At 43.0% G+C, this 144179-nt stretch overlaps 1 non-coding gene across 1 annotated transcript; it reads right to left on the minus strand.

Annotated features, from left to right (window-relative positions):
- Positions 1 to 100208: 100208 nt before the first annotated feature.
- Trnat-ugu (transfer RNA threonine (anticodon UGU)) lies at positions 100209 to 100283 on the minus strand. Its single transcript has one exon. It is a non-coding gene; the product is annotated as a tRNA-Thr (tRNA).
- Between the last annotated feature and the right edge of the window lie 43896 nt (positions 100284 to 144179).

Below are 144179 nucleotides of genomic sequence, written 5' to 3' on the forward strand. Positions count from 1 at the left end.
CTGCCATAAAACCGAAGTGGAAGTGAGTATGACTTTCGTGCTTTTACATGACACAACAAAAAAGTTAAAAAGAGCAAGAGAAATCTGAATTAATGGAAGCGTTCTTTCTTAAGTAAGCGGAAGACTTCAGAAATTGATCTCATGAACTGATATCAGACACATACCTTTCCCAGAATTTCACCAGAATGTCGAAACACGATTTAGAATATCTCGTACAAGCAACTGGTCCGAGAATTGCTAAAACCTATACAAATATGAGCGATCGTATACCAATTACAACCAGACTGGCGATCACACTTCGGATTTTAGGTACTGGTGATTCGCATAGAACTTTAACGTAGCTCTTTAAAGTGCGCTATTCATCAGTAATTCTCCTGATACCAGAAGCATGCAGTCCTTTGGTAGAAAGACTGAAGATTTTCATTAACGCAAATTTGAAATAAGACTACCATTTGTATTAATACTTTCTTTTGTTCACCAGCGGACACCACTGTTTAGACTATCAGTTCCTGCTTCATACAGGTATCGAGACAGCATGAAACTCATGACACCAAATGCAAACAACGTGGATGGGAAGCCACCAAAACTTACATTCTTCCCATGAAACTTTTTTGTCTCGTGTTTGGCGTGGGTGCGAGAACTTCGTACAGTGTCTGTGGATTAGAAATGCAATGAATAGAGGAGAAGACTACGAATAGGTCATTTGGAGAATAATATTCCAAATATGGTATTACCGCTTCCTAAACGTGGGTGTTGTCCAAGATTGAACGACACAGTTCATAATAAGGGGTTCTGCTGGTAGACCATTGTGAGAAGGAGGCATGATCTGGCTGCATGTTGAAAATCTCTGGTGTGAACAGTTGCAAGCTTTGAGGTGATTTGAACCCGTTATAAGAACTACGTTATTCCTAAGTTTATTCTGAAACCTTGAGACGTGCCAGGGTAGCCGAGAGCGCTAACGCACTGCTTCCTGGGCTCGGGTAGGCGCGCCGGTCCGGGATCGAATCCACCCGACAGGTTAACGATGAGGGACGGTGTGCTGGCCAGCCTGAATGTGGTTTTTAGGCTGTTTTCCACATCCTACTAGGTGATTACTAGGCTGGTCCCCACGTTCCGCCTCAGTTACACGGCTCGCAGACATCTGAACACATTCACACTCTTCCCTGGATTACACTAGACGCAGACAGTTGGGGTACACTAATTCCGTCCCGGGAGGTACGGGGTGGCGAGAGGAAGGGCATGCGGTCATCCCTTAAAATTAAAATGCCACATCCGATTAACCAGCAGAACCCCCAAGTCGGTATTAATGCTTGGAAAGAGAGATTCTGAAACCTCAGTTACAAAGCTAGCTGCTCTGATTATGCTACAACCACGAAGTAGCGAATTCTTAACATAGATACGATGACTGGACACCATTCCGTCTGCTCTCAGATAAATCTACCAGTTGTCCCACGACAGCATGAAGACCAACAGCTGAACTCTGACAAATATTGGCTCTTGCTGTTAACCATGCAGCGACACTAAGACACAGTTGCTAACTTCCTATCTGCAACTCTTCTGCAACTGCATAAGGACCTCTTGTCTTATGGAGCTGTAAACTTCCCCTTTCAAACCGCTTGTCGCCGACATGGCGTAATGTCGAATGGTCTTTGTAAGGTGGCAGAATAAATGGTCAGATTCGCACCTTACATGAGTTCTCTACAAATCGCAATGAGAAGGTGAAGATAACACCTAATGTAAATCGACAGTTATGAGAACATTTGCCTATCAATATGTAACGCAAAAGGGGATGACAGTCAATCGGCAGTAATTAACACACCATTCCTATATAATGCATATCTTTGAGTGGAAGGTAGAACAGGGACTGCGAGTTGCGTTGCTTTTAGTTTTGAAAAGCCAGCACCACAACGGCGTAGCGAAACCGCGCTGCGGGAGCTACGCCGGCTATCACTTAAGGGGGTGGCAAGAAAGAGGACAGCGACCTCGGGCCAGGTGATTCAAGCTGGAGGGCCGCCTGTAGCGAGGGCATCGGTACAAGGGCAGAGAAGAAGCTCTAGAAAACTGCGTTTTGAAATTCCAACGGGAGACGAACAAAAGCAAGTGATGCATGTTCATCCAGCGAGTGCGACACACGGAAAGGTCAATGTACTTTAGGCGTCTAGAACGGACACTGTTTGGCCTCTGCTACTCACTCCAACTGCCATCTAGTGGCAGCTTCAAACTGGGCAGGTCAGACTGTCCAGTATAGTCTGCTCCCTGTCGGAAGAATTTGCAACCTACGTGCAGAAGTGGATCTCCCAGGTCCTTTGTGAGTGCAGGTAGGATTAGCCGTTGTAACGGCCGAGCAGTAGAGGTGGGCCAAACGGTTATTCTGGAGTAACCGTTATCACAGTTCCAGTTATTCTTTGATAACCGTTATCGTTAACGGTTATTAATAACTGCCAAGTTATTTTTCGCTAGCGAATACCGATAACTCCGACAGTTAAATAACGACATAGTTGGAATCCATCAGTTTAGTTATCAGTATAACTGCGAGTAGTGTGAAATAGCAGGAATGTCGTATGAATCGTGTCATAACCTCAGCTTATTAACTCCGGGTACATTTTAGTTGATGTTAGAACGATTATTAGTGTTCCAGATTATATGTTTGTAGGTTATCGGTTGCTATTAGAAATATTATCTTCGCAGCTGCGACAGAAAGTACGCGGAACTTCGCCAAAGCACTGTTTAAGTAAAATGTTAACAACGTGCGTTTTTAAGTATGAAGTAATATGTAAACTGAGTACTGTAGGTTAAATTCGAAGCTTAATTTCTTGTGCTGCTCACATAATGGAATAAAGTGTACAGCCTTGTAATACAACAAAAAATATGCATAATGTGACAGATTCGTTTACTCTTGTGCTGTAAAAGCTAGTCCTATTGGGGAAAGTGTGAGTACGCTAATCCAAGTTTTATGTCAGATTTGAAAACTGCTCGATTTCTCCAGATACAGCATGTTTATAACATATGAAGACATGCAGATCGAAAAGGTTGACAGTATTACATTTCTGGGACTACAACTCGATAATAAATTCAGTTGGGAAGGGCATACCACATTTTTTCATTCTATTATTTCATAAGGGAGCATATTCTGTGGTAAATTATCAAACGTAGCAAAAGTTTTTCGCATGTAAAAGGGTGTAATAAAAATCGTTTGTGATATCAATTCAAGAACATCATGTAGGAACCTGCTCAAGGAACTTTGTATTCTAACTACTGCTTCCTAGTATATTTATTCCTTAATGAAATTTGTTACAAGTATTTCCAACCAATAGCTTAATACATAATATCAGTACTAGAAATGGGAACAGCAATCTACATAAAGACCTAAAATCACTTACATTGGTCCAAAAGGGGTCCAATATTCAGGAACATGCAATTTCAATAAACTGCCAGCAAGTCAGCAACCATTAAAAACTTGGTTACAGATAAAGCACGGTTTACAGTGTGTTTGAAAGACTATTTGATACAGAAGTGTCTGATTCCACCCGTCATCAATATGCCGGAAATATCTATTTTAAGTGTGTCTATGACGTTACTACATACACATGGCAACAAACACGAAGATACATATAAATAATACAATAACATTTCCCACCAAAAATACAATCAAACCAACGGGACAACTGCGGGAAGTTGGGGGTTTTAGAGTGAGGACAAGCTAGTAAAAAAAACACACCATGATCCCAAAACACAAAATGAAGAACAAAAAGAAAAAAAATACAGCATTCTGCTACACCAACAAAAATCTGCAGGAATCGGACACTTCCCTTGAACAACTAAAAGTACGAAAATTGGAATCGGACATTTTCCTTGACCTACATAGGTCAACCTCAGATGACGATACTAAAACATCAGCACATACAATTATGAAAATGGGAATCAGTCATTTCCGGTGACCTATATAGGTCCATCACAGCTACTGATGCCAAAAAACCAACACCTACAACTGCGAAAAATAAAACCACAATCCCAAAAGTCCACAAATCAATCATCCCTACATAAATTAAATCACATTAAATACTTCATAAATACACAAAACATCACAGCTAGAAAAAAAAATAATAATTACCACCAGCAAATTCCGGCACAGCAACCTAGATCGACACACACAAAAACCAACTCATAAACACCGTGCTGTAATGACATTCACACACCACAACACCTTTAATTTACGTCGAAGCAGACGGGTGGAATCAGACGCTTCCATTGACCGCTCCTTCTACTCTTTAGATGAATATCGTAACAGAGACTGATAGACCAACTTAGGTAAAAATTCTGCTATATTTCAGTTTTGACAACACTTGGTTGCAACAGTCAAGATCGGGTATTCTGTGTATGATAAATTTATTGAAAGTGCGTATCTGTGTTTTATTCTGACAGTGTATCAATTCTGTAAATATTAGCAGTTACTGTGATATATTCACATATTTTGACAATCTCCTGACAAATGATGAGGATAATAATTATTATATTCCACTGTATTATGTTATACGTTCTGACATGTTATTTGTCATTCGCGACAGCCAGCGGCTATTTCCGAAAAAGTACGTACATATTTGTTCGCTCCAGTAACTATCGTCTCTGTAATATCACCGGGGTCTAAGACTGGAGTCACTGTATCAGGAACACAGACACACAGTTATTCCGTTACCAACTTCCAGGTTACTTGTAATGGTAGTCCGATAACTGCCAGAGAGCGAGAACTGTGAGCCAATAACGATAACTGCCAGAGGAAAATACCTATCTCTGACAGTTATTTCCATAGTCGCTCGAATTCCTTATGGTATCTCTCTTTATACAACCCGTCCAAGCTAAATTGACATATGAGGCGGTGGCTTAAGGGAACGACCGTACTTGTTAATGCCTGTACTGCAGCTCCTATCAGCCACCGCTCGGACAGTAATCTTATTTAATTGTTTGTGCTAAAAGTAACAAAGGCGCACGATATAGTACACAGTTCTTCTCAACAGATGGCACGCAGTCTCACAGTTATTCCCATGGCCTATAGAACGCCTTCCAAATGATCTATCCTCTCCTTAGTAGAGATGGGCAAAACTGTTCTTTTCAGAGATTGGATCGGAACTGTTCACTCCCTGAAATGAATTAGCTCTTTTTCATGACTCACCACTCATTTACAATAGAAAATAAATGGAAGGCACATTGCCCTTTAAACTTGGTTTATTCCAGTACTATACCTGTATTTTGATCTTATTTGATCCTATTTTCAAGTAACACAGATAATGAGTAAGAATTTTGTATTGTCTATTGAAATTTCCACGATATGACAAAGTTTTTGATTATTGATTTATTTTGCACTATCGTGGTTTTTTGGGTGATCGGAAAATGTTGTAACTTGAGATTTACATTAACAATATATTTGGCTATAATGTATTAAAATTTCATTAACCTCATACAAATACATCGCAAGCCATATATTTTTAAAGTGAACGTTTCCTTCCTAAGACGCCTAAAATCGCAAAATCCGTACCAGAATAAGAAAAAAAATATAAATTTGACTATAAAACGAAAGTGCTGCATATAGCCTTACGCAGAATAAAACAAGGAAAATATTGGTGTATCACATTTTGCGATACGTTTATCGGTTCGCTCGTAATTAAAGCGTAAATTCGAGTGTCCATAATAAAAATCCTGTAGTAAGAGGAGTCATCAGGAACCTAATCTAATCAGTTTAAACAAATAAAAATAAAATAAAAACAATTGATGTATACATAACGTAATAATGTAATATACATAGCGGTATTACTACGAAGAACAATATCCAGTAGGGACGAACTCCGATGCAGAGGCGCTGAGTCGAGCAGGTCGAGCTGCGAGCTGTATTACTGCGTGAGCTGAGACCGCAGAGACCACAGTGACACCTGAGTCGCTTTGCTCAACGCTCTGGCTAGAGTCGAGACAGTGGGGTGAGCGTTGAGCGGGCGAGTTCCGAGGGTGGGGGGAGTGGTGAACTCACCCGCTCCGAGACAAATCGTCCGTTCCCTTGCGAGCAGGTTGTTGCAAGTAGTTCCTATGTTATCCGCTAGGTGGCTCTCTGTCCTGTTGCTCGTGTCAACTGCCCAGAGGGCAGGACGTGCGACTGAAACGATCGCCGACAGAGTGCGATGCGAAGTTAAGCTGCGCCAGACACTGCGCGCGGCAGACAACGCACAGAGACGGCACGGCATATGTGAAACACAAAATCCAATGGGGCACTGCACAATGCAGGCAGCCAAGGTAGAAGCAGGGCAGAGGCCGGCGCTGGCTGTGTTGTGTGGCGTGCACTGTGCTCTGACCAGCAGAGGCGCTGCTGATATGCTCCATCTCTCTCTCTCTCTCTCTCTCTCTCTCTCTCTCTCTCTCTCTGACGTGGGAAACGTTTGGAGCTACCGTTCTTTTTTTCTGAATCACTGATTGTTCACTCCTTTGAAAGATTCAACTCTATGAATTAGTTCAAGAGCGGATCCCCCATCTCTACTCCTTAGTTCCTAGACAGTTCTCCGATGAGTTGACAGGAAAGCGTAGTACGATCTTCGGTCAACAGATGGCGCGAGGCACTGTTGACATTAGACAGTTATTGAAATAACTGCCTGTATCAGAGGAACGGTTATCGTAGTAACCGTTAGTTTTCAGTAACCGGTTATTTCTATCAGTTACGTTATTTTTTGCCACCTCTACCGAGCAGGTAGCTGCAAGACCCCGTAGCGGACGGCCGTGTATGTCTTCCAGCTAAGCCAGGAGCCGCAGTTGGCGCGCTGCCTGTGCAAGTTGTAAGGATTAATGTAATAAACACTTATAACAGACAATTTGTTCCATCTAGTTATTGTGAGTGGAAACAAGGGGAGGACAGTGAGTCCTCTCGCACAATACATTCACACTCTGATGTGCCACCATGGGATGAAGAGCCCGCGCGCACATTATTTGGTCCTCCGGGCCGGATACAGTGACCACGCGGAATTTACGTTCGCGCGGATTTATTTTCCGGTATTTGTGAACTTCTAAAAAGGCACGTGTGAGCTGCACACGTTATCGGTTTCGTTGTTGACTGCTAACGAGTGTCCCAAGGCCTGTTCGGGACTTCGACAATAACAGCCTTAACAACGGCGATCGGGGACATACTTGTGAACAGTTAATGTGTCTCTAATTCAAACGCGAGAGGCACAGAAACGCGTCGGTGCCAGCATCATCGGTGACGTCACGTCCTGCTCCCGCCGAAACTTCGCGCCGTCGGAGACTGCAGCGCCTGCCACGCCAGCTGTCCGTGCCCGTGCCCGTGATGCCGCTGCTGTTCGAGTCCGCACTGCCTCGTATTGCCGCTGCAGCCTGGTAAGTGCCACTGTTGGCTTCCTGCTATCATCTTCCTGGTCCTAAAATGGAGCCCTCAGAGAAAACAAAATTAGTCAAGCAGAGAGGTGTAGCAAAGGCCGCTCTCGCGCGCTTAGCGAGCTTTGTGCAGTCTGCAGACAGTGCCAGCATCGAAATGTTGGAATCAAAATTAAGTCGATTGACTCGGATTCAGACTGATTTTGAGTCGTCTCAAACACGGCTGGAGATTGAAGACGAATCGGCAGATCATAGTAAGGACAGGGCAGAATTCGAGGATTCGTGGGACTTTGTTGAATCCACTATCAAGGGTTCAATGAAGAGGTACACCCAGCTTCCGCAGCCTTTGGGCTCGAATCCATCAGGCAGTGTCAGTTCTTTGAAACTACCCGCTATTAACTTGCCAAATTTTGAAGGTGACTACCTTAAGTGGTCATCATACAGGGATACGTTTTTGAGTCTCATTATGAATAACAATTCAATTGATGACGTTCAAAAACTTCACTACCTTAATTCGTCTTTGCGAGGTGAAGCTAAAGACCTTTTGAAACATATACCTGCCACAGCAGGAAATCTATTGATAGCCTGGGGACTTATTACGCAGAGGTTTAATAACCCAAAAATAATTGCAGCCAGACATGCTAAGGCTTTGTTGGCCTTGCCTACAGTCGGCCATGGTGCAGCGAGCGATTATAGGCAACTAATTAATCACGTATGCAGCCATTTGAAGGCCTTAGAAGCTCTCAAACCTGATGTTCCACTTCATGAAGTTATTCTTTCGGAAGAGATTCTTTCTAATATGCGACCCACGGATCGTCATGTGTGGGAGGTAAAGATGTCTGGGTCAACATTCAGCACATTAAATCAAGTAACAGATTTTTTGGAAACAAAATGTGAGGTCCTTGAGTTGATCAAGTTCAGGGATAACACCTCAAGGGATTTGCAAGTAAATGCCAATAATTTAAATGAAACAAGACATGTGAGGAGGGCTCATCTCGCTAATGCTGATGCTGAGGAATCATGTAATTTTTGTAGTGAATCTCATACTATCACTAAATGCAAAGGGTTTCAGGCACTAAACGTCGATGAGCGGCTGGCATATGTGACAAAAAATAAGCTTTGTTTTTTGTGCATCCGCTCTGGTCATTTCTCGACTAAATGCAGGATTTCTCCTTGCAAGACCTGTAAAGGAAGGCACAACATACTGCTCCACAAGCCTGCTGAACCAAGGAATGGGCAGAATAGTGAACCAGGAGGCCATTCCTTGGCCCATCAAGCTATGAACGGGAAAGCAAATGGCTCTGAGCACTATGGGACTTAACATCTGAGGTCATCAGTCCCCTAGAACTTAGAACTACTTAAACCTAACTAACCTAAGGACATCACACACATCCATGCCCGAGGCAGGATTTGAACCTGCGATCGTAGCAGCAGTGCGGTTCCCGACTGTAGCGCCTAGAACCGCATGGCCACCACGGCTGGAACGGGAAAGCAAGCATACATTGTAATGTTCTGTTGGCAACAGCTGTTGGCAACATTAAAGACAGCATGGGTAGACAGCAGGTTTGCAGAGTTCTGCTAGACAGTGCGAGTCAGCTATCCTTTATATCTAAGGGCATGGCAGAGAAGTTAAAACTGAAACGAAGTAAACATTCGTTTCCTGTGAAGGGTATAAACAATGCCTTTGCAGCCTCAGTGTCTACACTTGTGATGTTGAAATGTCGTCTAGGCTCAACGACTTTCATATCAGAACCACTTGTGCTATCGTAGATCATGTCACCAGTGACCTACCGGCGAGCAAGATAGACACAAGGTCCTGGAGTGTCCCATGTTATCTTCCGCTCGCTGATCCAGAATTCAACAAGCCTGCCACAGTAGATTTAATTCTTGGTGCTGAGGTTTCCTTTGACGTTGTTTGTAAGGAAAGGCTGGTGAAACCAAGTCATCCTTCACTGGTCGAAACAAGATTTGGCTGGATTTTGTCTGGTAGGATGCCTTCAGCAGCATGTAACATGCCTCGTTCTACAGTGACCTCGTGCTTTGTTAGAGGTGACAATTTAGATGCCAAACTACAAAGGTTTTGGGAGTTAGAGGAACTGTCTACGAAAACGATGAGTAGGCAGGATAAAATATGTGAGGCTCACTTTCCGCACCACACCGCACGACATGAAGAAGGGAGATTTTTGGTTCGACTACCAGTGAAACCTGACTGTAAATCATTAGGCGAATCATGATAACAAGCATCTCGGAGACTGGCGCATGTTGAGAGGAGGTTTAAAAGGCAACCGAATCTGCAGAAGGAATATGCTGCATTCATGCATGAATATGTCGAATTGGGGCACATGGAGATCTCTAATCCTCAAGGTATTATTGGTCCAAGGTGTTACCTTCCACATCATGCTGTCTTCAAAGAATGCAGCTCCACTACTAAGTTGAGGATAGTATTTGATGGCTCTGCTGCCACTTCTAAAGGAGTATCTCTCAATGATATCTTGATGGTTGGTCCCACTGTCCAGCCAGATTTATTTTCCATTATTATAAAATTTCGCTCTTTTAATGTGGCTCTGTCAGCTGACATAGCAAAAATGTATCGCCAGGTGTCTCTCCATCCTGATGATAGGAACTTCCAGAGAATTCTGTGGCGGGAATCACCGTCTGAACCGATGCAAGAATATAGACTGTGTACACTCACTTATGGAACCGCTCCTGCTGCCTTTCTTGCTACCAGATGTCTTCAACAGTTGGCTTTGGAAAATCAAAACAGGTTTCCAATGGTATCACAAGCCTTGATGTCTAGCTTTTATGTGGATGACTTCTTAGGTGGCTCAGCCACGGAAGCTGAAGCTCAGGAACTTCAAACCCAGCTGACTCAACTACTTGCTTCTGTGGGGGTTTCCACTGAAAAAATGGTGTTCCAATAGTCACAAGGTCATGGAAAAAATTCCTGTGCAGGACAGAGAAACGTCTTTGCTCTGTCATCTTACTGGTTAACAAGCCATAAAAACGTTAGGGATATTATGGCACCCTGGCTCTGACACTTTCCAGTGCTATGTACAGCTGAAGAGTCTTTGGCTCTCAAAGGTTACCAAACGCAGTGTCCTGTCTACAATAGCATCAATCTATGACCCACTGGGGCTTTTAGGTCCAGCAGTCATAAGATGTAAATTGTTCTTGCAGCGCTTGTGGCAACTAAGCCTTGATTGGGATGAAATTCTTCCATCCAACCTCACTGATGAATGGAATGCGGTTTGTGTGCAACTGCCTGCCCTAAATGGTATTTTCATTAACAGGAAGATCATTCCTTGCCCTCAGCATGTTAAATTAGAAATTCATGGGTTTTGTGACGCTTCACAGTTGGCATATGGTGCGTGTGTATACATCAGATGTGTTCTTCCCAATAACAGTGTGTTGGTCTCATTGGCTGCAGCCAAATCTCGGGTTGCCCCTGTAAAACAACAGTCTCTTCCACGACTGGAATTATGTGATGCGCTGCTTCTTGCCAGACTCATTCACAAGGTGTCCAGTGCCTTAGGCATTAAAGATAGTGGCGACATTCATTTGTGGACAGACTCCACAATAGTTCTCTGTTGGCTGCAGCGTAGTCCTTGTCACTGGAAAACCTTTGTTGCTAACAGAGTCTCTGAAATCCAGGAACTGAGTTCAGTTGCCAACTGGAGACATGTCAAATCAGAGGATAATCCTGCTGACCACTTATCACGTGGTATTAATCCAGCTGCGTTGGGTTCACTTGTTCAGTGGTGGTCTGGCCCGTCATGGCTATCCACTTGCGACTTCGACTGTAACACTTGCATTCCACTTAGTGTAGAAGATGTGCCCGAGAGAAGGTGTACACAAGTATCCTTGGTGTCGGTCATTAATCTTGATGATGAACTGCTGTGTAAATATTCATCATTCAAAACAACTTACAGAGTTTTGGCCTATGCACTGAGGTTTGCTAATAACACTAGGCTTCAGAAATCAGACAGGATAACTGGGCCACTCACTCCACAGGAATGCCACAACGCTATCAAAAGGGCATTTGGCGCAGCTCAACACAGTGAATATGGTAATAAGATAGCTTTGTTGAAGGCCAGCTCCCCTATTCCACATAATAGCAAATTAAGGGATTTGCACCCGTTTGTTGATGCCAAAGGTATTTTACGAGTGGGAGGGAGATTAATGAATTCTGATGTACCATATAATGAGCGCCATCCTATTATCGTACCGCCTAAGCATCATTTGACAAAAATTCTCATTATAGATGAACATGAAAATCTGTTGCACGCTGGGTCACAACTTTTATTGGCTATGTTGCGTAGGAGGTTTTGGATCCCCAATGGGCGTAACACAGTCAAGGGAGTTATCAGAAAATGTTTAAAATGCTTTAGTATTAAGTCCAAGACAGCAGTTCAACTCATGGGTCAGCTACCTGCAGCTAGAGTAAACCAGTCTCATCCATTCCAGCACTGTGGAGTAGATTATGCAGGCCCTATTGCTGTAAAGCATGGTGGAAGGCGGAGTTAAGTTACCACCAAGGCTTATATTGCTTTATTCATTTGCATGACAACCAAGACCATCCACTTAGAATTAGTTAGTGACTTGGTAACAAGTTAATTTTTGGCCGCCCTCAGGAGATTCACTGCAAGAAGAGGAAAACCTTCTCACATGTACAGTGACAATGGCACCACGTTTGTAGGTGCAGACAATGAGCTTAAACGTTTTCTCTCCAACGATGTTACTGTTGAAGGTGTGGGGAATTTTTCGACCTGAGAGGGAATCAGTTGGAGGTTCACTCCACCTCGTGCTCCTCACTTTGGTGGACTCTGGGAGGCAGGAATCAAATGCATGAAGTCACATCTCAAACGTGTCATCGGCAATGCAGAGCTGAAATTTGAAGAACTGACTACCGTATTAATTCAGACAGAAGCATGCTTGAATTCAAGGCCGTTGTGGCTTCTCTCTGATGACCTAGATTCTCCTGCTGCTCTCACTCCTGGTCATTTCCTAATCGGACAGCCCCTTTGTGCTCATCCTGAACCCTCTGTCCTTGAGGTTCCCGCCAACAGGTTGCACAGATGGCAACTTGTGCAGCAGTTGCATCAGTCATTTTGGAAGAGGTGGTCCACAGAATACATACATGATCTGCAGCAACGCAAAAAATGGACATCGGAAGGAGCATGGCAACCCCAGATCGGCGATCATGTGCTGGTCAAGGAGGATAATTTGCCTCCCTTGGTGTGGAGGCTGGGTGTCATTGACCAGCTGTTTCCCGGTCCTGATAAGTGTGAGCGTGTGGTAATGGTAAAAACTGCTAATGGGCAGATCAAGAGGCCTATAGCAAAATTGTGTCCCCTACCTAAGCAGTGAATAAGTTAAGTGATCCCTCAGATCTGTGTAGTGGTATATGATACAGAGCCACTGCCAAATTACCGTATACAGGAAAAACCTCATAATTCATAAAATCAGCTTGGGAAGCTGTGGATGTTTCTTGTGGAGTAACTGCTGTTAGTATTGATTTCATGTTTTTATGCAGTATAATATTAATACTTTATTGTTTTGTGTCCTGCATATTAGTACCATTTTTTTTTAAAAGGATGGGGCCCTTCCACGCCCACACCACCGTGGTGACCAAACCAAAAGTTCTACTGTCACCTCCGTAAACATGTTAGTTTTTGAATCAGGCGTCACAGGATGCGGGCTGTGATGTTATCGATGCGTCTGGGTAAGATAACTCATTAGCATGGTCCATCAGGAGATAGAAGTGGTCGAAAACGATTGAAGGGTAGCGGTTGTAAGGGCAGAGGAAAAAAAATGTCAAGGCCAGCGCCAAGGGAAAAAAACCTCTGCGACAGTAGGACGGGTAGTAAGGGCAGTAGCGGCTTGCTAGCTGCGACAGAGCATGCAAGGTGAGGGGTGGTTAGCGTGAGGTATCGTGCGACGTTACCTATTTGCTGCGTGGTCGTTAGCTGGGTCAGTCCGGTGCTGCGGCTGGGCTCGCTTGTAGTCTCCTGGGCCGGCCGCAGTGGCTTCCTCCCTGTAACATAAAAGTTCGGCGCGGCAACGCATGCGCTGCTGTTAGGCCCTCTGCTGCGCCTTGTCGTCAGTGACTTGGTGCAGCTTCATCACGCTGGCGCAGAACGGCGGCGATCGGCTGCCGTACAGCGTCCTCTACTGCACGGCGCAGCCCTTCTGCAATGCAGCTGTGAGCTGCTCCGCTTGTCCAGTGATCTGCGCCGCTTCAGCGTCGGAGAGATGCACGCCGTTCGCTCGCGCTTGCGCGATGACGGCTGCCTTTCTGTCTTCTCGGTCCCTTGGAGGGGCCGCTTCCGCAGCGGTCGGCGTCGCCACCGGTTCCGCTAGGGCGGCGGTTTTCTTCTTTGCACCTTTCACCTGCGGTGCTGCTGGGGCAGCCGCTGGGATAGGCGCGCGAACGTCCTTCTGCGAGGTCGCAGGGGTGTTCGCGGGTACGACTGCACTGAGGCCTTGGGCGAAGACTGCTCGCAGTTGCCTCAAGGCCTCTTCCTTCTCTGCATCCACGGCGGCTGCGAAGGCAGCCCTCTCCGCCGCCATGACGGCTTTGAGGGCTGCTGTGGCCTCCTTCACGGCGGTGCCGAGTTCGAGGTCACATCTCTTCACGGGAAAGCGAGCTGCGTCCTGGCTGCCCGTTTCCGAGCGGCCGTCCCTGCCCCTGGCAGGTGGATATGCTGCTGCGCCGTCCCTCAGCTGCGCCGGGCTGTTCTGTGCCCTACGCCGTTTCCGACGTCGTCTTCTCTTCTGCTGCTGCATCGGTGCGGCCGCTGCCGCTTCGCCGCCCCCGGCACGGTTGCGGCTTGAGAAAGCCGCACAACCGCGCCAACTGGCGACGTGCGGGCCGCCACACTGGACACAAGTCGGCAGAACGTTGCTGCCGCGGTCGCATGCGCGGCTGTCGTGCTCACCTGAGCACTTGACGCACCGCGCCGCGTTGCGGCAATACTTCGCAACATGGCCGTTGCCCTGGCACCTGAAGCACTGGGGCTGAGGGTCCATGGCGGTCGGGAGAGCCTCCGTCGTAACCGGGAAGCCCAGCAACTTCCGCAAGTCGAAGATGTCGCTCCCGCCGTCGTCCGTTTGCACGATCACGGCATAGAGCGGCGCCCTCTTCCTGTTGGTCCGGTTGTGCAACCTTGGGGCTGCATTACCGAACCCGGCTCGCAGCAGCCCTTCCCGGACCGCTGCCTCATCACAGCACCAAGGTAACCCCCTGAGGAGTGCCTTAGTCGTCTTCATCCTTCCTACGGAAGGTGCCTTATCACGCGCCGGCGGCGCGTCGACGATGTGGTCGGCCACTGCGACCTTGATCGCCCTGTGGTCGGCCACGTTTGCGGCTCGAACGCAGATCAGCGAGTCTGTATCGACAGACTCGTAGACCACCTCGTTCCGAGCGCAACTCGTTATGGTGTCGAACAGCGCAGTCCACCCGCCTATGCACTTGACGTACAAAGGGGGGACAGGCCGCGACTCGTCTTCTCGGGAGTTCCTAGCACAGTCGGCAGACTCAGTGAGTTGCACAACCGAAGGACCCTTCGTAGCGGCAGGTTTCCTCTGCGCACCCTTCTTTCCCATGCTGCGAGGCGCGGAACACGACAATTTGCACGCGTTGTAAGAACAACGCACGACAATCTGCTCTCCGTGGCGCCCACAGCACAGAAAACCTCTTCACGAGCTCTCAACGGCCGAGTAAGCGAAGCGCGCAACGGCAGCGATGCGCTCGCCTCGCCAGCTCAGGCCGCTCTGGGCGCATGTTAGTACCCATCGTGTTTCACATGCAGCATGACAGTGGTGTTTTGGTGATGTGGGCATCCCAAATGTTAGTGTATTCATGTTTTATGTGCATTGATATTGTGTCTAGTTATATTTTTATTGTTTATTTGTTTTGGTGTTGTTGTTTGTTAAAATTTTGGTTATTTGTAAAAAATGTTAGTGTATTAATGTTTTATGTGCATTGGTATTGTGTCTAGTTATATTTTTATTGTTTACTTGTTTTGGTTTTGTTTTTTGTTAAAATTTTGGTTATTTGCAAAATGAGAAACTCATTTTAGAGTGGGAGTATGTTTGGACTCTGCTACTCACTCCAACTGCCATCTAGTGGTAGCTTCAAACTGGGCAGGTCAGACTGTCCAGTATAGTCTGCTCCCTGTCGGAACAATTTGCAACCTACGTGCAGAAGTGGATCTCCCAGGTCCTTTGTGCGTGCAGGTAGGATTAGCCGTTGTAACGGCCGAGCAGGTAGCTGCGGGACCCCGTAGCGGACGGGCGTGTATGTCTTCCACTAAGCCAGGAGCTGCAGTTGGCGCGCTGCCTGTGCACGTTGTAAGGTTTAATGTAATAAACACTTATAACAGACAATTTGTTCCGTCTAGTTATTGTGAGTGGAAACAAGGGGAGGACAATGAGTCCTCTCGCACTATACATTCACACTCCAATGTGCCACCACGGGATGAAGAGCCCGTGCGCACAGGCACAAAACGTCCAATTGGCGGAAACTAGAAAGGAGAAAACTACTGAAGTTTCGACGCAGTTTGATAGAAGGGACTTTAAGCTTGGTAGAGGGTGTTTCTTGAAAATGAGAGGAACGCTCCTACTGGTGGAAAAAAAGCCGTGACATGAAAAAGGAACCCAAGTGGAATGAGGCAGTTGTGCCACGAGTAGGACAAGAGAGAAATTTTTGGGGGACTCTTCTCTGAACTGGCGTCAAGTGCAGAACGGAGCGCTTAACGCTCCGTACGACGCAGAGAAGAAATTGGTGTGGACACTGCGTTCACAGCGGCTGCACTCCAGCTAAATTTAGCTGTAGCAACGTTTAGCTCCAACTGTGGAGGAACGAACCAGCCATATTAGTTAATTGTTCTTGTGAGAACTGAGAGGGCACTATAATATGCACGCTGATCTAACCATGCGCGTGTATATCGCCATGTAAGAAGACTAGGGCTGAGCACATGTTTTCTCGCATAACGAGAAACATAGGGAACGTTTCTGCTGGAAAGTTCAGCAAAGGCCAGATTAGTTTCGTAGGAATTTCAGTGGGGGAGAGTGACCTTGCAGACAGCAGCACGTCGCAGCTTAAGAAAAATACTGCGAGCAGAGGCGTAAACTTTGTTGGTTCACCAGTTTGCGTCCACTGTAAACTCCAGCGGCCTTGGGTAATCTTGCTCTCAAATTTGTCGCTTGACTTATCATCCACCGTAGACTTGTTTGTCATCCTAAATAGTACCGAACTTTGAACCGGAATCAGACGATTTTCGTAGTACTGACCAACATCATAACGTATGTGTAGGAGCAATTTTGTAAAGAAACGTCCAATTAAACTTTCATATTATTGTGCTTAGGATTAATGTAAAGAAACTTCCAATTACACTTTCATAATATTGTGCTTAAGATTAATGTTCTTTCAGAGAGTTAATATTTAACATTGTTGTGTATAAACTTATTTCAATTTTGATGTTGGCAAGATGCGTTATCTATTGCGCTGTGTTTATGTTGGCGAGTTGAAAACTGTGTGAAAAGCTGTAATTTGGTGGAAATGTTGCGACATTGAACAAGTCATTTCACCTCACGCAGTTGTACTCAATTCAAGAATAAGCAAGCAAAAAAACAAACCCCCGCGAACCTTACACGCGCGTGTATATCGCCACATAATAAGACTAGAGCTGATTACATGATTTCTCGCATAACGAGAAATATAGGAGACTGTAGAGAGAGGATAACGCATGAATACAGCAATCATGTTTTGATGGATGTAGATTACGGTAGATACTCAGAGATGAAGAGGATTGTACAGGTTAGACTAAGGTAGAGATCTGCATCAAACAAACAACCTCAGACTGAAAACCATAACAACAAAAACAATAAGAAGTATAAATATTTTAATATAATAATATCAACTTGCTTATTCCCGAGCACGGGGTCCCGGGTTCGATTCCCGGCGGGGTCAGGGATTTTCACCTGCCTCGAGATGACTGGGTGTTTGTGTTGTCCTCATCATTTCATCATCATCCAGGAAAGTGGCGAAATTGGACTGAGCAAAGGTTGGGAAATTGTACGGGCGCTGATAACCACGCAGTTGAGCGCCCCACAAACCAAACATCATCATCATCATCATCATCAACTTGCTTAGATTAGTGCTTAGTGCATCGGTTCAACACAACTTGCAAGAATGATGATTTACACAATATTAAATCGAATAGTGTACTCACCATTATCAATATCTTTCTTGGCATTACGATTGTGAACACAGCTCTGCAGACTATTACGGTGTGTGTAAATGAGATGAATGCAGTTTGTTTCAGTCATTTCTACCTATGCTCAGGAAAGTTATATTTCTGTTATATTTTCTAGTGTTGAGCCTTTCATTTTCTGTCTTCCCCTATTGAACTTCCTATGGTTTGCCGGTTCTATCTTTGGACAGGGAACGGAAGCCCGCCACAATATCGTGCAAATTTAAGCAGTCACTATAACAGTTTGGTTTACTACGATAAAGCATCAAACAAATGAATTACCCATTGAATTAAGGCTGTAAACATATAATAAGTGAACAAAACCTTGTAATTATGAAATATATCATTGGCACAGGTGAATGGGTGCATGAAAGTATAACATGAAACTATATCATTAATACTACCAATGACTGAGATAATGGTTAGTGATTTAAAGAAAGAACCCCAGGAAAGAAGTACGAACACCAACAGATTCGCCAAAGTGCATGGTGGAAGCGACTAGCCGGCTGCGAACATTAAAACTGCGGCAGTTAAACCGTGATGTTCGCGTCCCATCGGACCAGTGACTGCATCGAAGTCTCATTCTTATTACTCTTCAATGGTGTGAGTGTGGAAGACGGCGGCCGTAACGGCTGGAAATTCTCAGTCCAGCTAGCCCACTATACTCTGCTCCAAGATGGAGACATCCCCCCTCCCCTCTGACACTTCGGCAGCAAGCATCTACTCTTTGACGCCGGAGCAACAAGTGTCCTCTTATTTAAGCTCTTCGAAACTTAGCTGGTTCTTCCAGCGTCGGAAACTTGCCGACCAATTGCAGCGGATCTTGTGAGTACCGACTAATAATAATTTCATAGATAAATTTAACAAACTTCTACTCACGTGTATTTTGCTATTGTTAACCAATAGTGCGGTGGAATGGGGAGTAAGGCAAAAAATCTCTCCCATTCCATGACAGGTTTTCATCCGTGACAAACCAAGAGGTTTACTGATAGACAAGCGCAGGGAATTGTGCCTTCTACAGAAAAAATTATAGTGAGCCTTTCAGAGTCCCTGATACGGAGATTTAAACGAACGTTCTTTCGTGGCGTGGCTGCAGAAAGCCATCTGGTCTCACACCCTCTCATTCTGAGTGCTACACCTGGCTTAGATTTTATCTTTCCGGAAGCGATTTCTTCTAGCGTATCGCTGAAAGCAGTTTTACGACACACAGGCTGCTCCCGAGGCGACTGCTGCGCTGAGACGGGACGTAGCGAACACTCCGTTCTCTTCCTTCCCGGCAGGGCTTCTTTCAGGACAGGACAAGTTTATGACACTCTAATCCTTTTATGTTAACTTCCATGTCCAGAGCCAGCTAGGAAGAGGAAGACCCTCCAAGGCTGCAGAAAATAACGGGTCCGCCTCACTGTAATAAAAGGAAAGTAGAAGAAGAAGTAATTAGCTTGCAGTCACTGAGAGTACTGAATGTCTGCAGTTATCATTCAGCGTTAAAGGATCGACTATACTTACTGTTGCGATGTGCATATTGCATTATAAAACAGGCTGCGCGACAATTTGGGGATAAACTACCAAGTAACATTACCCGTGTGATTCCTAATGACTTATCTCCTTGGTCATTCCCTTATCACTCAACGATCCGCCACATGAATGCACAGGCATTTGTGTTAGAGACTGGCAGTATCTTTCTGTTTCCAACAGCCTGGCTTCTCAAAACTGCCCTGTGCCGACTGTATAATGCCCTGTGGCTTCCCTTGCCATGCCCTAAAACTTGTCTTACTTTCCAATTGTTACTGTTTGTAAGAACTGGCTTTTCTCATGGGCACAAAAATATGCTTCTTCTTGCTAGTTTCCAGCTTCCTGGGCCGGGTTGTGAATCAAGGACCACAATCATTGTCTGTCTCTCCACCGGTCCTCTCGTTCTTTAAGTTGATCTTCTGGTTTTTCTTCCGTCTTCCCCGTGGACAGCTTGATTGTATCTGCCCATCGCCTTCTGGGTCTTCCTCGTGCTCGCTTTCCAATTAACCTTCCAGGAAATTTCTGCCACGCCATCCTCCCCCATTCTCATCATATGTCCACACCACTTCAGTTTTTTTTTTTGTTTCTGTCTTGTCTTGAATTTTCCAGACTTCAGTCCTTTTTCTGATCTCATTTTTGATTTTTTTTATTGTCTTGCCTTTGATACCTCTTAGAAATTTCATCTCTGCAGTCTGCATTCTGCTCTCTTCCCTTTCTTTTGTAGTCCATGTACCAGCTTCATATGCTAGAAAGGGTTCATATTAAGTGGAATATAGAGCTCTTTTACATTTCTTTGGGACGCGTCTGTGACACAGAATACCACTTACACTCTGGCAATATTGTTTTCTCCATTTCCTCAGCTATCTTGCATTTACTGGTGAGGCGCTTAGCTAAAAAATCGAATTCGAAAAAATGGCGACGAGATCGATGCAGAAAAAAGAAGAGTGAAGAAAAGAAAATGTTGCGTGGTGCAGTCCCGGCACGTACATGGGAGAGCGTGGTTCAGCAGACATAGTAGTGCCTACAGCTATGGAAGAAGGAAGGAGTTACGAATGTGGCACGCACACCGAGTTGGAGTGCGGCCTGCCATACCAGCGCACATGTTTAAAAATAAGTGTACGGATCTCTATAGTTTAATGGCATTAGAGATAATGTTGCTATTGGACAGTGGTACGGTTGGTCCATAGGTGTGTAACAACCCTTCTAAAACAGAAACAGATGGATAAACAGAAATTTAAATTCATTTAGTATAAAATGGGAGAGGAGGAAAACCTGTGAGGCTATGTTACCAACACGGTGGCCGTTTTGGAAGTCGCTAACTTTAATGCCACTCGCAGTTTTCAGATATATAGATGATCTTATCATGTATCACACAAATTACACGAAGAAAGCCACAGTGTCTTTGGAAGTAATCCTCAGGTGTGGCTAAGCTACTTCTCCATCTTATCCTTTCTTCTTGGAGTGCTAGTCACGTTAGCTGCGTGGGAGAACTTATGTGAAGTTTGGAAAATAGGAGAAGAGGTATTGGAGAAATTTTTGTAAAGGCTTCGTATCTACTGCTGGGAAGGCGGAGTTGCCACTGTTGCTACGGTAGGCCGAGTTTGTGAGTTCGTGAAACGGCTTTTGGTGCAGTACACTGCTAAGATAATTTCTCCCTGCCACTAGTACACAGCTATACCGCAGGGTCAGATAACAGAAGAGGGAAATGAAGGTTCTACAACACTCAAACAAATTATTAACAAAGTCACTCAAATGAGCTAAAAAGGTTTACTTCTCTTTCTGACTAGTTGAGTAATGAAGTCTGCAACACTGCATGTGATATAGCACAGAAAAAGCCCTCAATGGCTCAGTGCAAGTAATCGTAGGTAAACTTCACGCTACATAGCAAGTGCAATTTACAACTGTCTGTTCACTTCTAAGAGTTGGCTAAACGACGTTCCCAGTCTAAGTCAGTCCTGGACAATGATCTATAACCAAGTGGGCGAGAGTTGCTCTCCTGTCTTCCAAGTAGGCTTCTGTCCGTTGTTGTCCGGTCATTGGCGGATCGCAGACGGCCGGCAATTGGCCGAGGCGAAGTCGATATCTTCATCCTCAGCTCTGCCCGTGACACTGGTGGAACTCGCGCAAGTGGCGAATCTCTATGCCACTGGCACCAGCTCGCATCTTTGCGCTTGTGGTGCTTTTGCAGTGGCTGTGTTTTGTTCGGACGACACAGCAGAAAGTAAGGCTGTGAGGGCGGCTCGTGAGCCTTGCTCGGATAGGTCAGTCAGCAGAGCACTTGCCTGCGACAGGAAAAAAATCCCAGGTTAGATTCCTGTTCCATTACACACTTTTAAACTGCTGTAATGTTCCAATGGAAACAGTTTGTAAATGCGGTTGAATGCAAGATAAAATCCATGACAAGGAGAAAGTTCCTGAATTGTAATCAATTATAATGTGGGCTGTAAACGTCTGGTGCCTGTCACACCATTCAAATATTCATGGTTATTGTTAAAAAGGGATATGGAGTATGAGAAACACATAACATGAGTAGCGCCAAAAACGAATGGAAAAACCATTAACTGGAGGTTCAATTAATTTGTAAAGAAAACCGCATTCATATATGTTTTGGTATTTTAAACGGGGGTATTTGGAAGAAAGATGATATTTTGTTCGTGAATCCATATTGGATAAAGTTAGGGATCAGTATTCATGGAAAATCGTGCAGTAATTCTACGGCCTCCATCATGTATCTTCCGCAGGAATAGTGATATTAAAGCTCGTGGGAGACATGGACGTGTCCGTTTTCTTTCGCTCCATTTGTGTGTGGAACAGATCAACAAGTTGCTTATATTGCTACGAAATAACCCATAACCAAGTTCTGTAGACAGGCTTGACGAGAATAGATGTATAAGCGGCCATCAACAAGTTTCCGTTTAGGTGTGTTGCTGCAACGTATATACAACCCAGTGAGACTCAGATGCATGCACTGTATATAAGCATCGACATGTAGGCAAGGGGTTAAAGTGGCCCTCGGACGACTGATTGGTTGACTGGCTGGTTGGGCCAAACAGCGAGGTCATGGGTCCCATCGGATTAGGAAAGGATGGGGAAGGAAGTCGGCCGTGTTTTCAAAGGAACTATCCCGGCATTTGCCAGAATCGACTTACGGAAGTCACTGAAAACCTTAATCAGGATGACCGGACGCGAGCTTGAACCGTCGTTCTCCCGAATGCGAGTCCAATGTGCTAACCACTGCGGCACCTCGCTAGGTTTTCGAATGGTAACATTTTGATCGCCTCTAATAGAAGTAAATGTAGCTCCCCACCTTGCTCTTCGAAAGACGTTTCCTGAATTCACAATTTTCGAATACTGGATGTCTCCACAAGCCTTCGGTCAGTTTCTTCCACTGGCGTTGCCTGTTTAAGCTACTGTTTCGTCTTAAAGAAATTTGTTGTTGAGGGTTGCGTTAAATGTAACCTTCGCCATTCTCTTTCAGCGTCTTTAAGAAAGAGAATGTTTGGCTATGTAACTCACTCACCAAAATTCGAAATGCGGCAGTAGTTTAAACAGCGCTTCAGGTGATAATAATCTGTCGTTTCATGTTTCTGTTATCAAACACGGCAAAGGCTGCATTATTTGAATCGTTGTTCGCCACAGTGAATTAAAGCTACATGGCTGCTTTACGGAAAGCGTATCTCCATCTGAATTATAGATCTGAAAGTACCGCGGGTGGGCTTCGCAGCTGTCAGCTGCCTTCTCTCACTGAATTATAAATCTTAGAGCGTACACGCCAAGCAGCCTATTGCCAACACAAAGTATTAAGAAAGGTCATAAAATTGACTACAATTTGCTCACAGCCTAACTGCAGTTACTGCCGGATACTGAAAAATCTTGTTCAGTTCAGTGGTCCAGAGAGAGTTAGCTTTCTAATTATTGTTTCCACGAAAACCTGTGGCATATCAGTAAAAGGATGAAAAAATGATTTACAGAACTTGAGAATTGCGGTAGCATATGCTGTATCTGCGATAGCAGAGACAATACATGAAATACATTCCTCAATCTGGTTTTATTGGGAAAAACCAACAACCAATAACACTGCTGATGACGACAAAGTAGTTGAAACAAAATACAATTTAAGCAATCAACAATGTATGGATCTCACTTCGGATCTTATAACAGAATAAAATGTTTTTCTTACAAGTCTGTCGGTACAAAATGTCCACCAAGAAAAGACGGAAACAAAACTACTGGAAAGTGGTTGGCACATCATTACCACACAGCTGTCCAGGGAGGCCACAACACTGTCATACGACACTTGAACCGCAGTCCGGAGCTGCCACTCCTGACTATCTAGGACCACCAGCAAACGAGAACGAGGCGAGTGGTTGTTCCGGCCGGGATGGCGGATCCCTACAAGTCTAGGAGGTGTGTCGAACTGCCTTCTGGCTAGTGGTTCGCCAGCTTATAAGGCCGATTGGCGGATGGATCTTCTGGGACTATCTTCGATCATGTGAGTGGCGTAGGGAAATAGTCTGCTTGATAGCGAACTCGGCGCTGCAGTCGATCCTCGGTGCTCGCATAGCGGGCCCTGGCGCCCGTTGGCTGAGACACGAGGCTGTTTTTCCGTCTCCGGCAGCGGCCTCTGTCGTACCGTAAACATCTGCTTTGATTTCACTCACTAAGATGAAGGCATCCCGCATCTCTGTTCTGTCATGCGGGATGCCTATGTCGCAGGCGGATTGGACAACCGCTGCAACATATACGAGGGGGTTGTCCAGAAAGTAAGTTCCCATCGGTCGTGAAATGGAAACCACAGTGAAAACCAGAAACGTTTTATTTGCAACAGTTAGGTACACCTTCCATCTACTTCTCTACATAGTTGCCGCTCGAATTTCGGGTTTTGTCGTAGTGTTGTATCAACTTCCCAATATCCTCGTCATAGAACGCAGCCGCCTGTGCTTTCGGCCAGTTATCTGCACTGGTCTGCAGCTTCTTGTCTGTGGAAAAATTTTATCTTCATAGCCAGCGGTTCTTGTGAGCAGAGATGACACTCAGGGAGAGCCAATTACGGACTGTATTATGGGCGATCAAACACTTCTCATCAGAAACGCTGCAGGAGCGTCTTCATTGCCCCTGCAGTGTGCGGCCAAGAATTGGCATGAAGAAGGAACTACCTGACAATTGTGTTATGTAGGCTGCATGACACAGGCGAAATCTCTAACCAGGCTCTCATACTTGGCGGGAGACGCTATTCCCTACGCATCTTTACGTGTTCACTGTTCACTCAAAACTAAAAAGAGCGATGCGACACTACCGACAGGCATACTAGAGACACTGCCCAATACATCTGTGCAAAGCTTTACCGGATTTTCCCAGTGGTTTCCATTTCGCGACCGATAGTAACTTTCTTTCTGGACAACCCTCGTACTACTGATTTCTATTCTTTTTACAATACTATGGGTCCCCCGTATGGCAAAACAACGTTTTTTGCACGGATCCGAATAACTTCAATACACACTATCTGATCAAAAGAATGTGGACACTCCTATAAAATGTTGAACTTACCACAAGATCTCACGAGAAGTGGACCCAGTATTATAACACAAGGCGGGGAGTATTGTGTTTTCAATAGAGAAACAGTAACAGCAGAATACGTCGGACAGGAGAGCTCACTGCCTTCAAATGTGGACGAGCGATTGGATCTCAGCAAAATGACAAATCAGTGATAGATATTTCAGTCCTTGAGGTGTTGTAAAGAGCGACGCTTGAGATCGTGTAAAAAGCGACGCCACAAGTGATTTGGAGTGGAGTCACACTAAATCATATGGCAATCGGGTGGAAGAGTAGGATTTTGCAAATGCCTGGAGGACGCTGCCTAGCATCATGTGCGGTTTCAACAATGAAGTAGAAGTGGTGTTACGACATGGGAGTCCTTTTAGTTGCTAACGTTGGTCCCCTTATTATACTGAAAAAAATGTTAAATGTGATAGGATACGAAAGCATTATACACTCCTGGAAATTGAAATAAGAACACCGTGAATTCATTGTCCCAGGAAGGGGAAACTTTATTGACACATTCCTGGGGTCAGATACATCACATGATCACACTGAAAGAACCACAGGCACATAGACACAGGCAACAGAGCATGCACAATGTCGGCACTAGTACAGTGTATATCCACCTTTCGCAGCAATGCGGGCTGCTATTCTCCCATGGAGACGATCGTAGAGATGCTGGATGTAGTCCTGTGGAACGGCTTGCCATGCCATTTCCACCTGGCGCCTCAGTTGGACCAGAGTTCGTGCTGGACGTGCAGACCGCGTGAGACGACGCTTCATCCAGTCCCAAACATGCTCAATGGGGGACAGATCCGGAGATCTTGCTGGCCAGGGTAGTTGACTTACACCTTGTAGAGCACGTTGGGTGGCACGGGATACATGCGGACGTGCATTGTCCTGTTGGAACAGCAAGTTCCCTTGCCGGTCTAGGAATGGTAGAACGATGGGTTCGATGACGGTTTGGATGTACCGTGCACTATTCAGTGTCCCCTCGACGATCACCAGTGGTGTACGGCCAGTGTAGGAGATCGCTCCCCACACCATGATGCCGGGTGTTGGCCCTGTGTGCCTCGGTCGTATGCAGTCCTGATTGTGGCGCTCACCTGCACGGCGCCAAACACGCATACGACCATCATTGGCACCAAGGCAGAAGCGACTCTCATCGCTGAAGACGACACGTCTCCATTCGTCCCTCCATTCACGCCTGTCGCGACACCACGGGAGGCGGGCTGCACGATGTTGGGGCGTGAGCGGAAGACGGCCTAACCGTGTGCGGGACCGTAGACCAGCTTCATGGAGACGGTTGCGAATGGTCCTCGTCGATACTCCAGGAGCAACAGTGTCCCTAATTTGCTGGGAAGTGGCGGTGCGGTCCCCTACGGCACTGCGTAGGATCCTACGGTCTTGGCGTGCATCCGTGCGTCGCTGCGGTCCGGTCCCAGGTCGACGGGCACGTGCACCTTCCGCCGACCACTGGCGACAACATCGATGTACTGTGGAGACCTCACGCCCCACGTGTTGAGCAATTCGGCGGTACGTCCACCCGGCCTCCCGCATGCCCACTATACGCCCTCGCTCAAAGTCTGTCAACTGCACATACGGTTCACGTCCACGCTGTCGCGGTATGCTACCAGTGTTAAAGACTGCAATGGAGCTCCGTATGCCACGGCAAACTGGCTGACACTGACGGCGGCGGTGCACAAATGCTGCGCAGCTAGCGCCATTCGACGGCCAACACCGCGGTTCCTGGTGTGTCCGCTGTGCCGTGCGTGTGATCATTGCTTGTACAGCCCTCTCGCAGTGTCCGGAGCAAGTATGGTGGGTCTGACACACCGGTGTCAATGTGTTCTTTTTTCCATTTCCAGGAGTGTACAACAGTGTCGTTGCATACAGTGGACGAGTAATATGGAGGTGGTGAGTATCAGCATGAAAGTGCACCACATCATAAAGCAGCGTCTGTGAGACAATGGTTTGTCGACAATAACTTTCCTGAAATTGATTAATCTGCTCAAAGTACCGTCCTGAACCCAACGCCAATGTTAACACCATGACATCGACAACTACGCCTGAAACGGGCACGTGACCATCGGTACTGACATTGGTGCAAGAGCAGAGCGTTGCATGGTCTGATGAATTCTGTTACCTTCTTCATTATGTCGATGGGAGGGCGCAAAACCCGAACAGCTCCTTGACACCTGTACTGCGAGACAGAGCCAAACTGGCGGCGGCTCCGTTATGCTCTGGGGAAGATTCAGTCAGGCATCCATGGGTCCAGTGGATCTCGTGCAAGCACCATGATGGGCCAAGGAGTATCGTACACTGGTTGCAGACCACGTACATCACTTCATGACGATCATGTTTCCCGACGGCAGTGGCATTTTTCAGGAAGATAATGCGCCATGTCACAAGGCCAGAAGAGTGGCCATAGAGTGGCTCGAGGAACACAGTGGCAAATACCAAGTGATGTGCTGGCCCTCCAGCTCGCCAGATCTGAGCCAGATGGAACACATCTGGGATGTGGTTAAATGTGGCGTCAGAGCTCTTCGAGTACGGAATTCAGGTGAATTAGGTGGATATATCGGCTATTAGGTATATGGGTATAATATTCTGTCTGATAATTATATGTCTGTATACATTGTATCAGACAGAGTATGCATATCTCATATGACAGCATGCAGTAACAAATTTGAGATGTTGTTGTTGTGGTCTTCAGTCCTGAGACTGGTTTGATGCAGCTCTCCATGCTACTCTATCCTGTGCAAGCTTCTTCATCTCCCAGTACCTACTGCAACCTACATCCTTCTGAATCTGCTTAGTGTATTCATCTCTTGGTCTCCCCCTACGATTTTTACCCTCCACGCTGCCCTCCAATACTAAATTGGTGATCCCTTGATGCCTCAGAACATGTCCTACCAACCGATCCCTTATTCTGGTCAAGTTGTGCCAAAAACTTCTCTTCTCCCCAATCCTATTCAATACTTCCTCATTAGTTATGTGGTCTACCCATCTAATCTTCAGCATTCTTCTGTAGCACCACATTTCCAAAGCTTCTATTCTCTACTTGTCCAAACTATTTACCGTCTATGTTTCACTTCTATACATGGCTACACTCCATACAAATACTTTCAGAAATGACTTCCTGACACTTAAATCTATACTCGATGTTAACAAATTTCTCTTCTTCAGAAACGCTTTCCTTGCCATTGCCAGTCTACATTTTATATCCTCTCTACTTCGACCATCATCAGTTATTTTGCTCCCCAAATAGCAAAACTCCTTTACTACTTTAAGTGTCTAATTTCCTAATCTAATACCCTCAACATCACCCGACTTAATTCGACTGCATTCCATTATCCTCGTTTTGCTTTTGTTGAAGTTCATCTTATATCCTCCCTTCAAGACACCATCCATTCCGTTCAACTGCTCTTCCAAGTCCTTTGCTGTCTTTGACAGAATTACAATGTCATCGGCGAACCTCAAAGTTTTTATTTCTTCTCCATGGATTTTAATACCTACTCCGAATTTTTCTTTTGTTTCCTTTACTGCTTGCTCAATATACAGATTGAATAACATCGGGGAGAGGCTACAACCCTGTCTCACTCCCTTCCCAACCACTGCTTCCCTTTCATGCCCCTCGACTCTTATAACTGCCATCTGGTTTCTGTACAAATTGTAAATAGCCTTTCGTTTCCTGTATTTTACCCCTACCACCTTTAGAATTTGAAAGAGAGTATTCCAGTCAACATTGTCAAAAGCTTTCTCTAAGTCTACAAATGCTAGAAACGTAGGTTTGCCTTTCCTTAATCTTTCTTCTAAGATAAGTCGTAAGGTCAGTATTGCCTATCGTGTTCCAGTACTTCTATGGAATCCAAACTGATCTTCCCCGAGGTCGGTTTCTTCTAGTTTTTCCATTCGTCTGTAAAGAATTCGTGTCAGTATTTTGCAGCTGTGGCTTATTAAACTGATTGTTCGGTAATTTTCACATCTGTCAACACCTGCTTTCTTTGGGATTGGAATTATTATATTCTTCTTGAAGTCTGAGGGTATTTCGCCTGTTTCATACATCTTGCTCACCAGATGGTAGAGTTTTGTCAGGACTGGCTCTCCCAAGGCTGTCAGTAGTTCTAATGGAATGTTGTCTACTCCGGGGGCCTTGTTTCGACTCAGGTCTTTCAGTGCTCTGTCAAACTCTTCTCGCAGTATCGTATCTCCCATTTCATCTTCATCTACATCCTCTTCCATTTCCATAATATTGTCCTCAAGTACATCGCCCTTGTATAGACCCTCTACATACTCCTTCCACCTTTCTGCTTTCCCGTCTTTGCTTAGAACTGGGTTTCCATCTGAGCTCTTGATGTTCATACAAGTGGTTCTCTTTTCTCCAAAGGTCTCTTTAATTTTCCTGTAGGCAGTATCTATCTTACCCCTAGTGAGATAAGCCTCTACATCCTTACATTTGTCCTCTAGCCATCCCTACTTAGCCATTTTGCACTTCCTGTCGATCTCATTTTTGAGACGTTTGTATTCCTTTTTGCCTGCTTCATTTACTGCATTTTTATATTTTCTCCTTTCATCAATTAAATTCAATATTTCTTCTGTTACCCAAGGATTTCTACTAGCCCTCGTCTTTTTACCTACTTGATCCTCTGCTGCCTTCACTACTTCATCCCTCAAAGCTACCCATTCTTCTTCTACTGTATTTCTTTCCCCCATTCCTGTCAATTGTTCCCTTATGCTCTCCCTGAAACTCTGTACAACCTCTGGTTTTTTTCAGTTTATCCAGGTCCCATCTCCTTAAATTCCCACCTTTTTGCAGTTTCTTCAGTTTTAATCTACAGGTCATAACCAATAGATTGTGGTCAGCGTCCACATCTGCCCCTGGAAATGTCTTACAATTTAAAACCTGGTTCCTAAATCTCTGTCTTACCATTATATAATCTATCTGATACCTTTTAGTATCTCCAGGGTTCTTCCATGTATACAACCTTCTATCATGATTCTTAAACCAAATGTTAGCTATGATAAAAATTTTGAGATACAGGTGTCGTATTTGGCAGCTTATGAGTGTATCCTGTTTTGATGTTTTCTTTTCCTGTGTGGTGGGAGTAGGATAGCAGGGCGGCTTCAAACCCAGGGGCAAGGGTGATAGGCAACTCACACATCGAGTGATACAATGATGCTGTAACTGATATGCAACCAGTTATCAGTGCTGGTACTCCAACACATAAAGATCTTATCTCAAGGTCACTGATAAGTATTTCCATTCTTGGTTACACTCTTGGGGCTACTTATTTGGGGTTGTACCCCACTCTCCTCCCCCGTATAACCTGTGGCAATCGATCAGGGCTGCTCACGCCACTCCCTTTCCACTCTCCCCTCCGCACCCCTTCTCATCCCACCTCCCGCACCCTAGATCAACTGCCTGCTTTTATAGCTGGAGCACTTGAGCGTGTGAGTTCACTCTCGAGCTGTGCACCACAGGGAGAGGATCAATGTGAGGCTATTTGTTAATAACAAATTAATTTTTTATTGTAATTTCATTAAGTCATGTCACTCAAGGTGTAAGGTGTGGGTATTTGTTAATAACAAATTAAATTTAATATTACACAGTTCTCGGATTTTGAGGCACCAGCAGAGATCACACTCAGACAGATCTGTAACTACTCTCACGCTTCGTATTTTTACCACATTTTCCACAATTTTTCGTATTTTTTTCACGTTTTATAATTTTTCGTATTTTTCTATATATTTCCACATATTCATTAGATTGACCTATTTTACCATTTTTTTGAAATTTTTCGTGTTTTTTCACAATTTTTACAGCTAATGAAAGCCCAGTCACCGGCATTGTCAAAAGTTAGCGTGTATGCGTGGTCTCATTCGACGAAATGAATGTAGGCAGTAGTGCTTACATAAGTTTCTGATGAAGATCGTGTTGTAGGGCCGCACGCTAAAGTGTTGTTTGTTATGGTCGGTGGTTTGTTTTCAGGATGGAAGTAACCAGTCCACTATAATTTTGACACGCAGATAACAGTTTATCAGTTAAAAACTATCATCTGCTCCGTACAAGATGCTGGCCACAATTTTTTTGAGGTAGTGTGTGACCTCGTCACAAAAAATCGAACTGTGTGGAAAGATCTTAATGCGACAGAGAAAAAAATCCTGCTTTCCAAATTCGCAATATGAAAACAAACGATTCTCCACGTTCATTTTAATTAATGAGGAACCACTTTCTGGATGATGGAATAAGGCTTCCAGGTGGGAAAGCTGTTAATAAATCTGTTGTAGAAAGACTGCTTGCATTTGATAGAAGTGAAAGGTGTTTTGTACTAAATTGTCACAAATTCACCTCAGTGTCAATGGCAGAGAACGTCAAAGGGTTTATTTAGCAATGCAACTTTTTTGAAGTACGACGGCTAAAGCCATAAGGCACCTGATGCCCGAAGAAGGGGAAGCAGCATACTTTTTCAGCTTGCAAACGATGCATTTGGCATCCTGAATGCCAGAAGGTTCAACGACAAGAATACATTATCCTGTGGTTATGGGATGCACAAGGATGTTCAGAAAAGAATGTGTGGCGAAAAAATGCGCGTAGGCAGAACAAATGTTTTATTCACATTCCACAAAGGCATCATGACAACTGTTCGAACGTTATTCGGACTTTTTTTTAGACCTTCAGCCATTGTAGATGAAACACAGTCTAACTGCTCGATTGAACCAAGACACATTGGAAATTTTTTTTCTCAGATATGAGGACATGGTCATTTTCACCTGAATCCTTCTCCAACAAAACTGAAACACAATTCTCGTGATATTCCTCTATCAAATGAAACTTCGGTAGAGGCAGATGAGAGTGATGAAGTTTTGACGCCACTTGTGTTCAGAAGAATTTTTCCCGCCATGAGTGAAGCACTAGAAATGGTAGATGGTGAAACACAACTACAAGATATTAACTTTTCTCTTCAACATGCACCAGAAGAATCAAATGTCAAGAGAGGGACGTGACTGCTCTGCAGAAAGATTCCGATACCTGGCTGGCTACATGGCATATCATGCAAAGAAGTATGACGATATCCTGGAAACATCGTTTAGTGTTGTTTTAAGTTCTCCTGCTACAGATGTGGAACATTATAGTTGGCCTGAAGTCCTATCTCGCGTTAGGCTACAGTTCCCACAGATGACTGGCTACATAAAGTGTTACAGTTTGAACTTATTTTTGATGAATTTAACGTTTTAGAAATTATTTCGGAGGAAGGAAATATAGGGAAAACAATCTTCGCTGTTGTCGAAACTAAATACGCTGATTTTTCACTAGAAATCATCAAACTGTATGTTATAACAATACTTTTCATTCGCATGCGCTTCCTTGATATCAAGTTGAAAATGCAAAAGCCGGCTGCAGCATGAAAGAAAAGATCCCAACAGTGGCACTGTTCATCCACTACTAACCTCTAAACAGGTAAATCAATGTTGTACATAGTTTTATGAGAAATTATTACAGTCATAAGTAGTTATTTGTGAGTGAGAGCTGCTCGCACTTGCAGCCGCTGTCTCGGTTTGCCGGCCGGAGTGGCCGAGCGGTTCTAGGCGCTACAGTCTGGAACCGCGCGACCGCTACGGTCGCAGGTTCGAATCATGCCTCGGGTATGGATGTGTGTGATGTCCTTAGGTTAGTTAGGTTTAAGTAGTTCTAAGTTCTAGGGGACTGATTACCTCTGAAGTTAAGTGCCATAGTGCTCAGATCCATTTGAACCATTTGTCTCGGTCTGTTACCATAGTGACGTCACTGCGCCAGCCAACCGCAGTCCGTTTCGCTTCGAGACCAGCCTCCTTTTCAATAACCTTGTCCCCATCCATTTCCCCCATGATCGCTACTTTGAGATTCCCACAGGATGTCGCGCACTGGACGCAGCGGATTCATGGCCAATCTAGGCGAATCAATTATATCCACCACCTTCAGTGAGAATGCACAGTTACATTCCACCTCCTGCAGGAATCTCAAAGTTGCGAACGTGGAGGACGTGGACAGGGACTGTAGATTCGTGGCATTTGGTGGGAATGTGGATTGGTCAAGAGGCGTGCTGAGATAGTCTGCGCAATGGCGATAAACACTGTGTAGGGGTGGCGCAGTGGTTAACGCAGCTGCCGGCGGGGTAACTCAGGTCAGAGGGTTGGCTGCCAGCCATAAAAAAAAAGAGTGAAGTATTCAACACCGAACTTGAAGGGGTATCTTGTGACCATATACAGGGTGAGTCACCTAACGTTACCGCTGGATATATTTCGTAAACCACATCAAATACTGACGAACCGATTCCACGGACCGAACGTGAGAAGAGGGGCTAGTGTAATTGTTTAATACAAACCATACAAAAATGCATGGAAGTATGTTTTTTAACACAAACATACGTTTTTTAAATGGAACCACGTTAGTTTTGTTAGCACATCTGAACATATAAACAAATACGTAATCAGTGCACCGGCTCTCGCAATGTCCCGTGTACTCATGTGTGGGTTCATGGCAACAGCAGCTAACACACCAACTGCACCCGCTTCTCCTGTGACGGGCCTGTTACGGACCCGTTTGCGTGCTACCTGTTGCATACAGTTGGCGGTGGATGTTTTGCATTGTCCGGCACGTTGGATGCTCTCTGTCCGGGTACCGCTCTGCATAAACCCTGCAGGCTTCAGCTGCATTTTGTCGACACTCGCCATAGATGAGTATCATCTCCGCCTTTTCAGAGTTCGAATACAGCATGGTCACAGTTCCTACAACACTACACTATCACAGATGCCTGGTAACACGGTGTACTACAGTTGGTCTGCGTGCGGAGACGAATGCAAAACAACAACAGCAGCAAGCGCTACATGCGGACACTGCGACAGCTAGACCAAACCACAACAGTGCACTACAGCCACACTCGTAAATACGGTCGTCATCGTAAACATGTCCCTGCAGATGCTGCTCGCCGACCGTGGCCCGTGTTTGTTACAACACGCAACTGAACGTCGGCGGTTTCAAGCGTCAACTTTAGGTTACAATATCTCCGGATGTAATTAACATTTTACAATACAACAAACGGCACTGATTACGTATTTGTTTCTATGTTCAGATGTGCTAACAAAACTAACGGGGTTCCATTTTAAAAAAAAGTAGGTTTGTGTTAAAAAGCATACTTCCGTGCATTTTTATATGGGTTGTATTAAAGAATTACACTAGCCCCTATCCTCACGTTCGGTCTGTGGAATCGATTCGTCAGTATTTGATGTGGTTTACGAAATATATCCAGCGGTAATGTTAGGTGGCTCACCCTGTATAACATACAAGCATTTACCATCTTAGAGAGGGAAAGATAAGTTTATAACCTATTTTCAGTTGATAATCCAAAGGGTAGTGTTCTGATCTTGTCCATCAGTTTTTCTAGTTTTAATTTTAGCCATTGTAACAGGTTTGTAGACCATTGTGGTTGAGTGACCCTATTGGGAAACATATTAAGTCTGTACGTTATCTTGAGCACGAGGTCATGTGCGTATATAAATTGCGTTCTGGTGAGATCTTAACCTCCTGCTGTATTTTCACATTTTACCTCCTTAGATGAATGGGAATTAATAATTTTTCATGTGTTTTCTGCCAAAGGGACCTGTGTGGTATTCCTTCTTTATTCGTGTCAGAGGTACACTAAAACGAACACATATACAATACATACGTTTCCAGAATTGGCAACTTTGATAGTATTGGGTGCTGCAGACGTAAAGTTCTTCATTCTATAGCTGGTTGGGCGTGAGTTACATTTGAAGAGATGAAGAGATTAAAATAGTGGAAATGGTTTTCCCTAATGTTGATTAATGAGGTTCAAAATGGTTCAAATGGCTCTGAGCGCTATGGGACTAAACATCTGTGGTCATCAGTCCCCTAGAACTTAGAACTACTTAAACCTAACTAACCAAAGGACATCACACACATCCATGCTCGAGGCAGGATTCGAACCTGCGACCGTAGCGGTCGCGCAGTTCCGGACTGAGCGCCTAGAACCGCTAGACCACCGCGGCCGGCGATTAATGAGGTATTGCGCAGTGTTCTTGCATAAGATAATTGATGTGGAATAAGTGCAGTAGTTCCTCATTTGATGGACAGTAACCATTTGCCACTGATCTGTTCCTGTTACTTTTGTTTCATATTCTTATTAGAACTGTGATGTAATAAGGTAACACATGTTGATGACTTCACTTAGTGACTCTCGGATTTTGATAAATGTTCAAGCAATGTATGTTTTCTACAGGTAATGTGTACTTTAAGTTGAAACTGTACGATGTCCAGGTAGCAATCACATTTGATGCATTCGCCCTAGAAATATTTAAGATCATATCACATCCTTATTTTGCAGTAGGACAGTATTGTGTCAAGTACTGAGAAGGGTCTTATGAAAGTAATAATTGGTTTTTACTCATGTGCGGTTTACAGTTGTCCACCTATGAAATCATGCACACCACAACTTCGTCATATTTCAACCTTGTTAATTTTCATTTGCCCCAGTTATCCCTAATCGGCCTACATGTAGGACTATTTGTATCATTTTAACTAAGTGATTCGCATAAGGACTATTACCATGAGGTGATTTAAGATGTTTTAAATGAATAGATATGTAATTTAAGATGTTTTAAATGAATAGGTATATCTTTCCCTTTGTTTTATATGATGTCCTACTCTTAATGTGTGGCCTGAAGACGGAGTGCTACTCTTAATGTAATTGTGCAAACGCTGTAGTCAAACCTCCCAGTAATATTTGAGTGGAAGACTTACTGAGTTTTTCCCTATCTTGAGGCATGTTAATTATCTGAACACTGTTGAAGAGTCTCTATGAAACGCATTATTCTCAGTCTTATATAGTTTTAAGGCACCCATTACAGGTGCAAAAACAGTGTACGTGTAATGTATTAGTTATTAAGACCACAGAGGACCTTCATTCCTCACAACTGTTTGGAACTATCAGAGATATCTCAACCATTTCCAGACATATCGGTTATTTATGGGCAACTGAAGATAATAAATTTGAGTCACATGAATCAAAATGCCTGAGACTGAGTATGTATGTTTTGTGTTGTATCATTCCTTTGATTTGATAACCAAACTCTGTAGTTTTATTGTAATTATATATTATAGTGGTATTTCTCCAATGGTTCTACTGTGAGTATAGGCGAAAAATTATAGCCCCTAAAAGGCAAGCCACCCTCACGAACGTTTTCTTACCTAGTACTTAGAAAATTGCTGTCATTTTTTTACTGGTATTGTCGGTATCACACTCTTTAGTGATTTCTCAGTGGCTTATTTGTGACAATACTTTAACAAGCTTTGGAATGTTCTGTGCTTTCAACACATCGTGTTTCATTACTGATTGGAAACTACTGTATTTCCCATTTGTGTTTTGGTTGGCCAATATTTTGTTCATGAGAATTATATACTGAGAAAATCATTTCATTTTCAAAGCATTTAACGTCTTGTAGAATCTCATTCGTAACAATTGACCAAGCTATGCAAAGCATCACCTGCATCTGGGTCCAAGCACTTGAATATTAGAAATTTGTGAGTTTACTCTATAGGCTAATTCCGTTAAAACCCTGTTCTGATCAAATAGATGGTTAGGTAAGACATCAGACAATTGTTTTCAACGTTCCATATTAAAATGACACTATTGTCAACCACAATGAGTAACAATAAATTTCCAAGAGGTCTATGTGACAGAAATTTTCTGCTGGATTTCTGTCGATTCTGCCACCTTGTAACAGGCCTATTTATCAGAGGAATGTGTCCTTAACGAAGTCGGCCGTTTGAGCATGTGCCTTTGCACACAGCCCACTTGTATGTGGGGAGCGACTAATCCCAGTAACGCAGTTCAAAATGCCAATACTAACACACAAATAAATTTCCAATTTATAGTTTCCTATTACAACTGAATTCGATCAGCGTTAGTATTTGTTTCATAGTGTGCCCTACCAGTCGTGTTCTTGTCTTTCAGAATTATATTTCTGATTAATTGCGAAATCCTCATTCTTCTGAAATGCATTGTGTTTACCTTGGTATCTATTTTGTACTCTCTTTTCAATCTCAAAAACATAATTTCTCCTTTAAATGGAATGATCTACTTATTCTTCATAAGTTGTTATTTTGTTGTTGCTGTACTTCACCGCTACTATGTCAGAGTATAAGTTCCTGGCATTCTAAGAACATTAATCACCTGCTTCTATCCAGCAATTAGAAATTTTTCTATCACTCTCAGTGGGGATGTGCTATGTACTATAAGAAAAGATTTTGTGCTTCTGTATTTTGAGCAGCATGGGTTAACATAGATAGGGTTTTCATGTGTTTTGTGGAACACATTTCTTCGAATTGCTAATTAAATTGTGTATTTTATTCAAATGGTGTTCATATTTTGTAATCTGTGCAACTTTGTGTAACTACTACCTGTATACAGGGTGTTACAAAAAGGTACGGCCAAACTTTCAGGAAACATTCCTCACACACAAAGAAAGAAAATATGTTATGTGGACATGTGTCCGGAAACGCTTACTTTCCATGTTAGAGCTCATTTTATTACTTCTCTTCAAATCACATTAATCATGAAATGGAAACACACAGCAACAGAACGTACCAGCTTGACTTCAAACACTTTGTTACAGGAAATGTTCAAAATGTCCTCCGTTAGCGAGGATACATGCATCCACCCTCCGTCGCATGGAATCCCTGATGCGCTGATGCAGCCCTGAAGAATGGCGCATTGTATCACAGCCGTCCACAATACGAGAGTCTCTACATTTGGTACCGGGGTTGCGTAGACAAGAGCTTTTAAATGCCCCCATAAATGAAAGTCAAGAGGGTTGAGGTCAGAAGAGCGTGGAGGCCATGGAATTGGTCCGCCTCTACCAATCCATCGGTCACCGAATCTGTTGTTGAGAAGCGTACGAACACTTCGACTGAAATATGGAGGAGCTCCTTCGTGCATGAACCACATGTTGTCTCGTACTCGTAAAGGCACATGTTCTAGCAGCACAGGTAGAGTATCCCGTATGAAATCATGATAACGTGCTCCATTGAGCGTAGGTGGAAGGACATAGGGCCCAATCAAGACATCACCGACAATGCCTGTCCAAACGTTCACAGAAAATCTGTGTTGATAACGTGATTGCACAATTGCGTGCGGATTCTCGTCAGCCCACACATGTTGATTGTGAAAATTTACAATTTTATCACGTTGGAATGAAGCCTCATCCGTAAAGAGAACATTTGCACTGAAATGAGGATTGGCACATTGGATGAACCATTCGCAGAAGTGTACCCGTGGAGGCCAGTCAGCTGCCGATAGTGCCTGCACACGCTGTACATGGTACGGAAACAACTGGTTCTCCCGTAGCACTCTCCATACAGTGACGTGGTCAACGTTACCTTGTACAGCAGCAACTTCTCTGACGCTGACATTAGGGTTATCGTCAAATGCACGAAGAATTGCCTCGTCCATTGCAGGTGTCCTCGTCGTTCTAGGTCTTCTCCAGTCACGAGTCATAGGCTGGAATGTTCTGTGCTCCCTAAGACGCCGATCAATTGCTTCGAACGTCTTCCTATCGGGACACCTTCGTTCTGGAAATCTGTCGCGATACAAACGTACCGCGCCACGGCTATTGCCCCATGCTAATCCATACATCAAATGGGCATCTGCCAACTCCGCATTTGCAAACATTGCACTGACTGCGAAACCACGTTCGTGATGGACACTAACCTGTTGATGCTACGTAATGATGTGCTTGTGCTAGTACTATAGAGCAATGAGTCGCATGTCAACAAAAGCACTGAAGTCAACATTACCTTTCTTCAATTGTGCCAACTGGAGGTGAATCGAAGAAGTACAGTACATACTGACGAAACTAAAATGAGCTCTAACATGGACATTAAGCGTTTCTGGACACATGTCCACATAACATCTTTTCTTTATTTGTGTGTGAGGAATGTGTAACTCCGGAAATGCATATCCTGCTATTTCCATCTATTGCACTGCAAATTTTTTTCCTTATTTTGTTACCTGAAGATATAACATTTCTGTGTCTTTGTATATTGTAATTGTTTTACTATTTGTATATATATGCATTTGTTGTTGTTGTGGTCCTCAGTCCTGAGACTGGTTTGATGCAGCTCTCCATGCTACTCTATCCTGTGCAAGCTTCTTCATCTCCCAGTACCTACTGCAACCTACATCCTTCTGAATCTGCTTAGTGTATTGATCTCTTGGTCTCCCTCTACGATTTTTACCCTCCACACTGCCCTCTAATGCTAAATTTGTGATCCCTCGATGCCTCAGAACATGTCCTACCAACCGATCCCTTCTTCTAGTCAAGTTGTGCCACAAACTTCTCTTCTCCCCAATCCTATTCAATACCTCCTCATTAGTTACGTGATCTACCCACCTTATCTTCAGCATTCTTCTGTAGCACCACATTTCGAAAGCTTCTATTCTCTTCTTGTCCAAACTAGTTATCGTCCATGTCTCACTTCCATACATGGCTACACTCCATACAAATACTTTCAAAAACGACTTCCTGACACTTAAATCTATATTCGATGTTAACAAATTTCTCTTCTTCAGAAACGCTTTCCTTGCCATTGCCAGTCTACATTTTATATCCTCTCTACTTCGACCATCATCGGTTATTTTACTCCCTAAATAGCAAAACTCCTTTACTACTTTAAGTGTCTCATTTCCTAATCTAATTCCCTCAGCATCACCCGATTTAATTTGACTACATTCCATTATCCTCGTTTTGCTTTTGTTGATGTTCATCTTATATCCTCCTTTCAAGACACTGTCCATTCCGTTCAACTGCTCTTCCAAGTCCTTTGCTGTCTCTGACAGAATTACAGTGTCATCGGCGAACCTCAAAGTTTTTACTTCTTCTCCATGAATTTTAATACCTACTCCGAATTTTTCTTTTGTTTCCTTTACTGCTTGCTCAATATACAGATTGAATAACATCGGGGAGAGGCTACAACCCTGTCTCACTCCTTTCCCAACCACTGCTTCCCTTTCATGCCCCTCGACTCTTATAACTGCCATCTGGTTTCTGTACAAATTGTAAATAGCCTTTCGCTCCCTGTATTTTACCCCTGTCACCTTCAGAATTTGAAAGAGAGTATTCCAGTCAACATTGTCAAAAGCTTTCTCTAAGTCTACAAATGCTAGAAACGTAGGTTTGGCTTTTCTTAGTCTTTCTTCCAAGATAAGTCGTAAGGTCAGTATTGCCTCACGTGTTCCAACATTTCTACGGAATCCAAACTGATCTTCCCCGAGGTCGGCTTCTACCAGTTTTTCCATTCGTCTGTAAAGAATTCGCGTTAGTATTTTGCAGCTGTGACTTATTAAACTGATAGTTCGGTAACTTTCACATCTGTCAACACCTGCTTTCTTTGGGATTGGAATTATTATATTCTTCTTAAAGTCTGAGGGTATTTCGCCTGTCTCATACATCGTGCTCACCAGATGGTAGAGTTTTGTCAGGACTGGCTCTCCTGAGGCCATCAGTAGTTCTAATGGAATGTTGTCTACTCCCGGGGCCTTGTTTTGACTCAGGTCTTTCAGTGCTCTGTCAAACTCTTCACGCAGTATCTTATCTCCCATTTCATCTTCATCTACATCCTCTTCCATTTCCATAATATTGTCCTCAAGTTCATCGCCCTTGTATAAACCCTCTATATACTCCTTCCACCTTTCTGCTTTCCCTTCTTTGCTTAGAACTGGGTTGCCATCTGAGCTCTTGATATTCATACAAGTGGTTCTCTTCTCTCCAAAGGTCTCTTTAATTTTCCTGTAGGCGGTATCTATCTTACCCCTAGTGAGATAAGCCTCTACATCCTTACATTTGTCCTCTAGCCATCCCTGCTTAGCCATTTTGCACTTCCTGTCGATTTCATTTTTGAGACGTTTGTATTCCTTTTTGCCTGCTTCATTTACTGCATTTTTATATTTTCTCCTTTCATCAATTAAATTCAATATTTCTTCTGTTACCCAAGGATTTCTATTAGCCCGCGTCTTTTTACCTACTTGATCGTCTGCTGCCTTCACCACTTCATCCCTCAGAGCTACCCATTCTTCTTCTACTGTATTTCTTTCCCCCATTCCTGTCAATTGTTCCCTAATGCTCTCCCTGAAACACTCTGCAACCTCTGGTTCTTTCAGTTTATCCAGGTCCCATCTCCTTAAATTCCCACCTTTTTGCAGTTTCTTCAGTTTCAATCTGCAGTTCATAACCAATAGATTGTGGTCAGAATCTACATCTGCCCCAGGAAATGTCTTACAATTTAAAACCTGGTTCCTAAATCTCTGTCTTACCATTATATAATCTATCTGAAACCTGTCAGTATCTCCAGGCTTCTTCCATGTATACAGCCTCCTTTCATGATTCTTGAACCAAGTGTTAGCTATGATTAAGATATGCTCTGTGCAAAATTCTACAAGGCGGCTTCCTCTTTCATTCCTTCCCCCCAATCCATATTCACCTACTATGTTTCCTTCTCTCCCTTTTCCTACTGACGAATTCCAGTCACCCATGACTATTAAATTTTCGTCTCCCTTCACTACCTGAATAATTTCTTTTATCTCGTCATACATTTCATCTATTTCTTCATCATCTGCAGAGCTAGTTGGCATATAAACTTGTACTACTGTAGTAGGCATGGGCTTTGTGCCTATCTTGGCCACAATAATGCGTTCACTATGCTGTTTGTAGTAGCTAACCCGCACTCCTATTTTTTTATTCATTATTAAACCTACTCCTGCATTACCCCTATTTGATTTTGTATTTATAACCCTGTAATCACCTGACCAAAAGTCTTGTTCCTCCTGCCACCGAACTTCACTAATTCCCACTATATCTAACTTTAACCTATCCATCTCCCTTTTTAAATTTTCTAACCTACCTGCCCGATTAAGTGATCTGACATTCCACGCTCCGATCCGTAGAACGCCAATTTTCTTTCTCCTGATAACGACATCCTCTTGAGTAGTCCCCGCCCGGAGATCCGAATGGGGGACTATTTTACCTCCGGAATATTTTACCCAAGAGGACGCCATCATCATTTAATCATACAGTAGAGCTGCATGTCCTCGGGAAAAATTACGGCTGTAGTTTCCCCTTGCTTTCAGCCGTTCGCAGTACCAGCACAGCAAGGCCGTTTTGGTTAATGTTACAAGGCCAGATCAGTCAATCATCCAGACTGTTGCCCCTGCAACTACTGAAAAGGCTGCTGCCCCTCTTCAGGAACCACATGTTTGTCTGGCCTCTCAACAGATACCCCTCCGTTGTGGTTGTACCTACGGTACGGCCATCTGTATCGCTGAGGCACGCAAGCCTCCCCACCAACGGCAAGGTCCATGGTTCATGGGGGGGATATGCATTTATGTCGATGAATAATTGGTTTGTTTTGTGAATATTATTTGTATTTATACGCTGGGTCTGGCCTAGGCAAAACTATACTATCGAACGAATATATCGATAGGTCGTGTGGAGAACGAAAGTGTTTAGCATCTTTGGTAGTGTTAACTCTGCCGCGTGGAGCGCGGGCTGAGCAGAGAGTCTGGCTGGGGTGGTGCAGTGGAGCAGGTGTGTTGTGTGAAGCTCTCGCGAGTTGCCGCGCTTTCGGGGTTTGGCAGAATGTAATTGCGCTCGACTTGCGATGATAGTTTCTGACATGGTGTCGCGGACGGGAAGCATTAGCTGGCGCACATCAAGAGCCCGTTTCGTCTGGTGACCGTGTCGAGAAGAAGGCGCGCCAACATCCAGCTTCAGCAACAGCGACGGCTGACAATGAGTGACTGTCGCCACCTCCTCGATCGACGGCTTCAAACCTTCAATCAGCCAACAAGGAAGACTGGAAGCACGTAACGTTTTAAAACTGTATGGCAGACCTCAGTTTTTCAAACTTTTAAAATTGTTGCATCACAAAATTACAGCAACTTAGCATGAACGTTTGTTGCTCATTGTCCCAATTGCATTACCAAGCAGAGTCCCTTCCTTTTCCGGAATGAACCCGAGTGTCGAAAAATTCAAACGGCAGCATCATTCGATTTCACTGCTTTAATCTTAAAGTTCCGTTAAGGTATTCATAGCTGGCTACAATATTTAGATTACACAAGCACAAATTAAGAGTGCGAGTTTTGTTACCGTATTTTAGCTTACCTGTGACTGCAGCTCAGCTTGGTACATACTAAATTTTACTACTGTTAATTGTTCAGAATCATTTAATTCAAGTTCAAAGTTAAATCTCTTATTTCTAAATTGCGTAGATTCAAGTAGCTTTTGAAATGATTGTTGAGGTAGGCCAAGACGAACCGTATTTTACTGAATTTCGATGTGCTTCAGAAAAAAAGCTCACTATTAACTTCAGTCACTAAATTAACTTTCGATTTTCCGGTTTTATTAATTATTTTGCTAAATTAAGTCAGAGTGTAGCGAAATTTATTACTTCTGACAAACTTTCAGTTTTCACACTGCACGTGTCAACCTTCAGTTGCCACGCTTCTAGTGCTAATTATATGTGTAATAACCTTTCTTTTTCAGTTACTATAGTAATTTTCCTTAGGACTGGCGACCGTAATTTCCCCCAGATCTCAAATATCTAATTACCGCTAGTTAATTGTTAACGTAATGGCCGCACATTTACTTTCTTTATTAACTTTACCCCTTTTCAAAATTAATTTCCACCTGTTTCATTAGCATTTTTTCTTTCATTTAGATGTAACCCTTTCCTCCCTCTTTACCGACAGATTAACTTCGGTGACGATTGCTTTTCCCAAATTTCCATTAGGTACACGCGGTTTAATTTTTCATTGTCATTAAGGTCGATAAGTGAGGGGGAGGTTACAAATGTTTCCTGAAAGTTTGGCCGTACCTTTTTGTAACACCCTGTATAACATATTGAGGAACAAACTTAATCCAGCTCTAATCCAGGTCAGGTGTTAAATTATTTGCAGTAGGTTGGTTTATTGTATTTGTCATCCAAATACCTTGATTTTGAATAATTTAGTGTTTTGTTATACTGACGACGCATTTTAATTGTTTGGAATTGAGTCTACTATGTAGTAAAGAGATTAATATTTACCAGACAACACAAACTACTTCACATTTCTAGAGGCTCCTGTAAACCATTAAAAGATCGTTGCTGATTCAGTTCAGCCAGTATCCACTTTTTTATTACACTGAGCACAGTAACTTTAAACTATAAAAAGAAATTGTAGTGAGTCATAAAAATTCATTCCATTATTTTATTGTAATTAGTCTTTTACAAATTTGACTATGATGGTTACTAAGAGTATTTCATCCTTGCACAATATTTGAACATTTAATATTTTAGAATTTGCTTATCTCATGAAATCTGATAAACTTGACTACAAGTAAGTCCCTTCCCATTTACACTAAACAACAACAATTGTAACAGACCCCATCCATAGTATTAAACTCCCGTAAGTGTCACTACCCCAATGTCATGGGCCTTATGAAAGGGGAAAAGATCTGTACAGAATGCCTAGCCAGTTTGGTTTATTGAGTGTAATTTACTGAGACTTCAAAATTTTGTTTCATACATGCACCAGTAACTGAGGTACAGGCTTGGAACATATCAAGCATTCTTGCAACGCCTATGTAGCCAAACTGCCTGCCCTTCATGACAGAGGGGGTTCTTTCTGGTAAAAACCGCTGGAGGATACACTTTCAGCTTTCTGCTGAAAGCACTAAAGGTGCCCACACCACTGATGAACCAATGGCAGGCCTGAGAAAGGTGTCACGTGCTTGCTACTGGCCGCGTCTTGGCGAGCAGAATACAGTCGCTTTGTGATGCAGCAGTTTGCCTTGTGCCGTCTACCTCCAACGTTGCTCTTTCCGGCCGGCGATCAGCTAGTTCGAATGTGAACCAGCTTTCTCTCTCCTTCCTATTTCCGTATTTTTTTATAATGGTAAGTTCAAGTAACGATGATGGAGGTGGATTAGCAATCACGCAGCCTTGTTTCCAAAATCAACCATAAAGGCTCAATATTACCAGATCTTGTGAGCGTGGTGTCGAAAGGAGATAGGACAATTCATCCTCGCGCCCATAAAACCAGTGCTGTACGATGCAAGCCGTGTGAAAGTGGTCCCTGTCGTCTTGAAACACAGCATCACTATTGGGGAAACAACATTCAACCATGGGCTGGCCCTGATCAGCCGAAAAGGCCACATAATCTTGATAGTAAAGGTACCTTGTGGAGTATCCGTCGAGCCATGGAATACTGCGAGATGGCTGCCCAAATTATCACCGAACCCTTGTCTTGTTTCACTTTTGGGACGTATATTCGGCCAGAAGTTGGATACAGTGTATAACAAGATTCATCCGAGCAAATGACTTTCTTCCAGTATTCCTTTGCCAAGGTTTTGTGGCTTCGGCACCACGTTTTGCTGTTACGGACATTTGAATTACTGATGTGTGGTTTTGGAATTCCAGCTTATAGAGCTCCCTTCGTGTTGGTTTGGTACTGACTAATGACAGAGCGACAGCGCTGGAGACTGCGACATTCAGTTCTGCAGAGATCTTTGCAGCTGCCTTTCTCTTACTTTTTGTCACAATACTCTTCAAAGACCGTGTGTCACAATCACTCAACACATACTTCCGTCCACGTTGTGACTTAGCGGATGATGTTTCCCACTTTCTCTGTATGTGGTAAAAGTCTTAGATACTGTGCCTCTTGAAACACCAAGTACTCAGGGTACGTTGGTTATGGAAGCACCAACAATTTTCCCACTATCAAATTGAGTTAGCTCCGACATAATGCACTTGCAACTACACACAACACTTTTCTGACCACGGCTTACACACCTGCAGCGTATAGTGGACATTGCAAAGGTGCCGTTCGTGGTCAAACACATCAGCGAAACGTGCAGGTTTTATTATTCTCTGCATTTATATTCACTCATGCATTTTTCACGATGTTTCCATATCACTTTCCAACCCCTAAAAGAAGAAATTGTTACATAGCTAACTGTAGCGATCTACTAAAAACAAAATATAAAAGGAATAAATGAAATTGCCTAATGAACAGGCAACTTTCACATGAACTATTACTGTGGCATTACTCTTTAGTGTTTTTGCACATAGTCCATATACGGGGTGTTCGCAAATTCCCGTTACAAACGTCTGGGACTTGTAGAGAAGAGCACGTACATAATATTCTGAACAGGAACCCTTGTCCGGAAACATACCGTTTCCATGCTACAGCCGTTTGAAGATATGTTTGCTAGGTAGGTATGCAGCAGGGTAGCCGTGGGAGGCGGTTGGGTGGTTACGTGGGATTGGCTGATATCATTGATGTCATCTGACGTCTATCCTACATCTCAGACCTGGTTCGAGCCTCTGTGTCAGTGAGTGTTATAGCAATATTGTTGAGTAACCGTTTGCAAAATACACCGACATGGTCCTTCTGAATGGCGAAGCTGACGGTAATGGAAGAGCTGCTCGTCGCTTTTATCAAGACCGTTCTTCACGACGTCCGCTTCCGTCGCATACCTTTTTCGCCACAATTACTCAACGGCTTAGAGAAAGGGTAGCTTCACAGCCAGCAGGCGTAACTGTGGTGCTCCAAGGAGACGCCGCACACCCGATTTGGAAGAGACTGTATTGCATCACGTTGGACAGAACTCGTAAACGAATACACGAGCAATTTCTTAGGCTATTAATGAGTGGAACTGTAAAACAAGTGATGTACTGGTCACGGCTTATCAATTACTTGTAAAAGTGGTCGCGTTTCCAACACGTTCTCAAATGATTGTAGCACGGGAACGGTACTTTTCCGGACATGGGTTCCAATTCAAAATAATGTTTACTCACTCCCCTCTACAAGTCCTAGAAGTCTGTAACGGGAATTTTCTAACCTCCCGTAGATCTTACTCATAGTCAATGTAAGTCTTGCACACTGACTCGAACGTGGCTGTTGTAGCTGTACTCCACACAATTTTGTATAAAAGGTATCAATGGTCGATTACTGCAAACTAGCTCATACCAAGGTCCACTTTTTCTAGTATAGGAGTGAACACTGCATATAACGCTGACTTTGTGTCCTTGCGCTTACTGCCCTCAGTGAAGACACGCACTGAAAAGGGTGTAAGCTCAGATTTGAACAATTCTCTCAGGCGTTTATCAGATTGTCTTGGAAATGTAAACTCGCTGCAACAGAGTAAAAATATCGACTGTACCTTCTTTGTCTGCAATTTTCGGGGCACGTCTATTTGAGGCTAGAGTAACATTAACCATAGTTTAAACTTCGCATCCTCAAAATATTCTCCCAGCCTTTTTTTCCTGCACCTGATGCCAATTCCTCGAGCTTAATAACAGTTCACCTATTAGAGACCATAAGTGACAATCTCTCCTTAGTCTCAGTGAACAGTGGCCGGCCTCGGTCACCAAGCGGTTCTAGGCGCTTGAGTCCGGAACCGCGCGACTGCTACGTTCGCAGGTTCGAATCCTGCCTCGGGCATGGATGTGTGTGATGTCCTTAGGTTAGTTAGGTTTAAGTAGTTCTAAGTTCTAGGGGACTGACGACCTCAGATGTTAAGTCCCATAGTGCTCAGAGCCATTTCAGTGAACAGTGCATATTCAGAAACCGAGACACTCACTTTCTCAGCATTAAGATTGTCCCTCGTTACATATGGAGACATGTTGTTCAGATGTTCCTGAACTTACTTCAAAGAACATCTCTATTTGTTCCCAGACGTTTTGTAGACATAACATACTCAAAGTCAATCGAGACAGCAAACTGTCCGCTATGTCGCGCGACCATATTTCAGTTCTGCTCAACTTTTCATGGCCGTCCTTAGGATCTGCTATATGGTCGTGTGTGAGCACATGCTCGACCAGTAAGACGACAATGTTGTAGTCTTCAGCCTGGAATATGTAAAATTCTTTAGGATACATTTCGTTTATTGGGCTGATCATGTTCTGGGAGTACAGACGTGCGCTCTTAGCGAAGTTCACATGACCTGCTGCGTGGAAGTAGGGAATAATTTCTTTGACACTTTCGACATGCAATACTTAATCCATAGCGTAGTAGTAGGAAGGTCATATTATTTTCAATAACAGCTTAGGCAGAGATGGAAGGTGGCATCGGGAGTGGGAGATTATGGACCGACAATGATCTCTTTGACAGGGGGGAGATGGAGCGCCTCTTGGCATTGATAAACGTGGCCCATTAAAGGCATCTACTATATTTTTTTTAAACAGTGTCTAGTGCTGAAACCTGTCATTTTTGCAGTTTTTAATTATTATTACTTTACTTTCAAGCTCGGTGCCTAGATGAGGATGTGCAAAAACAGTGAAAATTTTAGGAAAATTTATGTTGTAGAAGAAAAGTCTAAGTAATTTTTGATGTAGGATGCAAGACAAAAAATTATAGAGAAAAAAATTGAACAAAACTTAAAATTTGTTAGCTTTTTGGCTTCCTCCAAGTTAGGAAAGCTTCTCGAGATCGAAGTTGGATTCTGCACTCCAGACCACCTACACACTATTTGCTAAAAGTTCATAACATTGGACTTTTTATAAAGAACCTCCTCCCTCCTCCTTTTTGTAGAGTATTTGCCAACTGAACTATGTCGAGTCTGGACGGAAAAGGGGGCGTGTAAAGTTTAAAGTCAAGTTTGAGTTCTGAGTGTTGATAATGAAGAGAGAGAAGGTAGTTTTTGAATTTAACCCAGGAAATTGGCGCTGAGTCTGGTGATCACGAACTCTGCTCCACCATTTATCCTCCCATGCTGGCCAAATATTGTGCCGAACATTTATTTAACCACCATGACACAAACTTACTGTCTCCAAGACGAGTGACAATGTACAGGTGTGCGTTTGAGGCAGATGTTGCACAAATGTGTCCCTATAACGAAAGTTATCTCTTTCTGATTTATAATGTCGAAGCTCCTACTTTCGTTAGACATCACACGTATACGGAAGATATGTTTGTTACTGGTACACGATACAATGATTTCATTATAATTTTACAGTATAAAAATTCTGCATATCATATTGCGTAACGGATGCGGTTACATTGTGATGATTGTGTTTACTGTTGAGAGCTTATATTCGACAGAAAGAATCTCTCTCATAGTGCGCCACATGTCGCCCCTCAGAGAAAGGTGAGCACTGGATTGGTTCCGGCTGCCCCGTCGGTCGATCGCACCCTCCCTATTGCGCCTGCCTGCTTTGTACCAGCAGAGACTCGCAAGCAGGCGACACCCTCTCTTTTTGTTCGACTTGTAAGAAAGTGCAATATTTGAACCTCTCAGGTTTGACAGAAAGTGGAATTACTTTTCTTTCCCAGGACGGGCAGAAGGGAGCAAAGGAGAACTGCGAGCACAGCCGTGAACGTATTTCTCTTGTCTTCAGATTCTTATTCAGTGGGGCGACCAGTAGGAGCTACCTCCACATATGTGAAATTAATAATATTTAAAATGAAAATTTAACCTCCTTTTCAGAATATTATACATATCCTGTAGAATCATGTAAGTACATGCAGCAGCGTGATTACGTTATTTTGAGAAGGTAGAATATCTCCATGAAGAAATATTGGAACTACTGTTTGACAAGAAATTCCACTACAAGATAATAATGGGAGACTTTAACTCAAAAGTAGAAGACATTTTGAAGCGGCATTCTTCAGTGTGAAATGTTTGGTGTGGTTCTTGAAATGACAGTGGTCATACGATAGTAGATTCTGTCAGGAAGGACAACATGTTTACCCTTAAAACTATCCAAAGGAAAAAATGCACTTAACAAGGAGTTAAAAATAAAATGACTATATTTTATCAAAGAATAAATACATTCAACAGGATGTGACACTCCTAAATAGCTCTCCAGACCGGTAAAATACAGATCGGAAATAAGTAGAAAAAACTCTTTCAGAAAGTAAGTTAGAAATGGAGATTTTGATTATATGTTTGATAATAAGAAGGGAGGTATATCAGATTAAATTAAGTAAGAAGTTCAGTACCTTAGAAATGAAGTCTATGCAGACAGACGAAAGGGATAGTCATATAACAATTGTACTTACGGAAACAGAAAATGACGGAGAAGATACGAAGAAACAGAAAGAAGGAATAAAATCTCAAACAACACGGTTATTAAAGCGAAGCCAAGAGTTTAAAGCGGACTGCTATAGGAACATGATGAAACACCCTGACTTAAAGAAAAATATTTAGGCATATATTCGATAGGATGTGTGGGGATGTAATAAAAGTCTGGTAAGAGAATGAGCTGAAGAGAATGAGGATATGAAGAAAACGAAACAGCAATTTTTGTTGAGAAGACATCACTTACCATTAGTTAAGATCTCAAATAACACAGTAACCAATAACAGAGAGAAAATTGTGCATGTACTTCAAGACTTCTTTAAATGTTCGTAAATGTTCATGAGATGATTCCGGAACACATGTAGTTCATAATGATGGTAATGACATTCTGGTAGTAGTTTAAAATGAGCTGTATTAAAATAATTAAGCTATGAAGGGAAAATGACGTTTTTTTCCATTGGTGTTCCAATGAAAATCGATACAGCTGAGGAAAAAGTAAAAGTAATACAAAGGTAACTTGTAAAATTGTTTACAGTATGTCTACGAAGGAAGAGAATTCCCCCAAACAGGAAAAAATGCTATAATTAATTTGCTTTTTGTGAAAGGAGTTGGTTTTTTGGTCTGACAAGAGAAACTACAGACCTATGAGTACCCTCTCAATAATTATGGTCAACTACATAAAAAACACTGAATTTTACTCAAGAAAAGGAACTCTCTCACATTAAAAATGGACGCAGCGACATGAGTCATTTGCAAATAGTGAACGAAAGCAACGTATGAATGATTCTAAGCTACTACCGCTCCTGGAAATCGTGGAATTTCAGAAAGTTTTCGACTCTGTACCAACAGTGTTGCAATCAATCCCCGATCTTATTCAGTCTGTACTTGGAGCAAGTTGTGAAACAAACCAAGAGGAAATTTAGAAAGGGAATTAAAGTTTAGAGAGAAGAAATAAAAACTTTGGTGTTTTCTGACTGCACTGTAATTCTGTTAGAGCCAGCGAGGATTTGGAAAAGAGGTTTTAAGATAAACACCAAACAAAGTAACATGATAGTAACGGCATAAAGTCCAATTAAATAAATGGATGTTAAAGGAATTTGATCATAAAATGAGATAGTAAAAGTAGTAGATGAGTTTCGCTACTTGGGCCACACAATAACTGACAATGGCGGAAGAGACGATATGAAATACAGGCTGGTAGCAGTAACAACAGTTTTTCTGAAAAACAGAAAATTTTTAACATCGAACAGAAATTTAAATTCTAGGGAGTCTTTTTCTGAACTTATTTGTCTAAAATGCAGTCTTGTATGAAAATGAAACGTGGACAAGAAACAATTCAGACAAAAAGAGAACAGAAGATTTTGAAATGTGGTCTACAGCAGAATTCTGAAGATAAAATGGGTGGATCGACTAACTGCTGCGGAGTTAGTGAACCCAGCTGTCGAAAAATGAAATTTATATGACAAGCTAACAGAAGGGACGAGCTCATAATACGCTCCCGTATCATCAATGACTTGCCAGTTTGGTAATAGGGGGAAGTGTGTTGGGTAAGAATTCTTGAGAGAGACCAAGGCTCGAATAATGAAAACAGGATCAAACTGATATAGGCTGTAGTGGTCAGGCAGAAATGGAGATGCTTAAACAGAGTAGATTAGCGTGGAGAGCTGCAATAAACCAGTCTTTCGACTGAAGATCAGAGCAACAACAGCAGCATATCTGTTCTAACAGCGCCTAAAAAGTGAGGCATACACCCTACATGTGCCAGTATACTGACTTCCTTAGGACAGGAAGAAAGTCAGCACTGACAGAGCAGTCAGGAATGGAGATCCACTGTCACTAAAACCATTCTTGGCAGCCTTAGAGGAAACTTTCAGATACTTATAATGGGAGGGCAAAGAATAAAATTGTGTTAATGAAACATAATGAAACAACTTTAGTTTTGCTAATAACGTTACACTGATGCAATAGTATGGCTATGTGTCTTTCAGGTCACTTTGAGCTTTGCCCGTCAGGTCGTCTGTATGCTAGGGGCAAACGCATGATACCAACAACGGGTTGCCTAGATGCCACAGGCGAAATGCTGTGTCAGCAGAAACTTGATACACAATTATGTAAGCGCAAATTCTGCCTTGTCAGCAAAAATTCTGCCCCATAAGTAAAATGAAAGAGGATGTGCTGAAAAGTAATGCCTCTGAGCTTTTTACTCTGTTTTCAATATCGATTGAGGTATTATTACATGTCGAGCATATTACTCGGTCAGCTTTCTCGCTTCGCTGACACAAGTTGCACCCTTCTGCCGCTAGAGGGCTCCGAATTGTAGCATGTAACGTGGCAGTGTGTGACATAACTGTATCAGTGCGTGAGAAATCCTCAGAACACTGACACCGTGAATTCCAAGAATTTGTCCGCACATGGAGTACCGTCTTTTTCAGCATGACGGTGCCAGACCACACAGAAATACTGCGACATCTGCAATAATCGGACGCCTAGGGTTCACTGTCATTGATCATCCTCCATACAGTTCCGACTTGGCCCCATCTGAATTTCATCTGTTTCCAAAACTTATGGGACAACTTCGAGGACTTCCATTTGACAATGATGAAGCAATGCAAGCAGAGTTGGGGTTATGGCTCCGTCAACAAAGTTAAACATTGTACAGTGACAATATCAACAAACTGGTCCCTCGTTGGGAGAAATGTATTCGTCACCAGAGTGACTATGTTGAGAAGTTAATATGTAGACATGAGGAATATAGGATGTATAATGTTAATGAAGTTGGTCTATTTAAAAAGCTTTAACAGTTTTCACATAAATTTGGAGGCGCTATTTTTCAGCACGCCCACGTATGTCCCTCTGTCTCCCTAACACACAGTTAGATCTGTAATCATACCCAAGGCCATTAAAAAAGAAACAACTATCAGAATGTAGATAAATATGTCGACAATTTTGCAGTATTTCCTTGTCTATAATACGTGTCACCGTCAGCAAATCACACACAAACACACACACACACACACACACACGTGAATTTTGCACCGTGTTCAAAAGTATCCGAACGATCCGAATTTTACATAATGTACAAAAACTGAAGATATTGAGGATATCAGTGTAACTTACGGCATTTTCAAGCTGAAAAATACGTAAGCACACACACATGTTTCGTCTCTTTCTCATCCTGTTCTCTGCTTATACTTCGCAAAAAAATAGATTTAGGTTGTACATTACCACTAGAACTTACACATTATGCATCACTTTCGAGGACCAGAATTCAATTTCCGTAATGCTCTTTGCGAGGAACAATAGAAATGAAACTAAATACCGGTTCGTTATAATTAATTTCCCTGCTTAACACGTTGTAACTAATTACCGTATGAATACCAAACGTGGGTAACATTAATGTCAAGGACGTGGGGAAGAGAAATAATGCAGAATAAATTCAACTGAAACATCTTTAATGTGCTGCCAGTGGAGAACTGGGCGTCGCTCCTGGAAGAGGCCGACGACCGGTTGCACCACACGTGGTTGATGAAACCGCTGTTGCGATGGCAGACAACGCTGCGCGCAATTCCGAATCGTCAGTCAGCGCGCATGCTGTGTCACGACAGTTGAATATTCCGTGGTCCACTGTACTCAAGATGCTTCGAACCATTTTCAAATGGTATCAGTACAAGATCCATATCGCACAGCAGCTTGCACCACAGGACGCACAACGACATGTTGACTTCGCTCTCCACTTTCTCGCAATGATTGAAGTTGACGTGGGCGGGCCCTGGACCATCCCATGGACAGACGAAGCTCATTTGTCTCTGACGGGTGAGATGAACCCACAGAACTGCCGAGTGTGAAGATGTTCACCTCCAGTCACTGTGTAGTAAGTTCCTCTGTACGGTGGAGGCGTCACCGTATGGTGTGGCTTCACGGCTACGTTCATCATTGGCCCATTCTTTTTTGAACAGGTTGGTGCTCAAGGACAAATGACGTACAGTGTAACTGGCCAGCATTACTGCGATATGCATCGCAAGCATGTAATATCCGCCGTACAGGAAAGAGACGCTTTGAACTCGGCAGTTTTCATGCAAGATGGGGCCACACCATACATGGCTCGAGAAGTTCACCTGCTTTTCCGAAACACATTTGGAAACGATCGAATTATAAGCCAATCGTTTCCAAACGCTTGGTCGGCACGATCACCTGATCTCGCTCCCTGTGATTTCTGGTTGTGGGGCTACCTGAAGGATAGGGTTTACTAGGGGAACATTCACACATGTTCAGATCTGAAGCGCAGCATATCAAGAGAGGTAGCCAGCATACATAAGAACATGCTTCGTTCTGCTGCGGAGAATGCAGTCATGCGCTTTCAGACTCTTCTGGACACTGACGGGGGCCATATTGAGCCCATTTTGTAGCAGTAATGGTGTCGGTATGTAATGGTATGATGTACAGCAGCAGCACATTAAATGTGTTTCAATTGAATTGATTCTGTATTATTTCTCTCCCCCATGTCCTTGACATTAATGCTACCAAGGTTGGTACTCGTACGGTAATTAGATTCCATGTTATAGCGTGTTAAATAGAGAAAGTTTAATTATAACCACCCGGAGTATCCATAACTAAATTTTCTGTGTTGTTTATAAAAGTACACACGACACGCGGACTGCCACTAATGGAATGAATTATAGGTTAGTCTACGAGCTAAATTCACCATGCATTAATTTTATCAAATTACGTAAAGATTTGTTTTCCAACATTACGAAACATACATGGAAATTACTGCTGATCTAGCTTTCATCTTAAAGTGAACTTACAGATGAGAATAGCCTGATCTTTGTACCAAAGAAAATAATGTTATTCCTACATCTTAATTTATCAAAACTTCTTCTTAGTTTGGCTAAACTAGATATCAACGGTACCCAAACATTATAGTGCCCTCATGCTAGGGTGTTAATTTGTCTTGCAATACAAAACGTTTGTCATCTTCCACTATCGCTCAGTGGACAGACATGCAAGCAGCATTCATTCACAAATATTCATAAAGCATGTAGAAATATATGAAAATGTGAGGAAGTCTCTGTAATAACTCAGAAACCCACGAATAACTCACATACCTCGAAATACAGGTGAAAATTTTACGGTAATGGGAATAAGTGACTAGAACGACGTCACATATTTGACTGTAAAAATCAGTTGTGGGTAAAAAGTTAAGTCCTGATACGACCAAGGAAATAACTGTTGCGGCCGGCCGAAGTGGCCGAGCGGTTCTAGGCGCTACAGTCTGGAACCGTGCGACCGCTACGGTCGCAGATTCGAATCCTGTCTCGGGCATGGATGTGTGTGATGTCCTTAGGTTAGTTAGGTTTAAGTAGTTCGAAATTATAGGCTACTTATGACCTCAGAAGTTGAGTCCCATAGTGCCGAGAGCCATTTTGAACCAAATAACTCTTGCACCCTCTACTTGGAACACAATTAGAAACGACAGTGTCACATACAAATTGAAGTACATTCAAAGCACAGATGGGAAAGCTCAGAGATGGAAGGGACATATAGCGTCTGTTCATGGAAAGCCTTCTTTCAGTCAATATTATAGAAACAGTAGAGGAAGTAGTTGAAAAAGAGCTGGGAGATACGACACGGCGAGAAGAATTTGACAGAGCAGACTACATTCCCACAGAATTACTGAAACCCTTGAGAGAGATGGAAAATGTTATAATTTGTAATACAAAATAGGCAGGTACTGACAGGCGTGAGTAATATTGGACTATCGGTTTAACAAGTCATGGTTAAAAATTACTGACTCCAGTTACACTCGCGCTCAGAAAAAACAGAACTCATTGAACAATCAGAGAAAGGACGTTCATATTCACAGGACATGTACATTAGTATGTTATGCAGAATTGATTAGCGTTTGAACCGTGTCGGCCCGCGCGTTCAAGTTCAACATCGATACCGAGGCACAACACCAACTTCCGGTGAAACGTGCCTACGCCTCTCGTTGTCGCTATAAACCGAAGGTAATGGATCAGCGTGGCTTGAACAGACGTGCAGGATGCCTCGCAAGCGTATACGCGAACTGTACCGTCAAATCAGTGAGCTTGAAAGAGGGCGCATTATTGGAATGAGAGAATGTGACGCATCCATGCTTAAAATTGCTGCTCGTGTGGGACGACGTGTTTCGGCAGTGCAACGGGTGTGTGCAGAATGGTTCATGGAAGGCCGTAGAACACGGTGGATCAGGTCGTACCACCCAGACCACCCTCCAAGAATATCGACACTTCCTCCGAATGGCATTGCAGGACAGATCTGCTGCCCCCACGGCAACGTGACATATCGTACGCTATCAGGGGGACCGTCCGTCGCCGTTCATTACAGCGTTGATTAAGTGCGCGTTGTCCACTTTTCTGCCTACCTTTGATGAATGTGCAGAAACATGCTAGACGGCAATGGTGTATGGAACGAAGTCACTGGGGACAGGAACGGCATTAGATAGATAGTCTTCTCAGATGAATCCAGGTTCTGTTTGTTTGAGAACAATGGCCGCATTTTGGTTCGCTGCAGACAGTGGGAGTGGCATCACAGTGACTGCATTCGCACAAGATATACAGCACCAGCTCAAGGTCTTATGGTGTGGGGCGCTATTGGATACAACCACAAATCACATTTGGTGCGTGTCAAGGGCATTAAGACCAGTGTGGCCAACGTGAATGACATCATGCTAACCATATCCTTTCTGCACAACACCCCAGACGCCATTTTTCAGCAAGACAATGCACGACCACATGTCGCTGCAAGAAACCCATGCCGATATCAGCCTTTTGCCCTGGCCAGCAAGATTACCAGACTTGTCGCTAATCGAAAATATGTGATATGATGAAACGATGGGTGCAGCGCTGTGATCCAATGCCAATCACCACAGATGAACTTTGGAACTGGGCGAATGCAACAGCTGTACCATAGGACGCTATTGGCGCCTTACACGCGTCGATGCCATCAGGCATGGAACAAGTTTCCAGGACACATGGCGGACCCTGTGCCTCCTAGGCAACAGGACACATGCTTACCCGAGGTGACTGAAACGCTAATCATTTCTGCAGAATGTGCTAATGTACATGTCTTGTGAGTATAAACGTCCTGTCTCTAGTGATTCAGTATGTTCTGCTTTTACTGAAGATGAGTGTATTTACAGAATAATGGAAAAACTAGAAGAAACTGAACTCGGAGATTAGTTTGGGTTTCATAGAAATATAGGGGCGCAAGGCAATACCGCCACTACGACTTATTTAGAAGATTTAGTGAAGAAAGTCAAATCTATTTTCATAACATCTATAGATTGAGAGAATTTTTTCGATATTGTTAACTGGAATACACTCTTTGAAAACATGAAGGGAGGAGGAATAAAATACAGGGAGCGAAAGGTTATTTACTATTTGTACAGAAATGGCTCTGAGCACTATGGGACTCAACTGCTGTGGTCATAAGTCTATTTGTACAGAAACCAGACTGTAGTTATGACAGTCGAAGTACATGCAAGGGAGGAAGTGGTTGTGAAGGACGTGAGACAAGCTTGTCGCCTATCCCCGCTGATATTTAATCTGTATTTTCAGCAAGCAGTAAAGGAAACCAAGCAGAACTATAAGGAGATTAAGAGGCCTATGTAGAACAGACCAACATGGAGAGCTGCATGAAAGCTGCCTTAGGAATAAACATTACAGTATTAACACCAATAAATTCGAAAGAGCGCTAATTTCTGTAAACTAGTACCTTATTATAAGAGTGTCATTTTCTGAATTTTAGGTTCCCTCGGTTACAATACACTTCAGGCAAATGCCAGGACTGTTAATACGGGAAGGCAACTGCCAATTAAATTTCTCATCTATCACCAAGATTCAGCTACACCTCGAATGACATCATGTCGACAGGACCATGAACACTAGTTTTCCTTGCTTTCTTTAAACGCCTGTCGTTGTCATAGTGAGATCTTGACCGCTTGGATGTTAAAGTAAAACCTGATGCTCAACATGCGAAAACGTTGACCTAGTAGCTTATTTCAATGTCGTAAAAATTTTATTTTTATCACTCTCTGCCCTCCCGTGCAGCACAAGCCCTTGCTGAGTGGATAACGTTCTGCTTCTGGGTTCTGGTCTTCCAGACTGATACCTTTAGGGTATTGAAACTTCCTGGCAGATTAAAACTGTGTGCCGGACAGAGACCCGAACTCGGGACCGTTATCTTTCGCGGGCAAGTGCTCTACCATCTGAGCCACCCAAGCACGACTCACGACTCGTCCTCACAGCTTTAATTCCGCCAGAACCTCGTCTCCTACCTTCCAAACTTTAGGGTATTGTTTCTTAGTTAAGGAACTGACTGAGCTGTATTCTTTCCGCTGGTGGCTACAATGGAACGCGCAGACCATATAGAAATATGGATACTATGAGAAAGACAGAAAAGACAGAAGCAGGGCGCAAGTGGAACCAGCATAGAACAAGGTGCAGGACGCATCACAGGTTAGTGATGTTCAATGCATAAACTGAACATTTCTCTATACTCCACAAGTCACCATACCACATGTGGTGGAAAGGTGTTCGTGCGTCAGTGTCTTTCTCTGTTGCATTTCCACCGAGCGTGGTGGCGCAGTGGCAAGACAGGATTCGTGTTAGAGAGTATGGTAGTTGTCCGCCGCTCGTGGTCTCGCGGTAGCGTTCTTGCTTCCCGAGCACGGGGTCCCGGGTTCGATTCCCGGCGGGGTCAGGGATTTTCACCTGCCTCGAGATGACTGGGTGTTTGTGTTGTCCTTATCATTTCATCATCATCCAGGAAAGTGGCGAAATTGGACTGAGCAAAGGTTGGGAAATTGTACGGGCGCTGGTAACCACGCAGTTGAGCGCCCCACAAACCAAACATCATCATCATCATCATCATCAGTATGGTAGTTCAAATTCCCGTCAGGACAGCCAGACGGTTTTCGCGGTTTCTCAAACTTGCTGAAGGCAAATGCTGGGCTGATTCCTGTAAAAGGAAACGGCCGATATTGTTTCCCCATCAGCGCCCAATTCGAGCTTGTTCCACGACTTCTGACCTCGCCGTCGAAGGGCTACCTTCCTCTGTGTTACTTATTCATCGCTTCGCGATTGGTGTGCAGGCAAAGCGACAGTTGTTATCTTGGATCACCCGAGATACTGAAACGATTACCTTTCAATGAAATTACGCTGCCGGAAAAAAATGCAATACCCTGAAACAAAAGATCATTTTATTGACAAATGAGGTGGCTGGTAGTTCATCATCGTAGGAATATACAATGACAAATTAAGAACACATGAAACACCCATCTCCCGACAAAGGCTGCCCAAACGGTCGCATCAATACACAGTGCGCCGCCTCTTGTGTCAACGCACGCGGGTATTCTCGCTTGAAAACGATCATAAAGGTGCTCGGTGGCATCCTGCGGTAGATTGTCCCAAGTATCTTCCTCTTTTTTCTTCAGTTTATCAATGGTTCATGCAGCGTCTGGAGAACGAGTTAGTTCCCGCTTCATCATGTCCCATATGCGTTCAGTTGGCGAGAGATTGGTGATCTTTCTGGCCACTGGCCAGGGCAGCTATACAGCACGGAGAGCACGTTGTGTCGCAGCAGCCGTTATGTGGACAAGCATTTTCCTGCTGAAAAAGCACATCACCTTCCTGTCGAAGAAATTGCAATAGCACGTGGATAACAGCCTGCGTAATGTAGCCCTGCAGAAACAGCAAATGTGACGTCGAGTTGTGACTTACTGCCCACAACACTATGAAGCCTGGGATGGGAAAAAATGGCTCTAAGCACTATGGGTTGACATCTGAGGTCATCAGTCCCCTAGAACTTAAAACTACTTAAACCTAACTAACCTAAGGACATCACACATCCATGCCCGAGGCAGGATTCGAACCTGCGACCGTAGCAGCAGTGCGGTTCAGGACTGAAGCGCTTAGAACCGCTCGGCCACAGCGGCCGGCTGGGATGGGACCTGAGTGTCGTGGGCGAATGCACTCCCGGAACAGGCAGCTTCCCAAATCTACGAAATACACGTGTGTGTCCATCGCTCACATACAGGCAGAACCTATTGTTATGACTGAAGACAAAAGAACGCCATTCCATTCTCTGGTCAACAATTCACGAAACCAGAGTGGCCATGCTTGGTGGTGACGTAGTATGTGGTAGCGTGGTCAGAGGCACACGCCACCTCGATCCTGCTGCAAACATACGGCTCCCAACGGTCCCTGATGACAAAGCAGGTGCAATGTGTGGCCAGGTTTCGTCCCTGAATAACGTTCGGTCGCCCACCTCTGCTCGCACAATGCGTCGACCTTGACGTACGTCTATATTACGCAGGCGATGAGAACATTGACTATACGTGTGGGAATTTTCCACACAAGAGCGTTTAAAGCAGCGACACACCAGCGATACAATGTGTCCAATATATGCAGCAATCCGTCCGTCCAGCGAGGCATTGTTGTACCGTAGAAAGAATGTTGATAACATTTTTCACCTCTACACTCAGCACAGTTACTGACTGCAGAGCCAAAACAGAGTGTACACGGACAGGCCTCCTGACCACCATCTGATCAGAGATGGCTGTGGCAAATGAATCACTAAAGCTACAGCGAGTATGCATGTAGAACACATTTCTCTAGCATTTTATTCCGTCAGTGTATATACTTTTTAATGCCATTCGATATACTCTCCAAAAAACGAGAACAGTGAGGTAAACCTTGTTAATTTCGGCGTTTAAAATTTTCTCAAGAGACTCTGAGAATTATTTTCGTGCCATTTATTAGCGAATCGCCTCGAAATATTAGTAAGTAGGCCAAGCAAATAGGTAACAAACCCTGTATTAGTTTAGTTGGATGTGAAACATCGGTTAAAGAACTTCCCTAATCCAGTATGAAATTTTCTCTCTGCAGCGGAATGTGCGCTGATATGAAACTTCCTGGCAGATTAAAACTGTGTGCCGGTCCGAGATTCAAACTCGGGACCTTTGCAATTCTTCCAGGACTACTAGTTCTGAAACTTTCGCAGGAGAGCTTCTGTCAAATTTGGTAGGTAGGAGACGAGGTAGAGACTGACGGAAGTAAAGCTGTGAGGACGTGTCATCAGTCGTGCACGCCGGCACGGTAGCTCAGCGTGTTCGATCAGAGGGTTAGCTGCCCTCTGTAATAAAACAGTGAGTTAATGAATCAACGATGAACTTGAACAAGCGCCATGGGACGTCCGCCCCGAACAAATAGAACGAACAACAGCAAACAAAATGAGGTCAACATAAAAAGAGGGCTGGCTGCTCTCTATAATAAAAAAAATCTGAGCGAAAGGCTAAACGATGAGCTTGAACGGGTGTCTTGTAACGTCCGCCGCCACCAAATGCATCGAACGAAAACGAATAAAATGATCCGTTAAAAAAAAAAGAGAGAGAGAGAGAATGTGGTAGAGCACTTACCCACTAAAGGCAAAGGTCCCGAGTTCAAGTCTCGGTCAATTTTAATCTGCCAAGAAGTTTCAACTTCACTACTGCTGCCGGCCGCGGTGGTCTACCGGTTCTAGGCGCGCAGTCCGGAACCGCGCGACTGCTACGGTCGCAGGTTCGAATCCTGCCTCTGGCATGGGTGTGTGTGATGACCTTAGATTAGTTAGGTTTAAGTAGTTCTAAGTTCTAGGGGACTGATGACCACAGATGTTAAGTCCCATAGTGCTGAGAGCCATTTGAACCAGAAATAGTATTGAATAATCGCTTGTGACACCGTGAAAAAACAAATCAGACATGGATGTGTATGTAATTAATCCATCGACTTAAAATAATGTGCTGTCCTCGTACTATGGAATTTCTGTTTATGATTAGCTATCCACTGTTTGCTAACGAGGTCTGTGGTGCATCTGGCAGCCGACATATGCAATGCAGATATCCTTGCCGTAAGAAATTATATAAATCGTTCACCTTCCGATGCTTATGGAACCCTATCAGTAGCGAAGCCTCTCTATGTATTACATTGTTGACAACACATGGTGTTCCACACGAGGTGGGCTGCCTTTTCATGCTCTACACGAACTACATTGCAGCGCGGAGGCTATACACGGTTTTGGAGTCGCCTGCTGCGTCGACAGTGAAGCGTGTATTGTAGGACAGAAGGTGTGTTTCTTTTACAAAGCCCTCTAGTGCACCGACTGTTTCAGCGCTGAATGACTTCCCAATACAAACTTTGAATCGCTATTACTAAAAAAAGACTGTTTCCTGTAAACAATTAAAATAATAATTAAAAACTAAAGGAAAAGAAAAATGTTGTTCTGATACCCCAACTTTCATCCGTGAAGTCTTGTTTTTAATAAAAGTGGCTCAGTTACAGGAGCACGGAGCGTTTTATAGAAGGAATATGACTTAGTTTAGTTTATTTTCCCTTTTTTGCATGTTCCGTTGATCATATTCGAGAAAGCTGACCATGTTGTGCCAAATGTTCGCATGCTTAAAAACAAGGATCTATTTTCTCTGTGAAAACATCGCTACATGTTGGCCATTTACATAACTGGGCTTTTTTTATTTGAATCTACAAGAAACAGTGATAAATGTTGCACAACTGTAGGTATATACTACTCACTCAGAAATTTATCTGTGGAGTAAAATTAGATATGAAGTAGAAATGGTTGCATTTTATTTTTAAACCTTTCATTATCTTCCAACAACTTCAACTCAAGAAGGAAATAGTAAAAGATTCGTATGGCTGCATACTTTTTTCTCCTTTGTTTCCAAGATAAGTTGCTGATAGTGGGGGCCAATTTGGTTCCTAGTGCTACATTTATGAATGCAGTTGTTATTTTTAAATTGCACCTGATTCTTCCGAACAAATTTCACAATAGAGTAAATAAGAGTCGATTCGGAGGCTGTAGTCAGCATGCTACATTTTCTACACGGTTTCCTACATAAAGTTTGAGCATGGAAAACATAGATTGTTTCTGTGCAATGAATACGTTGCATCTATGTGTGGAACTGCCCCAAAAAGTATTCCATTTGATATGAATCAATGACAGTATAAAGTAAGCTAACTTTCTTTTACTTTCATCACAAAAATCACCAGTTAAACGTAGAAGGAAGGAAGATTAAAGCTTAACTTAGCGTCGACAATGTGGCCGCTAGAGACGGATTGAACGTAGAGCAAACGTTGCTGAACTGTAGCGTGATTTCCAATTCGAGTTCTGATCTACATGCACACATAGGAACTTTTAACAATTTGTTTTACACCAACAGACCTCCGACTCTTTAAGTAATCGAAATACCGTGCATATTACAGTTTCAAACGTCTAACTCCTTTACAAACAAGTTATTTGTTAAATATTTGATGTTAAACACGTAAGTGAGAGAAGGTTTAGAAAAGGTTTCAAATTATGCTTAAAGTTTGTTGTAAATCGCTCAGTGTACAGTCTCGATAATTTGCGTTCCATTTCAAACAAAAGCAAGTTTTTCACGCATCTAAATATTTATGACGTCATATTTCCTGAACTAAGTGTTGCTCAATGATAAATTTTGTATGTACATTCAGCAATATATAGGATGTTCAAAAAATCAGTGCCCAAATTAACAGGGATAATGACGAAGACAAAGCAGGGCAAAAGCACCGCAGACGCAAAGGTGCCAGCTGGTGCCAGTGCCATACAGACTCGCCACTTGCGCGAGTTCCACCAACGCCACGGGCTGAGTTGAGGATGAAGATATCGACTGCGCCTCGGCCAATTGCTGGTCTAGTACAATCCGCCAATGACCCGACGACAACGGGCAGAAGCCTACTCGGATGATAGAAAAGCAGCTCTCGCCCACTGGTTTATAGATCATCGTCCAGGGCTGACTTCGGTAGGGGACGTCGTTTAGTGAACTCTTAGCAGTGAACAGATAGTTGTTGTAAATTGCGTTTCCCACGTACTGTGAAGTTTACCTACGATTATTTGCACTTAGCCATTGAGGGCCTTTCTTGTGTTATATCACATGCAGAGTTGCAGACTTCATTATTCGACAGGTCACGAAGATAAGTAAACCTGTTTAGCTCATTTTTGTGACTTTGTTACTAATTTGTTGGAGTGTTGTAGATTCTTCGTTCTTCTGTCTTGTTAACTCACTCTGGGCCATAGCTGTGTAACAGTGGCAGGGAGAAATTGTCTTAGTGGTGTACTGCACCAGAAGCCGTTTACGAACTCACAAACACGGCCTACCATAACATCAGTGGCAACTCGTCCCCCACAGCAGTAGCGATGAGAGTTTACAAAACTGGCGACGAAAGTGTCGTAAAGTAACCATGTGTCGGAAACTCATATTGTTGATGCACTGAATATACAGGAGGTTATTGTGTGTGATAGAAAATAAAACGGTGTTAAATGTTGTTCACTGCTTTATTGTTCTGATCCCTATTACATCACAATAAATGCTCGAAATGAGCACCGTTAATCTCACTGCAGAGCGGTATCGACATAGCAAGGAGTCCCGTGTTCGCTGGAAAATGCATGGTGTGTTGTGTTCTGAATTTGTGTGGCTGCTGCAAGAGTTCTTGTAACCAACTCAGTCTCCGAGTCAACAGGGATAGAATATGCCTCGGCTTTCGTGTAGTCCCAGAAAAAGATGTCTAATAGGGTGAGGTCCGGGTATTTCACAGGATAATCTGCAGGTCCTCCGCGGCCGACCCACCAAGTTCTGATCATGCAAGCACGAGTGCTACCCACTGTTTTCAGATATTGTCGAAGAGTATGACATCACAACATACTACATATCTCAAACCAACATTTGTGCAACAACATTGGAGGCAACGACTCTTCTCTGCTCCACTCTTGTATTACCTAAGCATGTCAGTGCTCACGCAATATGGGTTTCCGACACATGACTGCTTTACGAAATATATTTATTTTTGTCCCCTTTATCATCCCTGTTAGTTTGGGAACTGAATTTTTGAGCACCCTGTATAAACGTCGTTCAAAAAGTTTCCGTTCTAAGGCCGTACTGCCCAAAATCGGTATGCGAATCAGCCAAAATAGCAGTGAGCACTGAGGCAATCACCCCACCGATCCACCCACTTGACGATACCCGTTTGGTAAAACAATCTGTCCTGTTGTGTGAAGAAGTCCGTAACTGCACATCCCCGTTCCTAAGGTATCTTCGACCATTCGAGGCTTTTCTTAAGTGACCGAACGCGTTATAATAGCAGGCGGAGGCATTAAGACTATAGGGTGGGTGCTGGAGTGCGTCCCACTTGAATTGACGTAACTTCTGCATTACGACATTTACTACGTGGGAACGTGGCGTTATCATGAGGCGGAACGGATCTTGGCGCACCATTCCACAAACATGCTGCCGCATACACATTCTTCAATCTCCGATGGATGTCTTCCGGTGTTGTCAATCAGCAGCCAAGAAAATAACAGGACGTTGGTCCTGTTTGGACGCCTTTGGTAACAATGTCGCCGTAGTTCACGTTTCCGCATTTGCTGCACGCACGTCTCAAAGACACGACACACTAATTCCTTGCCTACATGCCAGTGCTTATATCGCCCAACTGAGTAGCGCTACGTTGCGAATACGCTACAAAAACGCCCTCAGACTCGACCTTTTTGATCTTCCTTTATACGTAGATACTGTCTGCAAAGTTTGTTGTGATTCGAGTTGGCAGTAAATAAGTATTAATTTCAAGCGTCATGCCTAATGTTGAAGTTTTACTGCGAGCCATTTTAAGCAGAAGCTAGTTTTTTTAAATCTTAAACGTGGCTGTGAAACAGGAACTGTGTAATTCTGAATAGACTGATGTGGACAAAACTTTTCAATTTTTTGAGGAAGATGGCATCACCGAAATTAGCACAGATCCCAACGTTAACCTGCAAAAAGAAATTTGGAATTGCTTAAACAATACTGAAAACTTGTTCGGGAAATTTCAGTCGAAATGGTGAGTGAATATTTAAGAAGCCAGTTCAAGCTTCACAAGAACCAGCATCCGATCCGCCCGATTGCAAAGAGCATAGGGAGTACCTACGACAAATTAGATAGGAACTTTTTACTTTTTGCTTTTGACGGTAATTTTTCCGTTAAAGATCTCATTAGTAAAATGAAAGTGTCCAAATGCACTCCTAATACTAGGTTGTTATCCTTTGATATAACAAGCCTGTTCACGAACGTCCCGATTGACTTGAAATCGTCGAAAAGAACTTATTACTGCACAAAACGTTAACTGAGAGGCAAATTATGGAATTGATGAGTTTGTTAAAGGTAGCGTCTAAGTACAATTATTTTCCTTTTAACAGTAAATTGTATGTTCAGTACTTTGGCCTTGCGATGGGTAGTCCCTTAGGTGAGACCTCGCTGACATTTTCATTAACTCCCTTGAAGATGGCTTATTCAGTACCAAGTCAGAATTAGTGAGTAAAATACGGTTTTATGCGCGATATGTAGAGGACCTAATTTTTGCCTTTGATGGAACTAATCAAGAATTAGATTTGTTATTTAACACCTTCAACGGCTTCCGAAAATTAAATTCACAAAAGAAATTCAAAATGAGAACGGTGACCAAAATTTCCTTCATCTGAAATTACGCATACAGAATGGCAGTGTCACTTTCGATATTAACCGTAAGACAACGTACTCTGATAATATTATTCCTTCAGATTCTTCCCACCCTCAGGCTCGTAAAGTTGCGTTTTTCCATTCAGCAATAAATCGTGCATTAACAACACCACTTTCCCCATGCGATTTTCAGAAGGAAATTAATTTGATTAGGACTATTGCTTGCAATAATGGTGATAAACAAGACGTAGTCGACAGAATACTTAGCAACAAAAGGGCAAATAAAAGAAATTCAACACTAGGTGACTAACTGAAGAGCAGTGAAGAGGGAAATGGCAGGTCTATTTCGATACCATTTTTAGATAATGTGTCTTATAGGATTAGCCGTCTTCTGACAGTTGTAAAGTTACTTTCTTTACGAACAATAGTCTGAAGAAAAATTTAGTACATACATTAAAAACTGAACAAGTTCCTTTCACAAATTCAGACGTCTATAAAATCGTCTGTAAAGATTGCCCTAGCTATTATATTAGACAGACGGGTAGAGATAATAAAGCCAGATATAAGGGGCACCTGTTGGTTAAGAAAGGGGGAAATGTGCATAGGTCTTCATTTGTTGAACACTTACTTATTTCAGATCATTCTCCGAGGGAATTAGTAGAAGCCGTAGTTTTACGTAAGGAAATTAAAGGCTGAAAATTGGATTTACTAGAAGACCTTGAAATTTGTAAACATCTTGCTAAGGGAGACGGTAAAATTTTAACGATCAGTTGTAACTCGCGAGTAAGCACAGCCGTGGTGGATTTAAACCGCTGCTCATGGTCACATAATACGTATATACGATTTCCGCCAATGTCGGTGAACATTCCGTTTTCCTCAAAATATATTTTTTCTGCTGTTAAACTCCTGACATTTCATATCACTTGGTTTCATTTTTCGTGGCCTTATCAACACATGTTCATACACCAAAAAATTGTATTGGTACAGTTTAACAGAAGATTCTCTTTTTACGTTGTGCTGTAACTTGATGTTGTGATGTCAATTTTTATGTTGTGATGTAACTTTATCCATTTATTATGTACTTCACCTTTTTGGTAACAGAAGTAAGCTTTGTTGTCTGTTATCTTCTCCACACTAAAGCCACGCGCAGTATCAGTGTGCTACATAAATGTACTACAGATTTTATATTTAATGTGTATCTCTAAACTTGTTGCATTTGCTAGTGGCCTTCTATAAGAAACTGCCATATTGCTTTAATCTAAAATTATGCTACTTTACACTAGCAAGACGCAGTGCTTACGCGCATGTATATAGCGCCCGCTGCTACCCCAGTTTTTTTTTATCGCTTAAGCTTCGTAGTCTTAAGCGGAAGTTTTTTCCTATTAGTGAGGTTTTTTAATCTTATATTTACTCTTCTTTCCCCATAGAAAGTGTAGCAGTGATCTTTTGTAGACAGAACTCTAACTTCTGCACGCTGAATTTATGTACAATATTAATCTGTCAATAAATGTATTAATAATGTAAACGGAATGTACACCTGTAAACTATTATATTTTTAATAACCTTGTAGAGGAATTTTCATACTTACTTTATTATAAAATCCTGTTATTGAACGCAACCAAGGCGCAGTTCTTACGCGCATGTATTTAGCGCCCTCTGCAGCCCAATTTTTCCTGGGTGCTTGAGCCTGTATATTTGCAGTAGTTGGCCTTAGTCTCTGGCGTAAGGTGCATGTAACTTACGCAAATATTTTATCTTTTGACGCGGATTACATTTACATGTTGACAAGAGCTTCTACCCGTGGGCATTTACTAATGAGTAGTCTCTCTGAAGTATGATATATGTTATCTGGCGCTATATAAAGCCATGGCTTGCAATAACTCTTGTCATCAATTCCGTTTATGACGAGAGCCGCTCGGCTTCATCTAATCTATTGTGGGATCATGTGATGGAGTAAGTGAGTACGTTTACTTCACAACTATGTTTCTATTAATATTTTATTATGTTTGTAAAAAAAATATTTTGTAACTGGTTTATCCATTTTAAGGCCTATCCTTCTGAAGAAGACATTTTTGCAAATATCGAAACCATGGTCAAGGGATAATAAACTTTTATTTGCAACCGGTTGGCTGATTTTTCAATCTAGCTAGTCTTTTCACGTATCTAAATATCTATGACGTCATACCTCCTGAATTATGTGTGGCACAATGATACAGTTTTTTAGGTTCATTCATTTGTACACTCCTGGAAATTGAAATAAGAACACCGTGAATTCATTGTCCCAGGAAGGGGAAACTTTATTTACACATTCCTGGGGTCAGATACATCACATGATCACACTGACAGAACCACAGGCACATAGACACAGGCAACAGAGCATGCACAACGTCGGCACTAGTACAGTGTATATCCACCTTTCGCAGCAATGCGTCTCCCATGGAGACGATCGTAGAGATGCTGGATGTAGTCCTGTGGAACGGCTTGCCATGCCATTTCCACCTGGCGCCTCAGTTGGACCAGCGTTCGTGCTGGACGTGCAGACCGCGTGAGACGACTCTTCATCCAGTCCCAAACATGCTCAATGGGGGACAGATCCGGAGATCTTGCTGGCCAGGGTAGTTGACTTACACCTTCTAGAGCACGTTGGGTGGCACGGGATACATGCGGACGTGCATTGTCCTGTTGGAACAGCAAGTTCCCTTGCCGGTCTAGGAATGGTAGAACGATGGGTTCGATGACGGTTTGGATGTACCGTGCACTATTCAGTGTCCCCTCGACGATCACTAGTGGTGTACGGCCAGTGTAGGAGATCGCTCCCCACACCATGATGCCGGGTGTTGGCCCTGTGTGCCTCGGTCGTATGCAGTCCTGATTGTGGCGCTCACCTGCACGGCGCCAAACACGCATACGACCATCATTGGCACCAAGGCAGAAGCGACTCTCATCGCTGAAGACGACACGTCTCCATTCGTCCCTCCATTCACGCCTGTCGCGACACCACTGGAGGCGGGCTGCAAGATGTTGGGGCGTGAACGGAAGACGGCCTAACGGTGTGCGGGACCGTAGCCCAGCTTCATGGAGACGGTTGCGAATGGTCCTCGCCGATACCCCAGGAGCAACAGTGTCCCTAATTTGCTGGGAAGTGGCGGTGCGGTCCCCTACGGCACTGCGAAGGATCCTACGGTCTTGGCGTGCATCCGTGCGTCGCTGCGGTCCGGTCCCAGGTCGACGGGCACGTGCACCTTCCGCCGACCACTGGCGACAACATCGATGTACTGTGGAGACCTCACGCCCCACGTGTTGAGCAATTCGGCGGTACGTCCACCCGGCCTCCCGCATGCCCACTATACGCCCTCGCTCAAAGTCCGTCAACTGCACATACGGTTCACGTCCACGCTGTCGCGGCATGCTATCAGTGTTAAAGACTGCGATGGAGCTCCGTATGCCACGGCAAACTGGCTGACACTGACGGCGGCGGTGCACAAATGCTGCGCAGCTAGCGCCATTCGACGGCCAACACCGCGGTTCCTGGTGTGTCCGCTGTGCCGTGCGTGTGATCATTGCTTGTACAGCCCTCTCGCAGTGTCCGGAGCAAGTATGGTGGGTCTGACACACCGGTGTCAATGTGTTCTTTTTTCCATTTCCAGGAGTGTATATGCAGATACTGTCCGCTAACTGTGTTACGGGGAGCGTCGTTATTAAAGAAGTAAAAAGTTAATGTCACGTCTGATGCTGAAGCTCTATTGCAATAACAGTGAAAATGTAGTGAGAATCTGAGAATCTTTTTTCCTTTCATCATTTTTGGGGGATACGAGCAAAAAAAGTTTCCTGAAGGTTTGAAATTATGTTTAAAGTTTGTTGGAAGTCGCTAAGTGCTCTAATCCTTAAATATTGGACGACTAAATTCCGAGTAGTTGTGCGTCGTCACTCAGCCTCAAGACAAAAACCAAGTTTTTAACTGTATTACTTGTCTTATTCTGTTAAATTTTCGTTATAAGATTATACCTCTTAATGAGTAGATTATGAAAGCGTGATAAATCTTTTAATTCGGTCAATAGCTACGCGAAATATTGAAAAGGAACTTTTTGTACCCTGGAAGTCCTTGGATAGGCAACCTGTAACTTGATTGTGTTCCGGATTCCGGGGTAGGCGCTTAGTAATACAAATATTTCTTTTACCAACAGTTCATCGTCCCGCGCACCTTTCGCGATTGAAACAGCAATGGCGGGTAATGACAGGAGTACCCACCGAGCGAGGTTGCGCGGTGGTTAGAACACTGGACTCGCATTCGGGAGGATGACTGTTCATTGCCGGCCGAAGTGGCCTTGCGGTTCTAGGCACTGCAGCCTGGAACCACGAGACCGTTACGGTCACAGGTTCGAATCCTGCCTCGGGCATGGATGTGTGTGATGTCCTTAGGTTAATTAGGTTTAACTAGTTCTAAGTTCTAGGGGACTAATGACCTCAGAAGTTGAGTCCCATAGTGCTCAGACCCATTACAACCATTTGACTGTTCATTACCACGTCCGGCCATCCTGATATAGGTTTTCCGTGTTTTCCCTAAATCACTCCAGGCAAATGCCGGGATGGTTCCTCTGAAAGGACACGGCCGACTTCCTTCCCCGTCCTTCCCTAATCCGATGAGATCGATGATCACGCTGTTTGGTCTCTTCCTCCAAACAGTCCAATCCAGGAGTACCGTAAGCACCGCCGTCACACACAGTAACGTGGCTTGCAGAATATACATTAGGGTGCAGAAGACCTTCCAAAAAATCTAGGATATCTGGGTCCATCAGAAATCAATGAACGGAAAGATACCTTTGCGGAACATACTGCTGTTGAAGTTGACTCATGTTGCATTAAATTCCGCATTTGAGATGCATTCCCGATGAGGATCTTACTACCATAAATGTGTTCGTTTTCCATACTCCCTCTCTCTCTCTCTCTCTCTCTCTCTCTCACACACACACACACACACACACACACACACACACACACACGCACACACACACACACACACACACACACACACACACACACACACACACACACACATATATATATATATATATATATATATATATATATATATATTTATTTATTTATTTTGATAGTGACCGGGCCAAATATCACACGAAATAAGCGTCAAAGGAAAAAACTACGAAGAAGGAAACTCATCTAGCTTGAAGGGGGAAATCAGATGGCGATATGGTTGGCCCGCTAGATGGCGCTGCCATAGGTCAAACGGATATCAACTGCGTTTTTTTAAATAGGAACCCCCATTTTTATTACATATTCGTGTATTACGTAAAGAAATATGAATGTTTAGTTGGACCATTTTTTTCGCTTTGTGATAGATGGCGCTGTAATAGTCTCAAACATATGCCTCACAATTGTAGACGAACAGTTGGTAACAGGTAGGTTTTTTAAATTAAAATACACAACGTAGGTACGTTTGAACATTTTATTTCAATTATTCCAATGTAATACATGTACCTTTGTGAACGTATCATTTCTGAGAACGCATGCTGTTACAGCGTGATTACCTGTAAATACCACATTAATGCAATAAATTCTCAAAATGATGTCCGTCAACCTCAATGCATTTGGCAATACGTGTAACGACATCCCTCTCAACAGGGAGTAGTTCGCCTTCCGTAATGTTCGCAGTGCTAGTTCTGCCAAGTTCGCAGGAGAACTTCTGTAAAGTTTGGACGTTAGGAGACGAGGTACTGGCAGAAGTAAAGCTGTGAGGAGGGGGCGTGAGTAGTGCTTGGGTAGCTCAGTTGGTAAAGCACTTGCCCGCGAAAGGCAAAGGTTCCGAGTTCGAGTCTCGGCCCAGCACACAGGTTTGATCTTCCAGGAAGTTTAATATCAGCACACACTCCGCTGCAGAGTGAAAATCTCATTCTGGAAACATCCCCCAGGCTGTGGCTAAGCCATGTTTCCGCAATATCCTTCCTTTCAGGAGTGCTAGTTCTGCCAGGTTCGCAGGAGAGCTTCTGTACAGTTTGGGAGGTATTAGACGAGGTACTGGCAGAAGTAAAGCTGTGAGGAGGGGGGCGTGAGTCGTGCTTGGGTAGCTGAGTTGATAGAGCATGTGCCTGCGAAAGGCAAAGGTCCCGAGTTCGAGTCTCCGCCCGGCACACAGTTTTAATCTGCCAGGAAGTTTCAGGTTCTTCTTGTTGTAGATGTTCATGATGAGTACGTACGCTAAATTCAGCATGTTTTGAGTGCTGCTGTAGCCTTCTTTTTTCAACCAGTCTATATCCATATCCTTATATATTTAAATTTATCTGCTTTGTCATTTTTCCCTGCTTTGAATTTCATGTATGTATGTGCTGTGTTGATGTTCGTTATATACTGTATCTATATGCCACAGATTTGTAACTCTCCTTTAGCCGCTTGTTTCTGGAGCTGGGTGTTTTGGTTAGCCCCCTCTTGTAGCGATTCTGAGAATATCTCAATATCGGCCTCGAATTTCAGACATTTGTGTACCTGTCCGTTTCATCTCAGTCGCATTCCATTCACGGCTTTCATTTATCGTCACCATTCACTGACAGCCTTATAAAGACCACAATTATAGAGCAACGAGAACAGTCCTTCTCCTTATTTGACTCCGATTTTGATCTTGAAGGATTCTAGACGTGTTCATTTGAACTTAAACGTCGATGCCGTGGTAGTTAAAGAGTGCTTCATCAGTTTATTTGACTTTCTAACCAAACTCATCTCCTCCAAAATTAAGACTAGTCTTGGGCCACACGGGGACTCTGCATAGCCGGCCGGTGTGGCCGAGCGGCTCTAGGCGCTTCAGTCTAGAACCGCGCGACCGCTACCGTCGCAGGTTCGAATCCTGCCTCGGGCATGGACGTGTGTGATGTCTTTAGGCTAGTTAGGTTTAAGTAGTTCACAGTTCTAGGGGACTGAAGACCTCAGAAGTTAAATCCCATAGTGCTCAGAGCCATTTTTTTGTCTCTGCATCAACCTACACTGATAAACCAAAACATTACGACCACCTGCTTAACAACGTGTTGGTTCACCTTTTGAAGGCAATGCAACAGGTATTCTACGTGGCATAAGTTCAAAAAGTCGTTGGTAGGTTTCTAGATGACTACGCATAGGTGACACAATTCCCGTAAACAACGGGCCAGAGGGTTGTGGGAAAGGATCATGCATCCAACAGCGTACGAGATACTCTCCATTGGGCTCAAATTAAGAAAATCTGGAATGCAAGGCGTTAACGTGAGTTCACTACCATGCTCAAAATGGCTCTGAGCACTATGGGACTCAACATCTTAGGTCATAAGTCCCCTAGAACATAGAACTACTTAAACATAACTAACCTAAGGACACCACACACACCCATGCCCGAGGCAGGATTCGAACCTGCGACCGTAGCAGTCCCGCGGTTCCGGACTGCAGCGCCAGAACCGCTAGACCACCGCGGCCGGCTCACTACCATGCTCCTCGAATCACTGTAGAACGATTATAGCCTCGTGACGCATACAGTTATCCTGCTGGAAGATGCCGGCGTGTCGGGTACAAAGCCGAACACGGAGGGCTACAAGTTGCTCGCAGTAATGTTCACTGAGTCCATACCTATCATGGTGCTTTCGATTGCTACAACATTTCCCATGGATGCCCAGGTGAATGTCCTCCATAGCTTAATACTGCCTCATTACCAGGTCTTCGTCTATGGCGCGGTGCGTGTTCGAGCACATGTTCCCGTAGATGGCAACGTATGCAGACGTGACCATCTTCCTGGTGTAATAAGAAACGCGATTCATCCAAACAGATGACACGATTTTATTTATCCACGGTCCATTGTCGATAATCCCGTGATCACTGCAATCATAATTGACGATGTCGTTGAGACAACGTGCGAACATGGAGGGGTCGTCTGCTTTGAAGCCCCGTGTTGAACAATGCTCCCAAAACAGTGTGCTCCAAAACATTTGCGCGAGAACCAACATTATACTCTGCTGTCAGCACAAATAGCCGTCTATCTTGCTTTACAGAGCGGACAAGCCTCCGGCCTCCTCCTTCCGCGATGAGGCGTGGACGTCGAACACCATGACGCCTACTTGTGGTTTCACCGTCCTTCATCCACTTTCCACAGATGCCTACGGCAGTGGCACGGGAACAGCCAACTAGCCTCGACGTTTCCGAGATGCTAGTTTCCAAGTGCTGAGCTATATCATTCTTCCCTTTTCCTGCATTTGTGATCTGTTTCGTCGCTAGAACGACTTGCAATTCGTCTCTGCTCTGGTTACATACTACTAGGCCGCATTCAGTCTCGCGGTGTGCAGCGATCGTAATCTTTTCACTCAGTGTATTCGCTACACGCTATTTCGCTTTGCATGGTGGAGGTTCTTCGTACAAACTTTAATGTTTTCTTAACTTAATTTCGTTCATCATATTAGATGAATCTGAATAGCCTCCAACTGTGTCATTCATTTTTTTAATTTATTTTTTATAAATTATAGAGTGCAGCAATCAGTCGTCCTTACGCAAATCCAGATTTCGAATAGTGCCTAGCCATTCTCAATGCACTATTTTTAGTAGTATTCAAAGCAATATTCAAAGAAATGTGACTGACGCCCGAACAACAGGGACTTACATGCATCGAGAATATAAAATAGTGCACTGAGAGTGGTTAGCCACTAGCCGAAATCTGGATTTGCGTAATAAAATCTAAAAAAGGACGAGTAGTTGCTGCACTTTATAATTTATAAGCCACATAACAGTCGCTGAGTGCACCCACTTTCCGAATGGAAGGTAACCTGATGTGTCATTCATGATTTCAGTAATGAAAATTGCATCAGTTACTTATTGTGATGCTTAGCACAAGGCGTTTCGAGAATTTATTCCCATTTTCGAGTAAATTTGTGCAATTGTTTACATGAATATGTCTGGTGAGGTTTGTATGTGTGATTTTATGCCTCTCTTACGTCTGTAGATGGTATTGTGCCTCCTCCATTGTACAGAATGTCAAACACACGGAAACATGCTACAAAGATATTACAACACTATACGGTGTCGTAATATCTTTGTAGCATGTTTTGTAAACATCCAATGTAAGTGATGATTTGCATGTGTGTGATATTCTTTATAATGAAGCAGGTATAACACCTCATTCAAAAAGACGCAAGAGAGGCAGAAAATCACTCACACGAACATCATCAAACATATTCATGTAAACAAATGCACAAATGCGTTAGGAAACGAGAATAAGTTCTGAAACCCATTGTGATAACTATCAAAAAATAAGTAACGGGTGCAATTTCAATTATTTAAATCATTAGTGACTATTACCCTACTCCTTTCGTGTATTTAATCAGTGCTAAATGACCGTATGTATGCCTCTGTAAGCACCCTAACCCCTGATACCTTTGAAAGCCGTTCATTAAAAGTCATCTTTCGAATCACTCATTTTCACGCGAGTTCTACGTCGGTAGAGCAGTGCAAAGACATTGTGTAAACGGATTCAGTTCTGCTAAGCGTACTACATTCTTTGGCTTGTAAGCTTAAGGTGTATCTATACTCAATACTCTTAGAAAATAATTGACTGTCCAGTCACGTGTGGCCGCTACTGATTTCGTAGACAGCATGCTCCTGTAAACGGTCAAAGAGCCTGTTTCTTGCTTTTCGTCACGCTTGTTCCTTATGTATTTCAGGGCTGGTTTATGTCCGGAGTCACTGGGGCCGTTTGAATTTGGAGCACGCAGTCAGTACTAACTCGGTGTTACTTATCGATGGTCTCTTCTGTGCTGTAGCCTAAAAGACTTGTGGTGAGATAATACCATGCAAGCGCAACTTGGTTCGCAACTCTTTCAGGCGTATAGGTGTACCTTGTGTCGTATCAAGGGTTAATATCCGTTAATCCATGTGAGAAATCTTGTTCCCTGTTCTTGAAACAACGTAGAAATTTAAGTTGTTCATCTGTGAAATCAGCATATGGCTTTCCTTACTTTCCCGCTGTTGTAATATTGCCCCAAAGGTTCTAGACTGAATACGGTTTAATTCTGTTTCGATTTTCATATTTAGTGAAATTGCACTCCAAATGGTCCAGCTCGGGACAAATGTAATTTTGTTGTTGCCACTGCTCAGTGAACTGATGAATAATAACACGCAGTTATTCTAAAGTGGTTTCGATTTATTCTCATCCCAGAGTCTTTCACGAAATTCACTCTATTTGTCAGGTGTTCTCATGTTCTCTTATATTTTTATAAAGCAGTACTTGAGCTGAGCAAAATCTATCAAGTGCAGTCTGCCTTCGGCGGAATTATTATTTAAAAACGAGATGCCATCAGCTGAATATTTGAAATTCTTTGTACGCATATTACAACCAGTAAGGTAAGTCATTTTTAGCAGAACTTCAAGACTTTATGCTGATGCCAAGTACGTTCGACATGACAACCTACAAGGCAGTCAGATTCTTTTGTGAATAGCGATAGGGTTACAATGTGAAATCATATATCCTCATTGCACGTGATGTGCCTGCAAGGGAGGTCAGTATTACACTTACGAGGGATGTTTGAAAAGTCCGTGCGAAGTCCGAGAGATGGCACCACCGGCGCGTACCGAGGTCATGTTTAGTTAGTAGCATCTTTGGAAAGAACGCACACAACGTTTCAGCCGTATTGGTCTATTTCTTTGTGTTTGGCATTCGTGTGTGTCAAGGAAGTCGACTGATTGTCAAAAAATGGACGAAAAAGAATTTCGTGTGGTCATTAAATATTACTTTATGAAAGGCAAAACGCCTTAGGAGACTAAAGAGAAGCTTGATAAACATTACGGTGACTCTGCACTTCGATTAGAACAGTTTATAAGTTGTTTCAAAATTTTCGTAGTAGCCATATGGGCACAAGTGATGCTGAACGTTCTGGACGCCCTGTGGAGTTTACGACTCCAGGAATCATTGATAAAATCAATGATATGGTGACGGATGACAGAGGAGTTAAGGTGCATGAGATTGCTAGTGCTGTGGGAATCTCGAATGAATGGGTACATAATATTTTGCATAAACATTTGGACATGAGAAAGCTATCCGCATGATGGGTTCCACAATTGCTCGCGCTTGACCAAAAACGGAATCGTGTGTAGTGTTGCAAGGATGGTTTGTAGCTATTCAGGAAGTATCCGCAGAACTTTAAGCGTTGTTTCGTCACTGTAGATGAAGCATGGATACATTACTATGCTCCTGAGACCAAACAACAATCTAAACATTGGGTTACCAAGGGAGAATCTGCACCAAAAAAGGCGAAGACCATTCCTTCGGCCGGAAAGGTTATGGCGACTGTCTTTTGGGACTCGTAAGGGATAATAATCGTTATTGGACCGTTTGAAAACCGAGCTGCAAGAAAAACGCCGGCGATTGGACAGCAAAAACGCCTTTTTCCATCATGACAATGCACCAGTGCACGCCTCAGCAGTTGTGGTCGCAAAATTAATGGAAATAGGATTCCAACTCGTTTTACATCCCCCCTATCCTCCAGCCTTGGCTCCCTCGGACTACTACTTGTTCCCCAATTTGAAGAAATGGCTGCTGGAACAAAGATTTTATTCAAACGAGGAGGTGATTGCATCAACTAATAGCTATTTTGCAGACTTGGACAATTCCTATTATTCCGTAGGGATCAACAAATTAGAACAGCATTGGACGAAGTGTATAAGCCTAAAAGGAGACTATTTCGAAAAATGAAAAAGGTTTACCCCAAACGAGTAAGTAATTTTTATTTTTGCACGGATTTTTCAAATGCCCCTCGTGTAGGTAGTACCAGGAAGTTGGGGACTGTAATCGTCAGGTTGCGTTCGTTTAAATATTTATTCGCTCTCTCCATTTTACTCACCGTTGAGCAATGAAATGATTTGCTACTTCTGAATACACTGTCCGAAGTTGAATTTTAATTCCTGACGCACAAACGGTCAGAATAGTAGCTACGGTGGCAGCTTTAATTAGCAACTGTAAATAATAGTTGAACAGGCAGGTGGAGTGTTGGACGTGCAGCGATAGTGTGTTCTGTTACAAAACCCTAGTGTATAACCCTACCACTACTGTTGTAATTTAGTATGCTTTTACCTAAAAGACAGAAACCCTGTCTGCATGTTCCCACGTACAACCTTCTTACTAAAATTTAGCTTAGTTTCCAAATAAAGTAGCTATGGGAGGATAGTCCTGTTCATAGGAAAAGCTAATCAATGGAGTTACCCTTTTTACAGGATTTGACCGTGTGATGTGTCTAATGGATAAGTAAATCAGGCTATTCACTTATTTTCCTAAGATCTAACCCAGTGGTTAGATAGAAGCACAGTATGAACAATATTATACTGAAGATAGGAAAACTCAGTTCCAAGTTCATTTAGTGGTTTAAAACGTGTACTAATAATCGGCAGCCTATCCAGGCAATGAAACAGTGAAGTATTGGAAAAGCAGAAGTACGAATTTTGCCTAACTTCTTCCTACTGTTTGATTTGGTTCATCAAATAAATTTTACTCTGCTTAAACAATGTTAAACTACACCCTTATACATTACGTTTTTAAAAAAGAAAAAGCTCCGTAGATAAGTTCAAGGAAGCTAAAAAACTTTGTCCAGGGGAGACCTTTAGAAGAGCACTTTCCATAATCAGCTAACTTAAATACCAAAATACATAGACACTAAAGCACACACTTATTATACTAACTACACTCCTGGAAATGGAAAAAAGAACACATTGACACCGGTGTGTCAGACCCACCATACTTGCTCCGGACACTGCGAGAGGGGTGTACAAGCAATGATCACACGCACGGCACAGCGGACACACCAGGAACCGCGGTGTTGGCCGTCGAATGGCGCTAGCTGCGCAGCATTTATGCACCGCCGCCGTCAGTGTCAGCCAGTTTGCCGTGGCATACGGAGCTCCATCGCAGTCTTTAACACTGGTAGCATGCCGCGACAGCGTGGACGTGGACCGTATGTGCAGTTGACGGACTTTGAGCGAGGGCGTATAGTGGGAATGCGGGAGGCCGGGTGGACGTACCGCCGAATTACTCAACACGTGGGGCGCGAGGTCTCCACAGTACATCGATGTTGTCGCCAGTGGTCGGCGGAAGGTGCACGTGCCCGTCGACCTGGGACCGGACCGCAGCGACGCATGGATGCACGCCAAGACCGTAGGATCCTATGCAGTGCCGTAGGGGACCGCACCGCCACTTCCCAGCAAATTAGGGACACTGTTGCTCCTGGGGTATCGGCGAGGACCATTCGCAACCGTCTCCATGAAGCTGGGCTACGGTCCCGCACACCATTAGGCCGTCTTCCGCTCACGCCCCAACATCGTGCAGCCCGCCTCCAGTGGTGTCGCGACAGGCGTGAATGGAGGGACGAATGGAGACGTGTCGTCTTCAGCGATGAGAGTCGCTTCTGCCTTGGTGCCAATGATGGTCGTATGCGTGTTTGGCGCCGTGCAGGTGAGCGCCACAATCAGGACTGCATACGACCGAGGCACACAGGGCCAACACCCGGCATCATGGTGTGGGGAGCGATCTCCTACACTGGCCGTACACCACTGGTGATCGTCGAGGGGACACTGAATAGTGCACGGTACATCCAAACCGTCATCGAACCCATCGTTCTACCATTCCTAGACCGGCAAGGGAACTTGCTGTTCCAACAGGACAACGCACGTCCGCATGTATCCCGTGCCACCCAACGTGCTCTAGAAGGTGTAAGTCAACTACCCTGGCCAGCAAGATCTCCGGATCTGTCCCCCATTGAGCATGTTTGGGACTGGATGAAGCGTCGTCTCACGCGGTCTGCACGTCCAGCACGAACGCTGGTCCAACTGAGGCGCCAGGTGGAATTGGCATGGCAAGCCGTTCCACAGGACTACATCCAGCATCTCTACGATCGTCTCCATGGGAGAATAGCAGCCTGCATTGCTGCGAAAGGTGGATATACACTGTACTAGTGCCGACATTGTGCATGCTCTGTTGCCTGTGTCTATGTGCCTGTGGTTCTGTCAGTGTGATCATGTGATGTATCTGACCCCAGGAATGTGTCAATAAAGTTTCCCCTTCCTGAGACAATGAATTTACGGTGTTCTTATTTCAATTTCCAGGAGTGTATTTCACTTCAAGAAAACCTCTTTCTTACTGGAATTTAGTTTCAAAAGCTATTACTCTTTGAACTAATTCTGTATAGTCATTTAACAGATTCTAGTAACTTGGCTTCACTCTGCTTGAATTTTGCGTAAGCAAATGTTTACTATAACACTTTGCAATAGTTAAGAAAACATTTTTTTATTATTAACACAAAAACAATTCAAATGGTGCCACTTTATATTGACTTGGCACTTCATAAGTCTGTAAACCAGGGTAGTTGGATTAATCAAACACCAGGAAGGAAGCCTATATAGGTGTGCGATTAGGATGAAATAACAGGGTGAAACAAAACTCTACCATCTGGTGACCAAGATGTGTGAGACTGGCGAAATGCCATCAGAGTTAAAGAAGAATGTAATAATTCCAATCCCAAAGAAAGCAAGTGTTAAAAGGTGTGAAAATTACCGAACTATCAGTTTAATAAGTCACGGCTGCAAAATACGAACACGAATTCTTTACAGACGAAAGGAAAAACTGGTAGAAGTAGCCCACCTTGGGGAGGATCAGTCTGGATTCCGTAGAAATGTTGGAACACGTGAGGCAACACTGACCCTACGACTTATCTTAGAAGATAAGCATTTGCAGACATAGAGAACGCTTTTGACAGTGTTGACTGGCATACTATCTTTCAAATTCTGAAGGTGGCAGGGGTTAAATACAGGGAGCGAAAGGCTATTTACAATTTGTAGAACCAGATGGCATTTATAAGAGTCGAGGGACATGAAAGGGAAGTAGTGGTTGAGAAGGGAGTGAGACAGGGTTGTAGCCTATCCCCGATGTTATTCAATCTGCATATTGCGCAAACAGTAAAGGAAATAAAAGAAAAATTTGGAGTACGAATTAAAATCTATGGACAAGAAATAAAAACTTTACGGTTGGTCGATGACATTGTAATTCTGTCGGAGACGACAAAGGACCTGGAAGAACATTTGAACGGAATGGACGGTGGAAATGAGGATATGAGGATATGAGATAAACATCAACAAGAGCAAAACGACGATAATGGAATGTAGTCGAATGAAATCAGGTGATGCTGAGGGAATTAGTTTAGGAAATGTGACACTTAAAGTAGTAGATGAGTTTTGCTATTTGGAGAGCAAAATAACTGATGATGGTCGAAGTAGAGAGGATATAAAATGTAGAGTGTTAATTGCAAGAAAAACGTTTCTGAAGAAGAGAAATTTGTTAATATCGAGTGTCAGGAAGTCTTTTCTGAAAGTATTTGTATGGAGTGTAGCCATGTATGGAAGTGAAACGTGGACGATAAATAGTTTAGACAAGAAAAGAATAAAAACTTTCGAAATGTGGTGCTACAGAAGAATGCTGAAAGTTAGATGGGTAGATCACGTAACTAATGAGGAGGTACTTAAGAGAATTGTGAAGAAGAGGAATTTAAGGCTGAACTTGACAAGAAGAAGGGATCGGTTGGTAGGACATGTTCTGAGGCATCAAGTGAGCACCAATTTAATATTGGAGGGCAGCGCGGAGGGTAAAAACCGTAGAGGGAGACCAAGAGGTGAATACACTAAGCAGATACAGGAGGATGTAGGTTGCAGTAGTTACTTGGAGATGAAGAAGCTTGCGCAGAATAGAGTAGCATGGAGAGCTGCACTAAACCAGTCTCTGAACTGAAGTCAACAACAACAACAGGGTGAGCGAGTATATTTAAAGTTCAAGAATGATTAATAAAACACAGTTTAAATTAATGCTTCGCGCTGCACAAAAGTAAAAATACAAAAAAAATCTTATCTGGTGTCTATAGGCTTGGGTGTGGCGAACAATTATGAAGGCTACACTACCCACAGTACGGCCTGCAAGTGTATTGTTGTATAGGCTCAATTTCTCTTCTTGGCGTCGGTCAATTTTACGTACAGTAGCCCAACAACTCGCAGCTATGCCGTAAGCCTTTTGCAGTCTTCATCCGAGGCATTTTTGTGCAAATCTGCAAGCAAAGCTGCTCCTGCTCCACAAAGGTGTTGCCTCAATCGCTGCTGCCTACAGACTGTGTGACTTACTTCCCGCGCTTGCTCTAGGTCGCGCGCTTTTCGACCTTGCCACCTTTTCCATTCCCCAGAGCCACTTTCGTTTCAAACAAAAGCACACTGACTTTTACATAACACCTATTTCTTACATTGTTCCTTAGTGTGACCATTTCCCAAACTGTCAAATTTACATCAACATGAACAATTTATACACACAAATATTTTAAATACAAAATTTCATCAGAAAATTATTTAACGTAATGAATAATTTACATAGTATTTTACATACATTACTCACATATAATGCAAAGAACTTCAAACTCCAGTATAGCACACTTTACTTTACATATACAGAAAATATAGCATCGATATGCGAAAATTTTAAAGCAAAATATTACAAAATTTTGACGAATCACAAACAAATATTATTGTAAGTGGAGCATAATCTCTAAATGAAATGTTCGAGGTATTTTCGAGAGGAGAAATCTGTGTGCAAAGTTTGTCCCGCGCATCTTGACTCCCGAACAAAAACGACTCACGGATGCCTCCCGCGAACTGATTGAAAAGTAAAACGCGGGCAATTCTTTTCTGGAAAAAGTCATAACCGGTGACGAGACTCGGTGTTATCAATACCAAGCGCAGAAATTCAATTCAAGGATCAACGGTTTGACGATATAACAGACGTTTAAGCCAATGTGATGAACAAGTGGAACAACATCGAAAAGAAGGACGTTTCTCACGGTTTAACATGGTTGTCTAATCGAACTGTGCATTCCACTCAAGTAAGTGGAGACTATGCAGAACACCTGAAGAGTTAAAACCTGCATTTTAACGTTTCAATATTTTTTATTAATGCAGTTTGCATGTCAGATAGGGTTAATGTTCATTCTTGGGACAAAACCTTGTATAACAGAGTATATATTTCAACACGCTTTCACTGAAGTAACATCTTTTAAGTAGTCAGTTTTGTTCAGAAAACAAAAAGGATGCTTTCATCTTACCCTCATGTTTCGCACACGGTATTTACGATAATGGAAACAAATATGTCTCCAACAAATATGGGTTTTCTAATTTTAGCCAACAAGAGATCGCGAACATAATCCAACTTTCTTTAAGTTCCACGTGCACCTGTAACACTTTAGTAATGTTTGCAGCGTCCTGCCGCGAGCGTAGCAGGGCGTGTCTGAATTAGCTCATTGCCTGCTGTCATGCGCACACGTTGGAGCAGTACTCCAGATTATTTCCCTAGAGCGTCTTGTATGCTATTTCATTTACAGATGCACTGTATTTTCTCAGAACTCTAGTATAGCCTCCCCAGTAAGGATTTCACTTGGTTGCCCAATTTTTTATATTGATTCGTAGTATTATGTGTGTGAATTCCTAAGGGACCAAACTACTGAGGTCATCGGTCCCTAGACTTACACACTACTTAAACTAAATTAAACTAACTTACGCTAAGAACAACACACACACCCATGCACGAGGGAGGAGTCGAACCTCCGGCGGGAGGGGCCGCGCATTCCATAACAGGGCGCCTGAGACCGCGCAGCCACTCCGCGCAGCATTCGTAGTTCAAAATGTTCAAATGTGTGTCAAATCTTATGGGACTTAACTGCTAAGGTCATCAGTCCCTAAGCGTACACACTACTTAACCTAAATTATCCTAAGGACAAACACACACACCCATGCCCGAGGGAGGACTCGAACCTCCGCCGGGACCAGCCGGGCATTCGTAATATAACTCCTTAATGTTAAGGCACTGGGGCGGTTGCATTTCTTCATATTTAAAAATAGCTGTCATTTATTACACTAAGTGGAAATTTGTCCAAGTATTCTCGTATTTCCATTACTTCCTCCAACGAAGACACTTTCCTACAGACAGCGGCATAGTCAGAGGTGAGTCTGGAAGTGTTATTGCCTCTAGCTTAAAAAAAAAATCAGTATTTCAGATAAATATTTCACAAGCAACTACAGTGTACACCCAAAATATTGGAGAGATTCAACGAAACAGTCTCAAAAAGTGGGAAATATCGAAAAGAAAAGTTCATTACAAAATAGCTTGGGCTTCAGATATAAACCATGCAAGGATAGTGGTCTCCCAGTTTCATTGTATTATCCGTAATGGTGCATGAGAAAGCTATTACAAACTGCAAAAATGTCAGTCATCAGACGGACAACTCCGAAGCTCCTTCAGTAAGGAGAGCTGAAGAGCATTAAGGTAGTGGCAATGAATGTTTAGGCAGCCATTACTTTCGGAACAGCACGGTCCAATAATATTTCGGCCAGGATGTGGCCTCTATTAGCTTGAGAGGCTCGACATGGCAGACAACGAGCGAAGACAGCTTGTCAGAGGAGCTTCGTGTCAAAATTTGCCCGATCGGCTCCCATCGCAAGGAAGGACCAACCCTCTCCTCCTCTTGTTGTCTTCCATTAATTCCATAGTCCAATTCCTAGTACAGCATTTTTAATGTATTTATCTTAAATAAGTGTACAAGTGTTTACTCAAAGATCAAAGGGAATGAAGGAATAATTTTTAAAATAAAGTGTTCCGGTGCTCCCAGAATGATGTTTCCGATACAAAACAAGAATTGTCCTCATTTTATAGTTCTCTAGTATTATTCCAATTCTAAGCATCTTTCGGGAATGTTTTTAAAACGGATTATGCCCAGTGCACTGTTACGACCTGACGAAGTAGAATTTTCTTCTTGATGTTCCCTGCTGTTCTTAGTTCATTCCTGAAAAAGAGAGTAAATAGTCTGTGTCCAATGCGAAAATGTACTACGGGTATGATCCTTTCACTCAGCTTGTCGTTTCGGTGGTTTGAAATAAAATAAGACGCGAGCAGTACAATGCAAGTGTACTTTAGAAGTGGCGATAATTTGCAGCTTCTGGAAGATTTTGGAAAATCGTGGTTCGCACACGTTTATATTGTCACAGTTTTAAACCAGTTTCGATCAGAAGCGGATCATCCTCAGGTATAATGTGGCATCATTAATCAGATGCATGACAAATCATATCTATGGCAAGCATCATCTCATAAACCAACGAGTTAAATCCAATTATAATACCAGTTATGCTAAATGTTATTTTTACATAAAGAAAAATATTATCTTTCCAATAACCTTCAAATCGTGAGCTGCTCCCTTAATTTTTGTATATGAATTAGTGAATTTTCTCATGGCATGTTTGTTGCCTATGCCTGTGGTTACTTTCAGAACTCAAATTAATAAACAAATTAATTAATTTAATAAGACTGACCATTCAATTGTTGATGCACCCATGTACCACCACAATAAAATAGAAACAGCGAATAATTGAGCGAGTATGAATGAGAACAATGGGGTATTTAAGTTTATAAAATAATGACAAGTTCTATTAATCCTTATGTAGCTACAACTAGCTCATAAATATTACACAAATATGAGACAAACACAAATAAGACAAGACATGGTGTTTGATTGGCAAAGTGGTAGCTATACAAATTCTTCCTTGAATTAATGTCTTTTACAACGCAATCTGACTCTGCTTACATGAATCCACTGTGAGCCCCAACTCTCTTCAGATGGAATCAACTATGGCCCAGTATACCACAAACTGTGGTTCACCTAAGAACAGAGAGCTGTGAATATCATTTAACAACCCTATGCCCGTGCAGCAGTATTTAATCCTTTCACGCTGATTTAGACGGCAGCAGAAAACGGCACGCTGTGGTTGAGCAGTGGTGCGCTGCGGATAACAAACTAGCCGTCTGGCATTCTGATTGTCAGAACGCGGGAAACTTTCTTATCAGAACGCTGAAATCCCGGCAGATTTCAGTGTGAGGCACACCCATTCGCTGGTCTGGCCAAACCAGACCACAAGTCTCACCCTCTAGAGAAAGACCTGAGGTTCTCCACCAGGGGAGTACCAGAAGAGGACCAATGCAAAGAATCACAACCACTTTCCACTAAGCCTTGGTACAGGAGCCGAATTAACAAAAACGAAACCTACCCTCATTGCAAAAACCAATCAAACTATCCTCTACTCACTGAATCTCCCCTCTTGACTGTTCTGTTGGCCTGGTACCCAGTCCAGACACAGCATCAAGATTCCCACGCTGGAGAGAAAGCCTCCACTTTGCATATCCTGAGAGAAACCAATCAGTGTGAAGTATCCTGGCCTTGAAGTCTTCTACAAGAAACTCACAAGCATGTAGTCCATTCTTTATATTTAAGAACACAATGAATTCAACACAAACGGTCTTCGTTCACCGTCAAAAGAAACAAGTAACCAACTTTGCACTTCTTTGCTAACAGGGAAATACGTTCACAGCTAAACGCCAGTAATTGGAATAACAAAACGAATGCTTTCACAGTCAGGATTCGTTCCCTACTAGTTGACTATCGAATGTTTACATCCTCGCTCTCCTTGAGCGGATCACATTGGAAAAGGTAAACACTTAAGTTACACTCTGCACGAGTTCACCGTTTGTACAGTCTTGCCAAGTGAGTATGACCGAATACCAACAGGCCCGCGATCAGGTTCTGAGGTCTCTTGGCGCACGGCGGAGGAACACTTCTTCCTGAATGGTTGCCCGTGACATTGTCGAATGCAGCAAAAGGTTCGTGGTATTAGCGACATCTCTTACTGACTTACGCGCCCTCTGTACTGTGGTGCAGCGTACGTCAAAGCCCTCTGCAGCTCGCGCTGTAAATGACGGAGTCGGAACGAAGTGTAGTCGCAGGGGCTGCGCTGGCAACCAACCCGACGGCGGTGTGTTGCCATGTGGCGTTAACGTTTGACGGCTATTGCGACACGCCATACCTCTTCTCCCTCCCAGAGTGACAGAGGCGAGGCTGAGACACGTGGCGGAGTCCTCGACGAGGTCACTGGAGTCCCCCTGGCTCGGTCGGGATGATGAATGCGGAGTAGGTTCGACTTCCATTGGGGTGTCAGGCTGTGACATTGGACGTCTCCCATCCCATTGAAGAGAAGAGTCGAGGTCGGCATGTCCAGGAAGCCCATCGTCGTGCTGGGCGTCTGGAACAGAACACCGAGACGAATTTTCAGGCGGGGCAAGAGAACTACGCCACAGTCGGACCTGACTGGTGTGTTTGCGACTGCAGGGTCCGTCTTGCACTGTAACTTCCAACATTGCATGGCCAAGGATGTGGGACGCAGTAGCAGGCGGCCAGAGGTATTGACCACGGGTAATGTGTATGGCCCACAATGGGTCCTGCAAGGAGAATCAGTGCTGTCTGGTGCGGGGTGGGCGGCCCTGTTGTTCTTGAGGATGAATTATGGAAAGGCAGGAGCGATGTGGTCGACCACGTAAGCGTTCCGCCAGGGAGGCCCTTCCCGTTGAGTGGCCCTGTATGATACCAAAAACGAACGAGTGCGACAGCCAAGGAGTGATGACGACACAGTTTTGCCATTTCAATCCTAAATGTACAGACAAACTGCTCAGCGATGTTATGGATACTGGATGGAATGGAGCCATATGAAAGAGACAGATGCCATTCTCGGCGATAAAGAAAGAGTATTCGGTGGAGGTGACTGAGGTCTGTTGACTGTGATATTGTTTCAGGGAGACCTTCTAAGGCAAGAATGTGTGTCAGGAGTTTGATCGTGTGCATGACAGAGGTAGTGGTCGTCTTAGTTACAAAGGGAAACCCCGTGCCAGCATGAACGATGATGAGCCAGGATGCACTAAGGAAGGGGCTCGCAAGATCGAACTGGATGCGGGACCAGTGTGTGGTCGTAGTGGGCCACGGGAGGTATTGTCGACCTGGGACAGCTTATTTGCTCTGGCATCTGGAGCTGGCAGCGACCATGTTAGTAATTGCAGTGTCCATGCCACACCAGTAGATGTGTTGCTGCGCCAGTATCTTGATGAGAACAACTCCCCACAGCTCTTGTGGAGAAGGTTGAGTACATGCTTGTGGAGGGCACATGGGCTAACCACGTGCAACCGGCCATTGTCGCCCTGGATGAGAATGATACCTTGCATTGCAGACAGTTCCTGTCAGCGCCCCAAGAATGCCTGGAGGTTGGGATGTGGCAGCATCTTACAATTGGAAGGCCAGCCCTGATGCATGTAGTGGAGAACATCTCGGAGCACGGGATCACTGGCTGTGTGTTGTATAACAAGCCCGAGATCCATCGGAAGCTGGGCGATTGACTCCTCTGCTGCCACATCCATGTGAAAACGCACCTCCAGATCTGCATTGAAGTTTGGGTCTCGTCCAGTGGGCAGCCCGGAAAGTAAGTCAGTATTAGCGTGGTGTGCCGTGGAGCCGAACCGGATCTCATATATGTAGCTCGATAGAAAGGGGGCTCACTGCTGTAAGTGTCGTGCTATCTTTGTGGGGACCAAGGCAGTGCACCGGAGCAGTGGGATCGGAGGCTTACAGTCAGTGAAAAGGGTCAACTGTCGACCATATACGTAGTCGTGAAACTTCTTAATTCCAAAGATGATGGCTAAAGCCTCCTTCTCGATCTGACTGTAGTTGCACTGTGCAGCATTCAAGCACTTCGAGACGAAAACAACTGCTAGTTCCGTGTCATCCCCCATGTGTGAGAGGACTGCTCCCACACCACAATTCGATGCATCAACCGCCAAGATGAATGGCTTCGCTGGGTCGTATGGAATTAGACAGGTGTGCTGCAAGAGTGCGAAATGCTCTGTCACATTGTGGTAAATAGTTCAATTGAACACTTTTGCAGAGCAGCTGGTGTAAAGGTTAGGTGAGTGCTGCGGCATGTTGTATAAATCGCCTGTAACAATTGAGTTGTACAAACACTGACTTTAATTGAGATTTATCTGTGGGCACCAGCAATCTTTGAATGGCGTACTAAGAAGTAGGGCGAATTCCAGAAGCAGTAAGCACATCTCCCAGGAATTCCTCTTGTCGAACGAAGAGGGTACGTTTGTCGTTGCTACATCACAACCGAACTTTTTCAAAAAGGGAGAAAAGAGCATCCAAGTTGGATGCCAGGTCCTCAAGAGACCCTCCAGAGTCCAGGATGTCATCCAGATAATTAACTGTATCAGGGACATCACTGATTAAATGTTCAAGACACATTTGAAAAATGATGTGCACACTCACAATACCAAATGGCAGCTGATTGTATTGAAACTACCCAGAAGGCCCGTTGATTACAAGCACCTCCCAGGAAACTGCGTCCAGTGACAGCTGTCGGTAAGCCTCTCATAGATCAGTCTTGGAAGACAACTTACCACCACCAAGTTTAGTGAGGATGTTATCCAATTTCAGGCTAGGATATGAGTCAACCACTGCTTGGGAATTGACTGTAGCACTAAAATCGCTACAGACCTGGAGAGAACCGATGGTTTTCCTGCACTGGGAGTAGCCATCTGCTGATGGAAACCTACGTTAGAGTTCCCTCATCTTGAAGCCACTGCAGTTCCAGGTAGGGACTGTCTCACACAGCATATGGTATGGACCAGGTCTTGCAAAACTTTGTAGGTGTCAAGGACAAAAGGCTGATATGTGCCTCGAAATTGTGTACCCTGGTGGATGGTCCCAAGAAAAGCGATAGATATCTGTCAAAAAGCTACTCTGCATAAGGGCCACCATCCACGACATTAACGGTAGGCTCAGGGTTGCAGATCTGTAAGCCCAAGGCATGAAAGAGGTCCAGGCCATAGAGGTTGCAAGTGCAGGGTGGGTTACCTCCAATATGCGAGCCCTGAATGTCTTTCATGCGTACCAAAACTGGACAAAAAACGCTCCTGTGACGGGAGTTACTGAAACTAAGTTACTGAAACTAAGGAGAGGGGTGTTAAAATTTAACAAGTGGGGTGCTCCCAGCTTCTGATATATAGGCCACAAGATTATTGTAATGTCGATCTGCAGGTCCACTGGTACTTCATTAATGAAGACAGAAATAGACATCAGCTTCTTGGAGTACACAATAATGAACTGTACCAAACCGCAATGGGCGCGACAGCATTTTCTGTGCATCCTGAGCTGGTGACTTAATCTGCATCCAGTCCATTTGCATCGCCCTTTAAGACTAGCAAACTTCCATATTGTGGCCTGACTGTCCACAGGTGGCGCATTTTCCCCCTCGGTAGCGACATTGCTGGCGCTTGTGGCTGACAAAGCACTGGCTGCAGGAACGAAGCTGTCTAGTACGACGCGGCGCAGGCGGGACTGTATCCGACTGCTGGGATGGAGTGCCACCAGAGAGGCGGGTGCCAAAAACAACGACAGATCTTGCAAGGTCACGAAGGAGCGCAAAGATTGCTCAAAGGTGCGAATGATAGGCAGACATGGGGTCATCGAGTTTAAAGAGATCGTGATGTAACGTCTCGTCTGGGGAATGTACGAGGATCATGTCTGGCACGAGTTAAGAATTGTAAAACCGCTTGCATTGTGGGTCGGCACAGTTCAAACAGCATTCTATAGAGGGCCCCTGAAGGTGGGCTATCCATTCCCTGTATGACTCAGAAGACAGTTTATGACAACTAAAAATGTTGTGGCGTCGTCGCCAGCTGAAGTATCCGGATCTTTGAACACTTCTACAAGAAACACATGAGCATATTTAAGAACTCAATGAATTCAACACAGATTGTCTTCATTGACCATCAATAGAAACAAGTACTCAACTTTTTACTTCTTTCCTAACAGGAAAATAAGTTCACAACTAAACACAGGTAATCGGAATAACGATATGAAGGCTTTCGCAGTCAGAGTTCGTTCTCTACTACTTGACTATCAAATGGTAAAGTCCTTGCTCTCCTTGAGTGGAGCATATTGGAACAGATCAACACTTAAGCTACACTCTATACAAGTTCACTGTTTGCACAGTCTTGTCAAGTGAGTCTGACAGAATACCAACAGGCTCCAAAGCAGGTTCTGAGGTCCCTCGGCGGTGACGGCAGTGTGCTATCAGCAGTGCTGGATCAGGAGCACACTTCCTCTCTTGACTGACTGTGTCATAACTGCCGTGATCGTTGCGGACGCGGTGCTAAACACCCGCACAGTCGAGATACAATTATTCCTGATTGGCTGCCCGTGACATTGTTGGTTGCAGAAAAACGTTCGTGGTATGACTGAACTCTCTTACTGATTCACACGCCATCCGCACTGTGGTCCAGTGTACGCGAATGGCCTCTGCAGGTCGCGCAGCAAATGACGGGGTCGGAATGTCCTCATTTATGGAGAGATCTAAGCGTTCTGTGCCGACCATTTCCAGATTCTGAAAGAACGCTGTTAAATTTCCTAGACAGTCGTACCCATGAAACATACGTTTCTGCCGCTTGCTAAAAGAACCTGGCCACTTCCTCGCATCAAGGGGAGGGGGGTTACAGTCTTACCTCCACTAAGCACGTACACCAGCCGCTCTGTCCTTATTGTACCAGCTTCTAACATGATAATGGATGGAGTTTTATGACCTTCCCACCATTTGCACAAAAGCTCAGTTTATAGCAGTCTCTCTTCAACGGCTTCCTCCACCACTTTCCGCCGACCGACCACCTTCGCGATGGACTGCCATATGTCCCTGGTAAAATGTGTTGTGAAGCAGCGCCCTTCTGTCAGACCCTAAGCTGAAGGAGGAGAGACCTCCAGCCAGAAGTCCCTTTGCAGGTACTATCCACAGAGCACTGCTTCTAAGAATCACTCACACAGCCAGGTCGCTGCACGCAGCTCTTAAGGCCCACAATTCATCTCTCTTACTGTTCTCCATCGCCTCCGCTACGGTCCCTCAAGTACAAGTTCTCGACAGGTTAAACATGCAGTTATTAGAATATTCTGCCCTCAATTTCTCCATGTAAGAAAGTCATAAGCTACTCATTCCAAATGTAGTACTGGGGAACAGCGAGATCATGACCTAAAATATGAATATTAATCTGACTGAGAATGTTGTTAAAGTGAAAGAGTGGTGTGACACCTCTCATAACCTCCCCATTATCCAATAATTTATGCATGACAAATATCACACTTCAATAAAGAGGTTAGCGTGACATGGAGCAGGATAAATTATGACACATTTAACTGAGTCTTTGGGAAGACACGCTGGACCACGACAGCTTTGTCAACAAAAAACAAACCACATCCTGTTTTGTCCTCATTCAACCAGGGGTCATACACACACTCACTGCTGCATGCCTGCAAAAGTTTTGTGATTTGCTGGGTGTCAGAATTGTTCCTGTGGATACTCGGGTCTTTAACATACACCCCTGACTCTAAATACAATTTCTGAACGGTTAAGAGTTCATGCAGACATTTAACTAACCCATTTTCACTGAAGTTGAGGTCACATGTGATTGGTGTCCCTAGCCACCATGCAATATCGTTTAGTATTGAGCATTCTTTGCCTGGGAGATTTTGTTATCCCTGCCCAAGCAGTCATAGTGATTCAGTGTTTCATAGTGATAAATAACATGAGAAATCATATCCAAGCATTCAGCAAATTTAGGACAGTCAGGTGTGTTTTCTTGTGACATGTGTCATCCATTAACGTTATTTCATAGTAATGTGTCTTTCTGTCCTTTTAGTACAATGGTGGTTTGAACATAAGTGTATTTGTTGTGTGCGATCTTATGTCAGTCTTAAATTTTAGATGAGGGTGACCTCGTACCTCAGAACACATCAGTAAGATGGTGTTGGCCCTCATGACAAACATAGTAGGAAAGAAGAGTGAAAAATTAATTTAACCAATAAAATAAATATAGTAAGGCATACAAAAATAAGAATTAAAAAACGCAAACATATTTTAAGTCTCCTACTGCTCCCTTCTCAAGGGTCTTTTGGGAGTCAAAACAATTAACTTCACATTAGTTGTCTGAATCAACACAGCACTATATTCACTAGGTGTGTAACGGGTTGGACGTGGCAGCTGTAGGGGATGAGTTGGCGCTAAGAGAAGGGTTACTCAATGGCGGCAGTAGAATCAGTGGCAGGACCTGTCTCCTGTCTATGGCAGCAACAGGTAGGCATCTGGACTATTGACAGACCAGGCATGGGTCTGCAGTTGACAAACTATCGCTCATGTTGAGACAGTCCTCCAGCAGCAGTTGTCAGTCTTGTGGCAGGTGTCCAAAGACGTCAGTCGCTTCGTCCAGTGCTCTCAAATCCCTCCTTCCTCATCGGCAGTGGCGTTACATTCAAGTCCAGTCCCTCGAGACTCTTTCATCAAAAAGTGGTGGCCCCACATGGTTACGTGAAGTCAGGAGGGAGCCTTCAATATTTGCTGACAATAGGCGAAGTACCGCTGTTGATGTTTTCAGCTGCAGCACCTGCAGTTCCTTTCACTCTCTGTTGGACTGAGAGAAAGGGATGAGTAGAATTCTGTGCGCACCTCTGTCGCCCTTGAGCTGCCCCAGTGTCATCACGTCAGCCGCCTGCCTGCCATGTCGCCGCAGAGGTGGGAAGACAGGTCGCCTGTAGCTGACAGCTGCCGATGTGGCCACGCAGAGACTTTACATCAGCTGGCCGCGTGCCCGGGGTGGTCGCCCTGCTGTGATGTCACGCCAGCAGCTGTACCTGAGGTCGCACTACATCGCAACAACCCCGCCACTCGCATTGCAATATGTGGTGCTTGCCCAGTGCCCAGCCACATCCAGCCACGGTCTGCTTCTTTCTCGCCGTTCGGAATGCCTTGGCACATATTTTAGTGCTGTTATTTTACAATGAATGTTTACAGAAACACATACATAGTAAATCATAATAAAAATATCAACTGTTTCCAGCTGAAACTTTACAATATGATTAATGCAAAAAATGTGCCATACTGCCTTCTTTCAATTAAACATTGTTACTACTAAAGTTCTTTTGAAAAAAAAATCGCAGTATCATCGATAATGCGTCGCTTATTTAAAACACATAAACTAATCATTTTCTAGTGATGAAGCGATGTTGCCGTAGTGTATGTCAGTTTCCCAACACCACCCGTGCACCACAATGGGCTAAGCTCGGACAGCTTACACATCATACTTCCAGCACTCTCACACCATGCAACACTTACTTCTAATTCTGTCCTTACCAACCCTTTCTACTTTACGCTAATCTAGACATTGATACTTCTCCTAATGCCAACTTATTGAATGGTGACGCTGATGTGGATATCCAGTGCAGAATCTGGGTACAATATCGCTTACTGCCATCTGTACACTGCTTACTGTGCTGTCAGGACACATCAGACATCGGCACAAATTTATCTTTCCCTCTAAAACTGACCAATAATTCTCAAAAATCAACGTACAGATATTATCAAATAATAACTGCTGCAGCTACATAAAAGACAAGTTTTTCTTCATAATTTGTAGTGCTTTAGGAGTTGTGGTTAACTTCCTTTTTTTTGTCTGGTCCCATTCGCCAATTTCTTCCTATTCGTGTAAAAACGTACTACCGTTACTCTCACTTCACGTAATAAAGAACTGCGCCGATGATGCACTTCTGGCGCTGGCGATCCACAATCGAAATACCATGACATAAACATCATCGCACTACTGTCGATAATCCATAAGCGATAACCAAAGGCGAAAAAGTACCACCAGCAAAAAATATCGAACCATAGGCGATTATCCGTAAGTGCAACTACGCTCGAAAACTACCAACGAGAACACATCGCTTCACTGACGACAACCCTAATCGAACCACAGCGAGAGAAAAAAAAAAAGGTTTCTGAACGTCAACACGCCTCTGAAGTGGACAACCGATGTCCATCTCACAAGATGTCCCCATCGGTGTCAATAGCATGATCGAAATCACATCAAGTTCCAATAGCGGACCGTGACTCAGCTTCTGTGGCACCAGTATCGCCTCCTCACTCCGAATCGTGGAACAGATCGTGCATACGCCCCACCGGCAATGCACACAATACCAACGGAAAAAACCAAACCATTACTACATTCCAAGATGAATTCTGAAACAAACTGTGTCTCCAAGACTTGTGCAATTATTTCTTAACCAAACATACAATTTTCACGTTGTTCAAACACATATCTTTGCTGTGGTGTGACAAGTTACTATTACAGCAATGCTCAAGAATTAAACCGACTAGTTTTATCATAAACCCAAGAGATTTCCGTCGAGAAATCGGCACATTCCTATCCACGAAATAAATTTCTATCTGTGGAACATGAGAGGATACCAGTATGTCTCAAAATTGCGGTAAATTATCAAAGTGCAAATACTATACAGAAAACTACAAACGTCATAAAAATGGTTCAAATGGCTCTGAGCACTATGGGACTTAACTTCTAAGGTCATCAGTCCTCTAGAACTTAGAACTACATAAACCTAACTAACCTAAGGACATCACACACATCCATGCCCGAGGCAGGATTCGAACCAGCGACCGTAGTGGTCACGCAGTTCCAGACTGTAGCGCCTAGAACCGCTCGGCCACCTCGGCCGTCCAAACATCATACTCATTGCTCAGATGTGACAGTAGAAGATCTTATCCTCTAGTTACAACAATAAATCTTCCAAAGGGTGTACGTGCAGGGAAACAAAAAACAATACACTAAGTGACTACATAAACGAATTGGAAACAAATTATTCTTAACACTACCTTAATGCTATAACTGTTCATGTCTTATTCTATAAAGGGTTTCCTATGGCAGAGGTGATGAATCCGTAAGGACTTCTTAGCTTTCAGTGTTTCGAGTCCCACCGAGTATGGATGAGCTATCCCATGAACTCGAACAAGTCTGACATAGATCGGGTAAAATCTGTGACACTGACGCCTTTGCTTAATCGATAGCCGGAAGCTTTTGACATGGACTTTTTGTCAAATCTAAACTCTCGTTTCCGAGCTTTCCTGTCCCATGCATCGCGCGGCCGCTACGGTCGCAGGTTCGAATCCTGCCTCGGGCATGGATGTGTGTGATGTCCTTAGGTTAGTTAGGTTTAAGTAGTTCTAAGTTCTAGGGGACTGATGACCTTAGAAGTTAAGTCCCATAGTGCTCAGAGCCATTTGGACAATTTTTCCTGTCCCATGCATCCTTCCTCTTCGCACCTGCAACCCGCAAACGTCTAAGAGCCAGTTCTACAATATCTTTATATTGTTTCCGGGTTTGCGGCGGAAAGTCAATTACTTCGCGAATCAAGTCTTTGGGCGGCCTATTTTTTAGCACGATCACGGGCGCCATTCTTGTGACTCCGAGTGGCAGCTCATTCATTACGACCTGGAAGTCAAGTAAGAAGGTATCGCAGGTGGCGTGCCATTTTCGCACAGTAGATGCGGCAGAGGTTCCCGAGACATTTCGTTATTCTCTCCGCCGGCAACGATAGGGGATACCTTATAAATCCATAGACACATGCATTTATGTGCCCTCTCAACATGGCCTTCCATTTGTTTGAGATAAACTGGGGTCAACTGTAGGAGATGATTCTATCCACATGTTCTCCTTGTGACAGGAAATCTTCGCAAAATGCTTTGCTCACCACTTGCGTGGTAGCCTTCTTTAGTGGCGTCAGAGTGACGTACTTAGACGATAGCTCTACGACAACTGCTATGTAGCAGTACACTCTACTCGTGCGTGGGAGAGGTCCCATGTGATCTGTGGCGGCCATATGCTTTAAGTTCATCGGAACGTTAGGGTACTGTGGCGTCTGCTTCGTAACTGTTGTGCGCCTCGATTTCTGACATGTCTTACACACCGCCAGTACTCTTCTTACCCTCCTTTCCATATTTTTAAAATAGCACAGTGTGCGTAGCTTCAAATAACACCGAAGTGCACGTAGCTCACATGTGTGTGCCATATAACCTTATTTACGAATTCAGCAGGGATGCAGACGCGCCACAATGCATCTTCCCCTTCGCCATGGTCGAAAAGCCCCCGTTTACGTAACTACAGAACTGCCTGATCTTTGTCTCTGCGCGGTCCCTGACTCTTTCGATCAAGACTAACAGAGCCATGTCTTTCTCCTGTTCTCTGCCGATGTCTCTCAAGCTCGCGGTCACACAATTTTCAACTGCTACATTTTTTGTATAGTATAGTGTTCTCGCTGCAATGGATTCACACTATTTCCCTCCAATCCTATAGGTGATCGTGACAACGCTTCAGCAGGAATATTCTCTTCCCAAGGTACGTGAGTGATTGTAAAATCAAATTCTCGTAATGCGAGAACCGATTTTGTTAGTTGTGGAGTTTTTCTGTGAGCAGAAACTCTAACGCCTTGTGATCGGTGTATACTCTCGTTTCTCGACCATACAAGAAGAATCTGAATTTCTCGAAGCTCCGGACGACTGGCCGCCAGTGCTTCCAACTGGGTAACTGAATAAATTTTTTCGCATTCGCTCAGGACAAGGCTTCCGAAAGCTATGGTTTTGTGTACCATATTTCCACATTCTTCGTACTTCTGGAAGATCATAGCCCCCAGACCAGAACATGAGCTGTTTGTGACCGTACAAAATTCCTCTGCTAGATTGGGGAGAGACAGGATTGGCGCATTAACGAGCGTGTTTTTGTATGTTTGAAATTCATCTTCAGCCCGTCGCCTCATACCTATGTAGACTTCTTTCCAGTGATTGGGCAAAGCCATGGCGTTGGCAATTGTTTTATGTGTATAAACTTCTTGTAGAAGTTGACAAATCAAGAAACCCATGGGACTACATTTTTGTTGTTGGGATAGGAAATTTCGCTATTGAAACTTCCCGGTTCGCAGGAGAGCTTCTGTTAAGTTTGGAAGGTAGGAGACGAGGTACTGGCAGAAGTAAAGCTGTGAGGACGGGGCGGGAGTCGTGCTTGGGTAGCTCGATTGGTAGAGCACTTGCCCGCGATAGACAAAGGTCCCGAGTTCGAATCGCGGTCCGGCACACAGTTTTAATCTGCCAGGAAGTTTCATATCAGCGCACACTCCGCTGCAGAGTGAAAATCTCATTCTGGAATTTCGCTATTGGATTTTTCTGGCTCCAGCGAGAGTCCCTCTGCCGTAGTGTTGTGGCCTAAGAATTTGAGTTTATACGACCCGACACATGCTTTGGTAATATTTGCTGTACACTACTCTCTGAATGTATGGAGGCTTACCCCTAACGTCATACTGTGTTGCCTCCACGTCGAGTCGAATGCATCACAGTTCTCGATGAACCACCGTATTCGCCGGATTTGACCTCAGCCGAAGTCTAGTTGTTCCCTATGTAGAAGCTGGCGATAAAGGACACCGTTAGGACTCATTTAAGGACATGCACGAAAGATGTACTGTAGTACTAACTGCAACTTGAAAAAAGGACCACAGTGATTGTTTCAAAACACTTTCCAAACGAATTCAAAAATGGTTCAAATGGCTCTAAGCAGTATGGGAGTTAACATCTGAGGTCATCAGTCCCCGAGACTTAGAACTACTTAAATCAAACTAACCTAAGTACTTCACACACATCCAGGCCCGAGGTAGGATTCGAACCTGGGACCGTAGCAGCAACGCGGTTCCGGGTTGAAGCGCCTAGAACCGCTCGGCCACAGCAGCCGGCAAAACGATTTCAGCTGTGTTTTGATGCAGGGGGTGAATGTTTTGAATAAATATAGTGATTTTGTGAACATAATCCATGACTTTTATTTTTCATAACCACAGTCCTAACGGAAATGGGACACACTTTTTAGGCTACACATTCTGAGGATTCCTCCAATGAATGTCAGTTTGACAGCTGCCTTTCCTACGATTAGCTCCATGTGTCTATCTAGTCCAGATTGCTCCTTATAGACAGTCACCGATATGTAATGTGTGTGACTGCTTTCAGTGAATGTTCGACAATCCTTTAATAGTGCGGTAACTTCCGCTTATCTACTCCCAATACAATAAATTTATGTTGATGGTCAACTGCCAAATCCGCACCAAGCTTCGAACCTATGGAGGTGTTTCTGCATTTTCCTTCAACTACCTAGTGTTGCGACTTCTGTACACAGAGTATCAGTAGGCTTGTAAGGACAATTGAAACATCCAATACGAACACGGTCATGTGATGAGATGCCACATGCAATCACGTAACATCTCATTACAAACCCCCCTCCCCCCCCCCCCCCCACACACACACCTATATTGTAGCTTGGAGCGGAGTTTTTCTTTTGGTTGTGCGTAATCACCACGTGTTTACCCAACAGTTAGCACCTACCACGTGGACGAGAAGTGTGGTCTAAGCTTATATTTCAGCATGTTTGCGAGTCAGCCACCAAGAGAAGAATGGAAACCTTTTCAAAATGAGTAAGCTTATCACAGATCAGATACTTTACGACAAACACATGAAATGCGTGGGAACCATTTCAAATTCAACTTGCTATCGCCCCTCTTATCTACTGAACCACTCAATGCGCTAAATAGAGAAGGGGAATTCAGGTTACGTAAAAAACAGAGATGATGTATATGCTGTTCTAGAAACATTAGAAGACCTCAGTTGCTGTTCCATCACTACTGGTGATATTTAAAATCAGGAAAACTATACTTGTCCGTTTTTCTCCCACAGTATGATTTTTCGCTTCGACATTGGATGAGATACAGAGTATAGCACATGCAGAATATAGACTTGCGAGCACTCAGTAGACTTGTACATTGATGCATGTGTATTATTCACAACTTCGCGTTCTGAATCCTCTGTTCCATACAAATCATTATTTATACTATAGATGGGAGGGGGTGTATATTACATTTCATGGCTATATTACCACAGTACTTGTCTTAGGCAGCGCATTCGTTGAGAGGCCCATCTGATGGAAAAGAACTGGAACAGGTGAAATGATAATTAAATGGACACCCTAGCAGCAAACAGGCATTGATGTACTTCATTGGGGACATGTTGAAAATATGTGCCCCGACCGGGACTCGAACCCGGGATCTCCTACTTACATGGCAGACGCTCTATCCCTCTGAGCCACCGCAGGCACAGAGGACAGTGCGTCTGCAGGGACTTATCCCTTGCACGCTCCCCGTGAGATCCACATTTCCAACATGTCCACACCACTACATTCGTAGTGCGCCTAATAGATGTTTGCCCATCATACTCATTACTCGTGGCAGATTAATCTACCAAGTCCCGTACGTGTTAGGGCATAGCGTGTGCGTTCGCACAAGAAGGTCAATGGCCGGGAAGCCATATTTTAACTATATATAGTTAAAATATATAGTTAAAATATTTTAACTATATATAGTTAGAATATGGCTTCCTGGCCATTGACCTTCTTGTGCGAACGCACACGCTATGCCCGAACTCGTACGGGACTTGGTAGATTAATCTGCCACGAGTAATGAGTATGATGGGCAAACATCTATTAGGCGCACTACGAATGTAGTGGTGTGGACATGTTGGGAATGTGGATCTCACGGGGAGCGTGCAAGGGAGAAGTCCCTGCAGACGCACTATCCTCTGTGCCCGTGGTGGCTCAGATGGATAGAGCGTCTACTATGTAAGCAGGAGACCCCGCGTTCGAGTCCCGGTCGGGGCACACATTTTCAACATGTCCCCAATGAAGTACATCAACGCCTGTTTGCCGCTAGGGTGTCCATTTAATTATCATATCATTTCCAGCAAAGCTGCATGGTCATCCACGGTAACTGTCCTTTCGGGAACGGATACTACCGTCATATATACTGGAACAGGTTGGTTGGTCGTTTGGGGAAGGAGACCAGACAGCGTGGTCATCGGTCTCATCGAATTAGGGAAGGATGGGGAAGGAAGTCGGCCGTGCCCTTTCAGAGGAACCATCCCGGCATTTGCCTAGAGTGATTTAGGGAAATCACGGAAAACCTAAATCAGGATGGCCGGATGCGGACTGGAACAGGTATTTCATAAAAATGGGTGGATTGCTATTTAAAATAATAGTACATGTTAACTTCTTGATTCAACGTGCAGTACAGAATGTCCACTTATGCTGAGATTCAGACAGCGTATTGTGCGTCATTAGCTACAGAAGGAATTGTATGTTAAAACAACAGACTTACTGTGCATTAAGTAACACACTGAAGAGACAAAGAAACTGGTACACCTATCTAATATCGTATAGGTCCCCGCGTGCACGCGGAAGTGCCGCAACACGACGTGTCATGGACTCGACTAATGTCTGAAGTAGTACTGGAGGGAATTGACACCATGAATCCTGCAGGACTGTCCATAAATCCGTAAGAGTAAGATGGGGTGGAGATCTCTTCTGAACAGCATGTTGCAAGGCATCCCAGATATGCTCAGTAACGTTCATGTCTGGAGAGTTTGGTGGCCAGCAGAAGTGTTTAAACTCAGAAGAGTGTTCCTGGAGCCACTCTGTAGCAATTATGGCTGTGTGGGGTGTCGCGTTGTCCTGGTGGAATTACCCAAGTCCGTCGGAATGCACAATGGACATGAATGAATGAAGGTGATCAGACAGTACGCTAACGTACATGCCATCTGTCAGAATCGTATCTAGACGTATCAGGAGTCCCGTATCACTACAACTGCACACCACTATAGAGTCTCCACCAGCCTCAATAGTCCCCTGCTGACATGTAGAGTCCATGGATTCATGATGTTATTTCTATATCTCTACACGTCCATCCGCTCGATGAAATCTGAAACGAGAGTCGTCCGACCAGGCAACATGTTTCCTTTCATCAACAGTCCAAAGTTGGTGTTGACGGGCCCAGGCGAGACATAAAGCTTTGTATCGTGCAGTCATAAAGGGCACACGAGTGGGCCTTCGGCTCCGAAAACCCATATTGATGATGTTTCGTCGAAAGGTTCGCATGTTGACAGTTGTTGATGGCCCAGCACTGAAATCTGCGGAAGGGTTCCAGTTCTCTCACGTTGGACGATTCTCTTCAGTCGTCGTTGGTCCCGTTCTTGCAGGATCTTTTTTCCGGCCGTAGCGATGTCGGGGATTTGATGTTTTACCATGTTCCTATTATTCACGGTCCGCTCGTGAAAAGGTCGTACGGGGGAATCCCCACTTCATCGCTACCTCGGAGATGCTGTGTCCCATCGCTCGCGCGCCGACTGTAACACCACGTTCAGACTCACTGAAATCTTGATAACCTGCCATTGTAGAAACACTAACCGATGTAACAACTGCAGCAGACACTTGTTGCCTTATGTAGGAGTTGCCGAACGCAGCGCTATATTGTGCCTGTTTACGTATCAATGAATTTGAATAAGTACGCCTATACCAGTTTCTTTGGCGCTTCAATCTATATTTGTTTATGGTGTGCTAAAACTACACGTCGTACCACAAGTTACAACTTGCTGTAGAAGTCACAAGAGAGCACCGAGCAGATGCCGTGAACAGATATCAACGAACAACTGCCAAGTTACGCCTAACCGGACAAAACGCACCGTGGGCCAGATGAAAACTGTTCTCCGCTACACATAACTGTTGACGTAGAACAGCTCGAACTTTACAAGCGCATAAATGTTCAAAACAGAATAAATTCATTAATCAAGATATAAATCCACACAAACCTACGAACACTGGATGACGAGAGTACTTCACACCAACATTATCAGTCCTCTCTCACATTCTCTTCCCTAAAAAGAAAACAACGATGTGTAAGCTTAGAAAACACTTCTCGAATCTGTAATACATGAGCACTGGTTTTCAGTTCTTCACATCCATTCTAATACACCAACTCCGTATAGAAAACAATATCATTGCCACGCGGAGTGGCCGCGCGCTTTGAGGCGCCATGTCACGGATTGCGTGGCCCCTCCCGCCGCGGGTTCGAGTCCTCCCTTGGGCATGGGAGTGTCGGTTCTTCTTAGCATAATTTAATTTGAGTTAGTTTTAGTAATGTGTAAGTCTAGGGACCAATAACCTCAGCTGTTTGATCTCTTCGACACGCACACACGCACCCACACACACACACACACACACACACACACACACACACACACACACAGTGTCCTTTATCTAATTATGTAGGCCTTTTCACTGCCTAAGACACTCTCAATAAATATGAACTGAAAGAGACTAGTGCCAACTGACACAACTCATACTTGTCTTCTTCCATAGTTTCAGTAAGTACGATGCAGACTTACTCGATGAGCACTTAGGTGATATTGGTTTGAAAGGTGATAAGGTCAGTGTCATACCTGACGCTGTTGAAAAATACTTTTCATTTTCCAAGCAAATCACAACAAATGTAACACTCCACTTCCTCGATACACAATGCTGTTTGGACGCACCTCTTCTGGTACCTTCTGGGAAAATGCTTCTGGAGGATATGCATATCACCAGAGCTTCATATTGCTATATGTACTGCACGTAAAATTTATTATTTTTAGTTTTCACTACTTGTTTACAGTTTCTACATAGTCCGTAACACATTTATGTTCTTTAGATCTCAAACAAATCTTTTTACATCTTTCACATTTATAAATTGTGTCACAAACTTCTTGGTGATTATTTTAAGCATTCTTCTTTATAAAAGCATCTATTGCAGTTTTCACAAGAAATCTTATTTTCATCACTACTGTGGTCTTCCTTATTTCCTAATATACAGATTTTTCTCTCTATTTTACATTTATGTTTGTTCTTGTTGTTTTATGGTTTGTTTCATTTATCACAGAAGTATGATTAGCCCAAGAATGCTGACATATTGTTAATTACATCAAAATAGTTTCAGTTTTTATACAGATATATCTTTATTTCTTTCTTAGGATTACAACAGATAACTAAATTGGAACTTGAACAGATTCTAGAGTATTATTTGGTGCTTGTAGAAATTGGATAAAACATTTTTGGATTTTTGGTTGTTATATTCAACTTATCTCCTTTTCTAAAATTAGTTCTCTTTTTTGCTACTTCTACCATAGAATTGAGTACTTTCGTTATAAAACCTGTTTCCTCACTAATGGTATCGAGTGTGGCAATATTATCATACACAATTTTATAGTCATCAGACCATGCCTTAAAATTTTCATTAAATCTAGATCTTATTTCTTCAATCTCGAATAAATCCGTTTTAAATGGTTTGACCCCTTTTTCTTGCTCATATAATTTGGCAATGAATGGATATATTTGATCTAGTTTCTGTATCTTTTCTTGTCTTGGGGGCTGAGTTTTTTCAATAAGGTCATCATCAAATCTGTAAAAATTATTTGTATTTGGTAAATGTTTCGGTCTTGATCTACTATTTTGTAATAATTCTGAATGAAATGTCAACTCTTCTAACCCAATAGCATTAGTTAACTCTGATGTCTTTAATCTACTTTATCCTCTGATACCAAGATTAGTAGCTCTAGGTTTGATGTCAGCTACTTTCAAATTATCAGGAGTTCTTGTAGGAGAAGGTAAATTACATAAAATAATTCAATCATCTTACCTAAATCTGCTATATATTCGTAAATCATTTCTTGTGCAATAATCATGAAGTAGAGTGATTGCAAACTTTCTCAACAAAGCTTCCATTTTATTCTCTTTTGTTAAAGAATTTGTTTCCTTAGGTTTCCGAAAAAGGGGGCCTTATAGGTGGTGGCAAATTATGCAAAATAATTAAATTAATTACATCTTTTTGAAATGTGGTATGTACTCATAAATTATTCATTCTGCAATAGTCACAAAGTTGAGAAACTGTAAACTTTCTCAAAGTCTCAGACATTTATTAAGAATAAAAAAAATTAGACTTCTGAAAAAATAGGAAGTTACGAAATTTCGTTTACAGTCATTTTTATGCGCTTGACTGTCAGTAAATGTTTTTTGAGAGCATTTTTAACTATTTCTTTTCCACATTTACATACTTTTTTTTTACTATCTCATAGTTGACAAATCTTGCACCTACTTGAGTGCTTGTTCCTACATGCATGGTTAAAGCAAAAACAATGAAAGTCTTTAATTTCTTGACAGCCTATAAATTTTGCACAGCCTTTTTTGGCGTTCATCATTTGAAGTTCTATTAATTTTATTTAACATCCATCATTGTTTATAATAATCCTGAAGACAAGTCTTTCATTTACTTGAGTGCTTGTCCCTATCTGGAGAATTTGAGCAAAAACACCTAACTCTTTAATTTCTTGACAACCAGTACATTATTTTTTTGAATTATATCATTTATAATTTTTTGTTGATAACAATGTTTTAGAATGCTCATCATCTGAAATTTGTTTTAAATGATTCTTATAATGCTTAGTTGCAATGTTTTTCCACATACACAAAGAACTATATATATATATATATATATATATATATATATATATATATATATATATATACTCCTGGAAATTGAAATAAGAACACCGTGAATTCATTGTCCCAGGAAGGGGAAACTTTATTGACACATTCCTGGGGTCAGATACATCACATGATCACACTGACAGAACTACAGGCACATAGACACAGGCAACAGAGCATGCACAATGTCGGCACTAGTACAGTGTATATCCACCTTTCGCAGCAATGCAGGCAGCTATTCTCCCATGGAGACGATCGTAGAGATGCTGGATGTAGTCCTGTGGAACGGCTTGCCATGCCATTTCCACCTGGCGCCTCAGTTGGACCAGCGTTCGTGCTGGACGTGCAGACCGCGTGAGACGACGCTTCATCCAGTCCCCAACATGCTCAATGGGGGACAGATCCGGAGATCTTGCTGGCCAGGGTAGTTGACTTACACCTTCTAGAGCACGTTGGGTGGCACGGGATACATGCGGACGTGTATTGTCCTGTTGGAACAGCAAGTTCCCTTGCCGGTCTAGGAATGGTAGAACGATGGGTTCGATGACGGTTTGGATGTACCGTGCACTATTCAGTGTCCCCTCGATGATCACCAGTGGTGTACGGCCAGTGTAGGAGATCGCTCCCCACACCATGATGCCGGGTGTTGGCCCTGTGTGCCTCGGTCGTATGCAGTCCTGATTGTGGCGCTCACCTGCACGGCGCCAAACACGCATACGACCATCATTGGCACCAAGGCAGAAGCGACTCTCATCGCTGAAGACGACACGTCGCCATTCGTCCCTCCATTCACGCCTGTCGCGACACCACTGGAGGCGGGCTGCACGATGTTGGGGCGTGAGCGGAAGACGGCCTAACGGTGTGCGGGACCGTAGCCCAGCATCATGGAGACGGTTGCGAATGGTCCTCGCCGATACCCCAGGAGCAACAGTGTCCCTAATTTGCTGGGAAGTGGCGGTGCGGTCCCCTACGGCACTGCGTAGGATCCTACGGTCTTGGCGTGCATCCGTGCGTCGCTGATGTCCGGTCCCAGGTCGACGGGCACGTGCACCTTCCGCCGACCACTGGCGACAACATCGATGTACTGTGGAGACCTCACGCCCCACGTGTTGAGCAATTCGGCGGTACGTCCACCCGGCCTCCCGCATGCCCACTATACGCCCTCGCTCAAAGTCCGTCAACTGCACATACGGTTCACGTCCACGCTGTCGCGGCATGCTACCAGTGTTAAAGACTGCGATGGAGCGCCGTATTCCACGGCAAACTGGCTGACACTGACGGCGGTGGTGCACAAATGCTGCGCAGCTAGCGCCATTCGACGGCCAACACCGCGGTTCCTGGTGTGTCCGCTGTGCCGTGCGTGTGATCATTGCTTGTACAGCCCTCTCGCAGTGTCCGGAGCAAGTATGGTGGGTCTGACACACCGGTGTCAATGTGTTCTTTTTTCCATTTCCAGCCAGGAGTGTATATATATATATATATATATATATATATATATATATATATATATATATATATATATATATATATAAAATTTTTCTCATATTCTTTACCAATATGAAAATGCTTATCATTTGTATACATGTATGGATAAAAGTTGTCAACTGACTTCTCTGCTTCATATTTTGTACACTTCTTGAACACTTCCATTTATTGAGACAAATTTTCATTGGTTTAATTAAAATTATTCTTTAATAGATGACTCCCCTTTCTTCTTGTTGTGCACAAGATAACTCTATAGATAAAATATTAATACTCTTATATTTTTCACTATCACTAGAATTTCTACTGTGCATAGTTCATTTATGAATTTATAGTACAATACACATTTCGTGAAATAGAAGTGCTGATCTACAGTGACACACTTCTAAAGAACTTACTGAAACCTAGCTAAACATTTTTATGTAATATATTTTTTGTTCTTTATAAATGGAGCCGATTCCAAGTACATCTGTTTGCAATTCAGAAGAATCTACAATGAATGTATTTGATTTTATTAATCAAAACAATTATCAGCTCAATTTAGGAAATTGGTTTAAAGACATTTGGATTTCATTGTTTAAAGAGAATAATGTGTTGATTACAAATGATATTTTAACTTTTCTATATTGAATTCCAGATGGGAAAAATTTCACACCTGAAAAATTAACACAATATAAAGGCGAGTATGTTAAATTTCTTAAACATAACGAGATACCATTCACAGAAATACAACACAATAAACCACTTGCTTTAGAGGGTTAATATATTCAAAATGAAATGAAAACATTAAAATCAAATAATCTGCATGAAAAGAAATGAATTTTACTAACTATTGAAAATTTTAAAATTCAGTAATGACATTCAATACAAAACAATGTAAACAAGTAAGAAAATATTACATTTGTTGAAAAAATAAATCTCAAAAGATCATTGAACACGTGATAGAACAACAAACAAGAGATAAAGAATGCCTAGAACTAACAACTATAGTTTCTGATGTTGTAGAGATGAAGAAAGAACAAATTATATACATTTCCACATATAAGCAACACGCCAAGAAAAATTATTTTATAGTTGGTGGTGTATTGTCTAAAAAGTCATCTTTCATGAAGATGCAGATAAATTGATCATATACAACAATACAGCTTAAAGCGAATTTTTTTGCCTTTAAAACGTTATTTTTATGCGTCTTTGTTGTGTGTAACTTCGTTATTCACTCTCCTATAAAGGTTTCGACACACAAGGCCCTTTTATCTGAGACGACATGGTGAACCCGAAACTTTGGATTACTTAGATGCATAATAAACAGTATCCGAATCAGAAAACGAAGACTTATAATTTCAGTAACGTTTACCTCATATGATAATTATGTGTAGAGATCTGTGTCAGTTATGATTATTAAATTTTTACTTTCTGACACAATCACATTTATATTTTTCCATCACGGACATCAAATTATCAGATGGTTAAGTTGTTATCTAAAAACTAAAACGTTAATAAACTACTATACAATTTGCATATAAAATACAAAACCTGTTGACTAACGTAACATAATGAAATTCACGTACCAATGTGCAGCATTGTGGTCGCATCCTGGTTGACAACCATGCACTATCAGTAATGGGGACCTGGTAGACTGCCTGTAGTAATGGTGAGAGAGTAAATGCATTCACTGGTGCCATCTGGTAGTGGTCATAAAGTGATTAATAAAGGTGTATTCTGTCTTAAAATTTGTGCTAAGTAATTTCTGTTGTACATTGTCGGAGAAGACTTTTCTTCAAAAAAATGTTATAGGTGGCATTTGAGGATGTCAAGAAATCATACCAGAGTCATAAAAACCCAGGGAGGTGGCGCAGGGACTAAACTCTGGATTCGCATTCAGAGGGTTAGGCTCAAATTATTTTCCGGCAATCGAGATTTGGTTTTCAGAGGTTTTTCTAAACCTTTTAAGTCAAGTTCCGAGCTGGGTCCTTCAGGTGCCCGATTCTCGTTCCCATATTTCCTCGATATGAGTTTCAACTTCATCTGTAATGACCTAGTCGTTGACGGAACGATTAATTTTATCTTCCATCATTCTTCTTACAAGGGAAATGCGTGGCCTCGAACCCAGGACAGCACGAAAATTGGTTTAGAATATGAATCGTCCATCCGAAAAATAGTGCTATGACCCATTCGCATTCAAGACGCAGCTGCTAGCGCCTTTCGACGGTGGCAACTGATTTTTGGATTGAAACTCTTCGCAAAAGAATCCGAGAAATATTCTGAACTTGGAAGGTAAGTCAGCTGGAATTAGCTATTGGGTTGTAAACTCGCTCATGCCAGGATACGTCGTTATATCAAGCCTTTCGACTGTTTACTTGTCTGCACTACAAAACAATCAGCTCATGTCTGCTCGAACATTCCTTGCTTGCCGACATGTACACCAGTGAGGAGAACCAGTGAAAAGACAGACCTGCTGCTTTTATACGGCGAATATCAAAGAAATGCTGTCGAAACGGTACGCCAATATAGGGATTTCTATCCTGGCCGTCGCTATCCGAAACGCCTGGCACTTGGAGGAATTCTTAGGTCACTAGTGCTAACGGGCAGCTTCAACGCCAAGCAGAGGATGAGGACGAAGACTGCAACTTATAGAGCGCATATCAATCCGTATGGCGGCACGAGACATTTTGCAATGAATGTAAGATCAGCCAGACTTGAGTTATTCGAATCTTGCATCGACATGAATTTCACCCTTATCATCTGTCACTACACCAGGCTCTCGGAGGATGTGATTTCCAACGTCGTATAGAATTTTGTCGGTTTGTTCTGTAGCGTCTGGGAGACGACACTACGATTTTTCAACGTGTGCTCTCCACCGATGAAGCAGCGCTTACGAACGACAGTAATGTAAACTTACGTAACATGTGCTACTGGGAAGCTGAAAATAAAGACTTGCTTCGTCAAGTGCAACATCAACGACCATAGTGCGTAAACGTATAGTGCAGAATAGGAAATTCCATTGTGGGACCCAACTTTATCCCAGAGATATTAAGTGAAAATACATATGCACATTTTCTGACAAACATTCTGCCTTTTCTTCCAGAGGAGATACCACTGGATAAGGAACAGAGTATGTAGTTCCAACACGACGCCTGCCCAGCTCACCCTTCCCATGTTGCAACGCAAATACTCAATGAATAGTTTCCTGACCGCTGAACAGGACGGAATGCTGCATTAAAATGGACGGTCAGGGCTCCTGATACGACTATTCTGGATTTCTCTCTGTGTGGAACACTAAAATATGCAGTCTATCATGAAGCCTCAACTAAGCCAGACGATATGCGCCGTATAATCGCCACAGCATGCATAGACGTATCATCCAACGTACTTTCATTTGTTCATCTATCTCTCGAACGGTGGCTGCAAATGAGCCTTGCAGTCGATTATGTACAATTTGAGCACATACTTACGTAAAGTATAAAATTGTTTCGTTAAGAAAAGTATTTTCTGGGTGACATGTCAACAGTCATTCTGCATACAAATTTTAGTTTATTTAAAGTGAATTATGTCTAATTCCAATTTCCAGTAGTATATATAGAGGTATTGTCCAACAACAGGTGTTTTACGTTTAAGAAGCATACAGGCGTCGCCAGGCAAAGACAAGTAGGTGATACTTTTTATTCAAATCAAAGGAGTTTATACAGTGGTTTCTTTCATCTCGTCAACAGGTGCATAGGGCTGTTTGTCATTATGAAATATGAACAACCGACGTTTCTGTTTCGGGCTTGACAAGGTAGCAGGAATGGAGAGGCTTGAAATGGAGAACTGCCTGAGGAAACTGTAGTTGTTTGCAGAAAAACCAGAATACGTACACACATGTGAAATAATTTCCCTAAGCCCCATTGATGCATCAGAAGCTAGCGTATGCCGTAGTTACACATAGAAAAACCATAGCTGATCCTGTAGCTACCTTGTATAGTAAATGAGGTTTTATTTTAGTAGCGTAGCCCTGTCTCGCTGCAACGGCGTGAAACTAAGGAGCCTGGAAAGAGAGCTCTGCTTGGCAGTGTTTACACCTCTATAGCCTGACAAACATTAACTTTATCTTCCTTCGTTCCATCTTCTTATTAGGGAAATGCTTGACCTCGAAGTCCAGTACAGCGTGAAAATAGGTTTAGAATATGAATCGCCCATCCGAAAAACAGTGCTTTGACCCATTATCATTCAAGCCGCAGCAGCTAGCGCCTTTCGACGGTGGCAACTGATTTTGGGATTGAAACTCTACGCAAAAGAATCGGAGAATATTCTAAACTTGGAAGGTCAGTCAGCCGGAAATGGCTATTTGGTTGTGAACACGCTCATGCCATGATGCGTCGTTATATCAAGCCTTTCGACTGGCGACGTTGCTTTCCAGCTTTAATACACTTGTCGGATCCCTTTGTGAAAGGCCGTAACGCCAAAATTTACAAGCGCTATATCGTTGCAATTGTCTTTCCAAGAGCTGCGGAATGTAAGTACGAAAAGTATACTGTTTCGTTAAAAAACATACTTATTTTAATATCTCGGTTGATACCAGAGATCAGAGCACTATCCACACAAAATATTATGTTCCCCTCAGCATACTGTATATTGCGGAAAACCTCGTTTCGGTACCGGGAACCGTTCACGAAATAGAAGGGATGCTACGTCTCACGTTTCATTACTTACGCCGTGTGTTAATATTGTTCCACACGTTCTCTTACTGTACTGCTGGTGTAGCTGTTGATCTGCCTATAGCACTAAAAAACGCTTTAGGCAGCTGGCACAAATTGCACACACATTATCCACCATGTAAAATTGCTTAGAGTTGGCAACTGAGGAATGTATTTTGTGACGTGTATTGCCAAAAGTTACATTTATTTGTGTGTTGGTTCGTGCATAGGTGTGATCGAGTGAGTGTGTGTGTGTGTGTGTGTGTGTGTGTGTGTGTGTGTGTGTGTGTGTGTGTGTCAGTCCTCTCGCTATGTTTGGTAGTGAGATGCTATTTATATGTGTATGACGATCTATCAGTTGCTTGTTCTCTACTCCGTCTTTTTTAATATAATAATTCTCTTCTATTGGGATCAGACATTTATTGTCATTATGTACTCTACTAATTTTCATGTTTTGCTCTATATTTGTGGAGCGATGACCACAGTGTTTTAAATATTCCACAAACGTGGAGTGATCAGTGTAATACTTCCAATACTTGGTACGTTCCATATAGCCTCTGCTAAAATTCCTGCTTGTCATTCCAGTATACACCGTTGTGTAGCTTTGGTGCTTGAATTGGTATATGCCCGATCCTTGGAATTTGTCTGTCTTGACTGCTGAGGTGTTTAAATATGTTTGAAGGGTATTTGTTGTTTTATAACCTATCTGGAGGCCAGTCAGTAATGCAATATTAATCGTAACTGAGGACTGAGAAATCAGCTACAATAAATACGTTACGTACATAACACCATTCTTTATTTACGTCTCACGTTTCCTATTCCACTTCCCATTGGTACCTGACTTCGTATATTCTATCTGAAAGGGGTCCAGAAAAAGTGCAGACACTTCTTTGAAGGCGAGGTTCCCAGTGTAATAGCTAGGTGTAGCAATCCATCGAGGCTTTCTAGGCTTGCCCTGCAGATTGCGACGCGTGGCGTTTGACATGCCGAAGATGGCGCTCAATCGGAGAGAGAAACCGCACCTGCGCTTGCTGCAGGAATCGTAAGCAGCGGCCTTGTCCTGCCAAAAGCACTGTCGCTGACATCTGGCGCCCGGCCTGCCGTGGAAGCCAAGTCCCACAAGACGCTGATACAAGTTTCCCCAGGCGTGACCCACTCCAGGTTCACGGTGTTTTCGTCTGCTATGATTACAACAGCAGCTAAACCATTTGAAGTTTTTCTTCTTTAACTTCTTGGTCTAATGTTCCACGAATCAAAAATTGTTCAAATGGCTCTAAGCACTATGGGACTTAACTTCTGAGGTCATCAGTCCCCTAGAACTTAGAACTACTTAAACCTAACTAACCTAAGGACATCACACACATCCATGCCCGAACCTGCGACCGGAGCGGTCCCACGGTTCCAGACTGAAGCGCCTAGAACCGCTCATCCACACCGGCCGGCTTCCACGAATCGCGAGATCGTTTGGGATGCATTAAGTTAAAGTTGCAATCAACCCGAATGTCGGTGGTACTATTGGAGGTGGTATGTCGTTGCCTTTCTCTAACAATTGAACTGACTTACGAAGCCAGTGATAGGAGATCCTAATGTTTAAAGTGGACTCCGAACCGCGGTGCAGCTCATTGGTTTCCACATTGACAAACATTGCCAGATGTGAAAGAACTGTTAAACAACAGATAAAAATACAAGCACTGACTGTGGATCAAAACCCTGGCCTTTGGATTTAAAAGTCTGACACTTATCCACCGACCCAAAAGACTGCACTGGGGTGCATTACATACGCCGTGGGACTCGTAATCGATGTAAAAGCAAGTGACACGAGTTACATAAACAGAACTAGAGAACGTGAAATACAGTTGACAATCTCTACATCTACATAACCCTCCGAAAGCCACATAACGGTGTGTGGAGGAGGACACATCTTGCACCACTAACTGATCCCCCTTATCCTGTCCCACTCGCCAGTGCCACGTGGGAAGAATATTTGTCGCTAAGCCTACGTATGTGCTCTGATTTCTCGAATTTTATCGCCGTGGTCATTTCGCAAGATGTATGTCGGAGGAATAATATGTGGTCCGACTCTTCCAGGAAAGTGCTCTCTCGAAATGTGTTCGTTATACACAATGGTTCTCTTGTAGTCTGACACTGGAGTTAGTTGAGCATCTCTGTAACGCTTTCGCGCCAAGTAAACACTCCCGTAACGAAACGCGCCGCTCTTCGTTGGATCTTCTCTGTCTCTTCTATGAGTCCTATCCGGTAAGGATCCCAGATTTATGAACAGTACTCAAGAGTCGGTCGAACAAGTGCGTTATAAACCACTTTCTTTGTGGATTAGTTACATTTCCTTAAGATTTTTCTTATGAATTTCGGGCAGATACCTACTTTTCTACCTATTGGTTTTTAAGGGTCATTCCACTTACGGTCGCTATGCATAGTCACTCCTAGATATTTTACAGTAGATATTGTTTGCAGTAGTCTCTCATCAATAGAGTAGTTGTACAGTAATGGATTTCTTTGCTCATTTAAGCGCAATATGTGACATTTATTTACATTTAGTGTCAACTGTCAGAGCCTGTACCATTCATTAACTCTCTGCAGGTCATTCTGTAAATCGATACTGCCTTCTGGCGTTGATACTTCCTTATAGAAAACCGCATCATCTACGAACAGTCTTCAAGAGCTTCCGACGCTTTCCATTACATCATATATATTGTAAACATTAACGGTTCTATCACACTTCATTGGGGTACTCCGAAATTTATATTTACTTCTGTCGATTTTGCTCCATTAAGAGTGACCTGCTGAGTTTTGTCTACAAGGAAGTCTTGAATCTAGTCGCAAATCTGGTTCGATAGTCGATAAGTTCCATGTTCAACAACGTACGATGAACGGTGCGCTTCGAAACACTTGTGCGTGCACCAGGTTGTGCTCTTTCGGCAGAGATGCCACAGATCACCATCCGTCCTTCTTTACCGAGCAGACAAGCCTCCTAACCCCACGTTCTGTGATCGTGAACGTCCAGCCATTTAGTGCCTAGTGGTAGTTTCACTGTCCTTCTGCCTCTTTTCGTAGATGCTCGCGATCGTAGCACGGCACGTGAACATTCGATCAGCTTCGCCATTTTCGAGGTACTCGTTCACAGGCTCTGCGTAATAATAATCTGCCCTTTGTCAAACTCGCTTATCTCAATGGATTTCCCCATTTACAGCCCATATCTTGGTTTGGGTGATCCCCCGTTCGTGTCTGCTCCTCTTAGATACTTTTGTTATTGGGTTTTTTCTCATCAGTATATCCATCATGCCTATGCCTCTTCACATCTGACATGAAGTTAAACTTTATCACCCCACCGTAACGTGACTCTAGTATTATTTAAACTATCGTACCAAATGTTGAAACTGAGCATTAATATATGCTATAATGCGATTCTGGATAGACAATACATTTCACCTCAACCTACCTCAGCAACATACCACATTTCATGCCTTCCAACGTAAGTGGGGTTTCCTTGGAGACCTCTTTCATTAATTTTAGAAGTATAGTGGTGTTAAATCCCGTGACTCTACTGACATTTTGTGTTTAACGAAAAACCGAGCGTAATTCGGCAGATATAAGCAATATAAACAACTTGCATATGTCTTAAAACTCGCCACATTGACCACTATACCTTAGCTAATACGGAACGTCGATATATAGTGACTCATAAAAGAAGTTAAACACTCAGAAGACAAGGTCGAACATCAATGTGACTTCGTCCACGTACACGAACCATCGGTGAGCATGTAAATGTTTAGAGCTATAACTTTCTGTGATTCGTAGAATAGTGCATTGGTGGTGTTCGTGTTTAGTGTTTTCGCCAGGCCTTGTAGGATACGTATATTATCTGATAAAAAGTATCCGGACACCTATTAGTGGAGATTAATAAGGGTATGTCCGAACTTCGCCTTTATGGCGACTTGATATCTGCTGGGGACATTTTCAGTGTTCAGTGACATCTGAATGTCTGTGGAGGAATGGCCGCTTATCCTTCCTTAAATTCCGACACCAGAGAGGATACTAATGTTGGACGCTAGGATCTGGAGCGATGACGACCTTCTAACTCATGCCGAAGATGTTCCGTTGGGTTTAGGTGGGTATTCTGAAGAGGTTAGTTCATTTTTGAAATGTTAGTGCCCACAAACCATTAACACACAGATGTGAGTCTATAACAGAATACATTATCGTCCTAATAAATTAGTCTTCGCCTCCGAACTGTTTCTCTCCTGTACGCAGTTCACAATGCTGTAAAAAGTGTTTATATCCTTTCGCATTAAGCGTTTTCTTAAGCGCAATAAGGGGACCTCACTCTAACCGCGAGAAACCGTAATACCACCATCTCCAAACTCTTCCATTGGATTGCTACACGGTATTGCAAATACATCTACATCATACTCCGCAAGCCAACTAATCGTGTGCTGCGGAGGGTACCTTTGGTACCACTATCTGATCAGTCAAACCCTGTTCCACTCGCGAATAGTGTGTAGAACGAATGATTGTCGGTAATCCTCTGTATTGGCTCTAATTTCTCGAAATTTCTCCTCGTGGTCAATACGCGAGATGTATGTGAAGGGAAGTAATATGTCGTCTGACTCCTTCTAAAAAGTGCTGTTCCGAAATTTCAGTAGTAAATCTCTCCGTGATGCACAACGTCTATCCTGTAACGTCTGCCAGTGGAGTTTGTTTAACATATCCTTAACGCTCTCTCATCAGCTAAACGATCCCGTGACGAAACACGCCGCTCTTCGTTGGATCTTCTCTATCCCCTCTATCAGTCCTACCTCATAAGGATCCCAGATGGATGAACAATACTCAAGAATCGGGTGAATAAGCGCCTTATAAGCCACTTCTTTCGTGGATGAGTTACATTTCTTTAAGATTCTTCTGATGAATTTGAGTCTTGTCTCCTTTTCCCACTATCTGTTTTATATAGTCATTCTACTTAATGTCGCTCTGGTTAGTTACGCTTAGATATTTTACGGCAGACACTGTCTCCAGCTGTTTGTCATCAATAGTGTAGCTATACAGTTGTGGATTCTTTTCCTATTGCGTGACTGATCACTCCAGATCACTCATTTCCAGGCATTCGCAGTCCAGTGGCATCGCTCTTTACCCCACATCAATCACCATTTACAACTGACGACAGAAATGTGTGGCTTATGAGTAGTAGCTGGAACATTGTATCCCATTCATTTTAAACCTTGGCATAGGGACAGAAAGTTGGCTGAAACCAGATGTAAACAGTAATGAGATTCTAAACTCAGGTTGGAATAAATACCGCAGAGACAGGGTGGACAGTGAAGGGGGAGGCGTGTTTATAGCGATAAAAAGTGCAATAGTCTCGAAGGAAATTGACGGAGATCCGAAATGTGAAATAATTTGGGTGAAGGTCACGGTTAAAGCTGGCTCCAACATGGTAATTAGATGTCTCTATAGGCCCCCTGGCTCAGCAGCTGTTGTGGCAGAGCACCTGAAGGAAAGTTTGGAAAATATTTCGAGTATATTTCCCGACCATGTTATAGTTCTGGGTGGAGATTTTAATTTGTCGGATATAGACTGGGAGACTCAAACGTTTATAACGTGTGGCAGGGACAAAGAATCCAGTGAAATTTTTTTAAGTGCATTATCTGAAAACTACCTTGAGCAGTTAAACAGAGAACCAATTCATGGCGATAACATATTAGACGTTCTGGTGACAAACAGACCCGAACTATTTGAAACAGTTAACGCAGAACAGGGAATCAGCGATCATAAAGCGGTTACTGCATAGATGATTTCAGCCGTAAACAGAAATATTAAAAAAGGTAGAAAGTTTTTTCTGTTTAGCAAAAGTGACAAAAAGTAGATTTCACAGTACTTGACGGTTCAACACAAAAGTTTTGTCTCAAGTGCAGATAGTGTTGAGGATTAGTGGAGAAAGTTCAAAACCATCGTACAATATGCATTAGATGTGTATGTGCCAAGCAAGATCGTAAGAGATGGATATGGGCCACCGTGGTACAACAACCGAGTTAGGAAATTGCTGCGGAAGCAAGGGGAACTTCACACCAAACATAAACATACCGGTAGCTAAAGCCTTGCAGACAAACAAAAATTACGCGAAGCGAAATGTAGTGTGGGGTGGGCTATGCGAAAGGCTCAAATGGTTCAACTGGCTCTGAGCACTATGGGACTTAACATCTGTGGTCATCAGTCCACTAGAACTTAGAACTACTGAAACCTAACTAACCTAAGGACATCACACACATCCATGCCCGAGGCAGGATTCGAACCTGCGACCGTAGCGGTCACGCGGTTAAGCGCCTAGAACCGCACGACCACACCGGCCGGCTATGCGAGAGGCATTCAATGAATTCGAAAGTAAAGTTCTATGTACTGACTTGGCAGAAAATCATAAGAAATTTTGGTCTTATGTCAAAGCCATAGGTGGATCAAAACAAAATGTCCAGACACTCTGTGACCAAAATGGTACTGAATCAGAAGATGACAGATTAAAGGTCGAAATACTAAATGTCTTTTTCCAAAGCTGTTTCACAGAGGGAGACTGCACTGTAGTTGCTTCTCTAGATTGTCGCACAGATGACAAAATGGTAGTTATCGAAATAGACGACAGAGGGATAGAGAAACAATTAAAATCGCTCAAAAGGGGAAAGGCCGCTGGACCTAATGGGATACCAGTTCGATTTTACACAGAGTACGCGAAGAAACTTGCCCCCCCCCCCCTCTTGCAGCGGTATACCGTAGGTCTCTAGAAGAGCGTAGCGTTCCAAAGGATTGGAAAAGGGCACAGGTCATCCCCGTTTTCAAGGGACGTCGAACAGATGTGCAAAACTATAGACCTATACCTCTAACGTCGATCAGTTGTAGAATTTTGGAACACGTATTATGTTAGAGTATAATGACTTTTCTGGAGACTAGAAATCTACTCTGTAGGAATCAGCATGGGTTTTGAAAAAGACGATCGTGTGAAACCCAGCTCGCGCTATTCGTCCACGAGGCTCAGAGGACCATAGACACGGGTTCCCATGTAGATGCCGTGTTTCTTGACTTCCGCAAGGCGTTCGATCCACTTCCCCACAGTCATTTAATGAACAAAGTAAGGGCATGTGGACTATCAGAGCAATTGTGTGATTGGATTGAAGAGTTCCTAGATAACAGAACGCAGCATGTCATTCTCAATGGAGAGAAGTCTTCCGAAGTAAGAGTGATTTCAGGTGTGCCGCAGGGGTGTGTCGTAGGACCGTTACTATTCACAATATACATAAATGACCTCGTGGATAACATCGGAAATTCACTGAGGCTTTTTGCGGATGATGATGTGGTACATCGAGAGGTTGTAACAATGGAAAATTGTACTGAAAAGCAGGAGGATCTGCAACAAATTGACGCATGGTGCTGGGAATGGCAATTGAATCTCAATGTAGACAAGTGTAATGTGCTGCGAATACATAGAAAGAAAGATCCTTTATTATTTAGCTACAATATAGCAGGTCAACAACTGGAAGCAGTTAATTCCGTGAATTATCTGGGAGTAGTCATTAGGAGTAATTTAAAATGGAATGATCATACAAAGTTGATCGTCGGTAAAGCGGATGATAGATAAACTCCAGTGGAAGACCCTGCAGGAGAGACGCTCAGTAGCTCGGTACAGGCTTTTGTTGAAGTTTCGAGGACATATCTTCACCGAAGAATCAAGCAGTATACTGCTCCCTCCTACGTATATCTCGCGAAGAAACCATGAGGATAAAATCAGACAGATTAGAGACCACACAGAGGCATACTGACAATCTTTCTTTCCACGAACAATAAGAGACTGGAATAGAAGGGAGAACCGATAGAGGTACTCAAAGCACCCTCCGCCACGCACCGTCCGGTAGCTTCCGGAGTATGGATGTAGATGTAGATGTAGATGGGCTGCAGATAGCTCTTCGGAACTAATGAGTTACACTTTTAGTTGATTTCGTGCAATATTTTATAGCCACACATCGGCGGTTCCTGTCCGTCAGTAGATGGGGACTGCCTTGTCTTGGTTTAGCTGTGGTTATTCCTTGTCGTTTCCACTTCACGATCACATCACTTCTTGTCGACTTCGACACGCGTCACATTACATCACATCACTTCATCACTAACCAGCAGTGCCGAACGGTGTCAAATGGCTTCCTGAAGTCAAGAGACACGGTGTCATTCTGAGCGACGTTGTCTACAGTGCTATGGAACTCAGGGAGGAAATGATCGAGCTGAGTTTTGCAAGATCTCTGTTTGTTGAATCCTTAATGACTTATATAGAGGAGATTTTCATTCTCCGGAAACGTCATAATTCTTGGGCATAATACATGTTCCATAATTCTAAACAGATTGATGTCAACGATATAGGGCTACAATTATGTGCATCTGTTCTAAGGCACTTCTTGAAAACATTAAAGACCTGCTCTTGTTTCTAACCGATAGGTACCCTTCTTTGCCCCAGCCGTCTACGATAAACCTCTGCAAGAACGGAAGTAAGTTATTGCGCATAATATTTGTACAAACTTATTGGTACCTCATGTGGACCTCGTGCCTTTCCCCTAATATGTGATTGTATTGCTTTTCCATTCCGCCATCGGTTATCTCAATATCTGCCATTTCGTCGTTTGAAAAATGTTTCTTCCTTCGTTGAAACAACATCCTTATTCGTGTGCTGTTATACAAGGGGAGGAAGCTAAGACAGGTGACGCCAGATACGGCCAGAATGAGTAAAAACACAGCCAGCAAAACAGAAAAAAAAATAAACACCGAGGAGGGAAGGAGGAAATGACAATAAATATCACGGCTTAAGGGCGTACGTGATGCTGTTTCAGTGGTTACAAAAACGATTCAGACTTTCTAAGAACTTGGAAATATGAGCCCACTTACCAGTACGACGTTACACCCCCTACTTCCTTCATGCATGGAAAGGGTGTCATAAAGCCGTTGTATTCTGAGCTGAGCAAAACTGGGCCAAAATTGTTGCAACTGGCCCGTGACATCCCGGAAATGGTACTAGAACGGCGTTTGTAACACTTATATCGGTTAGGAGTAGGTTTATATTTAAGTAAGTGTGTATCTGTAACTTATGAAGTGTGCATTCTGTGTTGTTTGTACTCCTTGAGCCAAGAAAATTAGAGTTTTGTAATGTATATATATGAAAAAAGCAAAAGAATATATAGAAATTTTAAATCATTATAATATCAATATGTTTATGAAAGAAGTATGTTTTTTAAAAGATGATTCACTCTTAGGGCACTCGTATTTGTAACATGTAAACGCTGTAGGGAAGTCCCTCCGCAACGAAAGTGGCATTGCGCGATGTCAAAGGTGGGTTTGGCGGTCGAAATGAGGGGCTCCTTTGTGTGAACGGCAAGCAATGTGTGGCTAGCCTTAGCACGATATACTTCGACGGTGCTAAGAGAGGCAATTGAAGCCGTATTAGAAAGGATATTTGCCTCGTATATGGATCTGGCTATTATTTGGTAATCACGGAATAAAGGAGGCTCTTGCATGTTGAAAATCCGACGCCAAGAAGAGATTTTATAGAGCATTCGCATATCAAGAGACGTGAGTACAGTTAGCCTCCCTTTCGCCTGCCACTAATCTTCGCCACTGCTTCACAGACTTCATGCATTCTTTTACTTATGTCAACGTTCATCTTAGAGCTACTTTTCAATATTCACTGGAGCGCCAAAGAAGCTGGTATAGGTATGCGTATTCAAGTACAGAGATATGTAAACTGGCAGAATACGACGCTGCGGTTGGCAACGCCTATATGAGACTACAAGTGCCTGGTACAGTTGTTATATCGGTTACTGCCGCTACAATAGCAGGTTCTCAAGATTTAAGTGAGTTTGAACGTGGTGTTAGAGTCGGCGCTCGAGCAATGGGACTCAGCATCTCCAAGGTAGCGATGAAGTGGGTATTTTCCCGTATGACCATTTCACGAGTGTACCGTGAATATCAACAGTCCAGTAAAACGTCAAATCTCCGACATCGCTGCGGCTGGAAAAAGATCTTGCAATAAGGGGACTAACAACGGCTGAAGAGAATCGTTCAACGTGACAGAAGTACATCCCTTGATGACTGCGCCATACAAAGCTTTAAGCCTCGCCTGGGCCCATCAACACCGACGTTGGACTGTTGATGACTGGAAACATATTGCCTGGTCAGACGAGTCTCCTTTCAAATTGTATCGAGAGGATGGACGTGTGCGGGTATGGAAACAACCTCATGAATCCATAGGCCCTGCATGTCAACGTGGGACTGTTCAAGCTGGTGGAGGCTCTGTAGTGGTGTGGGGCGTGTGCAGTTGGAGTGATATGGCACCCCTGATACGTCTGGATACGACTCCGACTGGCGACACGTACGTAAGCATCCTGTCTGATCACCTGCATCGATCCACGTCCATCGTGCATTCCGACGGACTTGGGCTACTCCAGCAGGACAATGCGACACCCCACACGCACAGAATTGCTATAAAGTGGCTCCAGGAACACTCTTCTGAGTTCAAACACTTCCGCTGGCCACCAGACTCCCCAAACATGATCATTATTGAGAAAATAACTTTATCTTTGCATAGAAAAACAACAATATCAGAAAATGAGTCCGCCTTGATGCAAACACCTTGTTATTTGTTTACTTCTGTCGGTGACATATATCACCATCATCAGTGTTTTTTTTTAATCTAAAACATGCAGAAAATAGTGTAGTTATACAAACACATTATTACATTGTTACTGTTCGTTTTTTGAAGTATAGTTTTCTATGGATACGTTCATACTACCTTATTTATTGCATGTTATATCATGTTTTTCAGATTTATTGTCGCTGTTTGCGACATATTTTCTGTCCTTTTTCCTGTTGCCGTTTTTTCCCAGCGAACATCATGTCATCTGCAACTGTGTGAGCGGCTGTTACTAAACAGAATACTAAAAGGTGAACTTAGTATGTTAGCAATATACACTTGGGGTTGCGGCAGTGTTATGGAATCCAGTTTTTGGTGTGTACTGGGCTGTTACTGAGTTATTCGTGTACTCACGTTCGTTGGACGGTATGTAACTGATTCCATTACTGAGCATATCTGGTATGCCTTGCAACGTGCTGTTCAGAAGAAATCCCCATCCCCTCATACTGTTACGGATTTACCGACAGCCCTGCAGGATTCATGGTGTCAGTTCCCTCCGCACTACTTCTGACATTAATCGAGTCCATGCCACGTCGTGTTGCGGCAGGTATGCGTGTTCGTGGTGGTCCTACACGATGTTAGGTAGGCGTACGAGATTCTTTGGCTATTCAGTGTATGATCCATTTAGTTCAAATGCTCTTTCAAGTCCTTTGCTGTCTCTGACAGGAATACAGTGTCTTCGGAAAACCTCGAGATTTTTATTTCTTCTCCCTAAACTTAAATCGCTCTCCCAAATTGTTCCTTTGTTTCCTTTACTGCTTGCTCATTACAGATAGCGAAATCAGGCAGGGTCCCATTAAGCATCAGAATTAGATTGCCCCACTTGAGGTGAACAAGACGACTGCATTGTCGTAGATAGTCCGCCAGTGTATTAAATGTCTTAGGCAGAACTCGTGTGAACATTATGAGTTACAGTTCCAATGAAGAGTAATGTAAATTCGTCTGCATCAAGTCATGCTTTAATATTCAGAGACAGTTGTAAATTTTCAGAAAATTCCTGTGGAAATGGATTGGACGAAGTTAAGTAAATCTTCGTGTCTATATTGTAACAAGGTAGACTAATATTTATGTATTATAGTTCTCTTCAATCTCATCTCGAAGCAAATCAAAGAAACCACCATTCTAACGGCGAGTTTATATTCGTCCGACACAACACGTTCCATTGTGCATTACAAGCTATCCTCATCAGCATTAGACGAAATGATGCGTTACACATGAATTGCTGTCAAAAGTGGCCGAGCGGGTAAAGGCGCTATAGTCTGGAACCGCACGACCGCTACGGTCGCAGGTTCGAATCCTGCCTCGGGCCTGGATGTGTGCGATGTCCTTAGGTTAGTTAGGTTTAAGTAGTTCTAAGTTCTAGGGGACTTATGACCACAGCAGTTGAGTCCCATAGTGCTCAGAGCCATTTAAACCATTTTGCTGTCAAATTATGCAACGAGAGAGAACGTTTTAAGAACATAAAAATATCTAATTTTATATACGAAGCTTTCATGTACCCTTCACAATCCCTTTCTGGAAATTTATTTGCAGTCTTAAATTTCCTTTTTCCATACCTTTTACGAAAATTTTGATAGTGACAATATTTCGAGCATTATTTCTGTTAATTTGCAGTGTACGTAACGCAAAAACTGAAAATAAAAGAAGCTTCAGCACAGGGATGAAACTCCACATCCCTCGGGTTACAGTTCTGTTTATTTTCCGATGTGTCAGCCAGCCGGGGTGGCCGAACGGTTCTAGGCGCTTCAGTCTGGAACCGCGCGACCGCTAAGGTCGCAGGTTCGAATCCTGCCTCGGGCATGGATGTGTGTGATGTCCTTAGGTTAGTTAGGTTTAAGTAGTTCTAAGTTCTAGGGAACTGATGACCTCAGATGTTAAGTCCCATATTGCTCAGAGCTATTTGAATTTCCGCTGTGTCAACCGCTGCGTGGAAAATACTATAACATCAATGGCTCTTGGCTATTTTCTCTAAGTGATTGACTATCTGTATGTTCCACCTCCGTCCGTTTAATTTGTGCCCTCACCCCTCCCCATATAATATGTACCTGGACGAAATCGGTGGAGACGAGTAGGCGCGGTCCGCTTGTGAGGCAGTTTTTCGGCTGGGCACACTATGAGGTCGAGTGGCCCCTTCAGGAAGCCGACCAGGCTACATCGCCTCTGCTGTTAGCTGGGAAAGTGTTGCCTCATGGTGCTGCTTCTGTGCGGCAGGCATTGCAGGCGTACCTCGGGTGGTGGAGAACGATGATTTTACTGTACGAATGCATGCTTTCGCGGCGATATCTGTTAATAAAACATTCTCGAGTTTCAAGCCGCGTCAAGTGGTTTACTGCCCACGAGCTTTCGGCAGAGATCTCTACTCTGCCATTCTCAAATGGATGACTGTCGTGTGGTTGTCATTGCCGTGCTTATATAGCCCCGCCGTCGCTCGTGACGTCACTGGTGCTCGGTCCCGCACCATATATGGTAATGTTTTGGCCGCGCGACCGCCGGGCCCGCTTCAACTCCCCAAACACCGGATCCCACGCTGTACTCAGCTGCAATCCACCATCTCTATTGAAGGTGTTGTCAGAAATTCTAATCTCTACGGCCTCGTTTATCACGCTATCCCAGAAGCCATTAGTCCGTTTCATAATAGACGTCTCATCGAATGCAGTTCGGTGTCCGTTTTCCAGAGCATGTTCTGCTACAGCTGGCTTTTCGGGATAGCGCTGACGGTAACACCTTTCATATTCTATGCGGCGCTGTTCAATAGTGTGAACAGTCTGGCCGACATAGAACTGTCCACATCCACACAGTATTTTGTAAATACCTGGCGTTGTGAGGCCTACATCGTCATCCACAGATTTTATTAGACACAATCTTCAGGCCTCCGGCAAAGATTCCACAACTAACATTAAAACATTTTTACAACATTACAGTTACTCATGCATTTGTAACAGTAGGTAAAGATTTAAGACACACGTGCTGTTTTTTTGTTATATGTTTTATGTGGACAGATTGTAGTAACGTCACAGTTTGCGTAAGAATTTAGTAAAATGTCTGAAATTGTTGATATACATGCTTTACTGTAAAACGTAACGTACAATGTTGATTACTGTTGTCAGATTCCATATGTAAACATTGTTTCATTGGTTCAATTGTTATTAATTTTTTTACACTAGTGTAGTTAAAACATTTATCTCATTTAAAGTATAGCTGCGATTTCTCTGGTGTATCAACATTTTTCGTAGTATGTCCATAGGACGCGTCATGTATAGTTCGTGGAAAAATATTAATTCTCTTCTCAACCAGCTGTGGACGCCATTGTGCACTCTGTCTGGCCGTAGTGCAGCTCCTGACGACTGGGATTTTGTCACAGGCCGCTGCTTGATTCTCGAGCCTCACGCTAGCCGCCGCTCCATGACTCCACACCCACCTCTCGCACAGCTCAGCCGCCACGATCGACCTGGCCAGACGACTGGGTCGCGACATCAATAATACATATCACCACCTCTCGCCTCGCGAGCCAGCCTCTCCCGATGTCGCAATACACACAACTTGTTAACCTCATCCATTGCCTCCTACACTACTGGCCATTAAAATTGCTACACCACGAAGATGACGTGCTACAGACGCAAAATTTAACCGACAGGAAGATGATGCTGTGATATGCAAATGATTACCTTTTCAGAGCATTCACACAAGGTTGGCGCCGGTAGCGACATCTACAACGTGCTGACATAAGGAAAGTTTCCAACCCATTTCTCATACACAAACAGCAGTTGACCGGCGTTGCCTGGTGAAACGTTGTTGTGATGCCTCGTGTAAGGAGGAGAAATGCGTACCATCATGGGACTTTGATAAAGGTCGGATTGTAGCCTATCGTGAATGCTGTTTGTAGTATCGCGTCATTGTTGCTCGCGTTGGTCGAGATCCAATGACTGTTAGCAGAATATGGAATCGATGGGTTCAGGAGGGTAATACGTAACGCCGTGCTGGATCCTAATGGCCTCGTATCACTAGCAGTCGAGATGACAGGCATCTTATCGGCATGGCTGTAACGGATCGTGCAGCCACGTCTCGATTCCTGAGTCAACAGATGGGGACGTTTGCAAGACAACAACCATCTGCACGAATAGTTCGACGACGTTTGCAGCAGTAATGGACTATCAGCTCGGAGACCATGGCTGCTGTTAGTTACCCTTGACGCTGCATCACAGACAGGAGGGCCAGCGATGGTTTACTCAACGGCGAACCTAGGTGCACGAATGGCAAAACGTCATTTTTTCGGATGAATCCAGGTTCTGTTTACAGCATCATGATGGACGCATCCGTGTTTGGCGACATCGCGGTGAACGCACATTGGAAGCGAGTATTCGTCATCGCCATACTGTTGTATCACCCGGCGTGATGGTATGGGGTGCCATTGGTTGCACGTCTCGGTCACCTCTTGTTCGCATTAACGTCACTTTGAACAGTGGACGTTACATTTCAAATGTGTTACGACCCGTGGCTCTACCCTTCATTCGATCCCATCGAAACCCTACATTCCAGCAGGATAATGCACGACCGCATGTTGCAGGTCCTGTACGGGCCTTTCTGGATACAGAAAATGTTCGACTACTGCCCTGGCCAGCACATTCTCCAGATCTCTCACCAATTGAAAACGTCTGGTCAATGCTGGCCGAGCAACTGGCTCGTCACAATACGCCAGTCACTACTTTTGATGAACTGTGGTATCGTGTTGAAGCTACATGGGGAGCTGTACCTGTACACGCCATCCAAGCTCTGTTTGACTCAATGCCCAGGCGTATCAAGGCCGTTATTGCGGCCAGAGGTGGTTGTTCTGGGTACTGATATTTCAGGATCTATGCACCAAAATTGCGTGAGAATGTAATCACATGTCAGTTCTAGTATAATATATTTGTCCAATGAATACCCATTTATCATCTGCATTTCTTCCTGGTGTATCAATTTTAATGGCCAGTAGTGTATTTTCAAAGTACCAAATACCATCAAAAGACTGTATTTTCCTTCCTCTACAGGGCAGAATCCCTTCGCTGCTAAAATAGATTATTAATGAAAATATTATCTATTGTCTAATGTCAGATCACTTAATCGGGCAGGTAGGTTAGAAAATTTAAAAAGGGAGATGGATAGGTTAAAGTTAGATATAGTGGGAATTAGTGAAGTTCGGTGGCAGGAGGAACAACACTTTTGGTCAGGTGATTACAGGGTTATAAATACAAAATCAAATAGGGGTAATGCAGGAGTAGGTTTAATAATGAATAAAAAAATAGGAGTGCGGGTTAGCTACTACAAACAGCATAGTGATCGCATTATTGTGGCCAAGATAGACACAAAGCCCATGCCTACTACAGTAGTACAAGTTTATATGCCAACTAGCTCTGCAGATGATGAAGAAATAGATGAAATGTATGACGAGATAAAAGAAATTATTCAGGTAGTGAAGGGAGACGAAAATTTAATAGTCATGGGTGACTGGAATTCGTCAGTAGGAAAAGGGAGAGAAGGAAACATAGTAGGTGAATATGGATTGGGGGGAAGGAATGAAAGAGGAAGCCGCCTTGTAGAATTTTGCACAGAGCATAACTTAATCATAGCTAACACTTGGTTCAAGAATCATGAAAGGAGGCTGTATACATGGAAGAAGCCTGGAGATACTGACAGGTTTCAGATAGATTATATAATGGTAAGACAGAGATTTAGGAACCAGGTTTTAAATTGTAAGACATTTCCTGGGGCAGATGTAGATTCTGACCACAATCTATTGGTTATGAACTGCAGATTGAAACTGAAGAAACTGCAAAAAGGTGGGAATTTAAAGAGATGGGACCTGGATAAACTGAAAGAACCAGAGGTTGTAGAGAGTTTCAGGGAGAGCATTAGGGAACAATTGACAGGAATGGGGGAAAGAAATACAGTAGAAGAAGAATGGGTAGCTCTGAGGGATGAAGTGGTGAAGGCAGCAGACGATCAAGTAGGTAAAAAGACCCGGGCTAATAGAAATCCTTGGGTAACAGAAGAAATATTGAATTTAATTGATGAAAGGAGAAAATATAAAAATGCAGTAAATGAAGCAGGCAAAAAGGAATACAAACGTCTCAAAAATGAAATCGACAGGAAGTGCAAAATGGCTAAGCAGGGATGGCTAGAGGACAAATGTAAGGATGTAGAGGCTTGTCTCACTAGGGGTAAGATAGATACTGCCTACAGGAAAATTAAAGAGACCTTTGGAGAGAAGAGAACCACTTGTATGAATATCAAGAGCTCAGATGGCAACCCAGTTCTAAGCAAAGAAGGGAAAGCAGAAAGGTGGAAGGAGTATATAGAGGGTTTATACAAGGGCGATGTACTTGAGGACAATATTATGGAAATGGAAGAGGATGTAGATGAAGATGAAATGGGAGATAAGATACTGCGTGAAGAGTTTGACAGAGCACTGAAAGACCTGAGTCGAAACAAGGCCCCGGGAGTAGACAACATTCCATTAGAACTACTGATGGCCTCGGGAGAGCCAGTCATGACAAAACTCTACCATCTGGTCAGCACGATGTATGAGACAGGCGAAATACCCTCAGACTTTAAGAAGAATATAATAATTCCAATCCCAAAGAAAGCAGGTGTTGACAGGTGTGAAAGTTACTGAACTATCAGTTTAATAAGTCACAGCTGCAAAATACTAACGCGAATTCTTTACAGACGAATGGAAAAACTGTTAGAAGCCGACCTCGGGGAAGATCAGTTTGGATTCCGTAGAAATGTTGGAACACGTGAGGCAATACTGACCTTACGACTTATCTTGGAAGAAAGATTAAGAAAAGGCAAACCTACGTTTCTAGCATTTGTAGACTTAGAGAAAGCTTTTGACAGTGTTGACTGGAATACTCTCTTTCAAATTCTGAAGGTGGCAGGGGTAAAATACAGGGAGCGAAAGGCTATTTACAATTTGTACAGAAACCAGATGGCAGTTATAAGAATCGAGGGGCATGAAAGGGAAGCAGTGGTTGGGAAAGGAGTGAGACAGGGTTGTAGCCTCTCCCCGATGTTATTCAATCTGTATATTGAGCAAGCAGTAAAGGAAACAAAAGAAAAATTCGGAGTAGGTATTAAAATTCATGGAGAAGAAGTAAAAACTTTGAGGTTCGCTGATGACATTGTAATTCTGTCAGAGACAGCAAAGGACTTGGAAGAGCAGTTGAACAGAATGGACAGTGTCTTGAAAGGAGGATATAAGATGAACATCAACAAAAGCAAAACGAGGATAATGGAATGTAGTCGAATTAAGTCGGGTGATGCTGAGGGAATTAGATTGGGAAATGAGACACTTAAAGTAGTAAAGGAGTTTTGCTATTTTGGGAGTAAAATAACCGATGATGGTCGAAGTAGAGAGGATATAAAATGTAGACTGGCAATGGCAAGGAAAGCGTTTCTCAAGAAGAGAAATTTGTTAACATCGAATATAGATTTAGGTGTCAGGAAGTCGTCTCTGAAAGTATTTGTATGGAGTGTAGCCATGTATGGAAGTGAGACATGGACGATAACTAGTTTGGACAAGAAGAGAATAGAAGCTTTCGAAATGTGGTGCTACAGAAGAATGCTGAAGATAAGGTGGGTAGATCACGTAACTAATGAGGAGGTGTTGAATAGGATTGGGGAGAAGAGAAGTTTGTGGCACAACTTGACTAGAAGAAGGGATCGGTTGGTAGGACATGTTCTGAGGCACCGAGGGATCACAAATTTAGCATTGGAGGGCAGCGTGGAGGGTAAAAATCGTAGAGGGAGACCAAGAGATCAATACACTAAGCAGATTCAGAAGGATGTAGGTTGCAGTAGGTACTGGGAGATGAAGAAGCTTGCACAGGATAGAGTAGCATGGAGAGCTGCATCAAACCAGTCTCAGGACTGAAGACCACAACAACATTATCTATTGGTATTGCTACTTATGCTCAGTGTATACATTTTATTTGCCTAGTTGTTTTAAACCATAAATAATTTTACACATTGAGATACGTGAGCTTTTTTGTGGAAGAACACACCCTTTAACAACTTTCAAGTTTTCATTCAACCTTCGCAGTGTATCACGAAAATAAAAGAAACAGCCGGCCCTTGTGGCCGAGTGGTTCTAGGCACTTCAGTCGGAAACCGCCCTGCTGCTATGGTCGCAGGTTCGAATCCTGCCTCGGGCATGGATGTGTGTGCTGTCCTTAGATTAGTTAGGTTTAAGTAGTCTAGGGGACTGATGACCTCAGATGTTAAGTCCTATAGTGTTCAGAGCCATTTGAACCAAAAGAAACAATAAATGAATATTAAGAGGACACAACAGTATGAAATTCAGCGTCAGAGCTGAGAGAATAGGTTACTTATCATGTTGGCAGAAGAAGCCACTGTCAAAGTTTTTTCTATTAAATCCTTGGCGCTGACGTTCCGTCCCTTCCCCTTGGCGATAACTGTAAATGCCGCCATTGGATATGCATCGTGCAATCCGCGATGTAAAAAAAAATGAAGATTGGTTTTAATGTCCCGCCGACATCAAGGTCATTAGAATCGGAACAAAAGCTCTGATTGTGTCAAGGATGGAGAAGGAAACCGGCCGTGACCTCAATGGAACCATACCAGTATTTGCCTGTAGTGATACAGGGAAATCACAGGAAACCTTAATCTGAATGGCCGGACGGGGTTTTGAACCGTCTTCCTCATAACTGCGAGAGTCCAGTGTGCTAACAACTGCGCCACCTCGCTCGGTCTGCCGCGATATCCTTCACCAGAAATGAATTACAGGGTGGTCAGAAACAGCCTGAAAAGGTTTTAAGTACGCTACAGATTACAGTGAGCTGCCAAATAATTATTAAGAATAAATTCGAAGTTTTGTTCCGTTTCCGAGTTAATTAGGTTAATGAGCACTGAAGTCAGCTGATCAGGTGGCTGCGCTTGGATTCAAGTGGCATGCCAGAGAAGGTGTCGCTAAACATGTTCTTCGTTTGGTTACTTAAACCTGAACAGGAGCGAGACACAAAAATTGGAAATAGGATGCTAGTAATGATCGAACTAGAGCCAAAGTCTGCGCAGTCTCGTTTACTATCATCTACGCTATGTGAACAACAGACACTAATTGTGTGTGGCACTTCGCTTGAATCTACGCGCCCAACGGCCTGATTGGCTATCTTTAGCGCTGATTAACTCGGAAACGGCGCAACGTATCGAATTTTTATCTAAACAGTTATTTCTCAACACAGCCTACATCTACATCTACATGGTTACTCTACAATTCACACTTAAGTGCCTGGTAGAGGGTTCAACGAACCATTTTCATACTACTTTTTTACCATTCCACTCTCGAATGGCGCGTGGGAGAAAGGAACACCTAAGACTCTCCGTTCGAGCTCTGATTTCTCTTACTTTATTATGATGATCATTGTTCCCCACGTAGGTGGGTGTCAACAAAATATTTTCGCATTCGGAAGAGAAAGTTGGTGATTGAAATTACGTAAATAGATTTCGCCGTAAAGGAAACCCCCTTTGTTTCAGTGACTGCCACCCTAACTCGCGTATCATATCAGTGACACTCTCACCCGTATTGCGCGATAACATGAAACGACATGCCACTCTTTGCACTCTTTCGATGTTCTCCGTCAATCTCACCTGGTAAGGATCCCACACCGCGCAGCAATATTCGATCAGAGGACGGACAAGTGTAATGTAGGCTCTCTTTAGAGGGTTTGTCGCATCTTCTAAGTGTTCTGCCAACAAAGCGCAGTCTTTGTTTCGCCTTCCCCACTGTAACGTCCCCTTAGAAAAATCAGTGAATGACTGTGCTGATTAACATCTTACGTTATTTGATTTTCAAACAGCTGAGCAAAACTGAACCTACTCAGACATTATTCTCTTGACTTATTCTGATCAACACTAGTATTTCTAGCTCAACGCAATCTGAAAATCCCTACTAAATCCCTACTAAAGAATGGCCCTGACTAACAATAACCTATACCTTTCATGAATCACTTACCGCACAAAAATCTTCGTTACTCAAACTACTGCAATACAGCGAGCGCCAATACAGCCAGCTAAATAATAGATTGTAACTCCTGAAGGCCCTAACTACTGATAGGCATAGTCAGCAAATGAAAGATTTTGATAAAGAACACACAATGTATTTACCTTAATAATGTTCAAAATACATCATATATATGTATCAATTCATGATATCCAATAATACAGATTTACTCTTTCTAATGGACACACGTCCAGATCATCTGCTCTCAAAACTCGGCCATCTCTCTCCCCACATCCACCTCTGCTGGCGGCTCACCTCCAACTGCACAACGCCACGCGCTAACAGCCAACTGCCCAACACTACAACAGCGAATATCACAACAATGCCAACCAGCCACAGACTGCACACAGCGCATCCAGTGATTTTCATACAGAGCGGTACGTGGCGTTACCAATATAAAAACCTAAACAGCTTACTTACATAGCTCCCATGCTCCCCACAAAAAAATTTACAAGTTGTTTAAGGCAGAGGCCAATACAGATTTGAAAAAATTTATCATAATTACAATAACAAAGAAATCAAATGTACACACTTATTGATACAATGTTGGTCAAAAGCAAAAATTTTCTCACAGTCCATAAAGACAGTCCCGATCTTTCATCACAGTATTAATTACAATTTTATGCACAAGTCTGAGCAGTAAAAGAAAATGCACACGGAAGTAGTGGATTTCCATGCAGTCTTGAAGAAGTAGTATTGTCCTTCCAATAGAAAGATAATGCTGACTCTTGACATGCAGGCAGGTAATGGTCCACAACAGAGCAAACCCATAGCAGAGTCAGTCGAAGTTTTGAAGAATATTGGTAGGTAGATCATCACAGAGGAGACCCACTATAGTCCCGGTAGAGATTACGGTATTGGTGGGCCACCAGAGGTGCAGACCCACTGCAGTCCTTGTAGAGATAATGGTATTGGTGGGTCATCAAAGGTGCAGACCCCTTGCAGTCCTTGTAGAGATAGCCAGCAGCCATCTGTTGCGACTGTGCAGGTGCCCAATCACCATTGAAGAGTCTTGCGCACAATATAGCAAGTCCATAACCACCACTTGTGCACTCACAAAGTTTTGGGAATTGTCCTTAGAACCAGCAATGCTGTTAACCAGTCCCCTGCTGAATTATTAACACACGTACAAGCACCAACAGTCCCAACTTCTCATCTGTTGTGCATATACTATTACCAACAGAAACATGTGCTGTGAAATGTAATTTAATTTGAAGAACTGGTGTCTATACAATTATAAATTCACAACATAAGAATACAATTACAAAGGTACAGAAAACATCATTAAAACATAATAATACAGATAACATTTGTAGTAATACAGGTTTCACAAAAGAATATAAATAGACATGTACATCAGTGTTACAGGAAGTATGACATAAGTAAATATATAAAATAATGAGAATAGTTTTCGAAACATTAATTTTACACAAGAGCATTACAACAGAACAGAATAAATAATGTCTAAACATCTTTACAAAGAAAACAACATATTATTAGAATAATTCTACAACGTAACTCACATCAGCTAAACACATAGACAAGAAGAACACAAATACACAAGGTTACACAAACACATAGCGGAATAATGCAAAAGGAAAGGATTGGGTTTGTATTACTGCAGTATTTTGCAAACAAAACTTTCTTTTTCTTGTAGATCTCACTTCGTTCATCATTATTCCCAAAAAGTCCTATCTAAACCTGCTTTCTGTATTCTATTCACCTTCTTTTAAAATAAGTATTTCTCATTGCACAATACTCATTTTTGCCAGAATCTTTTTCCTATAACTTGTCAATGCATTCTTTCCCTATCCTTCATAGTTAGTTTCTTATATAGCTTACCCTCTCTTCAGCTAACTTAACTCTACTGAGCTCAGATATATATACTAAGGGACGAGACAATGCAGCAACACACAACAAATTAACACAAACAGCAATGACAAAAAAATGCAAATTGGCAAAGCAAGCAGCAGTATATCTAAATTAGCAAAGCAATTGCAATATTACAACTAATATAAGGCACTGTGCATCAAACAAGAAAATAAATCAGTAGTAAAACTGGTTTAACAGAGTAATACAAAGTGAAATTCAGTAGCACTATGCCTGGCAAACAGCAGCAACAAACGCAATAACTTATACCTAGATATAACAAAGTTCAAGTAGAAAAAATATTACAGTAAAAATAGGAAATGTCTAATACCTATGTCACACCATAACACTAGAGTGATGCATCACGATAACTTACTCCAGCAGACAAGATACCCAGTCATTGACAAAAATTACGTATGCAATTCCTAAGAAGGGAAATGTCTTTTTGTGCTCCCTCGTTTTTTTTTAAGTAGATCATAAAATTATTATTTACTGGATCTGTAGGCAAAAAATATCTATATTAGTACATCTATTAAATTTTATTGTAACCAATGCTGCAGTCAGCTAGAAACTAGATATTAAACAAAATGAGTAAATAAATACATAAAGCAAGGTGTGAAACGTCATTCACTAGGCAAATGGCGTCTCCAAAAGCAGTAAAAAATCTCTCAACTAGAAAGACAATAGATGTAAAATGTTTCTCATCATTTCATTAGGCATTTTAGTAAATATCATAAATTAAGAGCTCCACAGTGTAATCATATGTTTTCAAGTTTGAGCGTGTCGTATTTGAGATGCTTTCTACAAAGAAATGTCAATAGCAAGGATAATGGCCTCCTTTTTTCTCCACCTGTGCCTCTGAAAGGCACACACAAATGGCTTTTTTTCCAGGCAACTGTCGCACAGCTGGGTGCTTACAGTGCATTACGTCAAGGTGACCTACCTCCCTTACCAAAATATTTATGACATCAGTTTCCGCTACAGTGACAGTTTGATACAAATAAAATTTCACAAATCGAGAAATTATAGTAGAAATGTGTAGAAACAAAATCCTGTAAATACAACAATGTCCAAAAAATTTTGCGACGGCATTGTGATACATCCATGCATTACACACATTTCATAACTCTTAAAGTACGATTGACAGCTTATTGATCATAAACATACCTCAACAGCATAATACACATCGTCATCGTAATAATAACATCATAACAGATCAATCACATCTCAGAATCGTCACAGTTTCTTTCAATAATTTCAAGACCTTCAATAAAGTCATTTACCTCAAACGTACTTCAAAAATCATGATCCTTTACCAAATACATCATTCAAAGCTCTCATAGTAGCACAATGGTTCCGAAAAAATATGAACAGTTCACAAAGTACAGACAAAGTACAATTTCATAAGTGTGAAGTTATCCAACTGTGTAATTGCGTAAGCATGTGTCACTGACGTAGAAAAAAAAAGTTTGTTTCTCTCAGTTAAATGAGCTGTTTAATTTATGTGTTAGAGAAATATGGTACCGATGTGTAAAGTTGTATAAGCAAATACCATATTAGCTAGGGCTCCTTGTGCTTGCCAGACACATGGTACACAAAGTAAGTGTGTACCCCACTGAGGATTAATGTAATTATACCCTCAAGTTTTACAAATTACAGCAATGGAATGAAATGTATCACGAAAAACCTTTGTATCTTTGTCATTCAAAAATATTTAAGAATAAATGTTTTAAGTACAAATACGAGGGCTATCCACAAAGTACATTACGTTTTGGAATAAAAAATAAATAAAGTATTGGAAATTTTTTTTCTTATATACAGATGAAAGCCACACTTAAATACTACTTTTCTACATAGTTGCCATTTAAATTAAGGCACTTATCGTAGCGATGGTCGAGCTTGGAAATTCCTTCGTCGTAAAATTCGGCCGCCTGCGCCTTCAACCACGTGGTTACCTCTTCTTGAAGCTGTGCGTCGTCATCAAAACGCTGCATAGCCAACCACTTCTTCATTGCTGGGAATAAGTGGAAGTCGCCTGGTGCCAGGTCGGGATTGTACGGCGGATGACAGAACAACTCCCACTTAAAAGATTCGACAACTTAACGAGTGGCATTTGCTGTGTGGGCCCAGGCGTTGTCGTGTATCAGCAAGATCTTTGAGCCCAACTATCCCCTGCGCTTGTTTTGTATTGCTCTTCTGAGATTGTGCAGAATTTGGCAATACCTTTGAGAGTTTATTGTACTGCCTCTTTCCAGGAAATCCACAAAAATCACACCTTTTCTGTCCCAAAAGACAGTCGCCACGTGGTTGAAGGCGCAGGCAGCCGAATTTTACGACGAAGGAATTTCCAAGCTCGTCCATCGCTACGATAAGTGCCTTAATTTAAATGGCAACTATGTAGAAAAGTAGTATTTAAGTGTGGCTTTCATCTGTATATAATAAAAAAAAATTCCAATACTTTATTTATTTTTAATTCCAAAACGTAATGTACTTTGTGGATAGCCCTCGTATAATCACTCAAATACGTGTACTGTAGCGCTAAACTGTGAGTCTAGTTCTAAGATAATCTCTGTCTTTACTTAAGGGTAAAAAATGTGCCAAGTGTCGTAATTATCGTCGTCCATAAGCAAAGTTCTGTGGAAGTCAATGTACTTACCTCGTAATAAACAGAAGTGAAATGCTATGCGTATAGATATCTTAGTTATTATGCTTATTGCCGTGATGAAGGAAGTACTGTACTGCAAGGTGTTGTGCTACGGAAAAGGCTATCTCACTGTAGCTATACCCCAAAAGTTACTACTAAAACATGTTTTACAGAAGAATTCGGAAAAACTGTGCAGATATAAAACAGATACGCCGCAAAAGTAACAATGTAAATTGTGTCACACATTAGTAGCGTCGTGATATAATCGTGTAGCTGTCAAATAAACTAACTACTGTGTCATCTGGTATCTCTCAGAAAGTACTTTAAATCCAGAATGCATTTTCAAGTAAACCAAAATGTTGCATTAAAATCTCATTAGCAGTATCGGTATATGTTCTAAGTTTGTGAGCCTTATAGTCGTTACGTAATTGTGTAACTAACAAGCAAGAATGTACACACACAATAACACTGTGTCGTCTGTTCACTATAACAATGCACTCGTAAATACTGTCTAAATATGTTCCCTAGGTTCTAGACTGGATAGTTAACTTCAAAACATTGTTGCATGTTAACAGTTTCTCAGTGTGACAAAGACTACTAGTAGCGTGAAGCGAAAAATTTTATAGCAAAGACTAAGTTAAAAAACAGATTATCTCTCAATAAACAGTTTTACATGTGAAATGTGGTGCAATCCTTTACCTTTCCTCAGTATGCAGCAAATCTACATGAACGCAATTATCGTGTGGTATATGTAGGCAAAGAATGCTAAAATTTGTTTCAAGGTTAGTGTCTATGTTCTTTTTCTCTGCGCCAGCCGGCGTACGTGGCTGCCTGCGGTGCGGGTCATTGTCTGTATCTTTGTTGGCGCGCATCGTTATTGGGATTAGGAGACCTAACTTCTACAAATTCACCTTGTCGAGAGGGCCCTGCCCTGTTTGAATCCGGCCAGTTCTGATGCAATTCAGGTCTGTCGTTACGATTATATCGTCTGTCATGTCGGTAGATTGCGTAGTTTCTTTCTTGTCCGTCATGTGGTGGAAAATATCTCCCTGAATCGTAACAGCACTCTGAACTGTTGCGTCTGAAGTTATTCTGTCTCCCTTCATAATAATTGTTTTGGTTCCCATATTGTCTGTTTCTATGGTTATCTCTGTCATATTCATTACTACGGAAGTGCGATCATTCTCTGTAACTATTATTCTGCCAACGGTTGTCATATGGGTGGTGTCTGTTTTGGTCACGATTTGCGTTGTGAGAATAGCCTTGTCGTGTCCAGTTATTATTTCTGCCATCGCGGAATTATGACGGATGTGACCTGTAATTGTTGTGTTTCTGTTTTTGTGTCCCAGGATGTCAGTTTCAATTTCCAGTTCTTGTAAGAGTCCCTGAAAAGCTTCAATGTCGTCTTTGCAACAGAGCCAATAATAGGTCGTAAATGTTCAGGCAATTTGATTAAGCAAATGCAGATTAGTTCTGAGGGGCTCTATGTGTTTGAAAGATACTGATTCTTATGTAACATGTCTTCGAAATATTTGACAAGACTAGAAAATTCCGATTGTTCGAAATGTTTCATCATTATGATGCTATGTTTTACTCGGTCTTGTGTAGCTTGAGACCAATATGCTGAGAGGAAGGCGTGATAAAATTCTCCTTCACTGTGACAATCGTGACTGACCGATCGCATTCTTAGAGCTGGTTCATTCTCTAAATAGCCACACATAAATTCTAATCTGTACCCTAATGACCAGTTGGGAGGAAACACTGGTAGCAGTTACTTCTGTAAAAATATCTGGGAGTATGCGTGCGGAACGATTTGAAGTGGAATGATCATATAAAATTAATTGTTGGTAAGGCGGGTACCAGGTTGAGATTCATTGGGAGAGTCCTTAGAAAATGTAGTCCATCAACAAAGGAGGTGGCTTACAAAACACTCGTTCGACCTATACTTGAGTATTGCTCATCAGTTAGCGTAAGGAGGGCTATGCGTGAAGCGTTTAGTGAATTCGAAAGTAAAATACTAGGTACCGACTTGACAGAAAATCCTAGGAAGTTCTGGTCTTACGTTAAATCAGTAAGTGGCTCGAAACAGCATATCCAGACACTCCGGGATGATGATGGCATTGAAACAGAGGATGACAAGCGTAAAGCTGAAATACTAAACACCTTTTTCCAAAGCTGTTTCACAGAGGAAGACCGCACTGCAGTTCCTTCTCTAAATCCTTGCACAAACGAAAAAATGGCTGACATCGAAATAAGTGTCCAAGGAATAGAAAAGCAACTGGAATCACTCAACAGAGGAAAGTCCACTGGACCTGACGGGATACCAATTCGATTCTACACAGAGTACGCGAAAGAACTTGCCCTCCTTCTAACAGCCGTGTACCGCAAGTCTCTAGAGGAACGGAAGGTTCCAAATGATTGGAAAAGAGCACAGGTAGTCGCAGTCTTCAAGAAGGGTCGTCGAGCAGATGCGCAAAACTATAGACCTATATCTCTGACGTCGATCTGTTGTAGAATTTTAGAACATGTTTTTTGCTCGAGTATCATGTCGTTTTTGGAAACTCAGAATCTACTATGTAGGAATCAACATGGATTCCGGAAACAGCGATCGTGTGAGACCCAACTCGCTCTATTTGTTCATGAGACCCAGAAAATATTAGATACAGGCTCCCAGGTAGATGCTATTTTTCTTGACTTCCGGAAGGCGTTCGATACAGTTCCGCACTGTCGCCTGATAAACAAAGTAAGAGCCTACGGTATATCAGACCAGCTGTGTGGCTGGATTGAAGAGATTTTAGCAAACAGAACACAGCATGTTGTTATCAACGGAGAGACGTCTACAGACGTTAAAGTAACCTCTGGCGTGCCACAGGGGAGTGTTATGGGACCATTGCTTTTCACAATATATATAAATGACCTAGTAGATAGTGTCGGAAGTTCCATGCGGCTTTTCGCGGATGATGCTGTAGTATACAGAGAAGTTGCAGCATTAGAAAATTGAAGCGAAATGCAGGAAGATCTGCAGCGGATAGGCACTTGGTGCAGGGAGTGGCAACTGACCCTTAACATAGACAAATGTAATGTATTGAGAATACATAGAAAGAAGGATCTTTTATTGTATGATTATATGATAGCGGAACAAACACTGGTAGCAGTTACTTCTGTAAAATATCTGGGAGTATGCGTGCGGAACGATTTGAAGTGGAATGATCATATAAAATTAATTGTTGGTAAGGCGGGTACTAGGTTGAGATTCATTGGGAGAGTCCTTAGAAAACGTAGTCCATCAACAAAGGAGGTGGCTTACAAAACACTCGTTCGACCTATACTTGAGTATTGCTCATCAGTGTGGGATCCGCACCAGATCGGGTTGACGGAGGAGATAGAGAAGATCCAAAGAAGAGCGGCGCGTTTCGTCACAGGGTTATTTGGTAACCGTGATAGCGTTACGGAGATGTTTAACAAACTCAAGTGGCAGACTCTGCAAGAGAGGCGCTCTGCATCGCGGTGTAGCTTGCTCGCCAGGTTTCGAGAGGGTGCGTTTCTGGATGAGGTATCGAATATATTGCTTCCCCCCACTTATACCTCCCGAGGAGATCACGAATGTAAAATTAGAGATATTAGAGCGCGCACAGAGGCTTTCAGACAGTCGTTCTTCCCGCGAACCATACGCGACTGGAACAGGAAAGGGAGGTAATGACAGTGGCACGTAAAGTGCCCTCCGCCACACACCGTTGGGTGGCTTGCGGAGTATAAATGTAGATGTAGATGTAGATCCGTACCAGATCGGGTTGACGGAGGAGACAGAGAAGATCCAAAGAAGAGCGGCGCGTTTCGTCAAAGGGTTATTTGGTAACCGTGATAGCGTTACGGAGATGTTTAACAAACTCAAGTGGCAGACTCTGCAAGAGAGGTGCTCTGCATCGCGGTGTAGCTTGCTCGCCAGGTTTCGAGAGGGTGCGTTTTTGGATGAGGTATCGAATATATTGCTTCCCCCTACTTATACCTCCCGAGGAGATCACGAATGTAAAATTAGAGAGATTAGAGCGCGCACAGAGGCCTTCAGACAGTCGTTCTTCCCGCGAACCATACGCGACTGGAACAGGAAAGGGAGGTAATGACAGAGGCACGTAAAGTGCCCTCCGCCACACACCGTTGGGTGGCTTGCGGAGTATAAATGTAGATGTAGATGTAGATGAGGAAAACAGAATTGATGGAGCCATGCTTGTGGATGAATGTCGTTGCCAGAATTCTTAAATGTTTTGAATTTACGTATAGTAATGAACAACTTATAGTCAAAATCATCATGTCGGCGAGTCGCATATCGGTCATTGTTACTTCGTTTCGGCGGTTCAATCTCAAAATTCAGTGCGCCTTGCCAATTTCTTTCATAATTTCCGAAATGCCTTGTGTTATTATTTTGTGACTTTTCCGTATTTCTAAGTCCCTCTTCCCGTGTTGGATCGCGAGTCTCCTCTGAAATATGTAATTCTGGTATTACCTGTGTCAACTGATCTTGTACTTCCCGAATTTCTCTTTTGTACTGTGTATTGATTTGATTTTGATTTTGTTTGAATTTTCTAATTTGTTCATACTATTCTGTGTCAGTGAAGGCTATGGGTCTTGCGTCATTCATATCATCAACTACCTTTGCGGATAAGTTGGTGAATTGATCCGAAAGTTCGGCTACTTTCTCCGATAGAGAACTTATTTCGTCAGTGTGTTTTTCTGAACCAAGTTTCAGAGTGTCCATTTGTGTTGAAATCGTATCTACTGTGTCCTTTAAGTTTTCCTGGGTTTTTGCAAGTTGCGTAACCGAATCGGTAGATACAACTGAGTCAATTTTAGCTTGCAAGGTGTCGTGATTTTCATGAACAATAGTTTGTAGTTCCTTTATGGCTGCTTCGTGATTCTGTAATGCATTTTAATGACGCGAAAAAATAGGTTGGAAATGCTAACAAATTTGTGTTTTTACGTCATAACAGACTTTTTGATATTTCGATTCGATTTTAAGTAACTCAGCAGTTAAACCCTCACGTGTTTGTTCAAGCGTGGTGTCTAACTTTTGAAGCTGTTGCTGTGACTGTTTTTGATTTTGTTCCATTGTGTCTAACTATTGCTGTGTTTGTCTCTCGTGTTGTTCCATTGTGTCTAACTTTTGAAGATTTTGTTCCATTGTGTCTAACTGTTGCTGTGTTTGTCACTGATTTTGTTTCATTTGTTGCATTAATTGCAATAATAATGTATTAGTGTCTGGAATCAGTTCCTCCATGCTTTACGGCAGTGCATTTGCACCAGCAACATTCACATGTTGACGAGCAGAAAATGTATCTAGACCTATTTGAGAAAACGATGAGGACGTAAAACCGGAATCTACAGTATTTGCAAGATTGCCGACCGATCGATCGATAATGCTTCCCTGTTCACTAATTGTTTCACTGTCTACACCATTATTTGCCGCCTGCTCCATTTCCCTATGCACAGTTACCAAATTACTATGTTGAACATTAGATAATTCATTACACGGTGGTGCTGATACACTGCTATCGTCTTCACTGTCATTTCTCAGTTTACTTTGGAGCTTAGTATTACGTTTTTCACACGCCATAATTGTCACAATGTTTCACACGATAACACAGAAAAGCACAATTGGAAGAGTAAAATAAGAAAACACATTAACATAACACTGAAAATAATATCTAGTTAATTGCAAGCGCAGCTGCAAAATACTTGACGCAAATCTACATGCATGCCACAACTGTTTTACTGTACAACAATGAAAAACTACAACTACAAAGAAGATTCTCTCTACAATTACGCGCTATCAATAAACAATAGCTACACTAACTACACAAGCTACAAGAAAAAATTAGATTCCAGTGAGGTATCCTTGGCTAAGAGTCGACATATGTTACGTCCCCTTAGAAAAATTATTGAATTACTGTGCTGGTAACATCTTACGTTATTTGATTTTCAAACAACTGAGCAAAACTGAACGTACTCAGACATTACTCTCTTGTTTTATTCTGATCAACACTAAACTGACACAGAATATTTTTAGTGCAACGCAATCTGACTTTGAAAAATCCCTACAAAAGAATGGCCCTGACTGACAATAACCTATACCTTTCATGAATCACTTACCACACAAAAATCTTCGTTACTCAAACTACTGCAATACAGCGAGCGCCAATACAGCCAGCTAAATAATAGATTGTAACTACTGAAGGCCCTAACTACCGATGGGCATAGTCAGCAAATGAAAGATTTTGATAAAGAACACACAATGTATTTACCTTAATAATGTTCAAAAGACATCATATATATGTATCCGTTCATGATATCCAATAATATAAATTTACTCTTTCTAATGGGCACACGTCCAGATCATCTGTTCTCAAAACTCCTCCATCTCTCTCCCCACATCCACCACTGCTGGCGGCTCACCTCCAACTGCGCAACGCTACGCGCTAACAGCCAACTGCCCAACACTACAATAGCGAATATTACAACAATGCCAACCAGCCACAGACTGCACACAGCACATCCAGTGATTTTCATACAGAGCGCTACGTGGCGTTACCAATATAAAACCTAAGCAGCGTACTTACACCACAATATTATCTATGTGGTCTTTCCAATTTAAGTTGCTCGTAATTGTGATTTCTAGGTATTTAGTCGAACTGACAGCCCTTAGATTTGTTCAATTTATCGTATACCCAAAATTTATCGGATTTCTTTTAGTACCCATGAGGATGACCTTGCACTTTTCTTTGTTTAGTGTCAATTGCCACTTTCCGCGTCAAAAAGAAATTCTCTCTAGATCATTTTGTAATTGGAATTGATCGTCTGATGATTTTACTATACGGTAAATTACTGCGTCATCTGGAAACAGTCTAAAGGGGCTGTTCAGATTATCACCTATATTATTTATGTAAATATAGAACAGCAGAGGGCCTTGTGGAACGCCAAATATCATTTCTGTTCTACTCGATGATTTACCGTCTATCACTACGAACTGTGACCTCTCTGAGAGGAAATCATCTGCAATACTCTTTCCAGCTTTTCAGACTGTTTCTGACCACCCTGTGTACAAGCTTGAGCATCTGTCAACGAATAATAGCTGCACGAGATCGAGTACTTTGACCGATATTCCAACCGCCGACAGATTAAAACTGATTTTGAAGTGTGTAATA

This window comes from Schistocerca cancellata, chromosome 4 (assembly GCF_023864275.1).
Source record: "Schistocerca cancellata isolate TAMUIC-IGC-003103 chromosome 4, iqSchCanc2.1, whole genome shotgun sequence".
Lineage (NCBI taxonomy): Eukaryota > Metazoa > Arthropoda > Insecta > Orthoptera > Acrididae > Schistocerca > Schistocerca cancellata.